The sequence below is a fragment of the Toxorhynchites rutilus genome, chromosome 1 (genome assembly GCF_029784135.1).
Source record: "Toxorhynchites rutilus septentrionalis strain SRP chromosome 1, ASM2978413v1, whole genome shotgun sequence".
Lineage (NCBI taxonomy): Eukaryota > Metazoa > Arthropoda > Insecta > Diptera > Culicidae > Toxorhynchites > Toxorhynchites rutilus.
In genome coordinates this window covers 81,541,817-81,679,924 of record NC_073744.1, presented here as the reverse complement: position 1 = coordinate 81,679,924, position 138,108 = coordinate 81,541,817, and the positions used below count along the sequence as shown (strand labels likewise).

Genomic DNA, 138,108 nt, shown 5'->3' with positions numbered 1-138,108 from the left:
TTGAATTCTGATGGTTACGCAGATACAAAATAATGCTATTTATTTTCCGTCACTTTACATTTGCTGCCGGTCACGACTAGTAATTTTCAAACCACTGCAAAACCATTTTATTCATCTTTTAAGGTATCTATACAAATCATTTCTTATTATCATATCTACAGTGACTTTTAATAGATGCCTAAATCTACAACAACTTTTCGATACCTGGGGGTCTCCGTAGTCACATTGGTTGCGCGTTCGCTTAGTAAACGATCGATCGTGAGTTCAAAACCCAGGGCCCTCATTGTCCATCTTTGTGTTGTTACAGAATAACTACGTCCACGCAGCAATCATCAGCGATGGAGATCGATCCACGGTCGAAATAAGATCGATTCATCCATACAACTGCTCTGCTCTGCAAGAAACATCGGGCTGCTATTCTATTAATAACTCAACCATAATCATGTCAACTGTCTCCGCTGTCCGGTCTAACTGGATAATGGAAGAACAGAACGAATACTCTTACGCCTAAATGGCTACTGTGAAATGTAATGTACCATATGCCATGGTATAGAAGGAATACTATTACGCCGAAAAGTGGCAACTACACAATGTGCTATTTATAGATATGATAAATATGCGACACGTACACGATTAAAATTCGGCTCTGTTACAGCAAAAATGCTAATGAGCCTGATATAAACAAATGGTATATAAAAAAAATATTTTCGATACCTGTCCGACCGATCAAGAGATTTTTGGCAGATGGCTATTGTTTGAGAGCTGTGGTAGCTCTCTGAATTGAAACATTGTACTGGAAATTGTACTTTAGCATCCAAGGGCATTAACATGTAGAAATGGATTTATGGTGCATTTCTACATGTTATTGATATTTTTTATAACTGTACACCAATAAAAAATAGGAAATTTTCGAGAAAAAATCTTGAAAAAATTTTTGTTAGAAAAACTTTTTTCCTTTAAATATTCAGTTGCGAGTTGGAAGCGATGTATGGAAGGGTTGTAGGGCACATAATTATCTTCAATTTATCTGCCATTTCATCAAATTCTCAGATGACCATTTTGAGAAAATCGAGTTTTAGTTTTTGAAATCAATTTTTTTCAGTGTAGAATTTCCTAAAAATATATTTTCAGTATTTTATTCTAAAAGTTCAATTATTTTCCTGAAACTCTTCGATAGATCACATTTTTGTAGGACTTACCATTGTTAAATAAAAAAATATAATGAAAAATGGTCAAAAATATTTAGCCCTTTCCATATGTTAGTCTAGATAAATTTTCGGAAAACTAAGTATGTCAAGTTGCTTAATTAGGTAAGGTCTTCACGCCCAGAAAGTTTCATTAGGTTCTGAGAAGGTCATGCCAACATCTGGTCGAGTTGGCGCGAAATCCGTCTATTGTGCTTTTCAGCCGTATAAACGGACTTACCTACAACTATTTTGCTTTTGCTTTCAGTCAGTTCCGTTTATATAGGCAGGGCATTTCTTAGGAATAGTATAAACAGACTTTCCACAGTCCATTTCAGTCCCACCGGCAACTGCCCGTTTTACCCCACCAGTACAATTATTTCAATAACTTAAATTATTCACTCACAAATGAATTTACTTTTCCGTACATACCTAATATCGCTTCTTCGTTAACTCACAAACCGAAATATTACCATCAGCGAATTGAATTTTGAAATTGAACCACTCAAAATGCTTAATACACATTCTTCGCCGATTGCCCGAAGTAACCAGACGAAGGAAAGTCGCGTCCAAGTTCCGTTATCGGTTACCGCGTGATTGTTGTTTTTTTTGCCGCTGAAGAGTTCATTTCGCTATCTGGATAGTGAGTGAAATGCCCTGCCTGCAAGTGGATAGAGGCTTTCATCCTCGGAAAGCCAAGCATTGGTTTTTGTTTTGTCGCTGCTTCGCCGACATTGGAGATTTCGCCGAGTCATCGTGCCAACGGTGACAGTGCGGGTAAGCTTTCACCGACGACTGTGTGTAGTGGTGTCGTAGGCACATTCCCACCACCAACGAGCTTTCAGCACACTCCCGTTCATCTGCACTGGAGTGCGTTCATAGGTGAATAACATAAAATATACTGAGAGAAAATATTTAATAATTATAAGTTTTTTTTTTGTTTTTGTGAATTATTTTATTGTGAAATATTGTTTAAAAAAATACTTGGAATATAAGTGAAAATTTAAAATGGCAGAGAGTGGGGGACCTTCGGATATGGAGGTCTCTGACTCTAGTTCCCTCCTAACGGATAAAAAAAAGTCACTCAAACGTGTTCCAAATACGGAAGATACTTCTTCTGGGGACGAGTCAGCTAACCCTACCAAGCCTCCCTCCAAAAAACTAGCAAATCTCCCATCTGCCCTTAACGATCCCACTCTACCTTCAACCTCGTCTTCTCCCTCTGTTCTGCCCGCTCCTTCTCAACCTTCGCCTTCCCACTCTCAATCCCCGTCCTCGCCTTCCCCCCCTGTTATTCCCACTCCCCGTGTAAAGGTCTATCCAGAAGATGCGCCCGGAACTGGTCCCTGGGTTGTTTTCTTCAGGCCTAAGCCAAATGGAAAGGCGTTGAGAGTCATGCAGATCGCGAAAGATCTGGCAAGGTATACCTCCGTTTCGGAAATATCGAAGGTTAGACCAAACAAATTGCGAGTTGTCGTGAATGATCGAAAAGACGCAAACAAGATTGTTGTCGATCAGCATTTTACAATTGAGTATCGGGTCTACATTCCCTCTCACATAGTCGAAATTGAGGGTGTGATAACCGAAACGGGCTTGACGTGCGAATACATTACGAGTGAAGGTACCGGCCGTTTTAAAAAACTGCCCTCGACGACTGTTAAGATCTTGGGTTGCCGCCAGCTCGGAACAGTCTCCCATGAAGGAGAAGAAAAGAAATTTACGCCGTCCAACTCGTTTCGAGTCACCTTCGCTGGTTCAGCTCTCCCTGACTACGTGATGGTAGATAAATTGAGGTTAGCCGTGCGACTTTTTATTCCAAAGCCAATGACTTGTCTAAAGTGCAAGTCAGTTGGTCACACGGCTGCTTATTGTGCCAATAAAGAACGATGTGCCACTTGCGGAGAACAACATGAGGGGAAATCCTGCAGTGCGACTGAGCATAAGTGTCCATATTGCGGGGGATCCCCACACGTGCTCTCAGCTTGTGAAACATACAAGGCTCGCTGGGAGAAACAGAAGCGCTCTTTGAGGGAACGCTCTAAACGCACTTTCGCAAAAATTTTGAAGGGCGCTTCTCCACTGGCTCAAGAACAACAACCAATCAATACACACAATGTCTTCGCTACGTTGCCAGTTGACGAAATGGAAGCGGATACAGCTAACGGGGGCACGCCGTTTATTTCTCAAGGGAATCCCCGGCGCAAAAATGTGACCACTCCCACAGTTCAAGGACAAATCCCTCCGGTGATACCCCCTGTTAGCTTGCCCAAAAAATCGAGTGCAGCAGATAAGCAAAATCAGGTCCCTCCTGGCCTCCGTGGTAATAGTTCACCTTCGAACGACCCAGCACTCGAGGGGACATCAAAAACCCCAACTGTCCCTGTTTTTCCGTCAAGTTCAACTTCCCAATCGGGATTTATAAAGTTGTCTGACCTTGTGGATCAAATCTTCACGTGTTTTTATGTTTCCGACTCCATCAGAACCATTGTCACCGCAATGCTTCCAGTACTAAAGACAATTTTGCAGCAATTGATGCAAACATGGCCCCTCCTTGCAATGATTATCTCTCTTGATGTCTAATTTAAATAGAGAGGTCGGAGATATCACTGTTTTACAGTGGAATTGTCGTAGTCTTATGCCTAAATTGGATACATTCAAATTTCTAATTCATAAACTCAATTGTGATGTTTTTGCTCTATCCGAAACCTGGCTCTCTTCTCAAAATGATCTCTCTTTCCACGATTTTAATATAATACGCTTGGACCGCGATGACAGATACGGAGGGGTACTATTGGGGATCAATAAGTGTCACTCATTTTTTAGAATTGACCTTCCACCTATTGGAGGGATCGAAGCTGTTGCTTGTCATGCAAACATCAGAGGCAAAGACCTCTGTATGGTCAGCTTGTATTGGCCTCCGAGAGCTGCGGTTAGCCGCAAGCAACTTGTTGACATGTGCTCACTCCTTCCTGAGCCACGATTAATCTTGGGAGACTTCAACTCTCACGGAACTGCCTGGGGGGAACCGTACGACGATAATCGTTCATCGTTGATATATGACCTTTGTAACAGCTTCAATATGACCGTTTCGAACACTGGGGAAACAACACGTGTACCTAAACCTCCTGCTAACCCAAGTGCTCTTGACCTCTCGCTTTGCTCGAATTCACTATCGTTAGATTGCAAGTGGAATGTAATCCAGAATCCCAACGGTAGTGACCACTTGCCAATCAAAATTTCTATCACCAATGGGTTGAATTCTTCTGAATCAATAAACATGGCATACGACCACACAAGACACATTGACTGGAAAAAATATGCGGACGCGATTGCTCTAGCCATCAATTCCAGAGATGGTTTGCCTCCATTGGAGGAGTATAACTTCATTTCTCGTTTGATCTATGACAGCGCGGTTCGCGCTCAAACGAAACCCATCCCAGGTTCCACTATTCGTCGAAGGCCTCCCAATCCATGGTGGGATAGCCAATGTTCCAAGCTTTATCAGGATAAATCGAACGCATTTAAAGCTTTTCGGAAACGTGGAACCATTAAGAATTTTCAAACGTATTTGGACCTTGAAAATCAATTTAAAAACTTGATCAAAGGGAAAAAACGCGCTTATTGGCGAAATTTCGTGGGAGGTTTATCACGAGAAACGTCAATGAAAAAATTATGGAAAGTGGCTCGAAACATGAGAAATCGCTCTTCATCCAATGAAAGCGAGGAATATTCACATCGATGGATTTTTAATTTTGCACGAAAGGTTTGTCCCGATTCCGCTCCAGTGCAAAGAATTATTCGAGATATACCACAAGATAGGTGCGATCTTGATTCCGAGTTTTCGATGGTAGAATTCTCTCTTGCTCTCCTTTCATGTAACAATTCTGCTCCGGGATCGGATAGAATTAAGTTCAACTTGCTGAAAAATCTCCCTGATGTGGCGAAACATCGCTTGTTGAACTTATTCAATCGGTTTCTGGAGCATAATATTGTTCCAGATGATTGGAGACAAGTATGAGTTATAGCTATTCAAAAACCCGGAAAACCCGCGTCCGACTTCAATTCGTACCGCCCAATAGCAATGCTGTCTTGTATACGGAAATTGTTGGAGAAAATTATCTTGTTTCGCCTTGATCGATGGGTTGAAACGAATGGCCTACTCACATACACAATATGGGTTCCGCAGGGGCAAGGGGACGAATGATTGTCTTGCGTTGCTTTCTTCAGAAATTCAAATGGCTTACACCGAAAAAAAACAAATGGCTTCAGTATTCTTGGACATAAAGGGGGCCTTTGATTCTGTTTCAATAGAGGTTTTGTCAGACAAATTACAATCTCGGGGTCTGCCGCCTCTATTGATTAATATGTTATATAACTTGCTTTGTGAGAAACATTTGAACTTTTCTCACGGAGATTCGGCAGTAAGTCGGGTCTCTTACATGGGACTCCCCCAGGGCTCATGTTTAAGCCCTCTTTTGTACAACTTCTACGTAAGCGACATTGACAATTGCCTTACACAAAATTGCAGCCTAAGACAACTTGCAGATGATGGAGTGGTGTCTGTCGTAGGATCAAACGAATCCGACCTGCAAGAATCCTTACAAGATACTTTGAACAATTTTTCAACCTGGGCCATTGGGCTAGGGATCGAATTCTACACGGAGAAAACAGAGACGGTGGTTTTTTCTAGGAAGCATAGACCAGCAAAACCAAAGCTTCAACTTTTGGGTAAACCGATCACTCATGCTATGTCATTCAAGTATCTTGGGGTCTGGTTCGACTCTAAATGTACTTGGGGGGCCCATATTAGGTATCTGAGTAAAAAATGTCAACAAAGAATAAACTTTCTCCGTACAATTACCGGCACCTGGTGGGGAGCCCATCCCGAAGATCTTATAATGTTGTATCGAACAACTATTCTCTCAGTGATGGAGTATGGCAGTTTCTGTTTTCAATCAGCTGCCAAAACACACCTCATTAAACTCGAGCGAATTCAGTATCTTTGTCTCCGTATCGCGTTGGGATGTATGCCCTCAACGCATACCATGAGTCTCGAGGTTTTGGCAGGCCTACTCCCACTAAAAGATCGCTTCAATTTATTATCTCTTCGGTTCCTCATCCGGTGTAAGGTTATGAACCCATTGGTGATCGGAAATTTTGAGCAGCTGATCGAGCTAAATTTTCATTCTGGATTCATGAGCTCATATCATGAATTCGTCTCCATGCAGGTTAATCCTTCTTCGTATATTCCCAACCGTGTTTGTTTTCCTGACTACATCAATTCCTCTGTGCATTTTGATCTGTCCATGAAGCAGGATATCCATGGAACATCAGATTATCTTCGATCGAGGATCGTTCCAACGATCTTCGATGCAAAGTATGGGGATATCAATTGTGATAATATGTACTTTACTGATGGGTCCTCTATGAATGAGTCCACAGGATTTGGAGTGTTCAACGAATTTTTTAGCACCTCACACAGTCTTCAGAATCCTTGCTCAGTGTATATTGCTGAATTGGCAGCGATACACTGGGCGCTGGACAGCGTCGCCTCACGACCTGTTGAACACTATTACATTGTAACGGATAGTCTTAGCTCTGTCGAAGCTATCCGTTCAGTGAGGCCGGAAAATCACTCGCCGTACTTCCTTGAGAGAATACGAGAAATTTTGAGTGCTTTATCCAGACGCTGTTATGTCATTACCTTTGTCTGGGTCCCTTCACATTGCTCAATTCCGGGTAATGAGAGGGCTGACTCATTAGCAAAGGTAGGTGCAATTGAAGGCGATATTTATCAGCGTCAAATCGCCTTCAATGAATTTTATTCTTTAGTCCGCAAAAATATCATAGTTAACTGGCAACGCAAATGGAACGAAGATGAATTGGGCCGGTGGCTCCACTCGATTATCCCTAAGGTTAGCCTCAAACCATGGTTCAAAAGTCTGAACTTGAGTCGGGACTTTATTCGCACCTTCTCCCGACTCATGTCCAATCACTGTTCGTTAGATGCGCTACTCTTTCGTATTAATCTTGCCGACAACAATCTTTGTGTTTGTGGCCAAGGTTACCACGACATCGAGCACGTTGTTTGGTCGTGCGAGCTGTATCTTGTCGCCAGATCGAATTTAGTAGTCACCCTTCGGGCCCGAGGAAGGCAGCCCATGATGCCGGTGAGAGACGTGTTGGCTCGGTTAGACCTTTATTACATGTCCCAAATATATGTATTCCTTAAAGCTATCGATCTTCGTGTGTGATCGTCCTTATACCCTTAGTTTTTCCTTTTCCTTTTCCTTTGTGAGAGATCGAATCCCTTCTTAAGAATAAGATGAAATGTTAATACATATTAGATATAAGATAGGTTTAAGAATTGAGTGTGATGAGTGTGATTGAGAGTGTGAGTGTGATCATTGTCAACATATCCTCATATCCCCACCTTTTCCTGAAGAAAATATGTCACCCTTCTAAACTCGAGTTGACCGTGAGTAATCGGTTTCCTATATTATTAACATTAGAATTAGAATTAAGGAAAAATGTATATATACTAGTAACAATACAGTAAGGAGTTCGGCTCCTTTAAACCTATGTAACTGAGCCTGTAAAAATAAACGATTTAAATAAAAAAAAAAATGCTTAATATCGAAGCCGCAAAAATTACATCATTACGGAAACATGTTTGATTTTAAGTTTTTGTTTTCCTTCACCACTTCTGATCAATATTCATTGTCATAGGGTGGTTTGAATATGATAGAATAAACATGTAGAAGATGTTTTCATCAAAAGAAATTTGAAATTCATAATGTAACTATACAAATCAACCACCTGTCCGTCTTACCCGCACCACCCCTACGATCCTGACCTTCTATCTCCGCTTTACATACGAGGTATGGCTATTAAATAACGATACTGCGCGCCTGGCGGGCGCCCTAGAGTGGTGGGGGGAGAACGAATAGTGCATTCGGTAGCTTGAAGTGTCTGCTATAAACGTACGAAAACACGTTTTTGTCACTATAGTAGTTTGCGAGCAGCAGTGGTTTGAATGGAACGTGGTTTGTAGTGCGCGTCGTAAATCATGTGTGACGAAAAAGACGAACAACAACGCACCTAGCCATAACGCGCTGTCGGTGAAGCAATTTTCAGCCGATAAGGGCATTCCAGTGCTCGAACATGCCCCATATTCGCCAGATCTAGCCCCATGCGACTTTTTTTCTGTTCCCCAAGATCAAATCCGTGTTGAAAGGTACCCGATTTCAGTCCGTAGACGATGCGAAGAAAAAAGCGACGCGGCTTTTGAACGCCATCACGAAATGAAGCACTGCTTCGAACAATGAAAAAACTTATGGAAAGGTGTGTGAGGAGCCAAGGGGAGCATATCGTTGTACCGTAATTTTTAAATATAACCCTTTTACGTAATCAGTCTCGTTATTTAATAGCCATACCTCGTATTCTTCAGGAACGTCGATGTCAACGTTTAACGTTACCATTTCATAAACTCTATTTTTGTATTTTTTCTTATCATCTAAAATAATGATTAAATGTTAAACACGTAAAAGAACACGAAAATCTTGCTGGGGTTGAAAAATGCGTTTTAAGTCTCATAGTAACAGTAACTGTAACAGGTATACATAAGAAAATAGTATGTTTTTTTTAAGACCATTGTTCAAGTCTTCCCTCTTACCTTAGGCCATGACCAGCGCGCTAGTGGACGGGGCTCGAATCACCATCTTGATCCCAAAAGATTCCTACTTTTAGTTCGCTTTAAACAGTGGCATTTCTTGTACCTTCCTCACTGTGATCACTGTGATCTCACTGTGAAGTGCATTCAATGATTAGTTTTGTTGGCAAACAATTATGAACCAAATGCAAACCACCGCGTACCATATAAATATAAGCCTTCTGAGGCTGAGTAGATCATAAACTTCGTAAATTTTGACCTGATTTGATTTGATTGACCTGAATCAGCAAAAATGCACAAAAAACATTGAATAGCGCTTGGGAGTAATTTTCAAAATATACGAGTATACCTTTTGATAAATTCCATTTTAAATTTACCTCGATTCAACCGCGAGTATTCGGTTAATACTCACTAATGAGAACTACTATTAACACACTAAGGACCGCACGTTTTGGGACAAACTCGAACGCTTCATTTGCTCGGATTCCACTAATGAGATCGTTTCCTTCGATGTGCATGAGACGAAGGCGAGCCAACGGTAGGCCTTGTCGGATTCTTGGCAAACCAAGGATTTAACCTTCAAATGTAGAAAACATGGGTTATTTCGTTATCCATCCGTAACAGACGAAACGCGAAACACGAGAAATCTCGTGATTCAATTTCCGAAATATGTCGATCACTGTTTTCGTATGTCCGAGCTACTGGCATATTCATTTGGCGGTTTTAATATTCGTTCCACAACATATGCATTTGATCTAAGCCAGTAAAAATTTCGACTCAGTAGGGGAGGACATGTTAAGAAAAACTTCAATTATATCTTTGGAAACCCATGTTTACCAAAACTTTGATGCAGTTTCTTGCAATTCAATATACTGTTTCTCAACCTAATTGGCCAAATATTTTACAAAAAAGTGATTTTCAATGTTTTTTACTGAAATTAAAACAACCCGAAAAGTACAACTTTTTTTTTCGATGCGGGTAATATGGACATTAGAGTGCCAATGGATGTATGGAAAAAAGTGACCCTCGAATTTTCAAAGCGAACTTGATTAAAAATGTTGATTCCCACGAAAAGCTACCCTATGCAAAATATCAGCTCAATCGGACTTCATTTACTATTGTCGCTGTGCGACACCCGCGATACACACCCGCGGTGTGTATTACCCGCGATTCCCCTACATATCGTAGTGTAGTATTAATATCAGAGCAGCATATCATATGATGCATATCTGACAAGGCAGTGTTCGTTGCCTGACTGGTCACGGGATAATATATGCCGCATCACACTTTGTGAAATGAAACACGTGTCTCTCATTTATCGGACGGTTTTTCGGATCAGGTGACAAGTATTTCACTGTAATTGATGCTAACACATATTGGTCTAGCTCAAGTGTATTACTACTACGGTTCCTGCTACTGACTTATATTTAATTCGAAGTTCATTGATATGACATGCTGTTGATAAATTGGGGTGGCTTCATTATTACCTGATTTCATACGCTATGAAATTTCAAATATATATATATATATATATATATATATATATATATATATATATATATATATATATATATATATATATATATATATATATATATATATATATATATATATATATATATATATATATATATATATATATATATATATATATATATATATATATATATTGAAAGCTCAAAAGAAATGAACTAGTACAACTATATTATAATCGAATTATCTAATGATTTCACAGCTAACAAATAGTAATCCTTCTAAACAAATCGATTCGATATAGAAATTATCCTGCTGATTTAATGAAGTGTCTACACATTTGTGAGTAAATCACAATTTTCTCTCACAATACACAAATTATATATAGGCCAGATGCGCGATCTTGGATAAATTATAATCAAACAGCAGAGCTGACGATTAAATTTAGTGGAAAACAAGAACCGCACCTGTTGCTGACACACACTGGTTTTCGCATCGAAGACGTACCAAACTACGTAAACTCAGACTTCCACCTCGAACCAAATATATACTGTGCCGAGAAGGACGAAACACATGCATTTCAACGAGATACAAACATTGCATACTCGAGCCACACTGACCAGGAGCTGGACAGAACATTTTAGAATACCAGAAATTATAACAAATGTGCTCACTGATGAAATTTATTTTACTAAAACAAAAATTATACATTTTGTGGTAGCACGTTGGAAAATTGCTGGATACAAATACATTCTAAAGGGTGTGTCACATCAAATTGCATCACGGAAAAAACGCTGTAGAAATTTAATTTTTAGGAATTATATCTTCAGCTTTCGCTTATAATCAGATAAGAGTGTATAGATCACTTTGGCCATGCTTCACTGTCAATTTTTCGTAAATTTGGAAAAATGTCGTCGAACGAAAAAGAGCGTCGTGAATTAATCCTGCGCACTCATTTCGAGAATCCGGAGTTGTCACATCGGGACATCGGTAAGATGCTGGGAATCGTCCAATCCACGGTCAGCAGAGTACTAAAACGATACTTCGAGAACCTAACCATCGACCGGAAGGTGAAGAACGGCAAAAATGGATGCTCCGTCAGTGAAAAAGATCACAAGCGCGTAGTTAAGCAGTTCAGACGTGATCCGAGAAGTTCGGTCCGGGATGTCGCCAATAAGCTGAATTTGTCAAGTTCATTCGTCCAGCGGACCAAGCAGCGGGAGGGCCTGCGTACATACAAGGTTCAGAAAGCACCTAACCGCGACGAAAGGCAAAACATGGTGGGGAAGACGCGAGCCCGGAAGCTGTACACCGAAATGCTGACGAAGCCGCATTGACTGGTAATGGACGACGAAACGTCAAAGCGGACTTTCGTCAGCTGCCGGGCCTGTTGTTCTTCTCCGCAGAGGACAAATGCAGCGTTCCGGAGGAGATTCGAAAGCAGAAACTATCCAAGTTTGCCAAAAAGTACATGGTGTGGCAAGCGATCTGCTCATGCGGAAAGCGGAGCGCCCCCTTCGTGATGACCGGCACGGTAAACGGGCAGGTTTACCTTAAGGAGTGCCTACAGAAGCGCTTACTACCACTATTGAAGCAGCACGAGGGCCCGACCATCTTCTGGCCGGATCTCGCTTCGTGCCACTATTCAAAGGACGTGTTGGAGTGGTACGAAGCCAACGGGGTCACTTTCGTGCCAAAGGAAATGAACCCGCCCAACGCGCCGGAGCTTCGCCCAATAGAGAAATATTGGGCGATTATGAAGCAGGCCCTCCGGAAGATCCCAAAAGTTGTCAAATCGGAGGCGGACTTCAAGAGAAAATGGATTTCTGTTAAAAAAAAACTACAACCTGACGTTGTACAGAACCTTATGGACGGGGTAAAGAGGAAGGTGCGAGCATACGGGCTTGGGCTCGAAGTATGAATAAAAAGAAAATGCCAAAAGTTGTTTCATAGTTTTTCTTTTACTGTCTAAAATTTTCAAAAGGATCGGTCTACTGGGCGAATTTCTACAGCGTTTTTTCCGTGATGCAATTTGATGTGACACACCCTTTATTTTGAAAACAGAAACATCTGGGCAGTGTTTACATTAAGGCAGTAAACATTACACGATTTCATGGTTTACAAAGTTTGTTTGTACTTTTTTCTTTATCGATTACTAGCTGACCCGGCAAACTTCGTCCCGCCCAAAATTTGTTTTTTGTTATTCACGTTAAACATTCACGTTTTCTTACCAAACGCAAGTACATGAGTCCAGTCGCAGAACTGTTCATTGATTGATCTTCTAATCGATCCCGTTGAATTTACCTTTTACTAATAAATTCCTAGTACTCCTACCAAAACTCATCATTATAATATCAGATTATATTCAGACACAATTCTCGTAGAAGATTTTTCAACCACTTAGAGAGTGGGTGGAGTGTCCAACCACTATAGAAACATTTATTGCACCCTAAAACCTCCATATGCCTAATTTGGTTTCATTTGCTCGATTAATTCTCGAATAATGCAGAAATTTGTGTTTCATTTGTATGGCAGCTCCCCCTTAGAGAGGGGGGTGGAGAGCCTAACCACAATAGAAATGTTTACTGCACCCTAAAACCTTCAGATGCCTAATTTGGTTTCATTTACTTGATTAATTCTCGAGAAATGCAGAAATTTGTGTTTCTTTTGTATGGCAGCCCCCTTAAGAGAGGGGAAGGAGTATCTAACCACCATAGAATTATTTATTGCACCATAAAACCTCCAGATGCCTAATTTGGTTGCATTTGCTTGATTAATTCTTGAGTAATGTAGAAATTTGTTTTTCATTTGTATGGCAGCCCCCCTTAGACAGGGGGGAGGGGTTCAAACTATCATAAGAACCTTCCCCATAAGAATCAGACAGACAGACAGAAATCCATTTATATAAATATATATATATATATATATATATATATATATATATATATATATATATATATATATATATATATATATATATATATATATATATATATATATATATGCCGTATATATAAAGTCAGATATATATAGATAAACCACGTTAACCAGCTGCCAAGGCATCCAGACGTAGAGTTGTTTGCGTCTGTTGTACCGTTACAACAATACCGTATTGGCTTCGTGATTGGTGGAGTGCTTTTGTTTTCACCCAAGCGGGTTTGTGAATGTCGCGTGTGATCCGTGCTGTGGAGAAGCGGAATACCAGTGCCACAATCAGCGGAGAACAAAGGCTGCTACAGCGGACGCTGTGACCTTTTGCTGGTGTCGGATTATCGGCATTGTTTTTCTTGCATTGCCGTATTATCAAAGAGGTATACCGATTCATCGCATTATTGGCCGATACACCATCTCGTCTGTATCAACGTGGTCTGCCGTTCGATTTGGTGCAACGATATAAAATAAATATAGATATAAGATTATAAAATTAGTTAGAACATTTAATATAATGGAGAATGATGAGGGATCTCCAGAAATGGAGACCTCCGGCTCTGAAACCAATTCAAAAAAAGTAAATGGGAAAAAACATAAACGAGTCCCTCCTACAGAATGTAGTTCGTCTGGGGACGAATCTGCTCATCCTACCAAACCCCCCTCGAAAAAAATTGCCTCCTCCCTCCTCCCTGAACTCCCCAAAACTCCCACTTCTCCTCTCCCACCATCGATTTCACTTCCTTCTTCTGATATTTCCGAGCCAGTTCAAACCTCGTCCACGTCTTCCTCTTCTGTTGTATCCTCTCCCCGTGTCAAGGTTTATCCAGAAGATGTACCTGGAACTGGTCCCTGGGTTGTTTTCTTCCGGCCCAAACCAAACGGAAAAGCGCTGAATGTTATTCAGATCACGGAAGATCTGACAAGATACTACTCCTCCGTGATCGAAGTTTTAAAAGTTAGACCGAACAAACTGCGTGTTATCGTGAGTGACCGGAAACATGCAAACGGTATTGTGATCGACCAGAGGTTCACCCTAGAGTATCGTGTCTACGTGCCGTCCCATGACGTAGAAATCTCGGGGGTGGTAACTGAAACGGGTCTGACGTGTAAAATGATAAAAGAAGGATTTGGAAAATTAAAAAAACTCCCATTGGTGAGTGTTAAAATCTTGGACTGCCGCCAACTAGGGAAAGTCTCCCAAGAAGGGGGAGAGACTAAATTCACGCCGTCCGACTCGTTTTGAGTAACTTTTGCTGGTTCCGCTCTCCCTGACTACGTCATGGTGGATAAATTGAGGCTGCCTATGCGACTCTTCGTGCCAAAGCCCATGACTTGCCAAAAAAGCAAGTCAGTTGGCCACACTTCAGCTTATTGTGCCAACAAGGAGCGCTGTGCCACTTGCGGAGAGCAACATGTGGGCGAATCCTGCAGTGCGACTGAGCATAAGTGTCCATATTGCGGAGGAGCTCCACATGTACTCTCAGCTTGTGAAACTTACAAGAGTCGCTGGGAGAAACAGAAGCGCTATTTAAAGGAACGCTCGAAACGCACATTTGCGGAAATTTTAAAGGGCGCTTCTCCACTGGCCCAGCAACAACAACAACCAATCTCCACACACAATGTTTTCTCTACGTTGCCAGTTGATGAAATGGAAGCGGACACAGCTAGCGGGGGCACACCGCATATTTTCAAAGGGAATCCCCGGCGCAAAAATGTGACCACTCCCAAAATTCAAGAACAAGTCCCCCAGGTGATACCCCCTGTTAGCTTGCCTAAAAAATCGAGTGCAGCGGACAAGCAAAATCAGGTTCCTCCTGGCTTCCGTGGGAATAGTTCATCTTTGAACGACCCAGCACTCGAGGGGACAACAAAAACCCCAACTGTCCCTGTTTTTCCGTCAAGTTCAACTTCCCAATCGGGATTTATAAAGTTGACTGACCTTGTGGATCAAATCTTCACGTGTTTTAATGTTTCCGACTCCATCAGAACCATTGTTATCTCAATGCTTCCAGTATTAAAGACAATTTTGCAACAATTGATGCAAACATGGCCCCTCCTTGCAATGATTATCTCTCTTGGTGTCTAATTCAAATAGAGAGGTCGGAGATATCACTGTTTTACAGTGGAATTGTCGTAGTCTTATCCCTAAATTGGATACATTCAAATTTTTAATTCATAACTCCAATTGTGATGTTTTTGCTCTGTCCGAAACTTGGCTTTCTTCGCGAGATGATCTCTCTTTCCACGATTTTAATATTATACGCTTGGACCGTGATGACAGATACGGAGGGATGCTATTGGGGATCAATAAGTACCACTCATTTTTTCGAATTGACCTTCCACCTATTGGAGGGATCGAAGCTGCCGAACTGCCTGGGGGGAACAGTACGACGACAATCGTTCATTGTTGATCTATGACCTTTGTAACAGCTTCAATATGACCGTTTTGAATACTGGGGAAACAACACGTGTACCTAAACCTCCTGCTAACCCAAGTGCTCTTGACCTCTCGCTTTGCTCGAATTCACTATCGTTAGATTGCAAGTGGAATGTAATCCAGGACCCCAACGGTAGTGATCACTTGCCAATCAAAATTTCAAAATTTCCATCACCATTGGGTCGAATTCTTCTGAATCTATAAATATGGCATATGACCTCACAAGACACATTGACTGGAAAAAATATGCGGACGCGATTGCTCTAGCCATCAATTCCAGAGATGGCTTACCTCCATTGGAGGAGTATAACTACCTTTCTCGTTTGATCTATGACAGCGCAGTTCGCGCTCAAACGAAACCCATCCCAGGTTCCACTATTCGCCGAAGGCCTCCCAATCTATGGTGGGATAGCCGGTGTTCCAAGCTTTATGTAGAAAAATCGAATGCATTTAAAGCTTTTCGGAAACGTGGAACCCCTGAAAATTTTCAAACTTGAAGATAAATTTAAAAACTTAATCAAAGGGAAAAAACGTGCTTATTGGCGAAATTTCGTGGGAGGTTTGTCACGAGAAACGTCAATGAAAAAATTATGGAAAGTGGCTCGAAACATGAGAAATCGCTCTTCAACGAATGAAAGCGAAGAATATTCACATCGATGGATTTTAATTTTGCACGGAAAGTTTGTCCTGATTCCGCTCCTGTGCAAAAAAATGTTCGAGATATACCTCAAGGTAGGTGCGATCTTGACTCCGAGTTTTCGATGGTAGAATTCTCTCTTGCTCTGCTTTCATGTAACAATTCTGCTCCGGGATCGGATAGAATTAAGTTCAACTTGCTGAAAAACCTCCCTGATGTGGCGAAACATCGCTTGTTGAATTTATTCAAACGGTTTCTGGAGAATAATATTGTTCCAGATAATTGGAGACAAGTATGAGTTATAGCTATTCAAAAACCCGGAAAACCCGCGTCCGACTTCAATTCGTACCGCCCAATAGCAATGCTGTCTTGTATACGGAAATTGTTGGAGAAAATGATCTTGTTTCGCCTTGATCGATGGGTTGAAACGAATGGCCTACTCTCAGATACACAATATGGGTTCCGCAGGGGCAAGGGGACGAATGATTGTCTTGCGTTGCTTTCTTCAGAAATTCAAATGGCTTACGCCGAAAAAAAACAAATGACTTCAGTATTCTTGGACATAAAGGGGGCTTTCGATTCTGTTTCAATAGAGGTTTTGTCGGACAAATTACACTCTCGGGGTCTGCCGCCTCTATTGATTAATATGTTATATAACTTGCTTTGTGAGAAACATTTGAACTTTTCTCACGGAGATTCGGCAGTAAGTCGGGTCTCTTACATGGGCCTCCCCCAGGGCTCATGTTTAAGCCCCCTTTTGTACAACTTCTATGTAAGCGATATCGACAATTGCCTTACACAAAATTGCAGCCTAAGACAACTTGCAGATGATGGAGTGGTGTCTGTCGTAGGATCAAACGAATCCGACCTGCAAGGACCCTTACAAGATACTTTGAACAATTTTTCAACCTGGGCCATTGGGCTAGGGATCGAATTCTCCACGGAGAAAACAGAGATGGTGGTTTTTTCTAGGAAGCATAGACCAGCAAAACCAAAGCTTCAACTTTTGGGTAAACCGATCACTCATGCTATGTCATTCAAGTATCTTGGGGTCTGGTTCGACTCCAAATGTACTTGGGGGCCCATATTAGGTATTTGAGTAAAAAATGCCAACAAAGAATAAACTTTCTCCGTACAATTACCGGCACCTGGTGGGGAGCCCATCCCGAAGATCTTATAATGTTGTATCGAACAACTATTCTCTCAGTGATGGAGTATGGCAGTTTCTGTTTTCAATCAGCTGCCAAAACACACCTCATTAAACTCGAGCGAATTCAGTATCTTTGTCTCCGTATCGCGTTGGGATGTATGCCCTCAACGCATACCATGAGTCTCGAGGTTTTGGCAGGCCTACTCCCACTAAAAGATCGCTTCAATTTATTATCTCTTCGGTTCTTCATCCGGTGTAAGGTTATGAACCCATTGGTGATCGGAAATTTTGAGCAGCTGATCGAGCTAAATTTTCACTCCGGATTCATGAGTTCATATCATGAATTCATCTCCATGCAGGTTAATCCTTCTTCGTATATTCCCAACCGTGTTTGTTTTCCTGACTACATCAATTCCTCTGTGCATTTTGATCTGTCCATGAAGCAGGATATCCATGGAACATCAGATTATCTTCGATCGAGGATCGTTCCAACGATCTTCGATGCAAAGTATGGGGATATCAATTGTGATAATATGTACTTTACTGATGGGTCCTCTATGAATGAGTCCACAGGATTTGGAGTGTTCAACGAATTTTTTAGCACCTCACACAGTCTTCAGAATCCTTGCTCAGTGTATATTGCTGAATTGGCAGCGATACACTGGGCGCTGGACAGCGTCGCCTCACGACCTGTTGAACACTATTACATTGTAACGGATAGTCTTAGCTCTGTCGAAGCTATCCGTTCAGTGAGGCCGGAAAATCACTCGCCGTACTTCCTTGAGAGAATACGAGAAATTTTGAGTGCTTTATCCAGACGCTGTTATGTCATTACCTTTATCTGGGTCCCTTCACATTGCTCCATTCCGGGTAATGAGAGGGCTGACTCATTAGCAAAGGTAGGTGCAATTGAAGGCGATATTTATCAGCGTCAAATCGCCTTCAATGAATTTTATTCTTTAGTCCGCAAAAATACCATCGCTAACTGGCAACGCAAGTGGAATGAAGATGAATTGGGCCGGTGGTTTCACTCGATTATCCCTAAGGTTAGCCTCAAACCGTGGTTCAAAAGTCTAGACTTGAGTCGGGACTTTATTCGCACCTTCTCCCGACTCATGTCCAATCACTGTTCGTTAGACGCGTTACTCTTTCGTTTCAATCTGGCCGGTAGCAATCTCTGCATTTGTGACCGAGGTTACCACGACATCGAACACGTTGTTTGGTCGTGTGAGGTGTATCTTGTTGCCAGATCGAATTTAGAAAACTCCCTTCGGGCTAGAGGAAGGCAGCCCAATGTGCCGGTGAGAGATGTGTTGGCTCGGTTAGACCTTGATTACATGTCCCATATATATGTTTTCCTTAAATCTATAGATCTTCGTGTGTGATTGTCCCTACATCCTTATACCCTCCTTTCCTTCCTTTGCGGGTAATTCGTCCCCTTGCTATAAATAGTAGAATAAGTTGAAATGTAAATACACTATAGATATACGAATAGATTTAAGAAATGAGTGTTCATCAACATTGTTACAATTTCCTTATATCCCATCCTTCTCCTAAAAATATGTCACCCTCCTAAACTCGAGTACACCGCGAGTAATCGGTTTTCCACCTTAATAACCATAGATCTAAGAAAATTGTTTATATATATATACATAGTTTTAAAATTATATTTAAGAATTCGGCTCCTTTAAACTTATGTAACTGAGCCTGTAAAAATAAACGAATTAATAAAAAAAAAATAGATAAACCACATAAGTTGACTCCTTTCGGTTTATAAATATCGAAAAATATTAGGAGCAGAAAGAAGGAACCCCTTTTTTAAAAATAAAATTGAAGGGTTTACTATGCCTTTCGAATTGAATTCTGAACTAAGCACTGATAAAAAAAAATCTAACGCAAGTAATACTCGTATAATAATACTAGAAAACTGGCGCAAATAATATTTGACCTCAACTTAGATAATACAGAGAGATAAATACATACAGCCAAATCAAAAAAATTCGTGAATAGTGGTAGTTCGCAAAATATCAGACCTCGTTTCAATTTTATTTTGATTTTTTTCCTTTTTTTCCAAAAATAACTTTTTTAGAAAATTCACTACTGGACCGATTAAGACGATCAACATATCAAATTGAAGTCAATGAGCTGGTCTTCTGCCAGTCATTGTTCTAGAGTTGTGATTTTTCAAAATTAACCGATGAACCGAAAAATCAATTTTTAAATTAAATTCATAACTTTTAGTTCAACGGGACATCTGAAGCGGAATTATCAAATTAAAGCCAATAAGTACGTATTGTGTGAAAAAATACAAAACTTCGAAAAAATCGGATTTTGTTTTCGTAATTATTGATTGTAATTGTTTTTCGTGTTTTTCATGGTTTCGTGACCAGGGGCATCATATATTTTTACATCAGAGAGGTGTTTTTTTGGTTTTTGACTTATGGTATGGTTATGGTGTTTGACTTATGGTCAATATCGGTCATCTAAATCGACCCATTGGTTTAAATGTTATAAATTTTGAAAAGTGCACCCGTGGCCGAGTGGTTAGCGTCATAACTAACATGCCGGGTGTTCGGGTTCGATTCCCGTTCTGGTCGGGGGAATTTTTCGTCAAAGAAATTTCCTCCGACTTGCACTGTGATCACGCGTATTCTAGAGCTTGCCACTCAGAATGCATTCAAGGCGTGTTATTTGGCATAGAAATCTTAACTAAGTACTAATAAAAATGACGCAAGTAATACTACGTTGAGACGGCGAAGTTCCTCTAGGAATGTTAGTGCCATTGAAGATGAAGAAGAAATTTTGAAAAAATGACCATCGGACCATCGGTTAAGAAGAATTTTGAAGAATCATACCTTATGAACAAAAAATGACGCCTCTATAAATTTTGAATATGTTATGTAAAAAACCTCAGCTTCCAAGAAAAAATATAAAAAATAGCGTCCTTGGTCCTGAGACCATTTAAACTATAAAAAACAAATACAATCAATAATTACAGAATCCAAATCCAAAATGTTTGCAAGTGTAACATTTTTCCAAGAAAGACTAGCTGGCTGGCTTGGCTTTAATTTGATTTGTCGATCATATGAATCGGTTCATTAGTTTAAAATGAAATTGGGCATCCTAATAAAAAAATAAAAAAATACGGATCTCATATTTTGCGGTAAGGAACAAAACTACCACTTTCCCCTAACATCTGAGAACCACTATATCGGTTTGGCATGGAATGGCTGCATATAGTTTCATAGTAGAGTTCATGAGATTTTCTTATTACCGTTCTGAATCATATTTCGGACACTTTGTTCTAATATCTTGAAATGCTTAATGCACTGATGATATAACTATAAAATTAATATCACAATTGCTTCTCTTGGTTTCACTATCATTTCATATGAGAACTACATTTGAATTATAACATAATCGGCGAAAATCTATCAACACTAATCACTATCGTTTGTGTTTGACGTTTGCTTAGCGTGAGCACGTAAAATTTACCCGTTCATAAATATTTAAATTTCTCCCGTGTTTCATCAAATCTCATCATCGTTAACAGTTTACTGTGATTGCTTGGTAAGTATTTCGCAGTTGATTATAAAATATAATCAAGTGTAATACAATTTTCGTCCAAAAAATTACAAAATAAAGTGTCCGAAATTTGAATTCAATCTGTCCGAAATTTGATTTGGTGTCCGAAGTTTGATTCTTATTCGCTTCATTTGAAAAGCGTTTTATTCGATGATTTTTTTTATGTTTTCAATCAAATAGGTACCGTTCTGAATCATATTTCGGACAGCATCATATTTCGGACACTTTGATCTAATATCTTGAAATACTTAATGCACTGATGATATAACTATAAAATTACTATCACAATTGCTTCTTTAGAGTAATCCCTTCGTTTCACTATCATTTCATATGAGAACTACACTTGAACTATAACATAATCGGCAAAAACCTGACAAAACTACTCATTATCGTTTGTGTTTGACGTTTGCTTAGCGTGAGCACGTAGAATTTACACGTTCATCAATATTTAAATTTCTCCCGTGTTTCATCAGTTCACATCATCGTTAACAGTTTACTGTGATTGCTTGGTAAGTGTTTCGCAGTTGATTATAAAATATAATCAAGTGTAATGTAATTTTTGCCCAAAACATTACAGAATAAAGTGTCCGAAATTTGAATTCAATCTGTCCGAAATTTTATTTAGTGTCCGAAGTTTAATTCTTATTCGCTTCATTTGAAAAGCATTTAATTCGATGATTTTTTTATGTTTTCAATCAAATAGTTACCAAAGTAGAAAGCTTAAAAGCATATTGAACTAATTTATTGAAAATATCAACAAAATAATACTTGTGCATAAACATAAGACCTGTTTTCTGTACCAGATGCCTTAAGCGTCCGAAATATGATTCAGAACGGTATCCCGCAATTAGAAAAATCACACTCTTTCATCTCTTTGTACGCAAAATATTGTTTGCAACAACTAAAATCATAACTAGGATCACATATCTATTAATAACAATTTCATGAAATGAGAATGAGTACACAGCTCGAAACATGTAACTTGCAGTTCTATACAAGCAAATGGGAGATATCTATAATTAATTAAATCAAAGACGAAATAACATTCAAAAGCATTCGGTGAAATGCGATGACATGGGGCAAGCACAGAAGTCCTTCCAGCAAACGAAATTGAGAATCATTTCATGTTATATCCTAGCGTGATGCTCATGTCAGCATCAATTATACCATACACAGCAACGGTTTTGTTTCCCTGCGTTACGACACTTTGACCCATTTCATTGCAACCGACAGCTTCCTCCACGTTTTGCACCTGTAGAATAATCAGAGAGGGCGGCAAAGTCTCAGCCATCTCGTAAACAAAATATATACGGTATTTTAATGCTATTGTAGTCTTTCCCTTCTCTGTTGTTTATAATTGAATTGTGGCTGTGTTGAACACACAATTAAAATCATTCAATTACAATAATACATTTATCACGTCGCTTGACCCGACCACAGACAGGGAATCTTCCTTCCTACGAAACAATTATTGAAGAAACGGCTTGGATCTTCTTTTTGAATGGCGTTGACGTTCCCTGCGGAACGTTTGCCGTCTCAACGTATGTATTAACTAACGTCATTTATCAATACTTAGTGGAGATTTTTAAGCCAAATAACACGTCTTAAATGTATTCCGAGGGGCAAGCTCTAGAATACGCGTGACCATAGTGTAAGTCGAAGTAAATTTCATTGACGAAGAATTCCTCGGTCAGAACGGGAATCGAACCCGAACACCCGGCATGATGATGTGAAACGCTAACCACTCATCCGCGGGTGCACTAAACGGCTTGGACCCTAAGTTTTGATATTCGGAAATAAAATCCAATTAGATTGCAGTCAGAGCATAAGCTGGCTATTCCCCAGTTATCCAAAAACTTACATACTAGAAAATACTGGTTGAAATGTTGTAGAAGTACTCATTGCGCAGCTGAGTTTCTGCTGTTTCCTAATAGATTACTCCAGCAGAGATTGCAAGGGCATTTTGACATATCTAAAACATCATGGAATTTTCTTTGGAATTTCTGCAGGTTAAGGGCCCTATTCCAGAAAACGAGACGAGAAGACGAGCGCTCGTCTCGTTTGTTTTCATATTCCAGAAGCCGAGCTCGACTACAAACAGACGAGTAGCTCGTCTGACCCGACCGTTCGGCTGCCCTCGCTGAAGAATCAGTCGAGTCGTCGTCTGGGTTGGTTTGATGTGTTTTCACCTTGTTGATTTAAAGCATCGGTATAGCTTTGTTTCACTTTCATCTTCAGAAATTGTTTCACGGCTAAACTCAAATTGCATAAGCAATGAATATTTTTAACTGCAACCATAAAATTTATTGCTATGCAATAAAATGCTTTTCCCAAAATAAAAACATGTCTTAACATCTGACATCACTGATCATGCCGAGCAAAAGTGTCAGAAGTCTTTCCAGTCTACCAAATAGAACATTTCAGTGAAACTCGTGTACTGGAATAGGATATTTTGCTCGTCTCGACAGTGACTGAAACCGAGACGAGACGAATTGCTCGTCTCGTTTTCTGGAATATGGCTCTATGTACATTCGATTTTGGTTTTTCATTGTGATGTTATGTTGGTACTCATATTCCTCACTTATGCTGACAAGTTCGGGCGTTATGACAACGTTTATCGATCGTACAAACAGATGTCAGAGGGTCGAGAAGATGTGAACGACGAAGAGCCTGCCGAACGCCCGAGAACGTCAACAACAGAAGAAAACATTGATGAAGTAATGAAAACAGAATAGGCCTGTGCACAATTCTGACGGCACAATTGAAAGGCATAGGAGTTGAAGAACACCTGAAAATGTGGAACGAGTATGAGTTTCAATTGAGCAGTGATTGAGACAGTCTGTGCGCAAATATGTTGTTGCTACGCTTTGAGTTCCATCTCTACAAACTCATCTTAACTCAAGAATTAAATGGACGTGATCATGCCAGTAGTAAAAAGCTTTGTGAAGAAATGCTTCAGACAACCCCGTTACACGCGTTTTCATAAATAATGATGATCGCTTCTACCTAAGGGAGTTTTTAAACAAACAAAACATTCTGTATTGGGTGGCTGCCAATCCAGGGGAACCCAATGAACTATATTTACACTCTTCAAAGGTTACAGTATACAGATCTTGAACCGTTCGAACATCTAAGACCGATTCACCGCAAGGAATGAATTCTCTTTTGAAGTTTTGTGCAGAGAAAAACCGTTGTGTGTGACATTAGCATTAGGTGTGACTGTTGATTGCTCGCTAGTTGGAACGAGACTGTGTATTAGAAATCGCGAATGGCTTATTCATACCCACGAACGGGATTAATTTGCAATACCTCATCTCTCCACAGTTTCCGTACAGCGATCACTGCATTTAAAGGGTGTGTCACATCAAATTGCATCACGGAAAAAACGCTGTAGAAATTTAATTTTTAGGAATTATATCTTCAGCTTTCGCTTATAATCAGATAAGAGTGTATAGATCACGTTGGCCATGCTTCACTGTCAATTTTTCGTAAATTTGGAAAAATGTCGTCGAACGAAAAAGAGCGTCGTGAATTAATCCTGTGCACTCATTTCGAGAATCCGGAGTTGTCACATCGGGACATCGGTAAGATGCTGGGAATCGTCCAATCCACGGTCAGCAGAGTACTAAAACGATACTTCGAGAACCTAACCATCGACCGGAAGGTGAAGAACGGCAAAAATGGATGCTCCGTCAGTGAAAAAGATCACAAGCGCGTAGTTAAGCAGTTTAGACGTGATCCGAGAAGTTCGGTCCGGGATGTCGCCAATAAGCTGATTTTGGCAAGTTCATTCGTCCAGCGGACCAAGCAGCGGGAGGGCCTGCGTACATACAAGGTTCAGAAGGCTCCTAACCGCGACGAAAGGCAAAACATGGTGGGGAAGACGCGAGCCTTGATCTTTTTGAATCTTGATATTTTTGAATCAGCTCTGAGGAAGAGGCTCATATCAGTGAGTGATTTGAATCTTCTTTTATTGACATTTCTACTTCTGTTGGGATTTGCAAGCGAACACCTAGAGCGGTTCGAACAAGTATTTACGAGTGAGCAGTCTGAGGATCTGGACCGCCAGTGCTTTGCAGAGCACTGGACAAAGCTTTCTATGGTATGACTCTCAAAGATTTACGTCATCTGGCGTTTGATTTTGCGGAAGCCAACAACCTCCAGTATAAATTCAATCAATTTGCTAAACTAGCAGGAAGAGATGTGGATTCTAGCTTCATGAGGAACCATCGTCTGTCTCTTTGAACCTCACACAGCGCAACGGAGCAACAGCGCTTCAAGGCAAAGCGTCGGAATCCTCAGAACCGAATCCAAGATGAGGAAGGAAAATAAACAATTGCTTAAAAAAAATTCAAGATGAATTTCAAATGAAAAATGTTTTTATTTTCACCATGCATTCAATTCAATAACGGTTTATGTTTATGTTTTCACAAAGAACTTCAGATAAATATTGTTTTTTTTTCAACAATGCGTTTCAAATAAATCAAGTGAAGGTAAATATGTATTTATAAACTTGATCTATATTAATAAAAATGATTTGGTGTCCGTTCATCACGATTTAATTCAAAAACGGAGCAACGGATTTAAACAGTCAGTATCAGGATTGATACGTCTTAGTCTGCATCAGGTTTATATGTCAAAAAAGAAATTATAAACCGCGAGTATAGATTATGTATTATTATAGAAATAATTTCTGTGGGAACGTGAGTGTTCGAAATGATTTATACCAATACTAGCTGACCAGGCAAATTCGTCCTGCCCAAAATTTATTTTTCGATATCACATTCACATTTTTTTTACTAAACGCACGTTCATGGGTCCAATCGCAAAACTGTTCATTGATTGATCTTGTAATCTACAATTTAAAATTACCTTTTACTATAAAATTCCTAGTACTTCTACCAAAACTTACCATTATAATTCTATATTATTTTCAGACACAATTCTCGTTCAAGATTTTTCAACCACTCACCAATAACATGTTTCTCCGTTACATGGAATAAATGTTTGGTACAGAAAATAGAATAAAGAATAAAGACAGCCCTAAATCGGACAATTCTTTCTCGAATTTTGCTCTCATCAACACATTCGGTGATCCATTTTATTTTATATATATATATATATATATAGATATATAGAATATATATAGAAGAATATATATAGAAGAAAATACAGGAGTGCGTTGTGTCACATTAAAATCCATTTCTACTTTCGAACGAAGATCAATTTCGTTAGCGCAAACATCCAATGGACTAACAACATGCACAATTTTGGTTCCTCGGGTAATTATCGAGTAATGCAGAAATTTGTGTTTCATGTGTATGGCAGCTCCCCCTTAGAGAGGGGGGTGGAGTACCTAAGCACCAAAGAATAATTTATTGCACCCTAAAACCTCACCATGCCAAATTTCGTTTCATTTGCTTGATTAGTTCTCAAGTAATGCAGAAATTTGTGTTTCATTTGTATTGCAATTCCCCCTTAAAGAGGGAGGTGGAGTGTCTAACCACCGTAGGAACTTTTATTGCACCCTAAAGTCTCTACATGCCAAATTTGGTTTCATTTGCTTGATTAATTCTCGAGTAATGCAGAAATTTGTGTTTCATTTGTATTTGTATTTGACATATTTGTCATTTTGTATTAAAATAGGTTTTTTGTCTAACTACAAACAAAACTCGAGAAATTCTTGTACTACGTTTCGAAAGTAATATATATAGTTACAATTTGGTAAGCAAATTGAATTTCATTTGCATTTATTTCAAGAGTTATTGGACGACAACGGTAAGTTGCGAACCTTCGCCCCGAACTACTCTACTGATTATATTTTGTGTGTTCCTGGTAGTATCGCATTTGTTGGAAGAATTTTTCTCAATGATCGATATTTGGGCACAATATTATCGCGACTCAATGTTTAAACTATAAACGATATTATAAATGCCAAACATGACTTTGATCTGGAATGTGACATATTTTCCAAAATTCATATCCACATTCACAAAGTCTCTTCAGCATCTAAACATTCATTCGTTGTGGACAACAAAGCAGGTACATCTAAGAAGTTGTTTTATTGGTTTTATTGTCGATTTACTTCACTCAATAAAATTCTTCAAAAAATATAACTTTTTGATAATTCGTTGGGCTTACGTGTCCCGTTTCCATTCCTGAACTATTTGGTCAGCCTAACAGGAGATCGATTTTCGTTATCTGTTAACATTTCTGAGCTGATTTCAATTTCAATTCGCCACGTCTTAATTGTAGATTTTTTTTTTTTGTATTTTGAACATGAAGTGAGGGGCTTAGAATGCAAAAGGTGTAAGTGACCGAAGTGATCGATTTCTCTTCATCAACTTTTTCTTTAGTTAATACCTTAACTATCTGTGAAGCAGAGAATTTATTACATGACAATGGTGTTCATCTTCAAAATTTTGAACGATATGCTGCCTCGATATTTGTGTGATCGAATTGAAAGAGGAAGTGATGTTCATAGATACAATACAAGAAACGCGAATGATGCAAGAACACCCAACTTTATGTTTAGTAGGTCGCAGAACTCGTTGTTATATAAAGGTATAAATTTCTTCAATTCGATGCCCAGAGAAATTAAACGTGCGGCAACAATGGCAGAGTTCAAGAAAATGTGTATTTCACACGTAAAATCTGTTTTGTAAACAGGTTTTATAATTTTTTTCCTAAATCATTCATTTATGTTTTCAATTGATAAAAATTAATAAAATTTATTTACAGGTTAAACTACCATGTTCGTACTGATGATGATGATTTTTTTTTTTTGTTTTGTTTATGTATATTGTAAAAAAAAAGTAATAAGCGTTGTCTACGAGAGTTTGAGCCTCGCGCGCGTTTGGTCGGCCTGGACTATGTTAATGGAACACTGGCAGAACACTGATATATAATGAAATTTTTATGTGGGTCTGAAGTGGAAACTGGAATGGGGATAGCTCATTCAGAATTGTCGTAAACTATCTTACCATAAGATGGTTATATCGAGTATTTGTGAATGTGGCAGATCTCTATCATGTTCTAAGTAGACACTTTAAGCCCCTCAAGTAGAAATGTGACCATTTTCACTACATGAGAGTAAAATGGATCGATTTTACGATGAATATGAGTCGCATTTAATAATTTACTTTTTAGCCCCGAAGAACTCAAAAATAATAAAGCAGCACGAGGTATACGAGGTATACTCAATTTTGGCATTCACTTGCTTGCTCTTCAATTTACGTACGCAGCGTTGTCATTGTTCCAGTTTAAGCTCCCTTGGAGCTTGGCTTCTTCCATTTGTTTCCTCGATCCCTTCAAACAGTTAAACACTAAAATCTTCTAGTTTTTTTGGAAATTTGTCCAGATTTATCCAGTCTTTCTATACGTGTGCTTCAGTTTTACCAATTTTCTGTAAAATAAATTCACAATGTATGAATATTATCCCTCCCTCACCTCTCTATTCCTTGACCAATTTTGTTTTCTGACATTATTCGTTCGTATTATCGAAGGTGTATATACCTTGGAACAATCTTGGATCGATCGATCGACCATTCGACGAAATTAAAATCCGAAAATATAATGTGTCACAACATGCGGCAAATATTACAGTTAGGTAACCTGAAAAGGAAAACTTATAAATTAATTAGACCGGCTACATGTTCTATTATTTATCGCATCTTTTTCAATCGAAATCCATTCTCGACTGTTCAAAGAGCTCCCCACTGAGAAGATATCCGAGAGAACTCCTCTAAAATCAATCGTCCCGGCGATATCTTATATTATTCATAGCGTATACACTTTATAGAATTCCATTCGCGACGGCGAAGAGTTACCTTTGGGAACCTGAAACGATAATCGGAAGAACTCTTAAACCGATCGGACCGGCACTATATTCCGTTATTCAGCTATATCGAACTTCGATCTCGAAGGCGGAGAATAATTTTTTGGAAACCTGAGATGCCGAGATAACTTCTCTAGAAACAATCGTCCCGGAGATATGTTCCATTATGCATTGCGCCTACGCTTTATAGAAATTTAATCACTACGGAGTAGAGTTGTCTTTTGGTAACCTGAGGAGGTAACCGAGGGAACTCCTCTGAAACCAATATCGTCAACAATATGTTCCATTATCAATCGCGCATACTCTGTATCGAACTTCAATCGCGGAGACGGAGAGTTATCTTTCTTTAAGTATTAGCCATGGATAACAGCTACTACAACCGTCCTCGTTAGGGTCTTTGGACCCTCTGCTCTGGTTTTCAATAGTTCTAAATTCTTTTTCGGAAATGCTACTATAGAGTTCCCTCACTCGTAGGCGAAGTTTTCTTTTTTCACATTCTTCATGGGTGCGAAAAAGATAACAACGAAGATGGTCAGAAAAAACACTACAGAAATGTCAAAATTCGATTTAGAAAGAAAAAACAGAGGATTGAGGTTAGATTTGATCCACTGATCTTTAACCAGAAACCGTGTCACCAAGCACCTTAATCAATCACATCGTCAAGCAATAAGTACAAAATTTTCCAAGTTTTATCCAAATAAAACCGTATTTTTTAGAGGTTCTAGAGATCCTCAAATGTTGTTTCATAGTAATGTTCGAGTGGTTGGAAACGTTATTTTGATCTTCTCGAATGGTTAGCTAATGGTTTATTTCGCTATCTTATGAACTACAAGTAAAAATGACACGAAGCTTCGAAGTAAATTTTATTTCTCAAGCACTGGACAAGGTAAAAAATGATTTTAAACGAATCGAAGCCCAACTTCTTGAAATAAAACGATTCTTCAGGATCCACTTTTCTTCCAGTTTTTCTAGGAGCAATCTTCCAGTTTTCTTTTAAATATTGTTGGCAACTCTGGTCGTACGTTTCGAAGAAGGGTGATTGTTCGGAACAATTTTTTTTTAGTTATTCTTTTCATTGTTCAGAAATCTGTTTTTAACTCTTTTGAAACTCCGTTTGTTATATGTACTCTTAACCTTCGTAAAGGTTGTAACGAACAAAAAACAAAACTTAGCTTATGGCAGGAAGCTCAACTATCTAACTGAAAATGATTAATGAATATCATAGCGAATTCGTTTTCGAACTTGGGTTAGTTCCAAACTGTCTCTGTAATAAAAAAAAAAGTTTTCGAGTTCGCGAATGAGGCTATTTGTTGGTGTGCGTTATATAGTCTTCATTGCTTATCACATGTAGTCCTGGCAATTACTTAACCATTTGTCCATACATTTCGTGTATTTTCCACAAACATTCACCATTATAATATAAAATTATCATCAGACACAGTTTTCATTTAAAACATTGTAGCAATTTTCGGAAATTCATCACATAGAATACATATTCGATACGTAAAAGTAAAATTTCATACATAATTTTTAATTTGAAAGCATGTTTATTCCACCTGAAAATCCATAATCATGTTCGCCTCCCAATAAAAGAACACGAAGCTTAATGCCATCAATGCGAATATACGCTTCAAAATCTTAACTCGAATTGGATTCCGATTTCAATAATACGTAGCCAAAAGCAGTAACTTTTACATTTTCATGGTCTTTATATTTTTATATTTTCTAAAACAATACTTGGAACCTGACAGTCCAGTGTAGTTGTATTGGTGAACCCGAGCCTGTGCCGAACCTGTGAAGCATCTCAGTTCGAACCCAACAGCTTTCGGGTTGAACCTAGTGCGATACTAGGTTGAAACTGAGTGAATAAAAAAATGTTATGACAGAAGTAAAAAAATGTTTTGACAGAAGAAAAACGAATTCGCTACCAGTGTGACACATAACAGGGTGGAATTGGATCGGTAAAAAAATACGTCTTCATTTATTACATTGAATATGAAGTTTATGAGGAAGAAACAAAGAAATGTTGAAAATACTTTTTTTTCTTCATTAAAGTTTCCCTTCCAATAATTTCTTTCAGATTGTTAGTTATTTTATATTAACTCATCCAGTTTTTCGACCATAACTTGTAATGAAGCAAAAAATTGTCACTAGGAATAATTTAAACAATGTTTTCTCCAGGCATATCATTTGTTAAATGACCAATTGAAAATGCTGGAAACATCCGGTATAAGGTTTCGAAAGGCAATAAAAACAATTTTTTTGGAGAAAACTGCGCCTTAGAAGACTGCGAATGCGAGCTTTAATGAATTATTGTTAATTTAATTCAAAACTATGATTAGTAATGTTAGTTTGCCACTCCTTCTATAGAGTCACTCTCCCATCGATGACAGGCATTGAAGTTGTCGCTTGCCAGACACAAATCAATGGCAAAGACCTCTGCATTGCCTCGATATATATTCCTCCAAGAACTATGGTTGGCCGCCATCAATTTTTTGATATCATCGAGGCACTGCCGGAGCCGCGGCTAATCTTAGGTGACCTCAACTCCCATGGAACAGCATGGGGTTCACTCTACTATGACAACCGTGCCACTTTGATTTATGATCTGTGTGACAACTTCAAATTGACAGTTTTGAATACTGGGGAAGCAACTAGAATAGCCAACCCTCCTGCACGGGCAAGCATGCTAGACATATCACTTTGCTCTTCTTCGTTATCCCTGGATTGCACGTGGAAGGTAATCCAAGATCCCCACGGTAGTGACCACCTGCCAATAATTTTATCGATCGCCAATGAATCAGGTTCTCGTGAGTCAGTCGATATTGCGTATGACCTCACGAAAAATATTGACTGGAGAAAATTTGCAGAAATAATATCTGAAGCACTTGTTTCAATGCATGAACTTCCTCCACTCGAAGAGTATAATTTTATATCGAGTTTGATTTACGAAAGCGCACTTCAAGCTCAAAAGAAACGTGTTCCTGCTACCACTTTACGACGTCGTCCTCCATCACTTTGGTGGGACAAGGAGTGTTCAAAGGTCTACCTTGAAAAATCATCCACTTTCAAAAAATTCCGGAAAACTGGACTAGTGGAATGGTTTCGAAAGCACCAAGCTCTAGAAGCCAAACTAAAAGGTCTGATTAAAGCAAAAAAGCGTGGATATTGGCGAAAGTTCGTCAATGGTTCGTCAAGGGAGACCGCTATGAGCACTCTTTGGAATACGGCTAGGAGAAGGCGTGGCTGGAACCATACAAATGAAAGTGAAGAATACTCTGACCGTTGAATTTTCAAATTTGCAAGAAAGGTTTATCCCGATTCCGTTCCTGCACAAAGCGTCGTACGCGACATTCCGCTCCAATGCGACTATGAGAATTTTTCGATGGTGGAATTCTCAATTGCCCTCCTCTCATGTAACAATTCAGCTCCGGGGTCGGACAAGATTAAATTCAACTTGTTGAAGAATCTTCCCGACTTGGCTAAACAGTATTTGCTGAACTTGTTCAACAAGTTTCTGGAGCTGAATATTGTCCCGCATGACTGGAGACAAGTGAGAGTGATAGCCATACGAAAACCCAACAAGCCGGCTTGCGATCACAACTCGTATAGGCCGATTGCAATGTTATCCTGTATTCGTAAATTGTTAGAGAAAATGATTCTACTTCGTTTGGACAAGTGGGTTGAAGTGAACAATTTGCTGTCAAATACGCAGTTTGGCTTCCGCCGAGGTAAAGGGACAAATGATTGTCTCGCGCTGCTATCTTCTGAAATCCAAATCGCATTTGCTCGCAAAGAACAAATGGCTTCCGTTTTTCTCGATATCAAAGGGGCATTTGATTCAGTTTCCATGGAAATTCTCTCAGAGAAACTTCATAATCGTGGACTTTCACCAATTCTGAATAATTTCCTGTACAATTTACTGTCAGAAAAGCACATGTTTTTCAATCATGGCAGCTTGAAATCTTCTTGATACAGTTTTATGGGCCTACCACAAGGCTCCTGCCTAAGCCCCCTCTTGTACAGTTTTTACGTGAATGATATAGATGATTGTCTAACTAGAGACTGCACGCTGAGACAACTTGCAGACGATGGAGTTATTTCCATCACGGGTACTAATCCCGCCGTTCTGCAAAAATCCTTGCAAGATACCCTGAACAACCTGTTCACGTGGGCTCTCAAGCTGGTTATCGAATTCTCTACGGAGAAAACCGAAATGGTCGTTTTTTCTAGGAAGCACGAACCCGCCCAATTCCAGCTTCACCTATCCGGCAAAACGATCAAGCACTCGATGTTTTTCAAATTCCTTGGAGTATATTTTGACTCTAAATGTACCTGGGGAATACACATTGCGTATTTGAAACAGAAATGCCAGCAAAGAATCAATTTTCTCCAAACAATAACCGGAACATGGTGGGGTGCCCATCCAGGAGACCTCATTCAGTCATACAAAACAACGATATTATCAGTGTTAGAATATGGCAGTTTTTGCTTCCGATCAGCTGCCAGGATTCATATTCTCAAGCTGGAGAGAATACAATATCGTTGCTTGCGTATAGCAATGGGGTGTTTGCATTCGACACATACGATGAGTCTCGAAGTTTTGGCAGGAGTACCCCCGCTTACTCTTCGGTTCACAGAATTATCCTACAGATTTCTCATCCGTTGCAAGATCATGAATCCATTGGTGATTGATAACTTCGAAAATCTACTCCAACTGATTCCTCAGTCAAGTTTTATGTCTTTATACCATGAGTACCTTACCCACGACGTGCACCCTTCACCAGGCATCTCCAACCAAGTTTGCTTCCCATACTTTTGCAATTCCTCTGTCATTTTTTATCTGTCCATGCGACAAAAAATCCATAGAATCCCAGATCATCTACGCTCAGATTCTATTCCGCCGATATTTTCGGCAGAATATGGGGGCATAGTTAGATCTGATAAAATGTTCTTTACTGACGGTTCATTCATAAACGGGTCCACTGGCTTTGGTATCTTCAATGAAAATTCCAGTGCCTCTTTCAAACTCAAAGATCCTTGTTCCGTGTATGTTGCTGAACTGGGTGCGATATACTACGCACTGGGGATCATTGAAACATTGCCCATCGACCACTATTTTATTTTTTCAGACAGTCTCAGCTCATTAGAGGCAATCCGCTCAATGAAGGTTGATAAACGCTCATCTTATTTCCTAACAAGAATAAGACAACTATTGAGTGTTTTGGTCGAAAAATTATTCAAGATTACCTTAGGATGGGTTCCCTCTCATTGCTCGATTCCGGGGAATGAGAAAGCGGACTCGCTAGCTAAGGTGGGCGCTTTAGAAGGCACTCTTTTTGAAAGGCAAATTGCTTATAATGAATTTTTCCACATTCCTCGTCAGTACACGCTCGTAAGTTGGCAGCGCATGTGGAGTGGAGATGAGTTCGGTCGTTGGTTACACACGATTATCCCTAAGGTCTCGACGAGGGCATGGTTCAAGGGATTGAATGTAGGTCGTGATTTCATTCGCGTGATATCTCGGCTTATGTCCAATCACTACAACCAAAACGCGCATCTCTATCGCATTGGGCTCGCAGCAAACAATCTTTGTGATTATGGCGATGGCTACCACGACATCGAGCATGTTATCTGGTCGTGTATCCGGTTCCATACTGCTCGCTCTCAGCTCTCTAGAGCACTGAGAGCACAAGGCAGACAATCGGAGATCCCCGTCCGGGATATCTTAGGTAGCCGTGATCCTGATCTTCTGCTTTATCTATACCTGTTCCTCAGAAACGCCGATGTCAACTGGTCGTGCGTTTGATGATGTTTCCTTCGTTGTGTCCCCGTTTCATATCCCTCCTATCCGATCGATAAACTTTTACTTAGTCGCGGCAATACATACACACACTCTTTACAGACACACGGGCCAAAGGTTGTGCAGTCCACTGATCATTCAACAAGAGCCAAAGGTTGTACCGCTCATGACAACTCTACACGAACTGATGATTGCGCCGGCTAGTGACCATTCTATCCTGGATTCCTCGAGTCGAGAAAGACGCTCCACGCTAGATATGAGGTACAGACTAGGGGGGCGTTGCTGATTAATGGTCAGCTGCATCCCAATAGGAAGTATCCCGTGTCAGCATTGGAGACAGCAACATCCCAATTACGAAAACACTTGTAATACTAACCTCGAGCCAACCGCGAGTAATCGGTTACATATTACTAACATAGATAATAAGAAAAATTGTCAAAGTATTGAACTCCCGGTCCCGTGAGGCTAACGCCATATGAGCCTTTATAAAAATATATATTTTGGAAAAAACAAAATTAGTAATGTGAATTAATTGTGCAGATTTTTTTCAAGGAATATAGTCATGAATAGAACAGTGATTTTTTTTATTCTTTATTTTTGAGACTTTCAGCCTCCTGGGCTGGTTCGTCTCAGAGAACAACAGTGAATAATATTGGACCCTATTATGTAATTCTAATTGAACCGATCTCTGCTCGTTAGCTCTATCTTACTGTTATAGATATAGTCGAGTGAAAGCTGTCGGCATAATGTTTTAGCTGTTTGGTTTGCTGATACCTGATATTTTGCTTTGGGAAACATTTCGGCAACGTTTCAAAATATGCAATTCGCAACATGTGACGTTCGAGAAAGAACTCGATTCGAGAAGATTCTATCGATTTGCAAAATACTAGTTCTAGGGATCGAATTGCCCGTTCGATTCGATTTACATAATAAGGGCCAATATTTCCGATAGATAGTTCTTATCAATGAAACGGATAGCAGTTTGTCCGGATACCGGATACCATATATCCCGTAAGCTTCGAGGCCGACTAGCCGAATATTCGGCTCTTTATTTGCAAATATGAATCTGCGAGAAACTGCATGTGTGCATAAAGCTCAAAATGGTTTACATTTTAGGGAGCAATAAACGCATTTTTACAACAAAAAAAATGAACTATGATTAAAGAAATATTGAACAGATTTATTATTTCTGTTAAGGATGTTCTTTTAAAATTACGAAATTTCTGTGGATATTTTGAAATAATTTTAATACTGGTCGAGTAACAGTAAGTACTACGAATTTAAATAAGCATAGAACATCAGTCAATTATTTCCATTTAAGATCACAAAACCTGGAAGTGTATTCAGGGATGATAATCTGATAGAAGTACACTTACTTCACCACAAAGCAAATTAAACAAAGCAAAAGAGACGAAACTGAATTAAACCTTACACGCGAAGCTCATGACCACTTTTGGAACAGTTTCAATGAAGTAGCAAATGAAAATAATATTCAGTTTCCATTTAAAGCAAATACATTACTAATGAAATCGACTGTTATGCGAACTGAACATTTAGAATCGATCGTAATCACATTCCTTACGTTTGATGGTCACCAAGCTCTAAGCAGTACCCCCAGTTGACAAGGTTTGCTAGAGTTTATTGACTTTGGAAGGTCAGCTTTGACCTTCTTTGTTTTGAAGAGGCTTTAAACTTTCCAGCTCATTCGCCTCTATCTTTCAGCTCCTTGCAGAAGTGTTTACAGCGAAAGAATGTTCTCTGAAGCTGACTCGGTGTACGAAGCAAAGCGTAATCGTCCGGTGGAAAAATTTATAATAAAAGTAATAGTGATAATAAATGAATATAAACTTACTTTAGAAAAAAAAGTATGATTGATTTTGTGTTAATGAGAAATATTTTTTTCAAATATTCAGTATCCGGCCGGATAGTATGACCTATGATTTTGCTCTAATCAACCCTCCTATACTCGAGCACACGGTCTCACAGACCGAGAATCAATCATTTTGTTTTGAGGAGGCTGAATTAAATGACGATTGAAACTGAATGGAGCTGAGGAAAAGATATTCTCTGGATTTTTTTCCATTTAATTATATTATTCTTTACTTTAAATAAATACCAGTAACGCCTAAAATACACAATAACAAAATTACAGAGACACGCACCCTGCTCGAGTATACGAGTTATGATTTTGCGCGCTAGTACGGGCGGGTTAAAAGTTAGTTTGTCTAGTACTACATTCATTTTCTAATGACTTTGATACAGTCAAACTTGGTAGAACGCAGCCTATCATTTGAACAATTAATCGCCCGTAATGCCCAAAAGTTTGGCCACCCTGATATATACCATAACATATATCGTAAGAACGATTTTGCGTAATATGTATTCGAAATCTTTTAATTTTTCGTAGAGTGACCTCCTATATAGTAATCAAAGACGTAATTCTACGACAAAACCATTTCGTTCCTCAGCGATACATTAAGTGATTACAGAGCCCAGAGAAACACTTTTTATGCATGGAGCAAAGCCGGTGACAAATAAGTGATAAACACATTTTTAGAATAATAATAATTATAAATGAGAATTGCCTTATCCTTTAAGAGGGAGGCGATCTGGCGTAGTGGTAACATCCATTCCTCTTATGCTAAGGGTCATGAGTTCAATTCTCACTCTCGACATTCCTACAAAAAACGGAAGTAACAGTGTCGAACCTGCGAAAAGTGTTGAAAGTCACTATAATACAGAAAAAAAAAATCCTTTAAGAGTTTATGGACCCTACTATGTAAATTGAATCGAGCAGTGTTTAAACGTGTTGTCGTTCTAGCAAAAACATTGATTGGATGAGATTTTATCGATTTACATAATACGACACTTTGCTCGGTTTAATGGTGATAGGGACTGAATAATAAGCCAATAATCCGTTCTCCCGAAACATGCATTACTTTGCATTCAAAATATAATAATTCATATCCACTGTTCCATTGTAAGGCATTTCGGAAGAAGCATTTGAGAAATGTAGGACATATTCGGCATTAGCTATACATATTCAACGAATGAAACACTTGAATTCATAATTGTTATGGAAATCTTCTTTTCTAATTTATTTATATACACATTCGTTCAACAAAACTTTGGCAGTTCTACGTCGATCCATTACCTAGTCACCTTTTAATTTCATCCCTTGACTATTTCAGAAAGGCTACACAGATGCGATAGTATAGTGAATCTTTCGATTTCCGGTGATTTCTGTGTATACATGACTTAGTAGTGTGTACTGCAGTTACCATTTTACTTAGAATCTATAATTCTCTGGGCTACATAAAATCTCGATCAGACGTTTATCCGCAAACAATGAGATCAATCTTGTAGGATCCTTCGTTTGCTGTTGATGTCATTAAGGGTATCTAACTATGTACAAAAGTTTGTTCATTAATTCATACTATGTCTGGATAATATTTACAATTACGCATATTTACAACCTGTGACTATCAATTATTACAGCTTAATAAAACATTCTGTTGTGCAAACAACAAATACAAACGAAAAATAAACATAGATAAACTTTATCACATGACATTAGGCTTACATAAACAAACAAGAATAGTACGATATTTCAGGCAGCTTTTGTGTACTCAAACATAAATTACCGTCTAGAACAATTTATGATTTGCAACGCTATAGTTGGCAGCAGCAACCCATACAACCAATGTTTTGTTTTCGCCGAACTTGAAGCACTACATTTGAGTTCGTGCTTCGGATAATAATTGGATGGTGGTGCATCCTCACTAGGCTTACATCTTTCTCCTCTCTGCTCGAATTCCGCATTGCATATCTCTTTACAAGAGGGGCATATGATAGCACCATTATGCAACCAGCCGCCAGCCATAAGTCGAATGCTTAATTCTTGCCCAGCAAAAAAGCATTCATACGAATAATTTGCTACGATTATATGTAACCGCCCATGGTCGCATTTATAGTTATAACATCCCGACCCCCAATGTTGCCATTCACGTGTTTGTCGACAGGATCGCTCCTCCCACATGTGCTCACTGTGATCGAAACATTTCGATTCTGATCCATATGATTCCAAAGCGAAATTTTTCTCTGATTCTGTAATTAGAAAAGGAACGTGAATAAAACAACACGAACCATGAACTGTCGTTATGATTACTAGGGTTGTTATCCTCAAATTGGCATTGCGAGCCGCGCACAACAATGTTTCTACTTCTCCAGGTAAACTCCTGGATATACGGGCAATGGTCGGCCAATGAAACAGATCCTCCGTAATATGCTTCTTCGCCTGTGGGCACATGGGCCAGGGAGTCAAAATTCTGATACTGTCGCGGAAGAGGGCTTTCGTGTCGAATCAAATTGCACAAGGCCACCGAACTACGATCATCGGTACACTCCGTCTGTAGAGGATCTCGCTTAACCTTTGCACAAAATGGGTGAATTGAACGGCCTCTGAAAATCAAATAGAAAGGGAATAGTTATTTTTTCTGTAAGAAACCAGTAAAGAATAGACCGTGGAGAAAATTTAAAGTATGAATTATTGGGCCCTATTATCGGAACGAGCGTAACTTTTCCGAACAATTAAATGATTTAAAAAATATAAGGGAAGCAAACCAAACCAAAACTAGGATACAATAAATAAAACAAACTATAAAAAAGTTGATGGGTATGGGCCTAGGGGCACAGACGGGATCTCGATATAGGACTATGATTGTGTGTAGTAACTGCATTTGAATTGAGTTTTTTCATTGCTCAAAATCTGCAATTTTTTTCTCTTTTAATACATCAAAAGGAGGCCCGAAAAAAAAACCGGTTAGAAGAGATAACGTGTTAAAATCCGAAACAACATTCTGTTAAAAAATGTACACAAAACTACCATTTATTTTTTTATCATCTTTAAACACAAGTCTGATAAGTTAAGATATACATAAATTAAAACCTAAGGTCAAATAAGTCTATGACCACAGAAATGTATTATGGATAAAAATAGCATTTTCTCCTTCGTTGCCACGCTGTCTGGAACATTGTTTGTAGAGGATTGTAATAGCCAGGGGATGTATATTGAGTACTCTCTTGGGAAGTTCTGTAGTGATCTGATCTCATGGGGTGTTAAGTTCTGCAAAAAAATGGCTGGATAAATTTCCTAACATATGGTATATAAGACAACATATGTCGCAATAACGATTTTGAGTAATATGCGTTTGAAAACTCTTAATTAAATCAATTTGAAAGAATAGTTTCTTTCTCTAACAGCATTTAGCGTGAGTATGACAGGAATAGAATAGCCTGAGTCTTCGCCGCATTGATAACACATTATGCAAGGACACTCAAAAAGTCCTGTCAGAGAAATAATTTCTGATGATTGATCGGAGAACGCCCGACTCGTGAAGAAAAAAAGCTTATAAAGCATAAACTGTAGTGTTGTTGTGATGTTTACTAATGTGTAGGGCTCGGCATAGTCATAGTCAACTGAGGATAGTCAGCTGACTGTCTGACTGACTATATCCGTATTCAATCGGAAATGACGTTTGACTTCTTCACGCAGTTTCTCCGCCAAAACAGTTAGTCGGGCGTTTAGTCACCTTCCCCCTCAACAACTCGACTATCTCATTTCATTCTTCCCAGTCAAATTGTCGTCATTGCATTTTGTAGTGACTTCCCCCAAAACGAATTCGTTCCTCTCTCTCTCCCATGTATCATGTATGCATGCATCGATGTTTGAGTTCAAGTGGTTTGACATACGCTACAGGTGAGCTAGATTTTTTTGTATCTTACACGAAAAAAACTCACACGTATAAAGTAGAGTGCAGTGTGTATGTGCGCTATTTTGCACGCTATTTACTAATACTAACGCGAGGGCCTTCAACTATACCTGATAACTATCTAGTTCGTTGGTTTCAGTTCACGATGGATAGACAATAAACCGTCCATTGATGGGGTAAATACTTTTTTGCATCAGAAATCAAGTTTTCGTTCCATCATAATATATCGTCGATTCGAGCCATCATAGAGGAATTCTTTCGATAACCTTTTTAGGTATCCTAACATTAATAATCGCCGGCGTCGGGGTCCGTGTTAACATAATCACATCACTTACCGCAGTGAATCCTGATTCTTAATCCTCCTCACTAACAACTATCCCTTCCATGATAAACGCTAGGGAACCACGCTATAGAGGCGACCCTTCTGGCCTTCGGGCGGCAAATATCATACTATCATCCCTTCCCTTCCTCTGGTGACTGTAAGGACGTGGCCGGTGTCGTTATTGACCATTTTAAGCTCGAATCGCCGAAAATTGCACAACGAGATTGATTTGCTAGTCCCAAGCGTCATTCTGTGTGTTCTTTGTGCAATTTGGTTGGTTCAGGTCAATCACGGAGAGCAACTACGAATTGTACAGTCTACCCAAGCTCAAGCTCAAGCTCAAGCTCAGAAATCAAGTTTTCGTTCCTCTTTATATGGGCGTAAAAATAAGATTGCGTATGTGTAGAAGCACGATAAATACAATACGGTACCGCGACTTATGAGAAAGGCCTTTCAGCCATCTTGGATTTGTTTGTAAGTGTTTGTAAACAATCAGCAATATTTTGCAATATTTTTTTTTTGCTTTTTGTGTATGGAATTGTTTTGGTTATTCCTATTCTGAATTTCTGCAATGTTCAAAGTCCCCTAATAAAATTCTTCTTGAAGAGCGTTCTGCCCTGTTACACTGCTTGCTGAAGCTATACGCAATATCTGTCAGTCTGTTTGATCATCCCAGCTGCATTCAGGATACCAACTAAAAAGATTTAAAATTGTTCACTAACCTGAATCTAGTGATTGTTTATTTGCGTAGAAAAAATGAATATGAGTTGCGACAGGTACAACAGGAGAATTTGCAGTGTTCCAACAGTCATGATGGTTAGTTTCTACTGCGTGCAATGGATGAATGCATTTCACAAGAGTAGTTTCTACGAAGCAAAGACATACTAGGTCGATTTTCGGCCAAAAATTATATTTCGAGATAACACCAAATCTCGACGTTTCATGCATTTTTACGTCATTTGGCATTGAAAAAAAAATCTATTTTCCAAATTTCCTCCCCCCTTGGAAAATTTTCGAGGATGAAAAAATCAAAACTTTGAGCGCTTTAAGGCACCTCTAAATCATGTCCGATTGAGCTGAAATTTTGCACAGATCATTTTTTGGGCCAATAATCAAAATGTACGCGGTCGGTTCTTTAAATTCGATAATTATTTTTTCCATACCTCTATTGCCTTTCAGGCCCAAAAGGGCGATTTTCGGCCAAAAATTATTTTTCGAGATAACACCAAATCTCGACGTTTCATGCATTTTTAAGTCATGTGGCATCGAAAAAAAATTTCGATTTTTCCCAATTTCCTCCCCTCTTGGAAGATTTTCGATGGTCAAAAAATCCAAACTTTGAGCGCTTTAAGGCACCCCTAAATCATGTCTGATTGAGCTGAAACTTTGCACAGGTCATTTTTTCTTGGGCCAATAAACAAAATGTACATGGTCGGTTTTTGAAATTTGACATGACCATTTTCGCTGCTACCCTAATATATATACACCTTGGTGTGGAGGCGATCTGGCGTAGTGGTAACATCCATACCTCTCACGCAGAGATCCCGAGTTCAATTCTCACACCGACATTCTTCCAAAAATGAAAGTAAAAGTGACGAACCAGCCGAAATGAGTTGGAAGTCACTATAATAGAGAGAAAAAAAAGGTTACGTATGCGGGTAACAATTTCGTTCCTAGGGGGGTAGAAATGTGGATTGAAGTCAGTTGAATGAAGAGGCCGATTTGTATTCATTAGTCGCATCAGTTAGAATAACCACTGACTGGACTAGTTCATCAGTCATCCTCGCTAGTCAATTCATTTTTTGTTAACGGCGACTGCTGAAGCAGTTCTAGTCGAAGCTAAGCTACTGGGAGTAGAGTCGGTCTTCATTTTTCACCTTCGAAGATTTCGGGCCTAATGTGTACGAAAATGGGACTAGTACAGTGTGGGATTCAGTAGCCCTAGTGCCTAATCATTAATAATTATTCCTTACACTTTTTTATCAACAGGCCTGAACATGAGTGCCCTAATGATACTAATACTACAAGGCTAATATCTACTTAAAACTATACCTAACTGGAAAGAGCGATCAAGTATGCCTTTTTCAAGCTTGCACGAGATAAGTGAAAGTCATAAGACAAGTAGCAACGGTTAAAAACACGAGACATACTCGATACGGGTTCGTTGTAACTGCAATTTGTACGAGAGTGAGGGAGGCAGAAAAAAGTATGAGAACGCAGGTTACGAAGGCGTAGGTTAATATTGATCGACTGAAGAAGATCAGCACAGTCGATTTTCGAGGAAATCAGATCTGATATCAAAGTTGCCTTCGCTGCACCTCTACGTAAGCTCAGCAAACCGAGTCCGATCTATTTACAACGACCATACTATACACGCGTATTCCAGAGCAGAGCGGGCTAGAGCACAATAGAGAGCTTTGATACATTGTGGGTCTTTGAACTGCTTGGTGACGCGAAAAATGAAACCTAAGACCCTAGATGCCTTGGTGATGATATACAAGATATGATCGCCGAACGTTAGCTCAGAATCCTTGATAGTCATAACACGGTTTAAGGAGATATTGCGTATTTTATACGATCGTTTCCGCGTAAAAGATATGACTGAACAATTCGCTGGATTCAAAACCATTCAATTTGTTTCGCACCAGAGAAAATATCAAGTTGTTGCTGGAGGAATATCGCATCATCGTCACTATAGACTGTGTAAAACAATTTAAAATCGTTCGCGTAAGCATGTTTGTGACGCTTTACGCAAAAATTAATATCATGGAGATAAAGCAGGAATATGTAAGGCCCAAGATGACTTCCTTGAGGTACGCCCGATGTGACCCGAAAAGAGGGTGAAACAGTGTCTCCGATTTTCACTGACATCACACGATCAGTAAAATATGAGGCGTTGGAGATTTGCGACAGCTACGTCATGATTAATTTTATCGAACGCGACCGAACAATCTGTATAAACAGCATCGATTTGGTTACGAGATTGTAGAGAGCGGGCGTTGAACGATGTGTACAGCACCAGATTTGTGGAAGTAAACCTTTTGGGCACGAAACCGTGTTGTTGGTGAATCACGCCAAGTTCTCCAGTCGCAGCCACCCCAAATCAAATCGTATCATCTCGATAAAGCTACCAAGCACAGCTCCGGTGCTACTGGGCAAAGATACAACATTTACATTACATACATCGGCATTTTAGGTGTTGAAATCATGTATCCCATGTACAACGCCTTGAACTTGTACATACGCCCTAGATTTCAGAACCACAAAGTAATGGTACAAGTGATCGAGCAAATACTTCTAAATTTTACCACAAAAATGTTCCTATTCGGGAGGCATTTGTACGCGCACGACCGCCTCAAACCTTGATGATGGTGCTCGCATCAGAATAGATCATATGACAGGTCAAACCACTGCGATTGGCCTGACTATGAACTCCCCTACATTAACCAGTAGTGACCATTTTCCTATTATAGGTTCGACTCGATTGTCCGGAGTATTTTATTTTTGATTTTTATCATTTTTAGATCGGAAATTTTGAAACATTCGTGAAATAATTCCATGATAAATATGGGTATCAAATGAAAGGAATTGACTAATAGAACATAGTTATTTATGAAAAATGCAAATCCAAAATGGCCGTTGTTACAAGATGGCGCCATATATATTTTTTTCACAACCCCATCAATATGGGTATCAAATGAAAGGGCTTGACTAGTAGAAAAACACAGTTATTCATGAAAAATGTAAATCCATGATGGCGGCAACTTCAAAATGGCGGATTAAATATTTTCTCTGAACCCCATCAATATGGTTAACAAATGAAAGTGCTCGACTGGTAGAACACAGTAGATCATGAAAAATCAAAATCCAAGATGAGCGCAGTTCCCAAATTAACAATTGCTTTTTAATTGTTTCATTCAGCTTTCCCTGTTTGCATGTATGTTTGAGTGTTTGTATGGTTGTAACACATTTATTGAATTTTGATCCCGTTCCTGATTACTGATTGATCTGAAATTTAGAACATACCTTTAATTCAACTGTCATTATAAAACGGCGTATTCTATCTTGAAAAATTCAATTTGGCCGTCGTTAAAGATGACTAAATGGCTTGAAAATTTTCATGACGTACTGTATTCTATTAGTCAAATCATTTCATTTGATACCGATATTGATGGGATTGCATAGACGACCATTTTGTGGTGGCGACCTTTTTGAATTTATATTGTTTATTATGTTTTGTGTTCTCCAAGTCCCAATTGAATTTTCCAAGATCATGAAAATACGCAATTTTATAATGACAGTAGAAAAAACAGGAAGTGGGTTATATCTATGGTATAACCGCAAGGGTGACGTAGGACTATCGTTGATTTAGAGATCATTTGTATGAAGTTGAATCTGAATTCATTCTGAATGAATGAATATTTGGAGAACTTCGAAAACGAGAGCGTTACGTTGGAGGCACAAGGTTTTATGCATCCAATATTGGATACGGAAATATCCTACTGATGGGGAAGAATAATCTTCAGAAGCTATCCTGTTGATTGCGATTGATTGAATATATTTTGAAAATTCCCAAAGGAACTGGCAGATTATTTTCAGTAACGATTAGATATTTCCACATTTTCCTCGATACTGGAAGCCCACCAGTGGTTAATGCTAATTCGATAACCACCTGTTAATAGCACTTGATTGAAACATATTTGGTCACAGTGTTACATGGATAGAAAACATTCAATTAAACTCTTTCACATGAATATATTTTGAAAATTCCCAGAGGAACTGGCAGATTATTTTCAGTAACGATTAGTTATTTCCACATTTTCCTCGATACTGGAAGCCCACCAGTGGTTAATGCCAACTCGATAACCACCTGTTAATAGCACTTGATTAAAACATATTTGGTCACAGTGTTACATGGATAGAAAACATTCAATTAAATTCATTCACATGAATATATTTTGAAAATTCCCAAAGGTACTGGCAGATTATTTTCAGTAACGATTAGATATTTCCACATTTTCCTCGATACTGGAAGCCCACCAGTGGTTAATGCCAACTCGATAACCACCTGTTAATAGCACTTGGTTGAAACATATTTGGTCACAGTGTAACATGGATAGAAAACATTCAATTAAACTCTTTCACATGAATATATTTTGAAAATTCCCAAAGGAACTGGCAGATTATTTTCCAGCAATGATTAGATCTTTCCGGAACTTTCTCGATGCTGAATGGCATCCTAACGGAAAGAGTTCTGCGCGTGTATGTGTCGATCCTTCGCCGTCCACCTCCTCCAGCACGTTAGGCAACGATGTTGTCTTGTCGATGTCCTCACGAAAAATGAATGTGTCTCACCACCAGAATATCGCTTAAGTATGCTTTTTGTGTGTGATTGAATCGAGAGAAGGTGTGGTTTACGATGGCAATTTGGAAGGCAAACTAGAGGGGAAAGAACTCTCTGAGCTCGGAACTTTCGGCGACTGAGCAATAATCGATTGCGGGCGCATACAATATTGGATAAGGAAATATCCTACTGATGGGGAAGAATAATCTTCTGAAGCTATCCTGTTAATTGCGATTGATTGAAAAACCACAAAACCAAATGTATTTGGTCACAGTGTTATAGAAAACAGTGGATAGAAAACATTCAATTAAACTCTTTCACATGAATATATTTTGACAATTCCCAAAGGAACTGGCAGATTATTTTCAGTAACGATTAGATATTTCCACATTTTCCTCAATACTGGAAGCCCACCAGTGGTTAATGCCAACTCGATAACCACCTGTTAATAGCACTTGATTGAAACATATTTGGTCACAGTGTAACATGGATAGAAAACATTCAATTAAACTCTTTCACATGAATATATTTTGAAAATTCCCAAAGGAACTGGCAGATTATTTTAAGTAACGATTAGATATTTCCACATTTTCCTCGATACTGGAAGCCCACCAGTGGTTAATGCCAACTCGATAACCACCTGTTAATAGCACTTGATTGAAACATATTTGGTCACAGTGTTACATGGATAGAAAACATTCAATTAAACTCTTTCACATGAATATATTTTGAAAATTCCCAAAGGAACTGGCAGATTATTTTCCAGCAATGATTAGATCTTTCCGGAACTTTCTCGATGCTGAATGGCATCCTAACGGAAAGAGTTCTGCGCGTGTATGTGTCGATCCTTCGCCGTCCACCTCCTCCAGCACGTTAGGCAACGATGTTGTCTTGTCGATGTCCTCACGAAAAATGAATGTGTCTCACCACCAGAATATCGCTTAAGTATGCTTTTTGTGTGTGATTGAACCGAGAGAAGGTGTGGTTTACGATGGCAATTTGGAAGGCAAACTAGAGGGGAATGAACTCTCTGAGCTCGGAACTTTCGGCGACTGAGCAATAATCGATTGCGGGCGCATACAATATTGGATACGGAAATATCCTACTGATGGGGAAGAATAATCTTCTGAAGCTATCCTGTTAATTGCGATTGATTGAAAAACCACAAAACCAAATGTATTTGGTCACAGTGTTACATGGATAGAAAACATTCAATTAAACTCTTTCACATGAATATATTTTGAAAATTCCCAAAGGAACTGGCAGATTATTTTCAGTAACGATTAGATATTTCCACATTTTCCTCGATACTGGAAGCCCACCATTGGTTAATGCCAACTCGAAAACCACCTGTTAATAGCACTTGATTGAAACATATTTGGTCACAGTGTAACATGGATAGAAAACATTCAATTAAACTCTTTCACATGAATATATTTGGAAAATTCCCAGAGGAACTGGCAGATTATTCTCAGTAACGATTAGATATTTCCACATTTTCCTCGATACTGGAAGCCCACCAGTGGTTAATGCCAACTCGATAACCACCTGTTAATAGCCGCGCGTGTATGTGTGTGTAGCGATGTCTTCCCAGGGAACCGTTTGTGGCATCACTCTCCTCCTGATAGGTTCCCTTCTGGCATAGGATGCACAAACAGGCTCTTGGTGACACCGTTCATCCGCGCTTTCATGATAAATAAAGAGCTTCACCGCAACAGCGACAACATGCTCCAATCGCTGTTCAATTAGAACTGAGTGGATTTCCGAGCGCCGCTCGCTTATATACCGATTGGTGATTTCAATAGCCTGTTTTGAAAGCAATTTTAAGACTATTGAAACAAGTTTTTGGATCAAAAAGTAACAAGTATATAACGCGTAGACATTTTATCTTTCGAATGAATTGTTTATCATACCATTTCGTTCAATTGTTTAGGAGCTATTAACGCTCAAAATCTCGGTCTCCGGCGTAACGCTTTCGTTTTCGAAACTTTGATTTTACACCCCGGTATAGAAATGAAAGACGTAGTCCTACGTCAAAACCCTTTGCGGCGGTTGTCTGCCACCACAACAAGGAAGTATACTAGTCTTGTACTTTATGCAACAATATATCTGTTCATACTTTTTCTAAAAGAAATCTAATGTCTAGTGAACCTGTTCACGAATTAATACGGTGATTCTATGAATAACAGATAACGTTACTCAGTACTAACAAACGTTGTCACCCATGCTCGGGGAAGTGTTTGTTTGAAACTCCATGTATTGCGGCAAAGAGCATTTTTGTGTCTGTTCAAACAGTAAGATAAAAGGCGAAAAACGCCACATTTATTATTTTTGTGATACATACGAACATCTGAACTGCTTTTTGCGGACTGTTTCGAAAAATATCTATGAATCAAAGCATATATTTTTATATGAAAACAACACATTAAAACACATGGTTTAGTAAATACTTATCTCAAGTTTACATAAAAATATGTAAAACTTGTTCATATTTCATAATCTCACAAGTTATACATATTGAGGCGAACAAGCCCAGGAGGCTGAAAGCCTCTCAAAAAAAAATATTCTGCATATAATCTCACTAAGTTATACATCACTACTTTTTCAAGTGAAATTAATTCTGGCCGCAAAGGGTTGAAGTTATGTTCCAAATTCCAGATCAATCAGTCAACAGGAAAGAGGTCAATTTTCTATTAATGTGGGACCACCCTACAAACATTTATACATACAAACAGGTCAAGCTGAAAGAAACAATTTAAAAAGTTATTGGTTATTTGGGAACTACGGCCATCTTGGATTTGGATTTTTCGTGATCTGCTATGTTCTACTAGTCGAGCGTTTTCATTTGATACCCATATTGATGAGGTTTTGAGAAAAATATATACGGCGCCATTTTGTGGTGGCGGCCATTCTGGATTTGCATTTTCATAAATAACTGTGTTCTACTAGTCAATCCCTTTCATTTGATACACATATTGATGGGGTTCTGAGAAAATATGTAATCCGCCATTTTGTGGCGCCCGCCTTCTTGGATTTTCAAGATAATGGAATACGCAGTTTTATAATTTTTTTTTTAGCTGTATTATAGTGATTTTCAACACATTTTGGCTGGTTCGTCACTTGTACTTCCATTTTTGGAAGAATATTGGGAGTGAGAATTGAACTCGTGACCTTCAGCGTGAGAGGCATGGATGTTACCACTACGCCAGATCGCCTCCTCACAGTTTTATAATGACACCAGAGATAAAGATGTGTTGCAAGTTTCAGATCAATCGGTATACAAGAAATACATTTATAGATAATCAGAACTGAAGCGGAACGTTGTGCGGCTTCAGATCTGAAGGCAGAAGACTGTCATTTGCATACATGATATTGGTAGACACGAAAGGTGTGCTGTCTACCACACGAATAAACAAAACCTTCTTGGATGGAACTACCGTTCCAAGAGGAACTTTTGCCATTTCAATGTAGGTATTCCTTGTGTCATTTTGTTCAGTAGCACTCAGTTGAGATTTCGTATGCCAAATAACACGCCATGAATGTGTTCGGGAGTGGCAAGGTCTAAAATACGCGTGTCCATAGTGCAATTTGGAAGAAATTTGATTGAAAAAAAATCCCCGACTAGAACAGGAATCGAACTCGATCCACGGCATGATAATGTGTGACACTAACCACTACGCCACGGTGCATAGTTTTTCATGAAACCTTATGAAACATAAATTGACGAGTTTCACGAAGAAATTAATGATTCGTTACATTAATTTCTTCATAAAACTTCGTCAATATCTGTTTCATAAGGTTCTATTATACAGCCAAACCTGTCTTTTAGCAGTGGATATTGGTTCTCATAAATCTGCTTGAATTCCGTCTTCATATATTTCTCGTCTTCCACAGACACAGTCATGTGGTTTCGTCAATGATTGAGTACAGTAGAACCTCGGTTATCTGCGAGCGGATGATCCACGGTGCGGATTATTAGCGGAAACGAGTTCCATGGTAAACTTATAGATCTTCTCGAAATTTGTCAGTGAGTGGAAGGCTCATGCTCTTTTGTTTTGATCATGGCTTTCACATTATCTGGCCACTGGTGTACACGACCTTACAGATGAATAGTTTAATGATCCGCAATAAATTCGAGGGTTATGGGGTACTTTTACAACACAAAAAGGATCAGTTTACCATCTTCTTGGATGGCACTAACGTTCCCAGTGGAACATTTGCCTTGTCATCGTAGGTATTACTTGCGCCATTTTTATTAGTAGTACTTGAGATTTTCATGCCAGATAACACGCCTTGAATGCATTCTGGAGTGGCATGCTCCAGAATACGCGTGACCACAGTGCAAGTCGGGAGGAATTTCTTTGACAAAAAATCCCCCGGCCAGAACGGGAATCGAACCCGAATCCCAGCATGATAATGTGGGACCCTAACCACTCGGCCACGGGTGCACCAGCTTACCATATTATCAAAAAATAACCAAAGCAACTTAGTCTATACTCAGGAAACATTGATTTCATGTGGTGTACAAAAGTGGGAGCACCCCGAAAGAACTTTTGTGCAGTTGGACGAAAAATCAGGAAACTCACACCAGTGTGTACATCGGCCAAACCCGTTGGAAGTTCCAAATCCGCCTTAGTGAGTACAAGAATACGGTGGACAATGAACGAGCCAACGATTCAAGAGTAGCAGCACATGCTTTGGCCCGAAGCCACTGCGTAGATTGAGACAAAGCGAAAATAATTAAGAGTACCCCTGTCATCTCAACTCTTCCACTTGTCGAACTCAGCGAACCTTTCTTCAACAGGAACTGATAACAGTGCGAATGTGTGTTAGTACTTACTCCGTCGGAACCAGTCGGACACCGTCCAGTAGATGAGCAGTATCGATCAACTTTATCCTTATTTGTATGAAAATTGATATTAAAAGTTTTTAATTACCTTGCATTGTTGGCCGTTATCCAATCTTTACAACTCTTCATCGCAAAATTACAACCTAATCCACGACCCCAAGTCAGCGGTGAAGCCATACTGTAATTGGCCTTATACCATCCCGAGTCTTCCATTAGTGCTAGTGTAATCCGTGAGAACGCTGAACTTTGTGTGTGCGTGCCTGTCATTGCCTCATTCTAAAAATAAACTAATATAAGAAACGTTCTTATGGCTGAACATTCTCAATGTCACACCTCCAACACTCGTTTCTCCCAATGTGTTAAAGCAGTACCTTCTCCTCCCTGGTCTTCAAGCTCTGCGCCTTCTAATTTTTGACAGCTAAAGTGATCTCTGATCTCAGTGACTACTCTCGGAGTTACTAGCATATCAATAGTTCTATTTATGTAACCTCCCCGAATGGCCCAGTGATCTCTAACCACTTTTCTAATAGTTTGATCGCTCCATTGATGTATTTGTAGCCTTAAATATGGCGAAATAAAAATTCATGTAGCACACAATACGTTTGTTCGTGTTTATCTTACTTCTCGTTCAGATATGGTTTTCCTGTGTCTGGTTTCCGTGGAGTTCTGGGATTTCCTTCATCGTCCCGGAAGAATGCGTACAAACTTACCGAAAATCCTAGCGCATGCAGAATTTCATGCTTCACGGTAGACAGAAGAGTCTGTAGCTCTTGAGGTTTTGTGCTTATGCTCTCGGGGCAAAGATTAGCGTGACCTGCAATGGGTCGATCTAAAGCAGCTTCCTGTTGGCAATGTGCCGCGTATGCTACCGTTAATCCCTTATGGCAGCGCTCCGACTGCCGCGCGGATACGTAGAATACGAAATCTGCATTAGAAATTCCCGATCCTGCCACAGTATTTACGTCTTCACGACAGTCTTGTCCAGTTGAATTGCAAACACGACACACCTGCAGTTAAATCAATTTATTATTTAATATTAATCTTTAAAAAAGTAAGTTCAGGAAATGAAAATCTTACATCCAGGTGATCTTCAGGTACTTGCACTTCGCCGCAGAGCGTTACAGGTTTACAAGAATCGATGCAGTACGTGAGTGAATTTTTCACAAACACTTGGCTACTTTCACACTTGCGATTCAGTCTTATCACCTCTTTCGTTTGGCGCACCATAAGCGCCTGTTCCCAGAATCGGACGGCTTCCGGAAGAATTGTGTTCTGTGGAAAAGTAACGTAAGTTCATCACATTGTATGTGGATTGCTGTAAAGTCTCATCTTACATTAATAAGAGCAAACTTATCGCTTTTAAGGCGATATACTGACTCGTCGTAGACTAATAGTATCCGGAGTGGCTGATTGATGCTTCGCTTTCGTATGACGTGTAATGGTTCCAGTTGTACTCCGTGCATAATCTAAGAAAAAACACAAATAATTAGTTTCATTCAAAAAGGTTTGTCAATGCAAATGTTTTAACGTGTTATATAAAGAATATTGAACAAAATACTAAAAATAATGTAATAACTTGGAGTGATGTTGAAGACTGAATCATATTGGTGTATGTTCATAGAAAGATTAAAACTGCGGACGGTTACTAAACCATTTTTACACCCCTGCTTTTCGAGAAACTTTGACAATCAACTATATCAAAGTTAACAGTTACGTAAATCATCGGAATTAATTACACATCAAAGAGAATAATTTAGTGCAACAGGAAAGATCATTCTTTATCAATCTTCCAAATGCAAGCTTTCCTTTGCTACCTCCGCTGTTGATACATTTCGCCTCTTTAAAATTCCTTATTTAAAGAGTGCACATTTGCACATTTTATTAGTGCACATTTACCACGAACTTGACCACTGACAGTGCAAAACCACTCGATCGTTGTAGATTACAATCATTACTGGAGCAATACCAGCACTATCTATTACCGAAGCTAGCCAGAGGGAGGTATCAGTGGCAAAACGCGTAACTATCTGTGGCAATAGCTAGCAACTAGTTATTATTACAGTATACTGTAATTGCTTCCAACCATCATCATGTATATTTGTTGAAATAAAAAAACAGGAAGTGGGTTATATCTATGGTATAACCGCAAGGGTGACGTAGGACTATCGTTGATTTAGAGATCATTTGTTTGAAGTTGAATCTAAATCCATTCTGAATGAATGAATAAATGAATATTTGGGAGACTTCGAAAACGAGAGCGTTACGTTGGAGGCACAAGGTTTTATGCATCCAATATAGGATACGAAAAACCTTGTTCTGAAGAATAATCTTCAGAAGCTAACCTGCTAACTGTACTTGATTGACAAATCACAAACCCAAATGTATTATATGGATATTTTATGGATAGAAAACATTCAATTAAACTCTTTCACATGAATATATTTTGAAAATTCCCAGAGGAACTGGCAGATTATTTTCAGTAACGATTAGTTATTTCCACATTTTCCTCGATACTGGAAGATACTGGTTAATACCAACTCGATAACCACCTGTTAATAGCACTTGATTGAAACATATTTGGTCACAGTGTTACATGGATAGAAAACATTCAATTAAACTCTTTCACATGAATATATTTTGAAAATTCCCAAAGGAACTGACAGATTATTTTCCAGCAATGATTAGATCTTTCCGGAACTTTCTCGATGCTGAATGGCGTCCTAACGGAAAGAGTTCTGCGCGTGTATGTGTCGATCCTTCGCCGTCCACCTCCTCCAGCACGTTAGGCAACGATGTTGTCTTGTCGATGTCCTCACGAAAAATGAATGTGTCTCACCACCAGAATATCGCTTAAGTATGCTTTTTGTGTGTGATTGAATCGAGAGAAGGTGTGGTTTACGATGGCAATTTGGAAGGCAAACTAGAGGGGAATGAACTCTCTGAGCTCGGAACTTTCGGCGAATGAGCAATAATCGATTGCGGGCGCATACAATATTGGATACGGAAATATCCTACTGATGGGGAAGAATAATCTTCTGAAGCTATCCTGTTAATTGCGATTGATGGAAAACCCCAAAACCAAATGTATTTGGTCACAGTGTTACATGGATAGAAAACATTCAATTAAACTCTTTCACATGAATATATTTTGAAAATTCCCAGAGGAACTGGCAGATTATTTTCAGTAACGATTAGATATTTCCACATTTTCCTCGATACTGGAAGCCCACCAGTGGTTAATGCCAACTCGATAACCACCTGTTAATAGCCGCGCGTGTATGTGTGTGTAGCGATGTCTTCCCAGGGAACCGTTTGTGGCATCACTCTCCTCCTGATAGATTCCCTTCTGGCCTAGGGTGCACAAACAGGCTCTTGGTGACACCGTTCATCCGCGCTTTCATGATAAATAAAGAGCTTCACCGCGACAGCGACAACATGCTCCAATCGCTGTTCAATTAGAACTGAGTGGATTTCCGAGCGCCGCTCGCTCGATTGGTGATTTCAATAGCCTGTTTTGAAAGCAATTTTAAGACTATTGAAACAAAGTTTTGGATCAAAAAGTAACAAGTATATAACGCGTAGACATTTTATCTTTCGAATGAAGTGTTTATCATACCATTTCGTTCAGTTGTTTAGGAGCTATTAACGCTCAAAATCTCGGTCTCCGGCGTAACGCTTTCGTTTTCGAAACTTTGATTTTACACCCCGGTATAGAAATGAAAGACGTAGTCCTACGTCAAAAGTCTGACATATAGACAGCTTGATTTTTATCATACTGTCGATGTCACGGCCTCAAGTATTGAAGTAAGTTTTTTTACGGTTTTCTACAACCCAACTTCTCTCACAAGCTCAATTCTTCGAGGATACTTCATGTAGATGTTTCAACAATCTTGCAAGTACGCCTACCCAATCCATCAGTATTATATAATGCAATATATTGGTCACGAGGTTAGACCCTTTTTGTTTCCGTGGTACCTTTAATGTTTTCATGCAAATGTTATCTTCAATCGTCACACCATAAAACACGGGTCGAATACGATAACAATGCAATAGCGAAATGATGACGATGATGACGGCGCTGAAATCCCAAATGCCGTCATCATTCCAGTGTCTCTCGATTAGTTATTTTTGTTCTCTCTGCTGCCATCTTCACTTTCGTTCAGCCGTATTTCGCTTCGGTTGCCCGACGATTATATAATTTATGGTTTCTTATTTTCGAATTAGCGCCAGTCGACTCCCTCCTTCTCCATCGCCGCATGCGAACATCATGTTGATGCTGACGTTTCGTGGTTCTTGAGTGACAATTGTTGTTGGAACGTAACTCTATGAGAATGCTTTCAATTCGCTATGGTAGGTATAATAAGCTCAAAGTATTACCGAGTCGTAGATAGATATGATCCCACTGTTTGCATTTATTGTAAGTTTACTTCGCATTCAATTTATTCCAAACAGGAAGCTTACAGATTTGAGATGGGATAGTTGCTATGTGACAATCGTCATGAAATTAATTTGTTTCATCTGGAATTGCAATAGGTCTGAAATCTCAAATTCGTGAGCAAGGTGTATAGATTCATTCATTCATAGATTCATAGATTTATCAAATGATCTTACCATCTAAGTGATATCATGCTTCTTAACTGCTTTTCTCAAAAAGGTGAATGTTTGTGTGAGATATTGTTTCAACTTCTGAACACAAGGTCTCTGGGTGACCCAGGGGATAAAAAGTGTGTAAAAGCCATACAAAACAGAAACCCAGCACGAATTGTCTGATCATTCATGAGATCAGGCAATTATCAACGCGTTGAAAAAGAGTTTTATGGAAATCTAGTGCCGTGTTTACGAAAGCTCACGGTCAATCTATGCAATCTATGCACGGTAATGAAAGGTTCCGTTACATGATGTTGATCATATCAACCTTTTTGTTTCCATGTGAGATTATTTTTTTTAAATTAGTGTATCGTCGAACAACAAAGGCATTCTATTTTTATCACTTCCAGGTGAAACCGAAGACCTTGAACTTTGAATGGATTAGAATTGAATGGGGAGATATGTGTGAAATCTTTAGCTTTTTAATCCCAAACTGTTCTGTGATCAACGCTCTCTTAACAAAAAGTTCACTGTACGTCCCTAGGGATCGACACGGGACTCAACGTTTTAAATAGCCCGAATTTGAATGTAAATTTACAGTCCCATAGTTTGTCTTGAAATACGGACGTTCGGAGTTGGTGAGAAATATCTTCAGGTCGAACAATCATTTCCAGCGATTGAATGACAATTTATCAACCAACGAATCCAAAAAGTTTCGGTAACTTTACATTATATTTGATTGGTACATTTGATTAACTTGAATTATTATGCGTACTTGCAAGATTGTTCAATCAACTCGAATGGCGTTTTGAGATATCTATGCCATCATGTCTACCACCATCCATCATTCGCTTATGCGTATACAGATAGGTACAGATTTTTGTCTATAGTGCTTCGGATTTTTACTTGACACAACTCTAGCAACTTTCAAACGGTTTGGATCTGAAGAAATCCTTGAAAATTCAAGTGAAATCCCTTCTACAACTCTTTTTTGTTAATCAACTCATTTATAAGCTAGTAAGTGAGTCTATTAATTTCGTTCAAATACCTATTCTTTTATGTATTTCTTGATTTCTAATAATCGATTGTGTCACATTTACCCGAAAAACATATATAACATATAACATATAACATCCGAATGTAATAAATACCCGGATGAGACATTTATCCGAATGGACATTTACCCAAATGCAACATCTACCCAAATGTTTCATTTACAGCTATATTTAATTTGATGGTATTTTCATATTCAATTCTGATAAGTGGAATTAAAATGATCACATTTATACATTAACTAGTAAGGGCAAACCTTTTTTGTGCGGACTTTTTTATACCATTTTTTTTCAAATTGTGTACCGATTTTTTTTTTTCAAATTGTATACCGAACACGATTTTTTGAAGTTATTGGTTTTGTAGGATTTTTTTGTGTGGTCCGTATCCCCCGCGCAAAAACAGGTTTACCTGTATCCAAAAACACCCATATTGCATGGATAGAGCAAAAACAAGAAAAAGCAATGTTGCATACTATGTTTTTCAAAGTTATGAAAACGATAATGTGATGTAAATTTCAGGCAGTCGCCATAATATTAATAGAATCAGATATTGAGATCTGCTAAAAAGCAAAAAAAGAAAAAAAAGTCAGAAAATGCGTTGTGAGGAAGAAATTAACAGTATTGTAACCAGCGATATTTTAGAGCATTTACGATGAACATGGACACCCCTGTTTATCAGGAACGTTTACCTGAATGTCAAATAATATATATTAGGCTGTCAAAAAAGTCCGGCGGTATTTCCGCGAGGTGTCGTTGTAAGCGCGTAGTTCTAGTTGTATTCATTGTATCGAGTCATACTATAGCTTGTTGGAAAGGTATTTTTGCGCGCTATAATAGTCCTTGACAGTGTTTTGTTTGGTTAAGTCGTTCGTGAGTTATAGTGTCGCAAATATGGAGCAAAATAAAGAGAAAATCCGACATATTTTACAGTACTACTATGACAAAGGCAAAAATGCATATCAAGCTGCCAATAAAATTTGTGCAGTTTATGGACCCGATACAATTTCCATTTCCACCGCACAACGATGGTTTCAACGTTTTCGTTCTGGTGTAGAGGTCGTCGAAGATACGCCACGCTCCGGAAGGCCTGTCGTCGAAAATTGCGACAAAATCACTGAATTAGCCGAGAAAGACCGGCATAGTAGCAGCCGTAGCATCGGCCAAGAGCTGGGGATAAGTCATCAAACCATTATTAACCATTTGAAGAAGCTTGGATTCACAAAGAAGCTCGATGTATGGGTGCCACACACGTTGACGCAAAAAAACATCTTTGACCGTATCGACGCATATAAATCGCTGCTGAATCGCAACAAAATCTACCCGTTTCTGAAGCGGATGGTGACTGGCGATGAAAAGTGGGTCACTTACGACAACGTGAAGCGCAAACGGTCGTGGTCGAAGCCCGCTGAAGCAGCTCAGACGGTGGCCAAACCCTCATTAACGGCCAGGAAGATTCTGCTGTGTGTTTGGTGGGATTGTCAAGGAATAATCTATTATGAGCTGCTTCCCTATGGCCAAACGCTCAATTCGGACCTGTACTGCCAACAACTGGACCACTTGAAGGTAGCACTCATGAAGAAGAGGCCATCTTTGATAAACAGAGGCCGCATTGACTTCCATCAGGACAACGCCAGGCCACACACTTCTTTGGTGACGCGCCAGAAGCTCCGGGAGCTCGGATGGGAGGTTCTTTTGCATCCGCCGTATAGTCCGGACCTTGCACCAAGTGACTACCACCTGTTTCTGTCCATGGCGAACGAGCTAGGTAGTCAGAAGTTAGCCACAAAAGAGGCCTGTGAAAATTGGCTATCCGAGTTTTTTGCCAATAAGGAAGCGAGCTTCTATAACAGGGGTATTATGAAGTTGGCATCTCGTTGGTAACAAGTCATCGAACAAAACGGCGCATATTTGACTTAAAACAAATGATTGTAACTAATTTTATGAACAAATGAAAATTCAAAAAAAATACCGCAGGACTTTTTTGACAGCCTAATATTTAAAAAATATTTTTAAAAAATAAAATTTTATTAATAATCCTGATATTTAATAAAAATCAATTGAATACCACCAGGTTAGTTTTTACATTGAAACATGATTGATTTATTCAAAGCAAAAATAAACAGGCTAACGTAATGCACCAGGTAATAAATCTGTGTTTTTGGTCCCAAAATTTTTTTTTATCTGAGTTTTTTCTCAGAAAATCTGCATCGAAATTATTTACCCTTCGCCGTTTTTCTGCTCGGAGTCACCACAGCAAAGAAGTATACAAATATTATAATTTGTGCAACAATGGATCAGCTCACACTTTTTTCTGAACGAATTTTAACGTCTTGTGAACTTATTCACGAACCAAAATGGTGCTACTATGAATAATGCTTGAGGAAAGGATTAATGGAAAACTCCAAGTATTGCGACACTGCGTAGATGTGAAGAGAATTGTTCTGTATGTTCAAACAGAAAGATAAACGACGAAAGACGCCAAACTAATTATTTTTGTGATACATGCGAAAAATATCACACGAAGAAGAATTTTAGCAAATATTTTTTAAACATAAACATAAAAACATTATTTAGTAAATACGTGTCAGAAGTTTACAAAAAATAAAGGAACTTAGCTCATCTTTCATAATTTCACTGCTTTTTAAGTAAAAATAATTGCGACCAGTACGACACACATGTCGAAATTTAATACGACCGCAAAGGGTTAAATTCATAAGTTCAATTTTGAAGCATAATCTTAGCTTTAGTATCATTGATTGACATAGTTATTAGGAATTTAACGATGTTGATGGTATCCACGTAAAAATTCGCATTCACTATGCTTTAGTCGTGAAAAGATAAACAGTGTTATTTATTTATTGTAAAGCTAGCCGATGATGCAGACTTTTGCATATTTTCGCCTCAGATTGAACATTAGAAAGCAGTACTACTCGCTACATATAAATGCCAACATGACTCTTGATTCGAATGCTATATGAATGAAATTAATGAGTTAGGAAAAAATACAATTGAGATCAAGCCATGACTAGTATTGGAACGCTATTTTGAAAAATATGTAAATCTATATGAAAACCAAAAAAATCTGTAATCTGCATCTACAGATTCTTGGTTTTAAAAAATCTGGAAAATCTGTATAAATACAGATTATTCTGTAGATTTGGTAACCCTGCCAGCTAACCGTATGCAGTCCGATCTAACTAAAAATCGTCTCCTGTGTTTCTAACTAACCGGGCCATTCCTGATAGCCTCAAGATGAAAATTTAAAAAAAAATACTGAAAATGCATCTTACTTAGTGTATCGAGAAATATTATCAAACAATTTTTTCATCAAAAATTGGAGTACTAAAAAATCTTGAAATATTGATTTTTTGGGAATTAGAGATTCAGTACAACTCTAATTTATATTTAAATGTGTTTCTGCGTCTTTTCTAGGTACAGACAAACCTTTTCTTGTGCGGGAGATGGGGACCGCACAAAAAAAATCGCTTAAAAAATTGTGCAAAACTTCGTCAAATCGTGTTCGGTACACAATTTTTTGTGTTTCCCCCAAGAAAATAACTCAAACCGTTCGATTTCCTTTTCTTTCCCTGCTTTGTGATGGGACAATTTGCCTTTCCGGTTGCGCTTGGCTGTGTTGTGCTTTTAGTTACATGTTGAAACTTGTTGCTGTTAGAAATCATGCCATGCGCAACTTAGAGCATTCGATGAAAGGATGAGAATGATTTGAGAAGACAAAAACAGGTTTTCCTGTATGTGCGATTTTTTGAGAATTTTAACACGTTAAGCACCGATTTTTTCATGCTGCGTTTCCATTCAGTGCGCTTTAAGAGCATTTGCCGGATATCAGGGTCGGTTCAAGGTCCGAAAGACACTTATTGTATAAATACAGAATAGTCAGAAATTCGACTAGAAAGTGATCACATTTGTTAGAACATCCGAAAACCAACTGTTTCCGGGTTTTTGTAGCTTTTCGTTAAGACTGGAAATGGTCATCACCACACCCTAGACAGTGTTCACCTGAACCAGTCCAAGACAGAAAAGCAACCTTTGTCGATAGAATTTCTAACCCGAACAGGAATCGAACCCTAAGTCCCCATCTTGGCGAGCGCCACGCTAACCACTATGCCATGGAGACCTCACCTTATGAGCAAGACGAAAGTAACTAAAGAAGTTTGATTTGAACCAACATCACGGGAGATTTAAGGAAAAACCTTCATATATAAACATTTCCATCGCACTTCTAGGTAGATTGACACAATTTTCGTAACCTAAATTATCATTCAAAACACTTACCGGTTGTCGAATTGTCTTGAAATTATTGAGAAATTGATTTCTAAACATAATTCTCAAAAGAATGTAATATTCACTACTTTGACCCATTGTCACCCCCTCTAAGGGGTGAGATTGGGTCAACTTCATTTAATCGCAGTTCAGTGAAAAATTAATATTATTCAACAATTCCCTGAACACTCGTAAGTTCATCATTAGAGAACACATCTACGTAATCAGAATTACGTTTTACTCTAATTTAAGATAGTTATTTTTTTTTTTTTATCTTCGCTTATTTTTCGTCGGCCTATTTCCGCCACTTTAGTGCCAATCACCGACATCAGGGAGGCGACTCCACCTGTTCCTACCTATCAGACTCAACAACTCATGAGCCGGGCCAACTTCTTTTACTTCCGCTCCGAAGGAAGACGTAACCAGAGATTTTTCGCCTCAGAAAATCCCAACGACGCCAGCTGGGATTGAACCCAGGCCGATCGGATTGTGAGGCTGTTACGCTAACCATACAACCACTGGCGCCGTCAAGATAGTTATTTGAAAGCCACCTTTTTTACCCATTCTCCCCCCACATCGTCGGTACTTCAATGTTTGTTAAAATTGTATAGTAAGTAAGATGCACTTTCAATATTTTATTCAAATATATCAAAAATATCGCTATCAAAAATGACGTGAAAAAAATTGAAAAGTACGTTTTTTACCATAGATCCTATGGTGAACCTTCAATATTTCAATATTCAATATTTTCCATAGAGCGGGGGTTTTGGTTTGGCACTTTTACTTCCTTACCCAGCCAGGCCCTTTATCGTAGCTTTCAAAAACAAATTTTCTAATTCTCATATTAAGTCTCAGCCTCAGTATATGGCGTTAGCTGATCGCTATCTAGAGAGAAACTAAAAAGAAGAAAGTCAATGGGTCGAATAATTTATACCTCTCCCATGATGCGACGTGACATGCTTCTTATCTTTGTTCATTCTTCAGAAGCTATAGACTTGAAAGTTCACAATGTGACATGTATGGAACGGAACGGAATGAGCTGAACCAAACAACAATTGCATATTTTTCAGAAAAAAAAAAAACATTTCCTTCTGTTGAGTTCCTGGTCATTCCGGAATTCTCGGAAACACAACCGCCGACTAGCAGCGGCCTGGCTTGCATTTTCGCTTTTATAAAAGAAAAAGTGTAAAATGTACCGAATTTTCTCTTTGTTGACTTCCATTTTTATCACCCTGTAACTCACAACAGAATGGAACAAACAAAAAACAGCAAAAGATTTTTTTGGTATGAAATGTCACCTTTACAACGAGCCTAAACTTGAAATTATATAGTCGATATTACGCGAGATATTGATCACTAAAGCCAGCTACAGAGAAAATAATGGATTACCTTTTCCCAAACCAAATATTACGAAAAACCCTGCTGAGATAGCTCACCTTGACCGGTGCGTAACCGAAAGCAACGAAATGGGAACGATTATCGTAAATCATTTATCACTCTTTCTCCTCGATTGCTCGTGAAATTCAAATCCACAACTAGTGAGTGAAGCATTAGTGATATTAACCTCATTTCTACCAAAGGTGTCAAGGCAACATTCAAGAATTAAACTTGAAATTGTTTTGTTTAAAATTTTATTGTTTTTTATTAATAATTTCCACATAAAGCAGAGGCGTCAGAAGACGAAGTAGATATGCACAAAATCGTGAAACAAATAGTATTGAAAATTATATTCTGACACCATTGATAGAAATAGTATCAATATAATTACATACATTTGTATAAAGAATCTAAAACAATTTGTATTTTGTAACCGAAAAAAAATACTCGGGATACAAAAAATAACTCCCTTCATGGACAAACTCACACAGGCTCTACACAATGAAGGGCACGCGATTATACGAAAAATAAGTTACCCTCACACGAACAACATAAGACCCAGCGTTTTCATGTAACACTCCGAACTTTTGAGCGATTGGTTATGTTTCTTGGGATACCCCACTCGAACTGGTTCACGACAGCGGCCTTCGCGTTTGCATGAAGCCGGTGATTAGTAAGCTCATTTCATGACGGTATATCTCTTGCCGTGATATGAGCCAAAGTTCGTTGAAACCAGCTTATGCTTCCGCCGAAGTAGTGCCCGGCTTGGGCTGACTATGTTTGGCACAGAGCCGCCGGGCAAGGCAGGTCAAGATTTTGCGAATCGAACAGAGAGGCAATTGTTGAACGTGAAAACCATATGGAAAGACAACGGCCCGGTTAACAACGTGAGCGCCATCAAGCTAGTAATTCTTGACACGTTTAACCGGTTTCGCAGTCGAACTTTTGGCCTGTGCGGTTCGTCGTATTGAGGGAATTGTTATGTCAATCGTGCGGCAATTGAATTCCGGCAGACTTCGAACAGCTGCTGTTGAAACATTTCTGGAACGGAGCATGTAAAATGACCCCACCAATTTTGGACATGAATAATTGTATAATTGTTTCAACTTAAGAGCGTAGATAGAACGATGAACTGTTCAATCTTGTTATGGAATTGTACCGAGAGGTCCTGCTGATGGAAATTTTCCAACTGAACGCTATAGATTAACACAGTCCGTACATTCGGAGCTACTGTTGTCCCGACCCAACGAATTCGTTCATAGTTTCATTTTGCTTCGGGCGTGTTACTTTATGACGAGAATGTAATTGGAATTGGATGGAGATGACCAATCATGCCTTCTCTGCATCCTGTTTATTTCGTTCAATTTTTACGTGTCCATGTATTTGGAAACATAATTGTTGTATCACTTGATAAAGTTAAATAAACATTTCAAGAATGTAATGATAAAAATGTATTCAGAAAGATGCAAAAACGCTCTCAAGTAGCGCGCCACCACTAGCGCTCAGGTAGTATGACACGGAACACAAGGCCAAACTACTGGCCGGATACCGGATAGCCGGATATCCGAATATCCGGAAAAGTCGAATATCGGATATTCGTTTCATCTCTAATTATTATTATCTTGGAATAAGCAAAAATCCAATTTGTTGATCAAATGAAAAGAGAAAGTTTTTGATGAAATATAAAGAGAAAGTAAGAATTTAAATTACGACTGATTTTATAAAAGTGCGCATCCAAAATCATTAATCTTTCCTCCAAAAAATCGTAACTCAAAATCCAAATGTCTGATTAAAATACAATGTTTGACAAAGTTGTTGGTAAATTAATGAACTATTTAGGAAAAATAATCTTTTAAATGCACTGTTTAAAGAATCTTACTCAAAAATTGAGTTTGATATTAAAAACTTTTATATCTTGAAAAACTTTGATATTTTTTTTGTATATTTTTATTGTAAAACCCTTCAAATTTACCAAAGTTTGATATACAGTGGTGCCGTGGTAAACTCGCCAAAAATGGATATATGATTTTTTGAAAATTCATTAAATTTCAATACTTTGTGAAATCGTGATCATTTAAGAAAAGTAACATGAAACATGGAATCTACATGCGATTCTACATGAAAAACTATATATAACGTTTTATCCTAGGACTAACCGTTCTCGAGATATAATCATTTAAATATAATTAAAATCATGTTCGTGAAATATTATTACATATAAATGATGGACATTTCGACTGACGCTCCGACATTTTACTAACATTATTTTCATTATAAGAAATTGATTATATTCCGAGAACGGTTGGTCCTAAGACAAAACGTTATATATATAGTTTTTGTGTTGAATCGCATGTAGATTTTTCATGTTACTTTTCTTGCATGATCACAATTTCACAAAGTATTGAATTTTTTCAAATTTTCAAAAATTAATACGTATTACTCGGGCAACCGAAGCCCTAATGAAACTTTGTCCTTTTATGGTAAGAATTTCAACATTTCTCGTCGTCGATTACTTCTTCTGGGGGTACGTGAAGGACCGTTGTTATGTTAATAAGCCACAAAATTTGGAGGAATTTTATTCACCGCTTAAAACGCGTTAATGCGTAAACCTTATCGAAAAAGGGGTGATCACACTGTATCTTCTGCTCACTGTATTTCTACGCATACGCATATATTTGTTGAATTTAATTGAGTTCGAATATTGATTCATTCAATCGAGAATTTAATCAATACAAATAAATGATTATGAGGCCAACGTTAGTCCCACGTTAACCCTGCGGTTATGTCGTAGATATAACCCACTCATTTTTTCATGTCAATTTTCTTAAATGATCACGATTTCACAAAGTATTGAAATATTATGAAATATTATGAAAATTCATGTCTCCATCTTGGTGAATTTACCACGGCACCACTGTATGCCAAACTTGAAGAGTTTTACAATAAAAATATACAAAATAATATAAAAGGGTGGGTGTTTTGAGATAAAAAAGTTTTTAATATTAAATTCAATTTTTGAGTAAGATTTTATAACAGTTCGTTTAAGAGATCATTTTTCCTGAATAGTTTCTCATCCTTGCGACACCTAGCTGTCAAAGTCTAGACAGCCTTCAGAAGGAATCACTACCACATCGTTTCATATGTCAGCTAGCCTCATTGTTCGGTGGAAAAAAATTCACTCTAACTCCATTTTAAAACGTGAACGAAGTAACACGCATCTTTCGATTATTCCGCAGTACTGTATTATAAAATACTAGCTGACCCGGTAGACTTTGTCCCGCCCAAAATCTATTTTTCGTTATCAAATCCACGTCTTCTTACTAAGCGCACGTTCATGGGTCCAATCACAGAACTGTTCATTGATTGATCTTCTAATCTACCTCTAAAAATTATTTTTACTATAAAATGTCAGTACTTCTACCAAAACTCGACATTATAATATCAGATTATTTCCAGACACAATTCTCGTGCAAGATTTTTCATCCACTTGCAAATAACATGGAAGTTACATGGAATAAATGTTTGATACAGAAAATATGATAGAATGAAGAAAGTCCCAAAACCGGACAATTCCTTTCTCGAGTTTTGCCCTTATTAACACATTCGGCGAACCATTTTTATTTATTTAGATAGAAGGCGATATAGGATTGCGTTTTATCACATTCAAATCCATTTTCACTTTCGAACGAAGATCAATTTAGTTACCGCAAACATCAAATGGACTAACAACGCTTGTCAATATGTAGTTGTAGAACACATGCGAATTGAATTTTCCCATTTTCCCTTAGAGTTTTCCGACAATTTTCAATTGTCATGTTTGATTGAAACATGTACATTATTTTCATGGGACCCCCTTTTCATTCCAAATTTGGTTCCGTTTGCTTGAATAGTTTTTGAATTATGCGGAAATATTCCATTTGTATAGCAGCACCACCAAATGAACTGCAATTGTTTATAGTCTCTATAATGAAACACTCACTCACTCGTCAAAACATCATTAACGATTCTACTTCATCCACCTAGCAACCAGTCGGCGGCGGCGAGGGTGTCTAAATGACCTTTCTCAAGGCCGAGAGATGAGAGTTTAGGTTTAGTTTTCAGAATTGTCATTCTTCAAGACTACAGGCTAATAACTGAAGAAGTTGAAAGTTTCTATAATTCAAGATATCACAATCCTCATCATCACCAAAACATTCTCATCAAAAGAACGTTTAAGTACAAAGCCTCGATAAAACAAACCAATAAGAAAGAGTAGAAGCCAAAAGGAAACGAGAAGGAATTAAGGATAATTTTTGTAGAAGTTGCCATTTTTGAGTGATTTGTAAAAATATGCAAAAAAAAGTTTTACCTTTTCCAGAAGGCATTATTTTTGAGAATGCAAAAATGTTAAACTAATTTAATATTTGCATCCACAGGTTTCAATTATTTCTGAGAGAGTGCCCCGAGACGAGTTGGTGAAAGGCATTATTTTTGAGGATGCAAAAATGCTTAACTAAATTAATATTTGCATCCACAGGTTTCAATTATTTTTGAGAGAGTGCTATCAGCCCCGAGACGAGTTGGTGAAAAACCTGGTATTCATGGAAACAGTTTTTCTTTGCCAATATAGAAAATTAACGGCGATATAATATGAAAATCCTACGTAAAGGAAATGCCCTGAAGAAAACATAGTTTTGCTATTTGATCCCACATGAACCTTAATCGTAATAATAGACCTTTTTAGACCTTTTTTTTAACGAGTTTAGATGATAAATTGTCTTCGTCTCTCCGCGTATCAGAGCTCGCCATTTATACCCGTTACGCTCAAGTGAAGGTAAGTGATAAAAAAGCAGATTAAAAATTCTAACATGTGTAACTTTTTAGCCAAAGTAAACCCGATGACTCTGACCGAATTACATACTTACTGAACAGCAGTGTCAAACTAGAAAAACCGGCCCGAGATAAAACTGTTTCTTTTTCCGAGAGTAAACCCTCAGACAGTTCGAGACTAGTACAACTACATCCCACCATGAGCTATAATAACGAAACGTAAAACATTCGCAGTTCATACAATACATACAGTTCATGCGGAGTTTGTAGGATAGCAGAAATATCTCATATTTAACAATGCAAAGAATACTGAACAATAATCAGATATGAAAAACTATCTTATGATGGTGCCACAAATATTGTGATATGAACTTAGTGGAAAACAGTTTTCCGCGTACTAAACATTTCTAAACGTTAGACTGTTCAATTGTTGCACGGAAGTATACTGTCTTTCGCCATCCAAACGTCATTTACGTACTCGCAATTGCTTGTATCAGATAGGATATATAACGCCTCATCGACCGTAACTAAATTAATGGACTAATGCCTCCGTGTTGCTAATTGCAAGATCTTTTTTTTCAAGCGGATTTTCGTTGGTTTCTTTACGTACACAAGTGTGTTGTAAATTAAACCACCACTTTACAGTTTCTTCCTTTCCGTCTTGCTTGTTATAGAGATCCGCATTCGAATGAATATAAACTTCCAATTGTTGTTACGCTAGAAAATGATTAAATATCGTAAAATTTGAATAACACTTTTCACCGTTTTATTGCCGCGGCCGATAGTTTGTGTTAATCAGTTTAAGCATTTTGGATTTATTTTTTTCTAAATTCAGTGACGAGCCACCAGGCCGATTCTCTCCTCCCCTCAATTTTTGAATTGTGAATGAAGACGAGGAAATATAATTTCCGTATTCGGTTCACCAAAAGGTAGTGGACTGACTTTTGATAACAGGATGATTTTTATAATGGAGTAAACCTGCTGCTCACATAAAAAATGCTGGTTATACATGTTGAGTCTGCTATTCTTTTCTTGGTTCAGATAGATAGCATATTAGTAACACATTTTTATATTCTCATGAATTGTTTATATATGACAAGAATCCTCACTGTGGAACTGTTCAGTTTTGCATCACTATGCTCTGAAAATAATATATAAAACCGACATAATCATAACGATATTTTTCTGATATTTAATCATATGGTGCATATTTTGAAAAAAAAATATGAACTCAGGACTGGATGTTGCTACTGGATGCCATGTTGTTTTGAAAACGTCACTGTTGAATGTCTCAGAAATCAATTAATTTTGATAACGATGTTAAGTGAAAGTCGTTTGATGTAACTGTTTCAATTCATTTGACAAAAAAAATAAAGCTTTTTTTCAACTGACAAAAATAGTTACAACCACTTCGGAAAGACACATAATAATTACATATCGCCCTGAAAAACACTGACCAGGGATGTTGAAAGCATACGTCGACAAACCACCCCCGAAAATTACAGTTTGCAACAATGAAAACATTTTTAAACGGTTCGAGAGGCGCTTATGCAACATCATATCGATCAAGAAGTACAACAAAGCGTGGCGAGTATCCAACACCGGTTTGGTCAGGTTGAGAGCTGTCAATTTGCTACGCCACGAAGTAGTGAAAGCTCGGGGAATATATTTTGCTGGCGCGTTTCAAGGTCACGGCTGATGTGATTTTTTATATTATATGCTTATGATGACCATTGATTGGTGTTCCTTAGAGCTCATATGACTCATATGAACATCAATGTTTTTCGACGGAGTGAGAGATTTCGAAAATTGTGTGATAAATTGCTGTGTTACGTCGTCCAAACATAAAAGAGTAAAGCTAGAAACCCTTTGTATGCACACAATTATAATTACGCGTAGCATTGTAGCTGAAGTTAACTATCTAAAAATAGAGTTCATCAAAAGAACATTAGCGGAGCCTATAACATGCGTTCAAATTGGCAAAACAACCGAGTAAATCGACATTCGGTAGTGTCTCATTACGACTGATGGTACAGAATGGCCATGTCGACGATTGAACCAAGTTTACGCTCAACTCGAGTGTTTCTCACGTTCCTCGAAATGTATTCTGCAGACAAATGATCCCCTCTGCAAACTGGTAGTGTGAACCACAGCTTTAACGAAAATATGAGTAAACTATGACATCAACAATGCGCGTCTTTTTAATCTTACATACATGACCAAACCATCGAAATAGCATTAGGTCATTCGACACATGAATTTTAGTTTTAGCAATAGTTTTTTTCTATTGAGTAATAGGTCCAATCAAGGAATTGATTTGATTTGATACAATATATAAGGAATATACGCATCCAATTATGTCACACTATACCAAGTGTACATCTATGAAACCGGATTTTATTTAAATGTACTTTTATTGTTCTGGAAAGGTTCTGAATATTCTATTTCAAAGTAATGACCATTGGAAGCTGCACGTCTATCCCATATTTCAGGCAATTTATGAATTTGCCATGATTTTATAATAAAAAATAATGTCCGCATGCGAAATCATGTATGATTTTCGGTTTTTGCTTTCCCTTCCTACTTTTGATCAGTATTCATTGTCATAGTGTGATTCAAATATAATAGCATAACATATAGAAGGAGTTCTCATTGGCAGAACCATACAAATACAGTGAGGCTCGATATTACCCCCACTGTCGGTCTTACTCGCACTTCCTCTAATGGTAATCGCTATAAGCCAAGTATGGTGGATAAGCCACATGTAGTAGTTGAACCTGATTGAGTATCTTAACCGTTTCCCTGGCCGGTCTTGCTCGGTGTGACGGGACATTATCATCATGAAAAATTACTTAGTATTTTTGAAGCAGATCATAGTTTAATTTGATATTTGTTTTTTTGGTAACGTAAATCTTTGACAGTTTTACCGGTTTCCCGCGTTTTCAAACTTAATAATATCTCAAGTTACTCGTTTCTACCTAAAAGTTTCCATTTTTAAACTTTCTTGAGCCACCCAGAACATAGCGATTTGCAGAGAACATACGCACTGTGAACTTCCACAAAAAATCCATAAAAATCGGAAGCGGATTTTTTTAGTTTATTGCAAAAAAAAAAATAAATGATGTCCTCAGATTGTAGCTCCTAGGTGCCAAATCCACAGAAAATATTGCAGAGTGAAACTTCTAATATTTTGAGTTGGATGTGACAGATGTCAAAAACAAAAAAAAATACAGGCGATATGACTTTTGATGTCGCCAGATCTAGAAAACTTCCTTCAGGCACGAGAGAAACAACTTACAGTCTATCGCAAAATTTGATACACAACTCGTGCTGATTTGTTATTTTTGGTATGTTAGTATTTGGTATGGCTCCCTTTGGCGTCCAGCACCGCAAGCACCGAGGCGAGATTTCTGGTCGCTGTAGACGGAAGTGCCTCCCAGATCTTCGTAATCGTCGTTCTGAGTTCCGCTTCGTTCCCAGGATTTTGATGGATGGATGGATGGTTCTTGATTTCCCACCATAAATACTCAATAGTGTTCAAGTTCGGTGATTTATAGAGCAGGCATTTCCGCACCACGAAATTAGTTTGCTTCGGGTCATTATTTTGTTGAAAGTAGTAATCACGAGGGAGAACTTTTGAACGGGAGACTGCAGGTTACGTTTCAATTCAATTAAGCCAGATCTAAGCTAAGCTGGCTTAATTAGCCATCTAATCCATCGCCGCATCGATAAACTCCATGGTTCCAGTTTCGAAGGCCGCCAATGTACTATACATCAACTGACTACCGTCGCCGTGTTTTACTGTGGTAACCATATGCTGAATCTGAAGCACCGATCTTAGTTTCCTCCACGCCATCTGTCTTCGATTCAAAGATATTGGTTTTCGGTTCATCCGTATAAAAGACCTTGTTCCAGAACTCCTTATGTCTGCTAACATATGCATAAGCAAACTGTAATCTTTTTTTTCATAATCACCTTTGAGATGAAATACTTTTCACGGCCAACACGACCTCTCAGATTGTTCCTGTATGCTGCTCTCCGGACATGTCTGATGCCGGCTACTTCGGTACTCAATTTAGGAATGTTCGTTTTAGGATTCTTTCGCAATGTCCAAACAATTACCCGTTCATCATCAGAAGATAGGATCCGTTTTGCGTTCTCTTTCCTGATTGGCGTTCACGTTCCCTGTGGAACTTTTGCCGTCTCAACGTATGCATTAACTAGCGTCATTTAGTAATACTAAGTTGAGATTTCTTCAGCCAAATAACAACGCCTTGAATGTATTCCGAGAGGCAAGCTCTAGATTATGCGTGACCACAGTGCAAGTTGAAGGAATTTTTTTTGGCGAAAATCCCTCCGACCAGAACAGGAATCGAACCCGAACACCCGGCATGATAATGTGAGACGCTAACCACTTGGCCACGGGTGCACTTTGCGATCTCTACCGGGAGATTTTCCATGCTTCCTTCGAATTTTAACTTGTTTATGATTTTCTTTACTGTAGAGTGGGTTCTTCCGAAAGCAGCTGCTATTCCCCACAATGTCTTTCCTCGACAAGTCTTACTTATTATCATGGAACGTGTAATATCTATTTCGTTCCTCTTACTTGCCATTTTGATAAAAACCTTTTCAAACATCTACAAAAAACAAAAACCAAAGCTGCCCAAGCGGTGGTTTGGTGTTGACGTCACAAACTGACGAAAAAAAGCACGCTAATTCGCAAAGATCATACTGAAAAGATTAATTTGTTTGGAGAAATTTAAGGTGTACACTCAATTTTGCTTAGAATATTCATTTCATATTCATTTCTTTTTATCAGAGAAATTCTTCTGAAATAGTGAAACCCATGGCATCGGCTTCCACATTAGTCCTTGGACCCGCAGCATTGGAGATGAGATTTTTTAAGGTTTGGGGAGAATTTTCTCAAAACGGTCTGGTTTAGGTAGCTTATTATCAACACGAATGAACAGTAAGAAGTACAATGAAGTATTTTAGAATCATTTACTGCTGTTTTTACATCAAATAATTGGGTAATTTGGCATCAATTCATAAAATCGGGAAGGTCATGGCACGGTTTAATAAATAGAGGCTTCAGAATCTGAACTGGTCAACTTGTTTACCAGATCAAAACCATATCAAATACTTATGAGGAGTGATCGTACAAGTAGTAGATGCAGCTTACAAGCAGTATGAGTAATTTGAAGAGCTTCAACGAGCAGTATCCTCTGCGTAGAATGAGATACACACCACAACATGGCGCAGTTTGGTCAAAACCAACCTGAATGGATTATTTAAACTGACTGAGAACTAAAGATGACTTACGAATTAGAAACTTGTTGTAATTCATGTGAAATTGACGTTTATTTTGTGAAGGAGTGAGAGTTTTTCTTCTGGTTCTATAGTTATGAAACACAGGAATTTTTGTTTTTTTTAATGTTTCGCGCCTGAACACAACAATATAATTAAAATCGCCAGTCATTCAAATGAAGATAATTATTATATCCTACACTATATACTTCAATTCAACCGACTTCTTACATATCTCTGGAAACTCAGAAAAAATGAGTGATTCTATAGTTGTGAAACGCAGTGTATTTTAATGGAACTCAAACCCATCGTGAAGAATATAATCTGATAGTAACATGACTTCACCCCAATTCGCGCGCAACACAGCCTTAATGCTACGAAATACGGAGTAATTACTACTGGATTCAAACCATTCATCTGAACCCGCTGTCATCCAAACATAGGGCAAACACAGCCAACTACGTATGAAATGATCAATACTACTAATGCGCCGCCTTGCGTAAAAATGACGTTTTAGGTTCAATATTTCTGCTGAACGAACCGATGAAAACGATGGAAAATACACACCACCACTGTTTGTTCGTGGTTGCCATCGTTTCCTTTTCTGTTTCTCCTTCTACTTCTGACGTCATTAAAATTTGAGAGAGGGCACGAGACCGCGAGAGCATACAGCACCAAACACCCCGATTCATTCATGATTTCTGTGGATGTGCTGGTATTCTTTCGTTGAGATGTGGTTTTAATTCGAGCGTTCTAATCGATTTTGTTCAATCGACAACTTGAAATAGCTGAAATAGCTGCGTACTTTGGTCTTAATGCTGACAAAATTGTGGCCCAGAGCTATGATGGTGCTACTGTAATGTCCGGAGATAAATCTGGAGTGCAAACATTGGTGAAACATCGGTTATTCATTGGATATATTCACTGTCGCCCACACGTATTAAAATTCTTGCTAAAACTTTTTGCGAATATTTTTGAACATACGAATGTTCTTTATCAAACTTAGTAAAAAAAGGAATTAGACGTAGTAGAATTTGTGCGTAACGTGCCTTGCTTCTATAGAGGAGCTCAAAGCAGATCATCATTTCGATAATACGCTCAATCATACAATTGATGTATCTGGCGAAACTATGAATGACAGTAACGTCATCAATTGTCGTCGTTTATATGAATCGATTATAGAAAAAATTATTGACGAAATGACGAAACGGTTTAAGGAACTAGATGAATACAAATTCGTTGCTTTGTTGAATCACGAAAAATTTGCCGACTTCGATATCGCATTACCTACTGGGAATTTGAAAATGCTTATTTCATACCATTCGAAATTCGATGAAGTGAAGCTTTGTAATAAGCTGACGGTTCTTTTTAAATTATAGTCATTAGGCCGATTATCGTTGGACAAAACCTGCAGCAAACCTTCTCCGAAACGGCTGGCCAGAATGATACTGACTTGCCTCATACAACGGCATCCGTTGAAGGAACTTTGTTTGTTGTTCGACGGATCAAGAATTATTTGCGGTCGAGATCTGACCAGAAACGGTTATTCTGAATTATGATTATGACTGTGGAAAAATATTTCCTTTATGAAATAATGCAGATGCCTTTATTTTACGAGGAAATCATTGATAAGTTTGCGCTCATAGTTGACCATAGGATTGTTTGGCCCTGTTTTTGTGCGGGGGATAGGGACCGCACAAAAAATCGTGTTCACTAAACAATTTGAAAAAAAAAACTTTTTGTTTTGTGGTGGATAGGGACCGCATAAAAAAAGGTTCCTCAAGAAAATAACCCAAATCCTAATAATTCCATTCGTGATCAACATTCGATTTCTTTTTTTCACTTTCATAAGCGGCCTACTCACTTGCGCAGATCATAAAATCAACTATTTGCTCCTGTCAATAAGCTCCTACTGACACCTTAAAACATACAAAACAAAACATGAGCATGGAAATTAGCTGACACAGCCACTATATAGAGCGATAAAATACATATCAAAGATAGAAAAAAATGACCGGTGATTTCAAATTTCAAATTTTTCAATTTTTTTTCAAATACCGCACAAAAAAGTCGCACCACAAAAATCACACAAAAAAAATTTGCATAAAAAATCGCACAAAAAACTGGTTTTACTGTATACATAAATGTTGAGAAATAAAAATGTTAAAATCTGTCATCGCAATACTGTTGTTTTAATGTTGTAAATGAAATTGAACAGGTAACTCAGATGGTCACGCGTCGCCTCTGCAAATAAATGGAGAGTATCGTAAAGCATGTATACTAACCTTGAGCCAACCGCGAGTAATCGGTTGGTTTTTAAATACGCCCATACCTCGCTCTTTATACGGCATTTCGCTATTACGGCCATCATACATTAAGGCACATTTTCGATTTACGACCTAAAATGTTTCGCTATAACGGCCATTTTATATAACGATATATCTTCATGTTGCCAATCTTGCGCAATTTAATTTTCGAAAATTTGAAGAATGGATCTGTTGAAGATGTCACATCCAAGTAAGCCGAGAATGGTTTGAAAAAAATAAAAATAGATTTAATTTGCCTAAATTAAAAATGAAAGAAGAAGCAGCTAGGGCTGATGAAGCCGCATCAAAGAGGAGGTCATAAACCTGAACAAGTGTTTAATCTAGAAGAAACAGGACTTTATTGGAAGCGAATGCCTGATCGCACGTACATTTCAAAAACCGAAAAATCTGCGCCTGGTTATCAGGTGTCTAGAGAACGATTAACTTTGCTTCTTGATACAAATGCCGCGGGTGGTTTTAAGCTAAAACCACTTTTAAAATATTTATCTGAAAATCCAAGGCCTCTAAAGGACTAAATAAAAATTAATTACCCGTCATATGGAGATTCAACAAGAAAGCTTGGATGCCTAAGCTAATTTTGAGGATTGTACAGAAGTGAAAAAAATATTTGCGAGACAATAATTTAAGCAACATGGCTAATTAAACTAATTAAGCTAATTTTGGATAATGTACCAGGGCATCCTATTAATTAATCCGAATTAGTCTTCAAATTTAAGCCATTTAAAAAATATTTATGTATACATACATATATTTTATTTAACATGAAGTTGTTTCTTGTTTGTTGGTTTTTGGAGTCTGTAATTATTTTATGTACAAATCTGTGTACTCCTTATTTATGTATTTTTGATTTGAATGAAATAAAAGGATAAAATGCATTTTGAATGATAAACCATTTTACATATTTAACAAATTGGAACCGATCCTATTGAATTTGTATGAATTAGAATAATTGATTCCTTATACGGCTTTTCGCTTTGCGGCCATGTTTCGAGGAACGTATCTATGCCGTAAAGCGAGGTATGGGTGTATTATAAAAACTCAAAGAAATATTTAACTCCCGCCTCCGTCAAGCTAACGCCACATGATCTTTAATAGAAATATATATTTAGAAAAAAAGAAAAAAAAGGAATATTTCTGATATCGTAAAATGACCATAATGGTGTAAGGAAGAAAAAGTTTTACAACCTTCGATAACCTGTTGCCATTTTTAGGGGAATTTCATTTGGTCTCTATTATAGAAAAGATCTGTTGGCAAAAAAACTGAGACCATTTTCTTTTTTCTTAGCCAAAACTCACCTTTTCCGATTGTTGACAATACAGGTCCGTATTGAGAATTTGGGTGCAGTGAAAGAGCTGAAAGCATTTAACTTCCATCAAATTTCGACGTTTGATGAGAACCCTGACAACAAAATTACGGGAACGGAATTAATAGAACCATAATTGCGTGTGATTAGTGAAACAGTATCAGGGTCATAAACGTGGTTGCGAAGATATTAGCTAACGAGGGATCTTTGCATACTCTATATTTTATAAACACTAGTCTGGGCTGTCCTCTGGATAGGACCTTTTTTCATAAATTGATCGAGCATAAGAAAAAGTGTAATTCCACGAAAGTGTGTGCTGAATTTTTTAAATATGAATTTTATAAAGTTGCCCTATGGCCTATTTGTCTACTATTGGCCTCCAAACCTTAGTAGATATAAGTATAGGACGGATTCTATTATATACAACCTTCGATTTATTTTCACTGTATATAATCGAATCCTGTATATTATTAGCCCAAAAAATATATATTTGTTTTCATACATATATTTCTCGTTTTTTGAATATAAAAGTAGAATCTAAGTCATAAAATACCTTTCTCATATAAAAAAAAATCCAAATTCTTCCTGGAGGTGATAGAGGATCATATTTCATAAAAAAAATCCTTCTATGCATATGTTCGAATTTCAACAATGACAGAGTTATTGAACCTTTTCTCTGCTTTGGGCTCTGTTGCCTTAAACTTGCTCTAATTAAGAAACTACGATACGTAGGACAATTCTGTTGCTCTATTTGAAGGATGAGAAAATATCATACAGAATAAAGTTGTAAGACTTCCACATTAGTGGATTCAAATAACATTTTAGAAGTGAAAAACTACAAAATTAGTGGTTTTGAAGGTGTAATTCTTAATTTTATCCAAAAATCCAGAATAAACTTAAATGTTTCCTTCAACCAAATTAAAGTTCTTTAACCACTTCACAATTCGTTCTTTGACACTCAACTTCTATCTATTTAAATTTCGCTGCAATATCATTTTAAACATTGCATTGTGAGTTTTCAACTAAAATCTACCAAAATCACGATTTCTAACTGTACTCGTGATGCCAATGAACTTTTCACTTTTTTGTATAGTAGTTTGAATGTTTTTTTTTCGGTCCGCGAACATGCGCTCTATCTCTAAACCATGTAAACTATAAAAAAAACAATCAATAATTATAAAAACAAAATCCAAATTATTCGCGAGTGTAATATTTTTTTCAACACAGACCAGCTGATTGGCTTTAGTTTGATCTTAATCGGTCCAGTAGTGTTATGAATTTTTGAAACATGTCATTTTTGTAAAAAAAAGGAAAACATGATTTTTCGGATCACCCTAATGAAAAAATACGGGTCTAAAAAATACGAGAATGAAGATTGTTGTTATTACTAGAGCCCACCAAAAAGCACGCCGTCGGTCATTTTTGCGTGTGCCTTAAAATTCATCCTCTGCCAAAATGAGAGCGAATGTGAGTAAGCTATAGGGGAACCGCGGGTAACATGGTTGCGGACAGATGGTTGATTTGTATAGTTACATTTTGAATTTCAAATTTCTGTTATGAGAACACCTTCTACATGTTATTCTATAATATTTAAGCCACCCTATGGCAATGAATACTCATCAAAAGTGGAACAGGGAAACAAAAACCGAAAATCACACATGATTCCACGTTTGGATGTAATTTTAGCTGCTTCAATATTTAGCATTTTGAGTGGTTTCATATCAAATGATCAAAACTTTGAGTGCTTTGAGGCACCCCTAAATCATGTGCGATTGAGCTGAAACTTTGCACAGATAATTTTTTGGACCAATAAACAGAATGTACATGGTCGGTTTCTTAAATTCGATAATAATTTTTTTTTTCATAACTTCATTGCCTCCCAAAAGGTTGATTTTCGGCCAAACTTTTTTTTTTCGAGATGACACCAGATCTCGACGTTCCATTGTTAAGCCATTTGGCATCGAAAAAAAATCGATTTTCCAAATTTCTTTTACTCCCCCCTTGGAGGATTTTCAAGGATCAAAAACTCAAAACTTTGAGCGCTTTGAGGCACCCCTAAATTATGTCCGATCGAGCTGAAATTTTGTACAGATTATTTTTTTGGGCCAATCAACAAAATGTACATAGTCGAGTTTTGAAATTTGACATGACCATTTTCGCTGCCATCCTAATGTTCATGTTATGATTTCAGAATGTTTTTCAAGTTCTCCTATCGGCGGTGAAAGTTTTGTCACGATACATTTAGATTTAAAATAAGATGTGGTAACCGCGTGGAAAGTTGAAAGAAGAAAATCAATTTTGGACATCCACGTTAAAAATTCGAAAAATTGTAAAAACATTTGTAGCGTCCTCAACCGTGAACGGAAAAGTATCAATCGGAAAGAAGTGGAACTTACGATCGGAAGCTCCAATCAGAGTTCTCGGATGATGATGTTGCAAAAATATTGGTCAAATCAATATACGACACAATGTCCGAAGAATTCGTCCGCGTAGAGTTTATCGTTCTCCAAATTGGATCAAATCAGACACCCGAGTAACATAAACAATTGTTGCGCGGAAACTGTAATAGGAGTGACAAAATGACAAGGAACGCGGCAAATCTGAACATATAGACAAACTCAGATAAACAAAAAAAAAAAGAAGATTATGAACAGTTCCCAATTGCAACCAATACTTATTCGCCTATACTATTCAGTACACAAAACATTTTACTCTAACGGCACTTCCAGTTTTCCAAACCACGCGGAGACAGTCGGTAATGGGAAAATAATGTTAATTATCCTAGAAAATACGAGAAGTATCAATCGTGAGATAATTGAACCAATTGTAGTCTGAACTAAGTCGATCGTTAATAGTGAAGACAGGTGCGCATTCAACGATGAGGAGAGGAAAACATACGGTACGGTGCATCAGTTGCACTTCGCGGCGTTTCAATTCATACGACTTTTTTTCACCGCGAATAAGGTGTGGAACACCATTCTCCATACAAATTACCATACTTGACTGTCAATAGTTGCTGATTAAAACCACGTCTTTAGAGCCTAACGCTTCGGCAAAACCAAGCGATGAGTGCATAAATAATTGGAACCAACTTGGTAAATATTCCTGCCACAGCTAACTTACGTAAAAATATATGAGCTCACATAACCCTTTGATATGTAGGTTTGCATACAAAACATATCCCCTAATGTCCCTAAGTATGTCACCATCAGGGTGATGATCGATCGCACAAACACTCCACTTTAACCGATATCAAGTTCTGATATCACACCTGCTGTCATTGTATTTAATGTATGAAACACCTTCCACTGTCCGACACTGATGGGCGTATGGAAATGTATCGTGTATGATAGTGCGGTGTAAAATGAAAGTGAAACAAACGCGACTGTTAGTCAATTTATATGCGGGCGAATCAGTTAACAGGTCCGGAATGGCAAAGCCGGTTGACCTTGATAGAGTTGCGCTAGAAACAAGCCGTTTTCATTTTTATATAAACATTAGGAGTGATCTGCTTTCCAGTCATTTCATACACATTTATCATATGAATAGTTAAAATGTGTTTTGAAATTTTACGTATGCAGATAAGTTTGAACTAACCGCGGATTTCGAAAATGTGAAAAGTTTACCGGAAAACAGTATTGCTACATTTGCCTCAAATGAACGGTTTCACGTAGAGTGATCGTTATTTTAATGCTTGTATCGTGCGTCATGAAACCGAATGGATCGGTGTTGTCGCTTCGTCTCAAGGACGTCTAAGCAGGAAAATGGTTCATATAGTTATATATAGTGAATAATTCCATGCTGTTCTACTGTTGGTGGAGCAATTTTAGGAATCATATAATAGAATAGTGTATGCGTACACAACGATTCCCGATCCTTACACTTGTCTAGATGTAAATGCTTAACAAGAGTGATAATCTTGTACTCCCACACTATTCAAACTATACCAAGAGCTCATTCAAATTCCATGCCCAATAAATTTTCATCATACAACATCCGTTACTTATTGTGACAAGTCACATGACATGTCAAATGAATAATGTCTTCATTTGTATCTCACATCTCACACTTAGGCTACAATGTGGTCATTACATTGTGATAGCACAATCAAACGTAATATTGGAGCAGCACGTTGCCGTTTATCGCAATGTATGCCCTACATTTCTTTTGCGAAACTAAACCAGCCTTTCACACCATTCTACAGCTTCATCTATCAGCTGCTCGTACAACCATATAAATGACGGTTTTCTATCTTCATTGTATGGTTGTGCAAAATCTACCACCGACATGTTTCCATTTACCAGATGATGATACTAAATCCGCGGCGGGTAGCGCTTCATCTAGCGCTAGAGTAGCAACTCTCTTTGTATCTTAGCTAACTTAAGCGAATGCAATTACGGGTGAAAATCAAAGCCAATTGCTGCCATGTGTGTTGGATCGAGCTTGCCTCTTTCGTTCGTGTTCACTGATTTCCAACTTGATTTCTCCATTGATCGGCGATAAGTTATCCCCTTCACCTCGCGTATGCCGAGAGTGCTCTCGCATAATTCGGTGTTTGGAACGCTTTGGGAAATATAGTAACGTAAAGTTGCTACAAAATACATTTAAACGTTTGTCAAATTGTTATTGTTCTCTGCGCACAGATTTATTCATTGTTTTACACACAATTTAAATATCCGCTTATCGCAAATGTGAATAGAATATACGCTCGCGTTGCATTCGTTAGATTGTAATCTATACATGAAAATGAATGTCTATTTGTCTGTCTTATATAGACTCCAATATTATTTAACAGATCACCGTAAACATTCGTGTGTACAGGGGATATACGAGAAGAATGAGACTAGCAACATTTGTTCAAATGGTGCGTGTTTAAATGATCAAAACTCTTAAAAAATATACTTCTAAAAGCAACTGATTACAATTTACGGGGAAAGGGCTTGGCCGGGTGAGGGAGTAAAAAGTGCCCCAAACTAAATCACCAGCTGTATGGCAAATATTGTAGAGGATATTAAAAAAGAAATTTTGTATCAAGAAAAAATATCAAAAAAAAATCATCAAGAATTTGAGTACTAAAAAGAATAGTGAGATTTTTAAATATTTTTTTTGAGATTTAGAGATTCAGTACTACTCTAATTCATATTTAAATGTATTCCTACGGCTTTCCTAGATATGTGTGATTTTTTTCAGATTTTTTTCAGTGTTGCGCGGTACGGATTTTTTTTTATATTTCCAAAGGGTCTAGCTGGGTAAGGGAGTTAAAAGTGCCCCCAAACCAAATCACCAGCTGTTTGGAAAATATTGTATAGGGTACTAAATAAAACATTTTGGCTGTAGTACCATATATTGAGTCCTTTTTTTTATTAAATCGTTTATTTTTACAGGCTCAGTTACATAAGTTTAAAGGAGCCAAACTCCTATCTGTATTGTTACACGTATATATAATCATTTTTCATTAATTCTAGTGTTAATGAAGTAGAGGACCGATCACTCGCGGTTTGCTCGAGTTTAGAAGGGTGACATTTTTTTCAGGAAAAGGATGTTGACAATGTTCACACTCACATTCATCATACTCAATTCTTAAGCCTATCTTATATCTAATATGTATTTACATTTCACCTTATTCTATTGTTAGTAAGAAGGGATTTAATTTCTCGCGAAGGAAAAGGAAAAGGAAAATATAAGGATATAAGGACAATCACACACGAAGATCGATAACTTTTAAGAAGACGTATATTTGGGACATGTAATCAAGGTCTAACCGAGCCAACACATCTCTCACCAGCACATTGGGCTGTCTTCCTCTGGCCCGAAGAGAGTTTTCTAAATTCGATCTGGCAACAAGATACACCTCGCACGACCAAACAACGTGTTCGATGTCGTGGTAACCTTGGCCACAAGCACAGATATTGCCATCGGCAAGATTAAAACGAAAGAGTAGCGCGTCTAACGAACAGTGATTGGACATGAGTCGAGAGAAGGTGCGAATAAAGTCCCGACTCAATTCCAGACTTTTGAACCATGGTTTGAGACTAACCTTAGGGATAATCGAGTGAGCCACGAGTGAGCGAGAGCCACCGACCCAATTCATCTTCGTTCCACTTACGTTGCCAGTTAACGATGGTATTTTTACGGACTAAAGAATAAAATTCATTGAAGGCGATTTGACGCTGATAAATATCGCCTTCAATTGCACCTACCTTTGCCAATGAGTCAGCCCTCTCATTACCCGGAATTGAGCAATGTGAGGGGACCCAGACAAAGGTAATGACATAACAGCGTATGGTTAAAGCACTCAAAATTTCTCGTATTCTCTCAAGGAAGTACGGCGAGTGCTTTTCCGGCCTCACTGAACGGATAGCTTCGACAGAGCTAAGACTATCCGTTACAATGTAATAGTGTTCAACAGGTCGTGAGGCGACGCTGTCCAGCGCCCAGTGTATTGCTGCCAATTCAGCAATATACACTGAGCAAGGATTCTGAAGACTGTGGGAGGTGCTAAAAAATTCGTTGAACACTCCAAATCCTGTGGACTCATTCATAGAGGACCCATCAGTAAAGTACATATTATCACAATTGATACGCCCATATTTTGCATTGAAGATCGTAGGAACGATCCCCGATCGATGATAATCTGGAATTCCATGGATTTTCTCCTTCATGAACAGATCAAAATGTACAGAGGAATTGATGTAGTCAGGGAAACAAACACGGTTGGGAATATACGAAGAAGGATCAACCTGCATGGAGATGAATTCATGATATGAAGTCATGAATCCAGAATGAAAATTTAGCCCGATCAGCTGCTCAAAATTTCCGATCACCAATGGGTTCATGACCTTACACCGGATGAAGAACCGAAGAGATAATAAATTGAAGCGATCTTTTAGTGGGAGTAGGCCTGCCAAAACCTCGAGACTCATGGTATGCGTTGAGGGCATACATCCCAACGCGATACGGAGACAAAGATACTGAATTCGCTCGAGTTTAATGAGGTGTGTTTTGGCAGCTGATTGAAAACAGAAACTGCCATACTCCATCACTGAGAGAATAGTTGTTCGATACAACATAATAAGATCTTCTGGATGGGCTCCCCACCAGGTGCCGGTAATTGTACGGAGAAAGTTTATTCTTTGTTGGCATTTTTTACTCAGATACCTAATATGGGCCCCCCAAGTACATTTGGAGTCGAACCAGACCCCAAGATACTTGAATGACATAGCATGAGTGATCGGTTTACCCAAAAGTTGAAGCTTTGGTTTTGCTGGTCTATGCTTCCTAGAAAAAACCACCATCTCTGTTTTCTCCGTGGAGAATTCGATCCCTAGCCCAATGGCCCAGGTTGAAAAATTGTTCAAAGTATCTTGTAAGGGTTCTTGCAGGTCGGATTCTTTTGATCCTACGACAGACACTACTCCATCATCTGCAAGTTGTCTTAAGCTGCAATTTTGTGTAAGGCAATTGTCAATGTCGCTTACATAGAAGTTGTACAAAAGGGGGCTTAAACATGAGCCCTGAGGGAGGCCCATGTAAGAGACCCGACTTACTGCCGAATCTCCGTGAGAAAAATTCAAATGTTTCTCACAAAGCAAGTTATATAACATATTATTCAATAGAGGCGATAGACCCCGAGAGTGTAATTTGTCTGACAAAACCTCTATTGAAACAGAATCAAAGGCCCCCTTTATGTCCAAGAATACTGAAGCCATTTGTTTTTTTTCGGTGTAAGCCATTTGAATTTCTGAAGAAAGCAACGCAAGACAATCATTCGTCCCCTTGCCCCTGCGGAACCCATATTGTGTATCTGAGAGTAGGCCATTCGTTTCAACCCATCGATCAAGGCGAAACAAGATCATTTTCTCCAACAATTTCCGTACACAAGACAGCATTGCTATTGGGCGGTACGAATTGAAGTCGGACGCGGGTTTTCCGGGTTTTTGAATAGCTATAATTCGCACTTGTCTCCAATCATCTGGAACAACATTATGCTCCAGAAACCGATTGAATAAATTCAACAAGCGATGTTTCGCCACATCAGGGAGGTGTTTCAACAAGTTGAACTTAATTCTATCTGTTCCTGGAGCCGAATTGTTACAAGAAAGGAGAGCAAGAGAGAATTCTAGCATCGAAAACTCGGAATCAAGATCGCACCTATCTTGTGGTATATCTCGAACAATTTTTTGCACAGGAACGGAATCGGGACAAACTTTTCGTGTAAATTTAAAAATCCATCGATGTGAATATTCTTCGCTTTCATTCGATGAAGAGCGATTTCTCATGTTTCGAGCCACTTTCCATAATTTTTTCATTGACGTTTCTCGTGACAAACCTCCCACGAAAGTTCGCCAATAAGCACGTTTTTTCCCTTTGATCAAGTTTTTAAATTGAGGTCCAAATACGTTTGAAAATTCTCAATGGTTCCACGTTTTCGAAAAGCTTTAAATGCGTTCGATTTATCCTGATAAAGCTTGGAACATTGGCTATCCCACCATGAATTGGAAGGCCTTCGACGAATAGTGGAGCCTGGGATGGGTTTCGTTTGAGCGCGAACCGCGCTGTCATAGATCAAACGAGAAATGAAGTTATACTCCTCCAATGGAGGCAAACCATCTCTGGAACTGATGGCTAGAGCAATCAGGTCCGCATATTTTTTCCAGTCAATGTGTCTTGTGAGGTCATATGCCATGTTTATAGATTCAGAAGAATTCGACCCAATGGTGATGGAAATTTTGATTGGCAAGTGATCACTACCGTTGGGGTCCTGGATTACATTCCACTTGCAATCTAACGATAGTGAATTCGAGCAAAGCGAGAGGTCAAGAGCACTTGGGTTAGCAGGAGGTTTAGGTACACGTGTTGTTTCCCCAGTATTCAAAACGGTCATATTGAAGCTGTTACAAAGGTCATATATCAACGAAGAACGATTTTCGTCGTACTGTTCCCCCCAGGCAGTTCCGTGAGAGTTGAAGTCTCCCAAGATCAATCGTGGCTCAGGAAGGAGTGAGCACATGTCAACAAGTTGCTTGCGGCTAACCGCAGCTCTCGGAGGCCAATACAAACTGACAATACAGAGGTCTTTGCCTCTGATGTTTGCATGACAAGCAACAGCTTCGATCCCTCCAATAGGTGGAAGGTCAATTCTAAAAAATGGGTGGCATTTATTAATCCCCAATAGTACCCCTCCGTATCTGTCATCGCGGTCCAAGCGTATTATATTAAAATCGTGGAAAGAGAGATCATTTTGAGAAGAGAGCCAGGTTATATATTTGAGTCCTTATATGGTACACAATAGGATCTATGGTGAAAAATGCATCTATTCGTTTTTTCACGCCATTCTCAATAGCTTTGAGACAAAAATATGAAAAAAAAAAAACTGAAAGTACATCTTACTAAGGTGTATCGATCAATATTTCAAACAATTTCTTCATCAAAAAAATCAAATATTAAAAAAAAAAATTAAAACAAATTAATTTATATTTTAATTTTAAATTATTATTTTTTAAATTTTGAGGTTTAGTACTACTCTAGTTTGTATTCAAACTTCTTCCTACGTCTATTTTAGGTATATGTGATTTTTTTCAGAATTTTTAGAGTGTTTTTCACGGTACAAAAAAAATATATATTATATATTTTCAGGCATTTAGAAAATATTACTTTGAGACCCACTTTTGCTCTAATTTTTATTTAAATGCATTTGTATGTGTTGTTATTTCCACATGTACATTTTTTTCTTGAAGTTTTAAGAGGCGAAAAAAAAATTTCGGGCCTTTGAGCATTTTTAATTTATTGTGAATCTGTCGGTATATTTAGAGCATTGCGCTGTACAAAGATTTTTTTTTCTCGTATCTTAAAATATCTGAGATTTTCTTTACATTGGATTTAGATGGTTTACCGAATTCATAGGAGTCAGCAGTACGATAGAGCTCTGTGAGAAAAAATAATGTCCTTGTGGGGAGATCATTCGGATTAATGAGAAGAACGCTTCAAAAAATCAAAAATATTATTATTTTTTATTTTAATCTCACAATTTAAAACCACGAATAAAATAAAATAATCGATTTCAAGAAAATAAAAATAATAATGCAGACGGTGAAGAAAATTATGTTTGTGTCTGGTGACAGCTGGTGATTTTATTTGAGGGTACTTTTTACTCCCTTACCCAGCCAGACCCTTTGGAAATATAAAAAAAAAAATTTTTGTATCGTATTTTGTATGCACATTTATATATTATATATTTAATTTTTATCTCGAAGTTTTTGAGGACGGCGTGAAATAAAGGAAAAAGTACGTTTTTCACTATAGATCTTATGTTAAACCACATAGTGGTTCAAATAAACCGCCAAAATTTTTTTTAATATCCTATACAATATTTGCCATACAGCTGATGATTTAGTTTGGGGGCAATTTTTACTCCCTTACCCGGCCAGGCCCTTTATTTAGTTTCATCAACCAGTTCCTGTCTTTGGAGTGGCTAGTGGACGCCTTAGAAGATCTGGTTTTCCTGGGTGTATGTTCATAACTACATTTTCCCATCGGTTGTACTACATGTTATTTATTCTTTTATTGTTTTCAGAAAATAACTAATTACGAGCTCAAAGCTACCCGTAGAATTAAGATACGCATAGGAACAACCGAAATTGCCATTTTCATTCTCATACAAAAATAGAATATTTGATCCCATATTGTATCCGCATTAACACGATGCAATGAATAAACAGTACCCGAAAGATTTCTGGAAGTGATTTACGGAAACAGTTATATCTCGGTAATTGCCTTGACTCTCCAGCCATCATTGAACTAATAATCGAAGAGATAAGACCATATTGACAAGATTCGATGAATGGACAGTACTGACAACTTTTTCGAAAACACTTTTTATGGAAATGTTGTTAACTCGGTTGTTTCTTAACGGGTGACTCCACGGGAAGCATTAAATTTGTAATTCATTTCAGATAGAACATGATTAAGATTCTTAAAAAAATCGTCAAATATCATCAATTCTATCTAAATAAGTATATTTTCCGATGAGTTATGACTGTTTTAACACTACGTATGTGTACACTAGGGTGCCAATAAAAATTGTCATCTCTAATTTCAAAAAGTTACCCCATAAAAAATACTCACCGCCTCGAAAAAACACCCTATGCATAATATCAGCTCAATCGGACTTGAGGGAGAGTGGCGCAAAGCGGTCAGTTCGATTTTTTTTGAAAACCGGAAAATCACCTTGTTGATGCCAAATGTCTTAAAATTGCATGACTCTACTGTCATCTCGAAATTTGTTTTGTCAAAAATCGACACTTTGGGACTTTCGGAATGCGAGGCAAAACGTATGGTTTTGGGTGCAATTAAAAATAGTTATCTCGATTTTTCATTCGGAACATGCTACGGAATGTTGATTTGCACGATAAAATACCCAATGCAAAACATTAGCTCAATCGGACTTCATTTACCAGTGTCGGAAAGTTGAAATTTTGTCAAGAAAAAACTTCTCCATCTGAAAAGTCGATTTTTGACAAAAAAAGCAAGAGTGTGTATAACAATCATCAAATAAATGTGTAATTTGAGGCTCGAGTATTGACTTAACTATTTTTCCAACAGATTTTTCTATGCAACGAAAATTTTGTATGGTACAGATTGTGATAAAGATTTTTGGAAGTAAAAGTACAGAAGATAAAGTTTACACTTCAACTGTGACAAAAATTAGACTGCTTGCAGAATATTGACTGCCCTCGAAGATTCAATTAAGAAGCACCTATCAGATCAATGGATGGTGAAGGCAGATATTTTTGAGAACATTTGTAGGAGTTTTTTGTGGAGTTGATTAGGCAAATGAGAAAAAGATTCGATTTTAATGATCCGACGCTCAGCGCTGCTGTAAGGTCAACTCCCTGAAACGTTTCCAATATAACTAGCATCTACGTTATATAGGAAACGTTTCCGGGGTTCTACGATGTGATTTTACGAGATCTTCAGAACGAATTCCGTGCCCTGAAAGTAAAATTGCTCCGGAAGGAAATCTCCGCTTCAAAAAAAAACAAACATTCGCAGAATTGGTGGACGAAAATTGGATCAAAAGGTTTGATTGCACATCGTTGTAACAAGTCAATGTAAATATGAAGTTAATAAGTAAATGTAATATTTTGAAGATAATGAATGTGTTTTTTCATGTTAGTAGAACAGATTTTTCTCTACAACGAAAATTTTCGATGGTACAGATTTTCGGAAGAAAAAGTACACATTAAAAAGATTTTTATCCCTTCCGGTACAGATGATAATATGGCAGCACTTGTTAGCAGCAAGTTAAAGACATTGGTCATTTCAGTAACTTTGCTTACTTGAAATCTCCAAAAAAGAATTAGACTACTTTTTGGAAGGGCCAAAGTTTTTTTTTCTCAATTTTCTACGAAAATTTCTAACTCAAAAACTATAATATCTACAAAATTTTGGTCTATAAATGAAATGTAGGAAATTGTTTTCATGTAAAAAAATACATAAATAAAATTACACTGAAGAAAAATTATTTTGAAGATTAGAATTAATTTATTTCATAAACGTATTTTTTTTAATTCTCATAAAAATTATCAAAAGTAACAGTGTCTTTCTTCCAATTTATGAGAGACTTGGTGGTGGAATATTCATATCATTCATATAATTCATATAATTTAAAAAAAAAGAGTTTTATGTATTGCTTCGTAATACAAAAAACACAGATTATCAGAAAAGTAAAATAAATAGTTAGTTATGGTATTCTACAAAACAATTTCGTTTACTTGTGAAGCAAAAGTGGACATTGCACATAACACATTTATTATATGGTCTTTGTTAAGTCAGATCGGATCATGTTTGACAGTTTTTTTATTCGTTTAGAAACACATTTGCTGCCTCCGACATACGATTTATTTTGACATTCTTTAAAAAAAATATCGAGTCAATAATAATTGAACAATCGATAACGATTTTTGTAGAAGAGAAAAATATTTCCCTTGGGCGTGGAAGGGTTAGGATTTTTTTTTATTGAATATTGCTATTTTTAAAGAAAGCTTTAACAATTTCATTGTCCGACCAAAACTATGTAGTTCTTATAGCTTTTTGAGTTGGGTATTTTTAGATTTTTTTGTTATTTTTGGTTTTTTTCCGAAAACAAAGTTAACTTAAGGACTTTAAGACCTACAAAATTTTAATCACAGAATGAAATATAGGAAATAATTAATCTTCCATAAAAACTACAAAAAAATATAAAAATGACGCTGAAAAAAAAATAAAATTGAAATTCATTTTTTTCATAAATATATATTTTTTAAATTCAGAACGAAAACTATATGAATAGTCCATACAACTACCAACAAGACTCCCCATCAGAAAAAGGGCACAGTTACAGGAAAAAGGTTTTTTAACAAGTAAGCGGCCATTTTATCTACACTGCGTTTCATAACTATGGCACCACCATTTTATTCTTAGTTTACAGAGATATGTGAGAAGTCGATTGAATTGAAGTATATAAATAGTGTAGGATATAATAACTATCTTCATTTAAAGACTGGTCATTTGAGCTTTGTTATTGTGTCCAGGCCAGAAACACTCAAAAAACTAAAATTCCAGTATTTCATAACTATAGAACCAGACGGAAAACTTTCACTCCTTTGCAAAATTAACGTCAATTTCACATGAATTACAATAAGTTTCTAATTCGTAGATCAGCTTTAGTTCTCAATCAGTTCAAATGACACATTCGGGGTGGTTTCGACCAAGCTGCGCAATGTTGTAGTGTGTATCTCGTTCAACGCAATACAATAGAAATTAGATTAGCAATCATTAGAAATTCGAAACGTATTGTAATTGACGTGAAATTAACGTTAATTTTGTAAAATAGTAAAAAAAATAGTAAAATAAAATAGTTTTTCCATCTGGTTCTATAGTTATGAAAGATGGGAAATTTAAGTTCTTTGAATGTTTCACGTGTGAACACAACAATAAAGTTCAAATGGCCAGCCATTTAAATGAAAATAGTTGTTGTATTGGCGGTCACGACTGGTAATTTTCAAACAACTGCAGAGCCATCAACATCATCATTCTTTAGATATCTATACAATCCATTCATTATTATCATATCTAAAGTGACTTACAGTGACCCTTTTAGATACCTAAATCTACAACAACTATTCGATACCTGACCGACCGATCAAGAGATTTTTGGCAGATGGCTATTGTTTAAGAGCTGTCGTAACTCTCTGAAGGAAGAGTAGCACAAAGCGGTCAAAGTTTGAGTTTTTTGAAAATCTTCAAATCACCCAAGGGGGGAAATCGAGGTTTTCGAAAAAAAAATTTTGATGCCAAATGTCCTAGAATTGCATGAAACGTCGAGATCTAGTGTCATCTCGAAAAAAAATTTTTGCCAAAAATTGACACTCTGGCACATAGTTTTTTTTTTCGGAATACAAGACGAAACGTATGGTTTTAAGCACCAATAAAAATAGTTATCTCGATTTTCCATTCGGACCTTGTTGCGAAATGTTGATTTTCACGATAATATACCCTATGCAAAATATTAGCTCATTCGAGCTTCATTTATTTGTGTTGCAGACGTTAAAATTTGAGTTTTTTTTGAAAACCGAAAAATCACCGAAAATCGGGATTTTCAATTTTTTTATGTCAAATGTCTTAAATTGCATGACACGTCGAGATTATAGTTCTCTCAAAAAATTTTTTGTCAAAAATCGACTTTTCAGAGGGAAAAACGACCAAGCGCCAAAAAAAATTTTTTTGAAGAAATTTTTTGCCGGGATAACAGTAAATCTCGACGATTAATGCAATTTCAAGACGGCAATAACATTTTTTTTTAAAACTCCGATTTTCGGTGATCTTTTGTTTTTAAAACAAAATTCAAATCTTAACGCCTGTGACACTAATAAATGAAGTTCGCATGAGCTAATATTTTGCATAGGGTGTATTATCGTGCAAATCAACATTTTGCAGCAAGTTACGAATGAAAAACCGAGCTAACTAATTTTATTGGTACCCAAAACCATACGTTTCGTCTCGTATTCCGAAAAAAAAGTCCCAGAGTTTCGATTTTTGATAAAAAAAAATTTAGGTGACACTAGATCTCGACGTTTCATGCAATTCTAAGACATTTGGTATCAACTTTTTTTTCGAAAACCCCGATTTCCTTTACTCCCCCTTGGGTGATTTTTCGATTTTCAAAAAACTCAAACTTTAACCGCTTTGCGTCACTCTCCCTTAAGTCCGATTGAGCTGATATTTGGCATAGGGTGTTTTTTCGAGGCGGTGAACATTTTTTATGGGATAACTTTTTAAAATTAGCAGCACCTAAAAATAGAAAATTTTCGAGAGAAAATTAAGAAAAAGTTTTTGTTAGAAAAACTTTTTTGCCTTAAATATGCACAAGTTACGATATATGGAAAAGTTGTAGGGCAATCTGAGATGACCATTTTGAGAAAATCGACTTTTAGGTCTTGAAATCGATTTTTTTTTCAGTGTAATTTCAAATTTTCAGTATTTTTATTTATTTTCAGAGTTTCAGGAAAATAATAGAATTTTTAATTATTTTCCTAAAACTCTTCCATCACTTTTTTGTAGGACTTACCATTTTCTAGTAAAAAAATTTTATAACAAAATGATCAAAAATATTTAACCCTTTCCATATGTTAGTCGTGATAAATTTTCGGAAAACTAAGTATGCCAAGTTGCTTAATTAGGTAAGGTCTTCACGCCCAGAAAGTTTCATTGAGTTCTGAGAAGGTCATGCCAACATCTGGTCTAGTTGGCGCGAAATCCGTCATAGTTATGAAACGCAGTGTACGACCACCACGGGCCCGCTTACAGTGATTACAGTTGAAACCAATTTTCCACTACTCGGTCACACATTTCGACCGGAATGTTGCGAATTTCGCGTTGGATGCTCTACTAAAGTTGCTGGCTTGTTGGCATAGACATAGACCATTCAAATCCAAAAAAACCCACACGATTGGATATTTTTTTCTTTCTTGATTACCGAACCTTTCACTAACCCTTCACTAACCTGTAATGTTCTGCTGATAGACTTTATCCTCCTCGGTGTTCGCAATACTGAACACAAATAGGATTCCTTTTAAGTTTAACCGAATCCAGACGGAAGTAAGAATTCTCCTCCACTTATCTTGTTTGTTGTGAACCACCATTTGATTATATTTCACAGCTGCCCATCTAAAAAAACTCTGGCGTTGAAATCAATTTATTACCACAGTCAATCCGAAACGCGTCAACTCGCGAAGTTCAATTGATTTATGATGTCAGTTTCGGTGTTAGTGGCATGGCAAGCGCTAACTCGGATTGAAGAATGAATATTTTGAATCTGCTCTACCGTTGTTATATGTTTTCCTTAACACAACTTTGGAAACATTAATTCAAAAAGCCCTTCCTAGGTATCGATAAAACAAAGTTAAAGGTCAACAGTGTGACAAGATGACAAATTCTGATTCTCTTTTCTACGCTAACCTACGCTAACGCTTCAGCTAACCATCTCTGCCAGCGAACTTAACCGGTTTGACTGGAGATCACGTAGAGTTGTTGAATAAACTAATATGAACCTTTCGAGGCAGAGTATAGTTGCTCACCAGAAAAAAGGAGAACTAGTGAAAAATAGTTTATCTTTTGTTAGAACAAAATATGGAGCACACATGTGCTCCCGTGACCGAGTGGTTAGTGTCACACATATCACGGGGGGAGGGTTCGGATTCGATTCCCGTTCTGATCAGGATTTTTCGTCAACGATATTTCTTCCACCTTGCACAGGATTGGATGTTTCTGGAAAATTGCAGAAACCACTTAAGGTATGAAGGTAGGAGGAAGCCACAAATGGCTGCCACAATGGCGCTCATTTCTATCATCTCCCTCCCTCGCCAGAAAATCAATAATTTAAGGAATAGTGTGAAGAAAATGATCGTTTTCGCACACTTCCCATCAAGTAATATCAAGCTCTAAGCTCTAATCGATTACTCACAAGATATTAAATTTTCATCTGCCGTCACACTGTATAATGGAAAACGTCGGAAAACTCGAGCATCACTGATATCGAGATATGTCATGTAAAAAATCCTCAGCTTTCAAGAAAAATATTAAAAAATATAGCGCCCTCTAGTTCAAAGCCATGAAAACAATAAAGAATGATTACAATTAATAAATATAAAAATAAAAACCATTTTTTGTGCAAGTTCATCATTTATTAATAAAAGGGTTATTGGCTTGATATGTCGATCATCTAAATCAGTTTAGTGGTTCAAAAGTGGTATGAATTTTGGAAAAAAAATAATTTTTGGAAAAAGTGGAAAAATAGATGTTTTGGACCACCCTAAAATGAAAATGGGCACCTTAATAAAAAATTTAAAAAAATACGGGTCTAATGTTTTGCGATACAGAACAAAATTACCACGTTTGACGAAAATCTGAGAACCACTATATCGGATTGGCATGGAATGGCTGTATGGATGTATTTTCCTTAATAGTTATACAATGAAATAATATAATTTTATCTCACTTTTGTAGCAATAAACTTCGAAATATCTAGGTACGACGAACGGAACGCATTTACGTATAATGTAAATCAGTAAAAAAAAACATTAATTTATCAAAGTTGCTCAAAAATAAGTTTTGCATTTTTCATTTTCGTTTAATATGATTATGAAGACATCCTTTAAACTTTAATGAAACAAAATATGATTATACTATATTTTATATGGTTCATCAAATTATTCTGCTAGATATTTGGTTAAAATTTGATACAAATACCAACAAACATTTTCTGAGAAAAAACTAAGATGAAAAGATTTCTCAAAACCGAAAAGGTTTGATTGCAACTGAATACATAGTTCGAGAGTCGAATGAGAAAAAAAATCTTAATCATTTAACCCTACAATATATCACAATATACGACGAAATCACAGTATGTATCTCATTCATTTTGTTTCCTTATTTCGAAGAGTTTTACCGTGTCGAACTGACGCCTCCAACACTCGATATCATTTTTTTCATATGTGAGGAAGTAGTCGCCACCGGTTGCTATTAATTTCTCTCAGCCTGCGTTTACTTTCATTTTCCGTATACACATAACTCTGGGGATCGCCTTAAACTGCATCAAATTTGTTTCAATTCGCCATTTCTAACTTTCGCTTGCTCTCCCACTCCATATAAACAGACAAGTACGTCGGAGTCTGGCTGTTACAGAAACGCTCCTATTGGAATGTTTATTTCGAAACCAAAATGCCAAACGGAATAAACCGCATCACGTTCAGAGAGGCTGAGTTAAGAACTAACTATGCGGCATCAAATTTAGTACAAAAGAAATTGCAGAATAAACTACAAATAGTTAGCTTCAGGGATCATGATTTGATTTTTTATCTCTAAGCTGACTTTTGTAATTCCAAACAAGGTTTCAGTGAATGGCACCGCGTGCAATGAACCAGTGGTTCAAATATTCCACTAATGTATGGAAACTAATTTTCTGTTCACCTTCGTCCTTGTGAACTGTGGCAACTGTCGAAAACTGGCCAAAAACAATCAATGTAAATCATCTATAATAACGTAATGAACAAACTTGTTCTGAAATAACAGCTCATAATCATAGAAATAGGTGTACTTTTAGTATATTTCATATTCAAAAAAAAAGAGAAACGAGTTTCAACATAGTATTTTCATTCAACGAAAACAAAATATTCCTATTTGCTATAGAGCATTTCTTCATTTCAACAGGCGTATAACTATCGACAGCCAAAGTTGTGCTGCAGGCATTCAAAACAAAAACCCAAATGTTCCATCATCGAAATATACGATTGCCTTCGGAGTCATGAGTATACATTTAATCGATGATAATTGAACATGCATTTTGAGAAGTACATTCAACGTTCAACGGCCACCGCACCATCAGCATTGAAAACCATCAATCTCACGATTTACAACTTGCTTGAAATGTCAGGGTGTTCGGTAAACTCCGTCTCGTCGTATACTGTTTGCCGAGGTCCCTCAACTGGGTGATTCCACGGCGAATCAAGTTTTGTGTATTTGTTAGCTGAAATTCGAAGTTAACTGCTCCGACTAGCGTCGTATGAACGATTTGAAGTATGCGGAATTAGTACCACATGCAAATGAAATGTTACAAAACCGGTAAAAACCCACTAAACCTACTATTCGCAGAATATTTCCTCTTCCAAATACACTATGATTCATTACTATACAACAACTCATTTTGTTTTAAGTTTTCAGACTGATAAGACTGAAATTTTGTATATAGGGTAGGATACAATTACTATCTTCGTTGATCAGACTAGATTAATAACTTCATTGTTGTCATCGGATGCGAAACATTCAAAAAACTTTTTTTCATAACCAGATGATTTTTTTACTCATTACAAAATTGAAATCAAATTTGCATGAATTATGGCAAGCAAATTTCTATTTTTTAATGCTCTTTGGACACTTTCTATAATTATATGACATAGTGTACCACTAGCTTGTGTTTTTTAAATTTTTTTTCGTTTTGCCTAAAAATTTATTTCATATTCAAGTTTTCAAGATCGTTTTTATCTCCCATATCATGTTTTTATTTTTCCCCTTATTACAGTACTGCTCAGCTCCGTTGAATTCGTTTCTCTCATGTATCACGTATGTATGTATTGATGTTTAGATTCAAAATGGTTTGACATATACTACAGATGAGCTAGATTTGTTTGTATCATACACGAAAACTACTCACACATTTTGATAAAATTTTAGTTCACTTTGTCCCCGAGTTAAGTTTTGTGAAAAATACAGAAATACAGAACATACATACAGAAAAACGGATTTATATCAACAAAATTCTCAAATTTCTCAGGGTTTCTGAACACAACACTGTACGTTATTTTATAAATTCTCCAAAGCTGCACGCTATTTACTAATACTAACGCACGGTAGGTGAAGAATTAGCGCATTCGCCCGAGAAAGCTAGCGGATTGGCCATCGCTGAGGTTGGCCGACATAAGACTCACTTTGACATGTCATTTGTCGATCTGAAGCCATTTGAAGATCTTCTGGAGGTAGATGATGTTGTTTCTCGAACTCGGACAACTCGGACGAACTCGGCAACATGCCACTGAGTTGCAGCGAATCGCAGAATGTGTCCAGGAGTTAAAGCTGGACATTGCTACAAGACGGGAGCAAGGGTTGGAATTGATCGAGAAAATGAAGATATTGGAAGCTCAGCATGTCGATGAACTAAAGTGGAGAAAAGAATCAGAAACAACCCTTCGCAATCAGCCGAACAGTCGTGGGCTTCAGTTAGCGGCAGTGCAAGATATTATAAAGTACATTGAATGCAGACACGCAGAGGAGATGAAGAAACTTCAAGAAGCGGAATATTTTTTTTCTGCGGCAACAACTTGAGCAACTCAAGAAGCATTATGCTACATTGCAGAAACAGAACACTGATCTAGCGAAAGAGAGAGATTCAACGGCTGCGGGTGAATGAACAACATTTGCAGTCCAAATAAGCGGCTGCTAGTCAACAGAATCAGGATGACCATGATACACACGATGCAGAACGTACGTCACGAGCCCCACGATGATCAATCGTCTTCTCTGTTCTTTGTGAATGATTTTTTACGAATAAGCCACAGAAGATTATAGGGGATACAGAGGTTCTGCAAATGTATCCTGAGTTGTTCCCAAACCAAGGTGGTGTTCCGGACCCAACCGTTGAGTATAAAGGGCCATCTTCTCAGCAATAAGCAGACATACATGTTGTCACCAAGGAACTACCAGTATTTTCTAGAGATCCGGTAGATTGGCCGCTATCAGCACTCGACGGAGATATGTGGCTACTCAAACGCTGAAAACCTTCTATTGTTGCAGCGCAATCTCAAAGGGGCCGTCAAAAGGATGCAGTCAAAAGCTTCATACTGCATCCGTCAACGGTACCTGAGATTATTTCCATGCTTCAACAGTTGTAAGGCCGTCCGGAACAGATCGTGAACAGTATTATCGCTAAGGTACGAATAACCCCCGCTCCTAGTGATGATCGATTGGAAGCCTTTGCGAGTTTCGGACTGGTTGTGCAAAATTTTTGTGGTCATTTGAAAACAGTCGGGTTAGAAAGGCACTCGTCCAATGCCATTGTGCTTCAGGAACATGTCGTCAAAGTTAAGTTGGGCGCTTTTTTTTCTTTATTATAGTGATTTTCAACACATTTCGGCTGGTTCGTCACTTCCATTTTTGGAAGAATGTCGGGAGTGAGAATTGAACTCGTGATCTCTGCGTGAGAGGTATGGATGTTACCACTACGCCAGATCGCCTCCTAGTTGGACGCTTTATCAGGAACAAGTTCCAGTAGTGGGCCTAAATGTGTTCAGCGGCTACATGGCAAAAATATCGTCAGCCGCAAGTGGCGTGACCCAGCTTGTCAGCATTCCATCAAAAGTTGTGAGAGAAGATGGGAGTAAACCTAAGCGTAAATCATACGTTAACACTCAAATGATATCTGAACCAAAACAGTCGAAGTATCCTGAAGAGCCAACTAGAACGAGAATCCAGGAGGAAGCATCGGAAGAATCCCAGCAATCGAAGCAAACGAATTCAAGCAGCAAATTTTGTCCGATGTGCAATGTAGCCGGCCACTAAATGGGAAGTTGTGCAGCCTTTTAAATATTAGATTTAGACGCTCGTTGGAAATCAGTCATAGCACATAAGCTTTGTACACGATGTCTGACTTCGCACGCTCGTTGACTGTGTAAGGGCGAAGTATGTGGTATTAATGAATCCCCGAAATCGTCTCATCATCATCATCGTCTTGTGCCTTTTGGGCCACAGGTCGAATCGAAATCGGACAAAGAATCTACGAGTGCGGTAGTCACAATCATCCTCAACTTGCATCATCGACGCTGTTCCGTATACTCTCCGTCACTTTGTTTGGTCATAAAAGACAGGTTGACACATTCGCACTCCTGGATGGTGGATCCTCGGTGACAATCGTCGAAAGGACAATCGCAGGGAAGTTAGGGGTTCAAGGCAGGATAGAATCGTTGTGTCTGCAATGGATTGGAGGTGTTACCAAGAACATAGCGGGGTCGAGATTCACCGGATGTGCCGATGAACATCATGATATCTGACGCGGCAATATTCGAGCGGCCTGCTTTCCAGCGCACTCTCAGTACATCAAAAACTCAATGCATCGGAGCAAGTCATGAAACGACATTATATGGATGACCGATTGGACAGTTTTGATACAGCGAAAGAGGCGGTGGCAGTGGCGATGGATGTAATCGAAGTGCACAAACGAGCAGGGTTTTTATATTAGAAATTGGATGTCGAGCAATGGAAGCGTACTCGAAAGACTGAAGGGACGAAATCATCGAAATCTCTGTTACCGGAAAAGGAGTCGAAACTCAATCGAGTTCTGGGAATAGCGTGGTTACAGAAAGAAGATGTATTCACATTCTCCATGCAGTTTTGAGAAGTTATTTAAAATCTGGTGGAAGCTAACCGGATTCCTACAAAAAGAAAAATGCTGAAAGTGGTAATGAGCATATACGATCCACTGGTTCTTGTAGCTTCGTTTGTGGTTCACGGGAAGACACTAATTCAGGAGGTTTGGAGGGCAGAAACTGTGTGTGATGAAAGAATACCAGAAGAGATTGCAATGCGTTGATGGGACTGACTTTTAGTGTTCAAGAAAATGGACGGATTGTGCATACCCCATTGCAATTTTCCAGGATACGACATCGACAGTTACGAACAGAGATGCCAACCTTCCTGTGTTTTCAGGATTTCCCAGACTTTTTGGCACGTTCCCTGATATCCTGACAAACATTGAATTTTGCCTGATGTTTCAGAAAGAATCCTGATTCATTCTATTTCTGCACGTTTAACTGTAAAAATAAAGCACGTTTAACTGTAAAAATGAAAATTATCCGTAAAAGTACACTGGGATCCCTGTCAAAGTATTCGTGGTTTGCAATTAGAAAGGTCATAAAAGCTCTTCAGTCCGCACATGTATAATGCTTACATTAAATTGAATTCTCCTGATACAAGGCTGTACTAAACTAGTTTATGTATGATCGTTGCAAGTCGACTGAAAGAGTCTGGGTGAAAGTCCAATTTATTCCCACTACGCGAAAATATTTCGAGGCTTCTTAAAACAAGCTAGATAATTTAATAAATTAGAACATTTGGAAAATTTATGAGATAATAACGAGATTATCTTTGCGGGACAACATTACCTTGTATGATGTACGAGTAGCCGCAGTTATTGGTGAAGGATTGCGTTTCAGAGTGTAATATTATTGAAGAGAAGCTTTCTGAATACAAAGTCAATATAATATTTTTTTATGACAGTTGCTTGTCAGATTTAAAGTACAATAATCTTTAATGGTAAAAATTTAATAGTAAATATATCTAGAATCGAATCAAATAATATCAAAATTAAGAAAAAAACATTCAACAATTCATCAACTGCGAATATGCTTTCCTCATTTGATGAATAATTTCATTCCAAAGAATGAACGATGCATTCGCAGAAATTTTGAAAATTATTATTTACTATAGTGATGGTGCAGGGTTTAACGAAAAATATAAAAAACATCAAATTATCCTTACAAAATTTTCTCAGTGGCGAGAACTTCAACTCATTGACCAGCAAAAAAAAAATACAAAAAAAAACAAACATGTTCTAGAAGGATGGAATTTCGCAGCTGCGTGAAATATATTGAAAGATTGTAGACCGAAATAATAAGAATATAGAATAAAATTGAATGTATAAAAATTAGTGATGAAACGGATAGTGATTTGGCCGGATACCGGATATCCGGCAAGCTTCTAGGCCGAATAACCGAATATCCGGTTCTTTATTTGCAAATACGCAACGGAGAGAAACTGCATATGTACAAAGAAGCTAATAAAGGAATATGTTTTAGAGACAGATAAACAAATTTTTACATAAAAGTAATGAACGATGAATCAATTTTCCGTTTAGAATAAATACCCTTTGATTGGGTATCATGTTTTCTGCAAGGAAACTTGAACAGATTTTTTTTTTGACGTGGGACTACGTCTAACCGGAGTATATGGGGGGTAAAATGAAAACCTAAACACAGAACATGCAGGAAAAAATGAAAGATTCCGAATGCTTATAACTCGAACATTTCTTACTGGATCGGAAAGATGTTTGCATCAATTGATAGGGAATATTTCTACGCTTCTATCGCTATTGATAAAATGTTATTTTTCATTAGCTAAACAAATGAATAATTGTAAAATGTTAAGCGTTATCTAAACGCCCTAACTGCCTCATTTTGATTGGCCCGATCTACGGTTTCCCTAATACAGCCATCAAAACCAAGCAGCCTTGGGTATATCGGCATTGCAAATACATGAAAGTATGGGGACTTTTTTTTCTCACCGAAATGAGTTCCCTAACACAGACTTCAAACCCAAGCAGCGTTGGAGAGATCGGCATTGCAAATACATGAAAGTCGGGGGTATTTTTGTTCCGACTGAAATGTGTTTCCCTAACACAGACTTCAAATACATGGAGCTTAGGGAAATTGGCATTGCAAATACATGCAAGTCGGGGGTATTTTTGTTCCGACTGAAATGTGTTTCCCTAACACAGACTTCAAATACATGGAGCTTAGGGAAATTGGCATTGCAAATACATGCAAGTCGGGGATGATTTGTTCCGACTGAAATGTGTTTCCCTAACACAGACTTCAAACCAAGATATGTGGGTAAATGGGCTCAGCAAATAAATGCAAACTGCGAGTACTTTTGTACTCGCTTGCCTTTGTGTAAACTAGAATATGTTTCCTTAAAACAGTCTTCCGGGGGTACTTCTGCACTCGCATGTTTTATTTTGCACTCCGAAAAGTGTTTTCCTAACACGGATTACAAAAGCAGGTACGAACACAACGCTTTGGCTCGGTTATTCAAGATTACATTGAAGGATATGCCTTCATAACCGTTTGCTACGATAACGCCTACTGATTAAACAATATGCGTTCAATGTACATGTCAAAATAGAAACTGAGTGCCTGAAGTTCATCAAATCAAGCAAATTCACGGTTCAAGATATACGTACACTTGAGAGATGCAAACTTCAGAAGGAAACGTAAAATAAAATAATCGTTTGATAATTCATCCGTTCCCATAATTTGTCCTAGGCATCATACCAAACGTAAAAGGACTGTCATTAAATTTACTTGTAACAAAGAACATAATCTATCACAATGCATGAATTGACCTTATATGTAATTATACAATATTTTTACTCACAAAGCAAATATATTGAATTCAATCAAATTCGGGAATTGTTTCATTCAATCAAAAATTTAATCAATACAAACGAATGATTGCTACGCTAAGGTAGTCCCACGTAAACCTTGCGGTTATATCATAGATATAACCCACCCATTTTTTTTTTGACGTAGAACTACGTCTTTCATTAAGGGTGCCAAATCAGAAAACAGGTCACGTTTTTATGAAATAAAGTTAACGTTAATAACTATTTTTGCCGTGAACGGATTTTGGCGATTTACATACTAAACGAATCGGAAATTCCGTAAGATTTGTTCAATATGCTATACATTAGAATCCCCTGGTATGTAAATGGTTAAAATCCATGAAAACTTTAAGCGTTTCCATTTTCCCATACATTTGTTCTGTCCATTTGTGTGCTTTCCCGAACAGAACTGTCAATAACGAGCAACTTATCGACGACCAACGGAGGGGAAATCGTAGGATTTAAAGTCTCCGTGAACAAAGGAAAAGTAGAAGAATGAAGAGGAATACTAGCCTAGAGTATAAAAACAGTGGATCTCGCTGAGACGAACTTTCATTCGGCATCGGACTGTTGAGCAATCCAGTTCACTTTGCTTTCGCTGCGCTTCGATCTAAGATTGGACCCCACCAGTGGTAATCCAACTTGGATATCGTCGTTTGGTTTTTCTGTTTCTGTTTTTCTGTTTTTCGCGTTATTCGTATGGTGTGTTTTTCTTTCCGCGTCATAAATTGGACGCTTCGCGTAGTGTATGATGAGAAGGAGGAAAGGAAGGCAGGCTCGAGCCCTGCAAAAAAACGAACGCATTGCCAGGGGCAATAAAATTTCGAAGCAAGCGTCATCTAATGATGCACGCGATGTTGGTGCAGTGAAAAGCGCTCGCACTGAACCGAGCCTTCGCGAGTGTGACACCGCATCGCACAACAGCGAAGTAGGCGATTTCGGCGCGTCGGTCGAAAATATAAACGCCGTTACCCAGGCAGCAATAAAAATCAAGCTCAAGCTGGTGGTGAAGGCGGTCGCTCTTGCCAAACTCATCAGCGTATTCGCATTGATGGGTGTTACAGCAGAGTACAAGCTGTTTGGCATAATTCAGTCTTTTTCCAAGCAGTTAACATTGTTTGTTTTCCGTCATCACAAGGGCTTCGTTGGTGCCTTTGGAAATGAATGCCTTGGTGGAAATGAAATAAATTTCGACATACGATCAGCTAGTGTTTTGTTTTGCGAGGGCAAGAATGAAGGATCAATCAATTGTCGTCAACTGATTCTACAAAGGAAAAACCATTTCAGAGATTATTCTACTAAGCAGTTGTTTCTAAAATTTCACAGCATTATAGAATAATCTCCGGAGGTATAAACAAGAGACTTATACAAAATAACAGCGTAGTTCTACGTCAACAATGCGGTGGTATCTTGGACACAACCTCCTATAGTTTTTTATAAGGATTTTCTATTACAATGATGAAATTGTTATGGATATTTTGAAATAATTTTAACACCGGTCGAGTAAGAGTAAATACTACGAATTTAAATAAGCAAAGAACATCATTCAATTATTTTCATTCAAGATTAAAAAATTTAGAACAGTTTTCGGGGATAATAAGGGCACACACATTCACTAACTAGACGACACAACAGTGGTGCTTTATGGAGGAGTGCATTAGGCTTCTTCAGGCATTTGAGGAAATAACAAAAAATACAAGTTCTGGCCTCTCCTGTGCATCCAAAGTAATTTCGCATGTTACTGTTACTTAGGAGAAGATCTTAATTATCTAATTGCAACCTTTTTGGGGTCGAGGTTCAAGTCAGACTAATTCGGAGTTCTTGAAACGATAACAGCCCGGTAAGAAAATATTATTAGAGTATATAAAATATCTAGCGATGAATCTTGTGGGATTCTCAAAATTTAATATTCTAAAATTATTTATAATTATGTATGAATGATATTAATGATCTGTTTTGTTATGATTTATCTTGTGTTAATGAAAAATTATTGATTTTTCCTAATATCCGGTATCCGGCCGGATAGTAACCGGATATCCGTTTCATCTCTAATAAAAATGATGCTTTTGTTTTCCCAAAAACTGGCACGAGTTCTCCGGATAACCCAATATGGACATTCCTGATTTATCATGGATTTCTGCGATAGGCGAGGTTGTAATTTGGTTCTTCCCATTTCGTTCAAATCGTCGGGGGTTCTGTCGAAAATGCCAAAACGAAGACCTTTTTCCAAATACTGGAAACTTATCACACTACTTCAAAAACAGGGTATCACTCAATTGTTATTTTATTCAACAGCCTGTCCAAGAAGCAGCGTGCTACACTGTGTTTTAATTTATATAAATATCAAATGTTCTAGGTCCTCCAAACTATTCTGAAGTTCAACCCAATTAATCTACCATTTCACCCACGACTGGTACAATGTTCACAGCAAGAAAACTAACCCAGAATAGTTCATAGAGCCCGCGTGGTATGCTGGCTTCGATTGTATGTAAACATTAGATGTTACAGATACTCCAAATCATTCTAAAGTTTAGAAGGCCATATAGTGTATATATTGGTGTATATTAGAGTGGCAACGAAAATGGAAGATTTTCGAGGATCAAAAATTATAGGAGGTTGTGTCCAAGATACGACCGCATTGTTGACGTTGAACTACGCTGTTATTTTATATAAGTCGCTTGTTTATACCTTCGGATATTATTCTATAATGCTGTGAAATTTTCGAAACAACTGCTTAGTACAATGATCTTTGGAATGGTTTTTCATTGTAAAATCAGTTGACGATAATTGATTGATGATTCATTCTTGCCCTCGCAAAACAATACACTAGCTGATCGTATGTCGCAATTTATTTTATGTCAATGCATTGAAAATTTACCTCGAACGCTATTCCGGTGACCTTTTTCGCAATTGACCCAATTGATGGTTACACCAGCACCATTATTCCACATCTCATAACTACATCAATATATCTTTGGCACCGAATGGAAACAACACTTGCAAGTATCAAATATCATGCTACATGTTATTTAGTATTGCCTCGAAGCAATCGCACCTCTAGGCATCGTTCGTACAACGTAAACCAAGCCCCAAACAAGCGTTCATCATAGCATGCATACAGAACCATACATTGGAGGCGTGAAGCTACTAGGAATACAAATACTTCTCATCATTTTGCGCTATTCTCAAAAGAAACGCTTTTGTTAATATTACTGGCCTCAAAAAAAGTTGCATTACTTTCTCATGCTCGAGAGAAGCGCAGCTGTCACCCTTAGTGGAGGAATTTTTGCTACTGGTAAGCGAAACCTAATCACATACAAAATTCCAGAACGACATTTACTTTCTTGGTGACTAAACAAGCGAAATAAACTCTTTTTGTCAATATCAACAACCTCGAAAACAGTAGCAATGCTTAATTTTGTTCAATATTAGCGCAAATGCAATCCCAGTTGAAGGCAGTTTTGCGACTGGCGTGCGAACCTAAATAACTTATAATATTCCAGTAAGACATTCAAGATGCTTGGTATTCCCCAAATATTTTTTTGGAGCATAACCTTAACGCCTGCTTCGCCATAACGTCAGTTTAATGCATTGATGCATTCTCAAAGGCACCAAAGAAGCCGTTTACATTTTCGACCGACGCACCGAAATCGTCTATTTTGTTGTTGTTCGATGCGGTGTCACACTCGCGAAGGCTCGGTTCAATGCGAGCGCTTTTCACTACACCAACATCGCGTGCATCATTAGATGACGCTTGCCTCGAAATTTTATTGCCCCTGGCAATGCGTTCGTTTTTTGTAGGGCTAGAGCCTGCCCCCTCTTCTTCTTGCTCATCACACACTACGCGAAACGTCTAATTTATGACGCGGGAAGAAAAACACACGATACGAATAACGAACAGAAAAAGCAAACGACGATATCCAAGTTGGATTACCACTGGTGGGGTCCAATCTTAGATCGAAGCGCAGCGAAAGCAAAGTGAACTGGATTGCTCATCAGTCCGATGTCAGAACAAATGTATGGAAAAATGGAAACGCCTAAAGTTTTCATGAATTTTAACCATTTACAAACCAGGGGATTCTAATGTATAGCATATTAAACAAATCTTAGGGAATTTCCGATTCGTTTAGTATGTAAATCGCTCAAATCCGTTCGCGACAAAAATAGTTATTAACGTTAACTTTATTTCATAAAAACGTGACCTGTTTTCTGATTTGGCACCCTTAATGAAAGACGTAGTTCTACGTCAAAAATCAAAACTTTGAGCTTTGAGGCACCTCTAAATCATGTCCGATTGAGCTGAAACTTTGCACAGGTCATTTTTTGACGTGGGACTACGTCTAACCGGAATATATGGAGGGTAAAATGAAAACCTAAACACAGAACATGCAGGAAAAAATGAAAGATTTCGAATGCTTATAGCTCGAACATTTCGTACTGGATAAGAGAGATGTTTGCATCACTTGATTGGGAATATTTCTACGCATCTATCGCAACTAACAAAATGTTGTTTTTCATTAGATAAACAATTGAATAACTGTAAAATATTAGGCGTTATCTAAACGCCCTAACTGCATCGTTTTGATTGGCCCGATTTATGGTTTCCCTAACACAGCCATCAAAACCAAGCAGCCTTGGGGAAATCGGCATTGCAAATACTTGAAAGTAGGGGGACTTTTGTTCTCATCGAAAAATGTTCCCTAACACAGACTTTAAAACCAAGCAGTGAAATCGGCATTGCAAACACACGAAAGAGCCTAGAGGCGAGTGAACTGAAAAGTTTAAACCCTCTTGAAGCCAAAAAGAAGAAAAAGAACACACGAAAGTAGGGGGAGCTTTTGTTCCTACCGAAATGTGTTCCCTAATAGAGATTTCTAAACCAAGGTGCCTGGAGAAATCGGTATTTCAAATTCATGCAAGTCGGGGGTATTTTTGTTTCGACTGGAATGTGTTTCCCTAACACAGACTTCAAATCCATGAAGCGTGGGGAAATCGGCATTGCGAATTCATACAAATCGGGGGTATTTTTGTTCCGATTGAAATGTGTTTCCCTAACACAGACTTCAAAACCGAGGTTTCTGGGGAAATCGGCTCTGCAAATAAATGCAAACTGCGAGTACTTTTGTCCTCGCTTGCCTTTGTGCAGAGTGGAATATGTCTGTCCTAACATGATCTTCTAAACTTAGGAACCTGGGAAAATCGTGCAGCCACTAGAAGCGAATGAACTTCCCAGTTTCAAGCAACACTTTTGGGATGTAAACTTCAGAGGGAAATGTAAAATAAAATAATCGTTTGATAATTTTTTTTGTCTTTATTGACAAAAAACTTAGGCTGAAACTTAGGCTGGTTCATCAAACGTTTGATAATTCTTCCGTACATATATTTTGTTCTAGTCATCATACCAAACGTAAAAGGTCCGTAATTAAATTTACTTGTAACGAAGAACAATCAATCACAATAAATGAATTGACTTTACACGGCATTTGTTCATTTTTTTCACTCACAGAGCAAATATATTGAACTCAATTGAATTTGGAAACTGTTTCATTCAATCAAGAATTTAATCAATACAAACGAATGATTGCTAAGCTAAGGTAGTTCCACGTGAACCTTGCGGTTATATCATAGATATAACCCACTCATTTTTTTTTCATTTTTTTTTTTCAATTAACAAAATGTACATGGTCGGTTTTTGAAATTCGATGATGATTTTTTTTCCATACATCCATTGCCACCCTAGTGTACATAGTGTATATTTTGCAAGAAAGCATACTATGCATATTTTTTCAAAAATACTTTCTCGAATAAGAGGAAATATTTTAGGATACCTCATGTTGACCTTGATACCAAAATTTGGTTTGGACAAGCAAGATATAAGAAGTAAATTACCAATGAATAATACAAAAATAGAGAGAAATAGCTAAAACGCTCAACAATTCAATACCAAAAGTTGATAATTTCAATACTTGAGCAGTTTTGTTTTGGCATTGAATGTGCTTATTTGAGTATTCCAACAATATTGTGGGAAGTTGTTTATGGTATTTTTCTTTTGTATTTTACTTCGTATCTCATGCTAAACAGTACCTTTTTGAGGTATTGAACTATTCGCAAGTTTTGCGACGATCTTCTATCAACGACATTATGGACATGAAACGATAAATACGAGATTCTTCAAGTTTTGCCCAAATAAATCCGTCCCTCAAATATTGTTTCACAGTAATTACAGTTACAGTTTTATGAATATCAATAAGCTTCGTACAAAATTCTATTCCTCAAAAAAATATTGATTTCTATTTCTATTTCTCAAGCATTGGAATGGGTAAAAAAATCATTCTAGATAGCTCATAGCCGATCTTCCTAAAATAAAACAGTTTTACAGATCCAGTTTTTTTAAGAGGAATCTTCCAGTTTTTTGAAAAATATTATTTGCAACCCTGGCTGCATGTGTTTGTAGATGCCAGCGAACAAGCTTATGCAGCTGTAGCATATTTCCGCACACTCGACAAAGAGCAGATGAGGGTGTTACTTGTATCATCAAAAACTAAAGTAGTACCCCTTCGAGAGCTTCCAAGTCCACGATTGGAATTAATGGCAGCGTTGCTGGGAGCACACTTGCGGAAGTCCATAGAACAAAATCATACCCTGAAAATTAAAAAAAACTCATTTTTGGACTAATTCTGATTATACAGATCAATTCGTGGCCTTCAGAGTCAACGAAATGCTCAGTTTATAGAATATCCAGGAGTGGAGATGCATTTCAACCAAGATCAACGTTGCAGACGAGAAAACCAAGTGGGGAAAAGCCCCTACTTGCGATGTAGATGGTCGATGGTTCCAGGGACCAGAATTTCTGTATGAACAAGACATACAATGAACGGCAGATTCTGGTGAAGAAGAGTGTGCGGATGAAAGCGATATGTAACTCTGAGATAAGAAGGTTTGTTGCGCGTCGCGGTTCTCGCTTAGAAATCTATTCCGACAATGGAACTAATTTTAAGAGATGAAACGGATATCCGGCAACTATCCGGTATCCGACCTATCCAGCCAATATTTGCTATCCGGTCGGATACCGGATAGTGACCGGATACCGGATATTAGAAAAAAATCAATAATTTCTCATTAACACAAGATCATTTTTTTCAAAATAAATTAGTATCAACTCATAACATTGATTCATTCACACTATTAGTTTTGTTATAATTTGTTTAATCGACCGATTATACTTTGTTTCGTACACCAGGCCAACTTCATTGTAATATAAAATTCTTCGCAGAAAAAAAATGTGTTCGTTATTCCTTGCAGAAAAATTGATACTCTATTAACTCTACTGTACTCGCGCGAAAAATCGTAACTCGTACTCACAGACTGTGTGTGTCTCTATGATATAGCTATTGTATATTTACAGGCGTTATTGATATTTGAAATAAGATATAATTGAATGAAAAAAACTCCAGAAAATATTTTAGCTTTAACTTCATTCAGTTTTAATGGTCGCGGCCCCTTACCTTCATCTTAATGGAAATGGCCGATCATAAAGCTCTAACTCCGAACTATTCCTTGTGGATGAGTTCGAACGGAGTCCGCGAGCCTGAAGGGAACCCAATGGATAGCAGAGTGGCCTTGCAGAATAGCTGAAATATGGTGCAATATACTCTGGACAATTTTTGGCGTTGCTGGATAGCGGAATATATTTACTGACGATCACAAGGCGAACAAAGAGGTTTCGGGATGTAAGACCAATAATGGAAGATGAACTACAAATGTCAGAGGTGATGACATGCGGGAAGAGGAATGAGAAAGAAGATATAAACAAAGAATTATGAACAATATATTTCTAAATCTGAACGATTAGTTGACGAGAATAGAAAACTTTGCTAAAATATGAGTGCTTTTTCGGATTCCTTTAATTTTGTTATTGCAATCGGAGACTGAATTGTAAGTAGCTTCGATGCATTATTGTGAACCTATATTTAATGTAATAAATTATAGCTTGAAGCTTATATACACTCGGAGAAGAGCTGTCTTTATTCGCTGGGAGAACTCCGATAAATCTGTCTCAACATTTGTATGAACCCTTCTTTGCATAATGGTGTAAATTTCCATCATATCATTGAATGCCCAAAAATTGTATAAAAGAACAAGTTCGCTTTAAGTTGATCGTATCTGGACCTTGATTTATTTCATCAATAAAGAGAAAATCATGCAAAAAAGGGTTTAGATAATTTCGTATGTATAATGATAAGTTTTGCTAGTAATAACAGAAAAACTAAACGGTTTGGATGTTTTTCATTGAGTGCGACAACAGGTATAAAATATCGGGACCGCAATAAATCGATGCAGTAAACATCTTCAACAGAAACAACCGGTTAGGAAAAATGTAGTAGGCTAGAAATATTGTGGTGCGGGAAAAACATCATGTGTATAAATGCCTCATATTTCTATTATAAATTTATTCTCTCGTTTTCGTTTTTCGAAATTTATTCTGATATTAATGTAATGGGGACGAAGTCCCCATATATCGAGGATAAGGAATCGTGGCGGCCAAGATGACGCGATCTGAGTCCACCGCCGACCCGCCGTCGGCAGATTTTAAAACCCTTTATTTTTGATTCGAACAAAAGTTTGTATTCCATTTGGTTTGGGAGGAAATATGAGTTTTCCACAGCATTTGGGAATTTTTTGGCTCAAGCGTAACTTTTGAAAAAGGCGTATCGATTTTAGTAAGTGAAATCTTGGATAATTCATATCTCAAACACTATGAGTCGTACCGAAATAGTGTCTTAGAAAGAGTTATAAAGTATTGATGTTAAAACATGAAAAAATATACACTGAGAAAAAAATTAGTACAATTTTTTTATTTACAATAAATCATCGAATTTTTATGAATTTTCGGAACTTCGAATTTTTGTATGTTAATAATCATTTTTTGCCTCAAATCATGGATCCTGATATGATTTAAAATAAAAATAAAAAATCTCCTTCTAAATGCAGCCATACTCGAGATATTTAGAAAAACATTTCTAATTTATTGTCTTTTTCAATTTTATATATGTATGTTTAAATTTTTTTAATTTTTCATATAAAATAGAAGTCATGCAAAAAATTTAAAAAATGATGGTAAAACTATTTTTGGCGAACTTTGTAGAACATCGAATTTTTATGAATATTCGAAACATGAAATTTTTGTATGTTAGTAATCATTTTTAGACACAAACTATGAATCCTGATGTGGTTTAAAACAAAAAAGCTCTTTATCGATCTCCTTCTAAATGCAGCCATTCACGAGATATTTAAAAAAAATATTTGTATAGTAAATAGGCTCTTTTATTATGGTCGGTGTTAAGTCAGACCGAACCATGTGACATTTTTATAATTTCGAGAAAAAACGAACATAAAGTTTAATGCTCTGCAATTTTCAAAGCATTTAGTTTTTTCGTTCAATGTTGTCCTCAGAAATGTTAGCTACTCTCTGGCAATACTTTAACGTATGATGGTTGTAAAAAAAACATCAAGTATCATGCCAAAAAAGGCAGTTATTTAGCTGCCTATACGTACATGGTCCACTCTGACTGAACCAAATGGAGCATTTTTTAAGAGTTGGTTCACTATGACTGAACAATTTTGAAATATATCTCAATCAATTAACAGTTGTGAGTCAAAGCGTGCCATTCTGCTATGAAAATTAGAGTGTGAAGGACTGCATAAACATTTGTTTGCGTTCAGCATAATAGTCTCTGCCATCTACTGCTGGCATGAATTTGATTGCACGGCAAACATGTTAAGCATAAACTTCCCATTTTCAATAATCTTAGACAGTATTCGTCAATAGAATCGCCAAATTTGAATTCATTGTTATCGCTATAGCCTAAATCGCACTCTGAAATAGTACATTTTGCGATCATTCACACTGAAGACCAGCATTTTTCACTGATCCTTTCAGTCGGAGTGGACCAAGTTTATTTTTTAATATACTCAGAATGAGCACAAGTTCAAACACATTTCGACAAGGTATCTTTTAGCTTCGAGAAAATGTTTTGTTGGTTTGAATTCGGTGCTTGGATATTGTTTAAATTCAATATACAAATGATTATCACATGGTCCATCCACATATGTCGATCAATCATAACAATTTCGATCCGTTATTCCTGCTGTATGTGTGATTATTCAAATTTGAAAAATGTAGTATGTAGCTTACATAACGCTTAACCAAATGTAATTAATAACTCGGAAATTTTCATTTTTGCGACTTGGTCCCCTCTGACTTAATACCGACCATATGTTTGTCGTGTTATACCGTCATGTTAATGAAATTTTATGAATTTGCTTATAATTTTCAACAACTTTTCCAAATACATCATTATGGTAAAAATGTATGTTTAAGAGTTACGTTGAAAAACATTTCAAGATATGTGGCTTAATACGAAACGTAACGATGTCGATATCATTTGGAATTGCTCATTTCTAGTCACTACACTTTTTCTGAGTGGTTGTATCCGTTGAAGTCGTTTTCTGCAGCGACTTATTCCGGGAACCTAAAATATAATTTGGGGAAATTATTTTTCTGTAATTTAATCAATGTTTTTATCATGAATCATCTTTATCAATAAAATCCAAATTACATTCGAAAACCCCTCACAGCAAAATTTTGCATTGATTCTGATGTCAACCATTTACTCATTGGTGCTCTTTAACAGGACCACAGTCCAGTTAATGTTCGCCCAGTTAAAAACAGTCCAATTAAAGTGGATCCAGTTATCGAACGGCTACTGTAATACCTGACACAAACGTATTTGCTGGTAACCGCACACTTGATTTCCGCCCTAAGGCTCCATACATTCGGCTTAAAAATATTGACAATCACCAAATAGAAAATAAATATACACAGCGCTGTCGTGATCGTAAAACACGCTCAAATTATGACTCTCTGGTTCAGCAAACGATGGTGCTTAAATCGAATGGATTTGCTACCCATTCTGACGAAGATTGTTCGTTTGTGTAGCACCAATAATATATAGGAGCGTCAAAAAATGTTTTTTTCGCGGGTTATAAATCATGAATTATGTCGAGGGCTTGGGAATAAAGAGATCTTTTATAAAGGGTTGCGACGAATCAAATGCGGGAATAAGAATTTTTTGACACGTATAATAGGTTACATTGATTGAAGTGTTTCCAAAAGCATAAGTCCATGTTGTTGAGTTAGATGAGTACAAATTTACTAGTCATGTAGTATGGAATAAGTTGTTCATCTTCTTCTTCTTCTTCAATGGCACTAACGTTCCTAGAGGAACTTCGCCGTCTCAGCGTAGTATTACTTGCGTCATTTTTTATTAGTACTTAGTTGAGATTTCTATTCCAAATAACACGCCTTGAATGCATTCTGAATGGCAAGCTCTAGAATACGCGTGATCACAGTGCAAGTCGGAGGAAATTTCTTTGACGAAAAATTCCCCCGACCAGAACGGGAATCGAACCCGAACACCCGGCATGTTAGTTATGACGCTAACCACTCGGCCACGGGAGCACAATAAGTTGTTCATATATTTTGAATTTTACGTACCAAATAAAAGCTGATTCTAAAAAGTGTTCGAATAAGATTCAGTTTCAAGTCGACAAGGTATTATGAATTCAGACCTGCATTCGTAACAATAATATCTCCAAACAAGATCTGCAGAGGTGCACACATAATATCATTGTGAAGCGTGTACATAATACACTATCGTATGCTATTCATAACATTTGACATTTTCGACTGCAGTTAGGTATTTGTATCTCAAGCTGTCGCGCGGTTTAATTGTCTAATTCGCATTCCGCACTAGTAATGTTATTTACAGTGTTTTCGTAGCCCACTCATTATACTGATGATTATTTTATAGGCATGTGTTTCCTTTATTTCCCTTTGTTTTGTGTTTAGCAATAGCATTGATGTCAATAGAATAGTTCGGTCGTTACAAACACTAGGGTATTCAACAACATCACGCAAGCTGGAGATAACTGAAACTCAAAAATTCAACAGGTTCTCAAGGTGAATGAAGAAAAAAATGTATCTTGTTGTGATTAGTTCCGTACATACAAATTGTGTCATTAGAATAATAATATGGTGAAGCCATTTGCATGTAGTTAAACTCTGTTGAATGCGGATTAATTGAACGCGGAATCAACACATATTATGTAGAAATTATTCATTGTTTGATGAGCATTTGCATTAACAGAATGAAAATGGGAAATTTAACGAAACGTACGTGATTGTTAAAGAACCTATAATAGTTATTCCAAGCTATTTCCAATCACCAATATCCAAAATTTGAGAACATAACTTGGTTATGTTTACAAATTTGATCGCTTAAAACGCTTCACATCTACCAATAATTAGCAATCTGAACTTTCTCGGCACTTGTGATTATGTTCCATATTCGATATGAATGTATTCGGCTAACAAATAAAAAATTAATATCTCGTGATACCCTACCTCGTGGGCCTTTGGGTGTTGATGATTACAATGCCTAGGTTCATGTGCCTGTTGTTCATCCTGATAAGTATGTACGGGACGCACACCTTTCACTGATAATAGTAGAAACAAGCATAGTAATACGACACGCGACTGATATGTCGAATGAACTGGCCAAGACGTTATTCTGCTTTCCTTCTTCGGATCATCCATTTTGCTATTAATTCTATTTTTAAGCACAATTGCACCTGAACACCAAGCAATTCATTCAACCACTTATTACTTATTTATGAATATTATTTTTTACAAAATATAACGACGACGAATTTTATGGCAACATATTTTCTATTTTATCTCACAGGCAATTTTAACGAGGCTCCCATGCGTAGCACAAGATAAATCACTTTCACTTTCTATTAAAATCGATACACCTCCGAGTTCATCCGCAGCATAATCAATCTAGCGTGTTTCACCAACTGTGCAGGAGAACAAATATCTTTCAGCCCAACAAACAAAACCAATTGCTTCAAACCAGAATTTGTGTACATAAACCATTCAAGATATACAAAGAAGATGCAGTTTCCGCGGGCCTGAACCGATCGAGACGGATGCATTCACTTAACTGAGAGCCCCCACTTTGCACAATCGATTTTACTGAACAAACATAACAATATTTCTAGATGGTAGTTTTGTTTGCTGATGACTGCGGATCTTGACTTGTTCCATAGCAATAACAACTCTTTCCTGCTATACCACTACTACATGTTTTGTTTATTTTCTTCATTTTCGACGTTTCTTGTTTTTCTCACAACCGCCTCTAATAAACATCAGTTTGATAAATAGTCAGGGGTATGACTAAAACGTCAAATCCCTTATATTGCCAGTGTACCCAATATTGCTGCGGTTCACTGACATTTTGGTTCTGTCAATTACTGTTGTTTACAACTCGGTTCGGTTATATAGTCGAATAGTGGCTAACTTTAAACTCCATGTTAAATGTGAACACCTCCATGTGAAACCGAAATATAAAAATCGCTCATGCAGTTAGAAATAAAGCATACTATCTCCGTGATTTCAACGATTTCAATCCTCGCAATGATATGTTGGTAAACAAATGACGCCATATTGATTTTGATTTTGGGTAGCCTATATTCAATTGATGTCTAACCCCTGTAAATAGTATGCAGATCGAAGGGTGCAACGAATCGGGTATTACATGAGTGTAATACCAGGGACAGACATACAGCTGTACTTGCGCTGTAATACTTATGACAGACATACAGCTGTACTTGCGTTGTACTTCGAAAATTATATGTCTGTCACCATGTACAGCGCTAGAACCATGCAAGCAACTCGGTTCAATCGCTGTACCTGTACCGACCTAGGTAGTGCGGACTGAATCAAAACGGCTGTCAAAAAAGATCCAATTGAAATGTCAAAAGAGATCCAACGATCAGGAGTGTTATTTTTCTTATGATAATCAACACTATAAAAGAGGTATTGTTGTCAAGGGCAAAAATAATTAAAATTATAAAATGAACGAACTACATTTTTCCGTCAATTGTTCAATTAACCATTGCATCTCTGAAAGAACATCTAAGCCTTTCACTGAGAAACGCATTTTTAATGTCCCCTCTCTTTGACATAACGTTTTTCCGAACGAAATAAAAACAAACGAAGTCAGAGTCACGTAAATGTTTACTCCTGCGATTTGAAAATATTCGATAAAAAGTGGAAGGAAGAGATGCCAGATGATTTTTAAAAAAAGTCTGTAAAAACATGTGAATGTCTGTTAAAAATGAGGAAAAGTCTGTAAAAGTTTGCAGATCTATAGAAATGTCTTTTAAGGTGAATTTTCACATATTCATTAATACTTTGTACATCGCGCCAAACCAATATAGTGGTTCTCAGATCTTCGTCAAAGGTTGTAATTTTGTTCTTTATCGCAAAACATTAGACTCGTATTTTTTTATTTTTCATTAGGGTGCCCATTTCCATTTTAGGGTGATCCAAACAATCATTTTTTCCACTTTTTCCCAAAATGACTTTTTCAAAAATTTATAACTTTCGAACCACTTAACCGATTTAGATGATCGACAAATCAAATTGAAGCCAATGAGTTTTAATTGAGAAATATTGAACTTGCAGATAATATGGATCCTATTTTCGTAATTGTTGATTGTAGTCGTTTTTTAATGTTTTCATGGTTTTGGACTAGGGGGCACCATATTTTTTTATATTTTTTCTTGAAAGCTTTTTTTCATAAAATATCTTGATATCAGATATGCTATTTTTTCGTTTTAGAAATATGATTTTTCAAAACTAATCGATGGTTCGAAAAACAATTTTCCCCATTTTTCCCACTACAAAAAGTCATAACTTTTGAACTATTGGACCGATTCATATCATCGGTATATTAAATTGAAGCTTACGAGTAATTTTTCTTTGAAAAAATATTCCTTTGCGAAAAAATTGAATTTTTGCTTTTGTAATTATTGATTGAGTTAGTTTTTCATAGTTTTCTCGGTTAAAGATAGGAGCGCTATATTTTTTTATATTTTTTATGGAAAGCTGAGGATTATTTACCTAACATATCTCGATATCAAAGATGCTATAATTATCGTTTTTAAGTTATAATTTTGTAAATTTAACATTTAACATATTCATATGTGACTAAACTAGACCTATGCTACTAGAATCCAATCTTCCCGCAAGTGTGATATTATTGGCTTCAATTTAATATATCGATCATCTAAATCGGTGTATTCAAATTAATCAAATGTTATGATTTTTTGCAGAAAGTTATTTTTGGACAAAGGGGGAAAAATGATTTTTTGAACCACCGGTTAACTTTGAAAAATCATATCTAAAAAACGAAAAAATAGCATCTCTGATATCGAGATATGTTATGTAAAAAATCCTCAGCTTTCAAGAAAAAAATATTGAAAAATATAGCGCCAAAGTCATAAAAAATAAAAAAAACGACTAAAATCAATAAATACTAAAATATAATTATTCTTTTCGAAAGTTAAATATTTTTTAATAAAAGGCTAGGTCATTAGTTTCAATTTTATATGTCGATCATCTAAATCGGTTCAGTGATTCAAAAGTTATTAATTTTCGTTTGTCATTTTTGGGAAAAAGTGGAAAAAATTGATTTTTCGGACCACTTAATAACTTATGTGTTGTAAGTGTATTTAAATGTTTCAACGATCTACATATACATACATACACATACATACGCGTTGTTAATTTTTATAAAATTCATTATTTCTTCGTTGATATATTGGACATCCACCAAGGCTTGCGGTCTTGTCGTTGATGAAATTTATAAGAAAATGCAGTGTATACCATCCGCCATGCAAGGCTATACAAGTTTTAGATCACCACACGGCCATGAACCATGTCTGTGGTAACAATATCGAACAGTAACCCATATTTCGTCATAAGCAGACCCGAAAGCGAATGTAAATTGTTGAAAATAGAATGAAAATTTTTATTCGATGTTGTTCAAATACTTAGAAGACATAGTCCTGACCCTAACTTAACTATTTTCAATAAATCTCCTTGCATTTCAGCAAAACAATCTTGTCTAGAACAGAAAATAATTATCATAGACAATTTTCGTTCAAGATTTTTCCTTAACTGCATAGAATGCAATTTTTCATTAATTGTGTATAACCGTATGCTCTCTTTCGTCTGCAATGATGTCAGGGCAAAAGTACTTATGTGTATGAGTTCCAAACTTTATACACACCAGATGGGCCAACCAGAAAGACTGCCGGACCGCTGGTTGAGTATCGCTGGTCTAACGTCATGTGTATTGATATAAACTAAATATAATAACTTTTCTGTATTAAAACTGTGGAAAAATGTCATATGGCGAGTCAAATATCTTTGATATGATGGATAGAGCCTCTTATTTTTCAAAAACCTGTGAAATATTGTTATATCCAAAAAGTCTAAAACAAAAATAGAAAAATAGAAGGTTAAAACCTAAGTGGTGCGGACTCAATCTACTTCATTTTCAAGCAAATTCATGCATGTTTTCAAGCGATTTCTTGCAATAAATTCTCAGACCACCAGAGATGCCAGATTTACAAATATGTTTGTAAATTTACAGACATTTCTGTAAAACATTTCTATTTTTCTATTTTTGTTTTAGACTTTTTGGATATAACAATATTTCACAGGTTTTTGAAAAATAAGAGGCTCTATCCATCACATCAAAGATATTTGACTCACCATATGACATTTTTCCACAGTTTTAATACAGAAAAGTTATTATATTTAGTTTATATCAATACACATGACGTTAGACCAGCGATACTCAACCAGCGGTCCGGCAGTCTTTCTGGTTGGCCCATCTGGTGTGTATAAAGTTTGGAACTCATACACATAAGTACTTTTGCCCTGACATCATTGCAGACGAAAGAGAGCATACGGTTATACACAATTAATGAAAAATTGCATTCTATGCAGTTAAGGAAAAATCTTGAACGAAAATTGTCTATGATAATTATTTTCTGTTCTAGATAAGATTGTTTTGCTGAAATGCAAGGAGATTTATTGAAAATAGTTAAGTTAGGGTCAGGACTATGTCTTCTAAGTATTTGAACAACATCGAATAAAAATTTTCATTCTATTTTCAACAATTTACATTCGCTTTCGGGTCTGCTTATGACGAAATATGGGTTACTGTTCGATATTGTTACCACAGACATGGTTCATGGCCGTGTGGTGATCTAAAACTTGTATAGCCTTGCATGGCGGATGGTATACACTGCATTTTCTTATAAATTTCATCAACGACAAGACCGCAAACCTTGGTGGATGTCCAATATATCAACGAAGAAATAATGAATTTTATAAAAATTAACAACGCGTATGTATGTGTATGTATGTATATGTAGATCGTTGAAACATTTAAATACACTTACAACACATAAGTTATTAAGTGGTCCGAAAAATCAATTTTTTCCACTTTTTCCCAAAAATGACAAACGAAAATTAATAACTTTTGAATCACTGAACCGATTTAGATGATCGACATATAAAATTGAAACTAATGACCTAGCCTTTTATTAAAAAATATTTAACTTTCGAAAAGAATAATTATATTTTAGTATTTATTGATTTTAGTCGTTTTTTTATTTTTTATGACTTTGGCGCTATATTTTTCAATATTTTTTTCTTGAAAGCTGAGGATTTTTTACATAACATATCTCGATATCAGAGATGCTATTTTTTCGTTTTTTAGATATGATTTTTCAAAGTTAACCGGTGGTTCAAAAAATCATTTTTCCCCCTTTGTCCAAAAATAACTTTCTGCAAAAAATCATAACATTTGATTAATTTGAATACACCGATTTAGATGATCGATATATTAAATTGAAGCCAATAATATCACACTTGCGGGAAGATTGGATTCTAGTAGCATAGGTCTAGTTTAGTCACATATGAATATGTTAAATGTTAAATTTACAAAATTATAACTTAAAAACGATAATTATAGCATCTTTGATATCGAGATATGTTAGGTAAATAATCCTCAGCTTTCCATAAAAAATATAAAAAAATATAGCGCTCCTATCTTTAACCGAGAAAACTATGAAAAACTAACTCAATCAATAATTACAAAAGCAAAAATTCAATTTTTTCGCAAAGGAATATTTTTTCAAAGAAAAATTACTCGTAAGCTTCAATTTAATATACCGATGATATGAATCGGTCCAATAGTTCAAAAGTTATGACTTTTTGTAGTGGGAAAAATGGGGAAAATTGTTTTTCGAACCATCGATTAGTTTTGAAAAATCATATTTCTAAAACGAAAAAATAGCATATCTGATATCAAGATATTTTATGAAAAAAAGCTTTCAAGAAAAAATATAAAAAAAATATGGTGCCCCCTAGTCCAAAACTATGAAAACATTAAAAAACGACTACAATCAACAATTACGAAAATAGGATCCATATTATCTGCAAGTTCAATATTTCTCAATTAAAACTCATTGGCTTCAATTTGATGTGTCGATCATCTAAATCGGTTAAGTGGTTCGAAAGTTATAAATTTTTGAAAAAGTCATTTTGGGAAAAAGTGGAAAAAAATATTGTTTGGATCACCCTAAAATGGAAATGGGCACCCTAATGAAAAATAAAAAAATACGAGTCTAATGTTTTGCGATAAAGAACAAAATTACAACCTTTGACGAAGATCTGAGAACCACTATATTGGTTTGGCGCGATGTACAAAGTATTAATGAATATGTGAAAATTCACCTTAAAAGACATTTCTATAGATCTGCAAACTTTTACAGACTTTTCCTCATTTTTAACAGACATTCACATGTTTTTACAGACTTTTTTTAAAAATCATCTGGCATCTCTTCCTTCCACTTTTTATCGAATATTTTCAAATCGCAGGAGTAAACATTTACGTGACTCTGACTTCGTTTGTTTTTATTTCGTTCGGAAAAACGTTATGTCAAAGAGAGGGGACATTAAAAATGCGTTTCTCAGTGAAAGGCTTAGATGCTCTTTCAGAGATGCAATGGTTAATTGAACAATTGACGGAAAAATGTAGTTCGTTCATTTTATAATTTTAATTATTTTTGCCCTTGACAACAATACCTCTTTTATAGTGTTGATTATCATAAGAAAAATAACACTCCTGATCGTTGGATCTCTTTTGACATTTCAATTGGATCTTTTTTGACAGCCGTTTTGATTCAGTCCGCACTACCTAGGTTAAAACCTGAGAGAGAGGAGCTAGCTGAATGACAGATAGTTTGCTTTCTTCTTATTCTTTTTACGCACCATCACCAAGAAAATTCAAATCGTACAATTTCAATCAAACAAGTTGTTGTCATTCGTTTATAAGAAAAGTGTTCAAACTTGACGTGAAACATTTGTGCATTTTTATCTCCGATTTGATGTTTGACGTAGTACTACGTCTAACAGGAATATATGGGGGGCGAAATTGAACACTTACATGATCAGGAAATAAAGTATGTACCAGGTCAGCCCACATCATGACTTCCAGCAGCATCGGCTCATTCGAAAAGTTTTTTTTTACTTTTGATAATTCCGTTATAGTTGTCTAAAAGAATTATTTCGATGATTTCTAAAAAAATATCCGAAATAATAATATCTCCCGGTGGATATCTCGTGTGAATTTATGGGTGTTTTAGGCTCATTTGTGACTTTTTCCGATCGTTCATTCAATTTTCGCGAATTCTTTCATTATTTCATTCTTTCACTGGTTCCAGTTTGATTTATTGCTGCAAGCTCAGTGAATCGATTTTTGCAATGTGTGCGAAGATTGTATATTCTCCGATACAATTTGAATATGCAGCGTGTGTGGAATATATAAAATAAGTGCTAATCCCAATGGAAAGAGTCAACATTGATTTCTCCCAGGTGCATTTTGAGGGAATTCGGTTTCTGTCCGATGAAAATAAAAATAGGTTGACTCAAAATGATGCTGTGTCTGCGTTCTTAATTGCCCATCGTTGGTGGACCATTCATATGCAAACTTAAAATTTGACATGCAGGTCGCTAATCAAGTCAGTTGTATCACTGAAGGTCCAATCGAATTGACCGATAGTGAAGGTAAACCAATCAGTCTTGTCCACAAAACTAAAAGGGTCAAGAGTGTTTCTCCGCTTTGTGTGTGATATAATTTGTATACCATTTCCGAAAGACAACATATCTGTCGCTTCCAATCAGTATACATAAATATTGCGCTCACTCTGTCCTCCTTCACAATACCCACTTCTCGTTTGTGAAATTGTTGAGTGAACATCGTTTATGCGAGTGTCAAGCAAAAATGAATTGTCTTTCTCAAGATTCAAGTTTTCGAAAGATGTAATCTTACGTTGATCGCACTTGATCGAAGAAATTACAAAAAGAATGTATTTGACCGCAGTATTCGAAAGAGTTTATTTCTAAACAGGATTTGATTTGCTGAAAACACTCTCATGTTGTGTGTTATGTGTGGCGACGGTAGTTTTTTACGAAGCTACTTCTATGGCTCCGGCGTTTTCGGCTTGTAAAGGGTGTGTCACATCAAATTGCATCACGGAAAAAACGCTGTAGAAATTTAATTTTTAGGAATTATATCTTCAGCTTTCGCTTATAATCAGATAAGAGTGTATAGATCACGTTGGCCATGCTTCACTGTCAATTTTTCGTAAATTTGGAAAAATGTTGTCGAACGAAAAAGAGCGTCGTAAATTAATCCTGTGCACTCATTTCGAGAATCCGGAGTTGTCACATCGGGACATCGGTAAGATGCTGGGAATCGTCCAATCCACGGCCAGCAGAGTACTAAAACGATACTTCGAGAACCTAACCATCGACCGGAAGGTGAAGAACGGCAAAAATGGATGCTCCGTCAGTGAAAAAGATCACAAGCGCGTAGTTATGCAGTTTAGACGTGATCCGAGCAGTTCGGTCCGGGATGTCGCCAATAAGCTGAATTTGTCAAGTTCATTCGTCCAGCGGACCAAGCTGCCTGCGTACATACAAGGTTCAGAAGGCTCCTAACCCCGACGAAAGGCAAAACATGGTGGGGAAGACGCGAGCCCGGAAGCTGTACACCGAAATGCTGACGAAGCCGCATTGCCTGGTAATGGACGACGAAACCTACGTCAAAGCGGACTTTCGTCAGCTGCCGGGCCTGTTGTTCTTCTCCGCAGAGGACAAATTCAGCGTTTCGGAGGAGATTCGCAAGCAGAAACTATCCAAGTTTGCCAAAAAGTACATGGTGTGGCAAGCGATCTGCTCTTGCGGAAAGCGGAGCGCCCCCTTCGTGATGACCGGCACGGTAAACGGGCAGGTTTACCTTAAGGAGTGCCTACAGAAGCGCTTACTACCACTATTGAAGCAGCACGAGGGCCCGACCATCTTCTGGCCGGATCTCGCTTCGTGCCACTTTTCAAAGGACGTGTTGGAGTGGTACGAAGCCAACGGGGTCACCTTCGTGCCAAAGGAAATGAACCCGCCCAACGCGCCGGAGCTTCGCCCAATAGAGAAATATTGGGCGATTATGAAGCAGGCCCTCCGGAAGAACCCAAAAGTTGTCAAATCGGAGGCGGACTTCAAGAGAAAATGGATTTCTGTTCAAAAAAAACTACAACCTGACGTTGTACAGAAATGTTATGGACGGGATAAAGAGGAAGGTGCGAGCATACGGGCTTGGGCTCGAAGTATGAATAAAAAGAAAATGCCAAAAGTTGTTTAATAGTTTTTATTTTACTGTCTAAAATTTTCAAAAGGATCGGTCTACTGGGCGAATTTCTACAGCGTTTTTTCCGTGATGCAGTTTGATGTGACACACCCTTTATGCAGCGATTTTCGAGGATTTGTTTGACTTTTGCTTTCGGGCAGCCACACCTGCAGATGTCTTCTATGCCCTGCCCTTATCCTCGGAAACGGTGGCCTTTTTCGATGCTGGCGCTTTCTTGGTCGCCTTCTTAGCGGTACTATTCTCTTCGGTGGACTCCTTTATGGCCCTGCTTGAACGAATACGACGCTCCAGTGCCCTTCGTTTGCACAAACATGCTCTTGGTGGTGACTCCATTCATCAGCGCTTTCTTGATGAACGAAGTTAGCTTCTCCATATCAATCTTGAGCAGCGATAACATGATCCAACCGCTGTACAATTATAATTGAGTGGATTTCCGAGCTGGCACCTGCTTATATACAGATTTTTGTGATTTCAATAGCTTCCCAGCAAACATTAAATCGCATAACAAGTGATTTATATAACATCATATGCCCTAAAATTTGGTTGGCATATAATGCGCCTAACTGGCATATGCATGCAAAAGTGGAGGCTATATACATACATGGCAAATGCTTACCGAATTTGTTTGGATGAATATGCAACTTTGACCGGCTATAATAGCGATTATGTTGGAATTGAATTGCGATCTAATATGAATATATTCATGAATTGTCAAAGCACCAAATACGACTTTTGCCATACGCATATACGATTTATTACAGACATAGAAAAAAAAACAAATGGCGCAAAATATTTTCGTGAAATGTTTATTATAACCTCACGAATCGCCATTTTTATATGTGAGTATTCATGTTCGTAGAAATAATGATTGATTGATTGACTTATGCTGGAAGTGGAATATGAATGTTTAAAATGACACAGATTGATGTTTGGTGAAAACTGCTCTGATGTGGGTTCGAACTCCGGTCGTCTGGATTATCATCCACCAGCTATCTCGCGCGGCTATCTGAAATTTAATTCAACAGCGGTTAAAACTTTCGAGTGCATCACCATTTCATTGACATTTCAATATGATGTAATATGTTCTTTATTAGGATCTAATATGATTACTGTTTCATGATTTTCTTCAGCATGCAACACGATTTACTACAGTACTGAATCGATTTAAATTATACGCTTATACGACACATAAACTGCATCAGCGTAATATACGCATATGATGCGGATTAAATATATTTTACGACAATTTTTTTTTATCCCATCCGTTTATTAGGCTCATTTAGCAATTCAGCTGTCACAGAGCCGAATTTATTCGTATACATTTTTATGTTAAGATAACTATTGTTGTATATTATTTAGGCTTAAGATTCCTATCCATTGATAAACATTTGTTTTTTTTTATGTATAACACAGTAGCTGTTTAGGCCTAAGAATATTCCAATTCTATCGATACACAACACATGCCGAGTATTCCATTTCTATCGATACACAACACATGCCGCCTTTTTCGGCGTTAGAATATTCCTATTGTTCGAATGTTCACAGTTGGACTGTTCACAACGGGACTGCTGATATGAGGCTTCCATTGCTGTGTTAGAATTAGCACCAATTACCGATGCAGCAGATCGTAATGTGAGCGGTAAGGGACTGGGATTACCGACACATGATGATTGTTGCGTAGACGTAGTAGCTAGAATAACACACAAAGATGGTCAGTTGAGGGGCCCTGAGTTATTAGCTCATGATGGTTCGCTTAGTAGCGGTATATTTAGTATATTTTACGACAATATACATCATAAAATTGATGTTTCTTATACCGAATTGCGACTTAATTTGATGATGGTATATAAAATCGAGTTTTTACATTTTATGCAATTTCAAATATACACGATACATACTTTGATTGATATTATATGCGATTCTGATTTATTCGGATTTCTTGTAAGACTTGGCACGTGCAAAATTATACGATTTAATGTTTGCTGGGTTGCTTTCAAAGCAATGATTGAGCTATGGAAACAAGTTTTTGGATCAATGAGTAACACACATATAACACGTAGACAATTTTTCTTTCGAATGAAGCGGTTATCCTACCATTTCTTTCAACCGGCAGGTATTATTGCTCAAAATCCTGTTTCTACAATGTAACACTCTCGTTCTCGAAGCTTTGAACTTACACCCCAGTATAGACATGAAAGATGTAGTCCGACGTCAACATTATTTTCTCATAAAATGTCTTGTTAAAATTTTCTGCATATTTCAATACTTCCCCTTGGTTCACCGTGACTGGTTCGCGCTGACATAAGGGCGATCACAACAAACGCGAGCTGGCTCCTCTCTCTCAGGTATTAACCACTGGTGGGCTTCTAGTATCGAGGAAAATGTGGAAATATCTAATCGTTGCTGGGAAATAATCTGCCAGTTCCCCTTGGAATTGAAAATTACATTCAAGCGAAAGAGTTTATTTTAATGTTCTCTATCCATAAAATATCCATATTATACATTTGGGTTTGTGATTTGTCAATCAAGTACAGTTAGTAGGTTAGCTTCTGAAGATTATTCTTCAGAACAAGGTTTTTCGTATCCTATATTAGATGCATAAAACCTTGTGCCTCCAACGTAACGCTCTCGTTTTCGAAGTCTCCCAAATATTAATTTATTCATTCATTCAGAATGGATTTAGATTCAACTTCAAACAAATGATCTCTAAATCAACGATAGTCCTACGTCACCCTTGCGGTTATACCATAGATATAACCCACTTCCTGTTTTTTTTTATTCTTTATTTAAGAGACTTTCAACCTCCTGGGCTGGTTCGCCTCGATACCATAAACAATTAAAACTGCCTTGTTTCACAATCTAAAAGAACATAGAACTCATTTTGCACACAGGTCGAATATATTTCTTCTGTTTTTGAAGGAATGAAAACGTAAAATGGCGCTAAAACGCTAGAATGAAGAGAGCCAGAAAAAAGTCACCAAAGTATCAAATTGTCAGCGTTATGACACCTTTCATTTGACACTATTGAAGATTTAGTAGCAAGCACCGTTCCTGAGATACAAAGGATGGTAGATTCAGGACCACCGATTGCGTTAGGACGACCTTCCCCTATAGGATGGACTTTTGGAAGGTGAAGGGGAGATCTCAGAGGAAAGTAAGAAGTATTCAGAGTAATAAAAAAAACATAAAAAATAGTATATCACTTGCTACAATACGGTGGAATTTTTATATAATACAACTAATTAATTGTGTGGCGAGACAACGCTTCGTGGAGACTGTTATTTACACAGAGCGCGTTGTCACGTCACAAAATGCATGTTCTTGCGAGTTTTTTGAAAAACTTTGTATGCAGGAATCTACGCTCATCTTTCATTGACAATCATAGAACAAAGTTTATTTGTATGTTTTGGAACGAAACTGAAAATACAACATTAATGTTCAAGAGTCGGAACCCGCAAAAAGATAGGTGTTGTCACGTCACACGTCACAATTCACTGGCAACAAGCGAATTCAACTGCAAAATATTCTTCAACTGAAGATTCTTGTAGGACCTTTTCTCAGTTTCACTTCAAAATTGTTGATCATTTGGAAATCGTGTGATTTATACATGAAAACGAGAAAAAAAAACTGTTTTTAGTGAGTCGAACCGTTGTCACGTCACGCTGGAATGGGTCCATTGATAACGACCCTTTATTTTGAAGCGCTCGCTGAACATGGTTTTGATTCTTTTGAAGGTTTGGTTATAAATGTTTTTTTTATCCTATTTATTTATTTAAGGCTCATTAGTATTTTAGCTGTAACAGAGCCGAATTTTAATCGTGTACATGTCACATGGTTATCATATCTATAATTATCACATTACACAGTTGCCATTCGCCAGTATTACTTCTATACCATTACATATGGTACATTCACACAGTAGCCATTTAGGCGTAAGAGTATTCTTTCTGTTCTTCCATTATCCAGTTGGACCACCGGACAGCGGAGACAGTTGATTGATCATTGTTGAGTTATTTATAGAACAGTAGCCCGATGTGTCTGGCAGAGCAGAGCAGTTGTATGGATGAATCGATCTTATTTCGACCGTGGATCGATCTCCATCGCTGATGATTGTTGCGTGGACGTAGCTATTCTGTAACAACACAAAGATGGTCAATGAGGGCCCTGAGTTTTGAACTCACGATCGATCGCTTACTAAGCGAACGCGCAACCAATGTGGCTACGGAGACCCCCTTTAAATGGTTAATATTTCCAAATATTATATAAGGTATATTCGAAGTTTGTGTTCTCCAGACTAGGTGACTTTTGACGATAACTTATGAGAAATTTTGACTGACGATGACATAATAAACCACTGCAGGAGCAATCATCTATAGATAACATTGATGATGAAATTAATTCAGTACCTGACAAAGTAGTTGGCAATGGAACTATAAGCCCACCCTCTCAAAGCCAGGTAGAAGTTGCCTTTCAAACTGTTTATGCTGATTTATTAACTAAAACAAATTTACCTAACAACAATTTTTCAAAAAACTTGATTTGAAGAAAAATGTGTGCATGAGCTGAATTTTGTATCTATAGTTCAATGTATTGTTGTTTTTGTTTCAAAAAAAAAATCAATGTAATAGTTTCGCGTGAACTTGAGCGTTTCTTTCTTTATAACGACATCCTAATTCTCTATAACGACAAGAGAGAGCTTCCACTGTAGATCCATGTTTTTTGGTTCGAATGTTTTCGGATGCATCAAGGCAGCTTTTTTACCGGTAAAATGACTTTATTACCGCCTCTCCTCAATACAAAATGTTCAAACTTACAGTAATCTCCTGATTAGGTAGTTTCTCGTTTCATGGTTATAACCAGAATGCTTCGACACATTCCATGATGCGAAACGAATATACATTCTAATTGGCGAACAGTATTAGCACTGCATTTGCCGTCAAGCTGATCAATTGAATTACAATTCTAATATCTTCCCTTGCGGCCATTGTCGTTTCTTTCGGGTCCTTTACGATCGCGGCTTCTAGAACGACGATTTCTGTCTCTCGAACGATCGCGTCCTCCGCCGCCACCGCCACCGCCACCGCCGCCGCCTCTTGGTTTCGGTGAACGTGATTTGGAACGAGATCGTCCTCGTCGTCGCGAATACAGATATCTTCTTAGCTCACGAGATATCGGTTTGAGATGCATAAAGTTGCAAAATCCTGAGCGCGTACATTCGCCCATTTCATACTGGCGACAGCAGGCTTCACGGAAATCAGTTACTGGCGACAATTCCGAATAAACAGGACGCCCACCAAACCAGCGGTTATTTAAATCTTTTGCCGCCCTATCAGCATCTTCTTCGCGACGGAACTTGATGTACACGTTACCAACAAGATGATCTCCTAGATTGTCACACACATTCATTTCCTCGATTTCACCATACTTGTCCTCACATTCGACGAAAACATCTTCGAAGAAGTTATCGTAATGTTCTTGCATTTCCTCATCCGAAACGTTTGCCACAACTAAAAGAAGAAGTTATTTTCAATACTGAAAGCAAAGCAGTATACATTGAAAAAATATTGTCTACTCCACATTGTTGATAAAAGGTAGCCAAATAACAAATCAACCTGGCAACCCTACCTGTCCAAAATTGTGTTTGTACTTACGATGACTGCCGTCGGCCGATTTTGCCGAGTTCTGCGGATTTACGTAGAGATTTTGCAATAAACAGGTTTGTGAGAATGTAGGTTTGTTATGAATACGAGAGCATCGATCCCCATGACGGCAGGCTCCAATCTTGAAATAAAACGAGCAATTGACTCTGAAATTCAAATAGAGAACCGCGTTACAAAATAAACAAAAAAGTGTGCAGATTTAGGCATATAGTACACGACTTACTTATCTTTTTCCGTGCCGAAAATCGAAGCAAGATACTCAGCCATCGTTTCGACAAAATCTGCCCGCGCTTAGAAGTATTGTTGATCCGCAATTTTATCGATGCCGCAGGAGTGTAAACGTTTTCTTCTAGAAATTTAATAAAAATGGCGTTTTAGTGACAGCAAACAAACCAGTTATATTTGGGGCGAACTACCCGGCGTTTGACACAAAACACCCAAGGTATATACAGTAAACTTTGATAGGGAAAATGCGAGGTGAACCGAGGCTAGATAAAAATGTAAGGTGGGACGATTTTCAACATAAACAAAATCTGTGACGTCACAGATTTCGTTTTTTCTATGTTACTTTTCTTATAAAAATAATAAGAAAAATATTGTTATTAATCGGATTTTCATAAGTTAATGCTAGCGTTCAAAAATCATAAGGGACCAACTGAAGATTCAACAAAAACTGAAATTGGTGGGTTGGTGTTGAGATGTTCTAAACCTAATGTTCTAAAATTAATTGATTCTTAACGCTAGAATTATATTATTTTTTTCCTATTGAAACAGCTACAAATACATGTTCAGGTAAAATGCACTTAAAAATAAATTTGATTGACTCCGTATGACATATATTGAGATATATTTTTTTCTCTTGAGATATATTTTTTTATCAATACTTTCAAACATTCACGTTTTCTTACTAAGCGCAAGTTCATGAGTCCAATCGCAGAACTGTTCATTGATTGTTCTTCTAATCGACCACGTTTTTTTTTATCCCATTTATTTATTTATGATGATATGTATGATTTTATTTATATTATTTATTTTATCACACATATTAGGCTCACTAGAATTTTAGCTGTAACAGAACTGGGTTTTAATCGTGTACATGTACATATGTTTATGTTTTTATAAATTGTGAATTACACAGTAGTTAGTAGTAGCCATTTGGGCGTTAAATTTTCTGTTCCATTACATTATGGTAAATTACACAGTAGTAGTCCATTATTCAGCAGACCGGACAGCGGAGACAGTTGATATTGATCATTGTTAGGTTATTTATAGAACCGCAGCCCGATGTTTCTTGCAGAGCAGAGCAGTTGTATGGATGAATCGATCTTTGTTCCACCGTGGATCGATTTCCATCGCTGATGATGGTTGCGTGAACGTAGTTATTCTATAACAACACAAAGATGGTCAATTGAGGGCCCTGAGTTTGAATTCTCGATCGATCGCTTGGTAAGCGAACGCGTAACCAAGTGGCTACGAAGTGGAGGAGTGGAGGAGTGTCTAACCACAATAGAAACGTTTATTGCACCCTAAAACCTCCAGATGCCTAATTTGGTTTCATTTGCTTGATTAATTCTCGAGCAATGCAGAAATTTGTGTTTCATTTGTATGGCAGCCAGAGAGGGGGGAGGGGTCTCAAACTATCACGAAAACCTTCCCCGGCCTCAAAAGCCCCTACATACCAATTTTCATGTCGATCGGTTCAGTATTTTTCGAGTCCATAAGAATCAGACAGACAGACAGACAGAAGTCCATTTTTCTGGTCTATATATATATATATATATATATATATATATATATATATATATATATATATATATATTAATTTTTGTACAATTGCGGACAATAGATAACTTCCATAAAGCTCCCGTAAAATCCAAGAATAATAGACATTATTAGAATAATTCTGATATAAGAAGAAATAAAAAAAAATTAAACATTTTAGTTCGGCTGGCTGGAGACAAGCTCCCAAAATCTCTGGCACCGATCTACAACAAAGCACTACGGACTGTCTCCGGTCTCCTGCCATCAACACCAGCTGCCTCTGTCTGCGCCGAAATTGGAGAACCTCCTTTCGATCTGATCATAGACTCGGCGATCGTAGCCAGGACTGCCAGTTTCTTGTCGAAAACCAGCGGTAGAGGGGAGACCCACCTGACCGCCCTTAGCAACACGATCCTGCAGCGGGTGGCGCACGCCAACCTCCCCCCAGTGGCAAAACAATCGTGGTTTGGTGCGAACGACTGGAGGTTCCCAACTGTTCTCGTCGAGAACGGTATTAGGGACAACTTTCGAGCCAGGGTGAGCTCGATCGGTCTGCTAGAATATTTCAAGGCCATCATAGCAGAAAAATACCGTCTCCACGAGATCAGATACTCGGACGGCTCAAAAGGACCATCGGGAGTTGGATTTGGGGTAAGCGATAATAATAATAGTCTGATTTCCAGCAAGAAACTCGCGGACATCTGCCAGGTCTTCTCGGCCGAAGTGGCCGGCATCTTCGAGGTAACTACAACTTCATCTTCCAAGCCGTTGTTGGTCGTCTCCGACTCGGCAAGCGCCATTGATGCCATCGGTGCGACCAGGTCCAAACATCCATGGGTACAGGCCATCAGGAAGAACATATTGCCCGACACTGTGCTCATGTGGGTCCCCGGACACAACGGCATCGCAGGGAATGAAGCGGTCGACCAGTTTGCCGGAATCGGTCACACCAGACCGTTCTTCACTTGGGATGTGCCGCTTGACGATGTGAAGTTGTGGATCACCAACTCTTTCCGCACCTTTTGGACCGAAAGGTGGTTTGCAGAGAGGGGGCAGTTCCTCAGAAAAGTCAAGGGCACGATTGTCAGGTTTGACGATGTTAAAGGAATGAGAGAACAACGAATCCTGTCCAGATTGAGGACCGGTCACTGCTCGGTCTCACACGGATTCAATAGAGGACCCTTCCATCTACTCTGCGACCTCTGCCAAATCCACAACTCCGTCGAGCACTTCTTGTGTGGTTGCCCGAAATTCGATGATCTACGAAACCTGCATGGAATCAGCGGGAGTGTAAGGGACATCTTGAAGGACGATCCAGCAAGAGTAGCAGCGCTTGTCTGCTACCTAAAAGATGCCGAACTATTTTTTAAGATCTAGCGTCTGAACAATGGATCAGTCAAGAAGATCCTTGTTCCTTCCCCTCCACGATGAAGGGGAATAAGAAAACGCCGGCATCTTCAACGGCACGGCTTCCTCTCCACTGGCCTGGAGCCATGGTCCGAGGACATCCATGCCATCTGGTCCAACAAGCAAACAGCAAGTTCTTTGTTGAGTCATGTCTCGCAAAAGGATTTATATGTGTTTTTTACGCCCAATTTTTATGTGATAATTTTATGTGCAATCTGTTCCTAACGAAACCTTGCGGCAATGCCGTCGATAAAGAGGCGAACCAGCCCAGGAGGCTGAAAACCTCTCAAATAAAGAATAAAAAAAAAAAAAATTTTAGTTCGGGACATGTTCTGTTCTTTTTCCAAATGATGAATGTAATGCGAAAATATTTTTTGCAAATATGTAATTAGTTTATGTATATTCTCTTTCAACGTTATTCGTTGACAGATTAATTTTTGTACCATTTGAATAACTGACCAGTATGCCTGATATGAGGTAAGTATATTCCAGTCGCGTCGTACAAAATTTACTTAACGCTGAAAATCCGGATTTTGGACCACCTACCACCCCATCTCTCACGTAACGCAATTTCCTATCTCTAATACATGTTAGTAACGCAAACTCGACCCCCTCGTCTCTCCTTCTCGCGTGCAAGTGTGATATTTTTTCAAAGAAGTAAAAGAACCCTAATAAAAATATATTTTGCGATAAGGAACACTTCTCACGAAAATCTGAAAATCACTATAACGGTTTGGCAAACATATTGAATAAAACCATCTCAATTCCGGAACTAGCTCGCATTTGAAGTTAGCACGATGTTGCGTTCTGTAACCCGTACGAGATTGACTTTGAATTCTAAAATCATTATCGGTTTTCCAGGGGTCGACATAAACGAAAACTAATTTTGGGGGTCGACGAAGTCTAAAACTCTATCCCTATTAATTAGCACATGTTCTTATTTGAAACTTTCAAGATACTGTATGAGTTGTATAACGTGAACCTACTTGTTATAAGAATGACTAGTATTTTTAGGAAGTATTATTGTTGTAATTTGTATTAAAACTAGGTTTACCGACGTTTCTTATATACTTATCTCAACGAACACGCATCAATTTTCAACATACAACAGCACTTAGTATACTATTAGTAAGAAGTTAAAATGTGTAAAATTGAGATTCACAATAAAAGAATAATTGATACTGATTCAAAAAATGTCCTAGTATTTCATTTTTAAATACTCAAAATACGTAACTGAAATTTTTTAAATCTCTTCGCACTCTAACATTTTCTGATATTCTATGTTTCGTTCTTTCTATTGTTGCATCTTGGCAACAGTTATTTATCGATTGTTTCATTTGAGATAACGATATCGGATAACGGAGATAACTGATCGAAGTATTGCATTCCTATTTACATTGTAATCGTAAGCAAAATTTTACCTACTTTACGATCGCGTCAAATTAACGTCGATCAATGCATAAAAATCACTATAACAAATGGAATAGAAATGCAGACGATTTTTGTAATTTTCCTTATAAAATTCGAAAAGGATAAAAATGACGCGTTCCGTGAACCTACTGTTAATAATTAATAACTACACCTGATATTTACAGAATTTTTTGCTATTTATTGATGAAAAAATGACTCACTTACTTAGCCAACCGTAAAGTTTTGAGTTTGTAGGTATTTTGTATAAATAAGACGAAGACAAAACTTTTGATGAAATTTGGCTATGGGGATCGATGATATCACTTAGTTTGAGAATCCCTTAGGTATCAAAATAGTTTGAGAATCCCTGCTCTAAGCGATAGCTGAACGGCAATTTTGACATATCATTCAACTTTACTGATTCTGGTCTGTATCAATGAGCTGGAATTGACATGTGATACGTTTTCGACAGTATGAGGATGTTGCGGACAACCCTATTTTGCCGCGCTCGGATACGTTATTCATCCGACGCAGCTCAGACCGCAGGGCTCGCGCGCGATAGCATGACTGTCACTGAGCGATGCTGAAGATGCGCATATATCTAGATCAACATGTCAAAAGGGTCTATCTTCTTTGATCGATTCTCTTCACCGACTTTCGATAACCACGGCGTTTCAGACAGATTTTGCTCCAGTTTTGCCATGTAGTTTGACAAACGAGGTCCTTTTTCACACTTCTTATCGTCGAACTCATCAGGAAATACTGTTACTGCTGAATTATTAATGAAAGAAAATGTAGATGAAGAGAATCGATCAAAGAAGATAGACCCTTTTGACATGTTGATTTAGATATGAGGGGCTCAAAATGAAAGGGGTGTAAGTGACATCATCGATTTCTCTTCATCGACTCTCTCTTTTGGTCATAACTTAGCTGCTAACACATTCCCAGCTGAATTTGACAATAGGTCAGAACCTCATCTATCGAATTTTATAGCAAACTCAAACTGGAACGTTTTCGCAGTTGAACTATTAGCTAAAGAAAAAGTTTATGAAGAGAAATCGATCAAATCACTTACACCCGGGGAACGATATGCCTGGATATCCACGAGTGAACAGCGTACCGCTGCTCTCACTCATTCGTGATGGGTCGCCAACGACTAATGAGACCAAAGCGAATGGAACTTAGAGCTCGTCGGTAGTGGCTCTTTCATATACCAACCAGTACAGCTCCCATAACCGCTGAATTGTCAACGGCAATTCACGACAGAAACGGCAACAACTCTCACGTCCCGTTAAACAGCGATGGAAACCAAAAATTGCAGCAGTCATCGAAACACAACAATGATGCCAACAGCGTAAACAAAAACAACATTTATTTGCAGCAAACACATAGCGGTATGTACTCCTCATTGCCCATGTATTGCATACCATTTGTTATCCTCTTCCTCGGAAATGTTTTAATTTTTATTTAAGATTTTTAACACTGTCAATTCGAACTCAAGTAATGCCTGAAAAGCAATTCTGACATCTCCTTCCACCTTATTATACCGGCTTGGTCTGTCTAATTTTGTATGGTTCCCATCTTTATATAAGCTTTCTTGTGAAACACAGTACTGAAGGGTACGGGAAAAAATAACCTTTCATCTGTCAAATAGAGGTCAGAGGAAGATCAACCTTGTAGGCAATCCGTAGAGTCCATCGATTTGAGGCTCTTCACATTCTAGTTCAGTATCTAGAGTTGATCCCAGCGTTTGAATTGTTGGCTTATTGTTAAAATTATTCAATCCGAAGCATTATTCTGAAAGATATTTGAAAAATGGCAGCAAAGTATCGGATTGTTATGGTTCGTCATGGTGAATCAGAATGGAATCAAAAAAATCTATTCTGTGGTTGGTTTGATGCCAATCTTAGTGACAAGGGTAATTTTTTAAATAGAAACGAAACATGAACTGTGATGTAACTATTGCTTCATTCTATGTAATACCATTAGGTAAAGAGGAAGCGCTTGCTGCTGGTAATGCTATTAAGGAAGCCGGGCTGAAATTTGATATCGCACACACATCTTTATTGACGCGCGCCCAGGTCACCTTGAACTCCATCCTCACCGAATCTGGTCAAACCAACATTCCCATTGAAAAAACCTGGCGTTTGAACGAACGTCATTATGGTGGGCTAACTGGTTTAAACAAATCGGAAACTGCGGCAAAATATGGCGAAGAACAAGTTCTGATCTGGCGCCGTAGCTTCGATGTGCCACCACCGAACATGGAACCGGATCATGCGTACTATAATGCAATCGTCAAAGACGATCGCTACAAAGGTGATCCCAAACCGGAAGACTTCCCAATGGCGGAATCTCTTAAGTTGACAATTGCGCGTACGCTGCCCTATTGGAACGACGTTATCATTCCACAGTTGAAGGCAGGCAAAAACATTATCATCGCAGCTCACGGAAACAGTCTGCGTGGTATCGTTAAGCATTTGGATGAGATGAGCGATGAGGCCATAATGGGTTTAAATCTGCCAACTGGTATTCCTTTCGTGTATGAATTAGATGAGAACCTAAAACCGGTTGTGTCTATGAAATTCCTCGGCGACGAAGAAACCGTACGAAAAGCCATTGAATCTGTCGCTAACCAGGGCAAAGCTAAGTGAATCGTATAATCTCTCTCACTGTATTACAGATAATGAATATTAAATTATGAATAAATAATGTAATGTCCTAGATTCACGTATTTCGTAATAGGTAATATGCCTTGAATATGCGTTCAATAAAAGCAAACCGTTAACCTAGTCAAAAAAGGTTTTTCCATTTGTGATTCAAAAACTATTCAGTTCAATAGATTCAGTTTTACACATTCCTTACAAACATTACTATTGCTTTGAAGGCACTGTCGACAAGCATTGCAAAACCAGAACAGCTCAACTTTCGCTGACCATGCTGAATAATGATGCTTTGTCACCCACACACAAGTGTGGTGGAACGTGAGCACGCTTGGCGTGTATCCATATTTTCAGAAAAAATGAATCGCGGTTTCAACTGACTGACAAAGTCTCACTAAACGACAGTAATAACAGATTACAGAAGCGCCTACGTTTATGCAGCGTTGAGCAATGAGCTTCAAAAGATTCGAGCAGATATCAGTTCGAGAGATGGAGAGCTTTGCAGCGATAGTTGCGTTTATTATCCAGCAGATGTCACTTCAGGACAAAAAATCGGCTGGAAAGCAGGGATGCCGGGCGATTTTTTCAGATATCCACATGGTATGAAAAAGTCTCGCGTAACTTGTGAAAAGTAACAAATGTAAACAATCGAGTTAATGGATGCACACTATTAGTTCTAAATCATTGAATGCATTGCGAAAACAATCGCTCAAATCAGGGTACGTTTCAGCTGTATGACACCCGCCATGTTTTTGGTGCCAACATCTCAAACGTCAAAAGTATTTGTTTTCTTCAAAACAGCGATCCACGTTGGCGGCATTGTGCTTCGTTTACTAGTTTAGGGGAGCGTCAACGAATAGCTGATTTTCAGTCGGAATGAACGTTTTAAAAATTAAAATTATGAATGAAAATTAGCTTTTCCATATCAAATTAGTATTCTATTTGAATTAAAAACATTTTTGTTTGCAGGTGGTGAAAAAGTCTCATACGAAAATTGTTTATGAAGACAATTTTATATTATAATGAAAATTCAGCAACAATTTTGGAATTGTATAGCCATATGGTTGAATGAAAGTCAGAAATACGTGTTTCAGGTAATTAAATAACATGATGTGAAAATTTTCATTCAAATTCTAAAATTTTAAAACCGGCTTCGTGTCTTCTAATCTGATTGGCGATCTAACGTACAAATCTACACCTACTCGGCGCTGCGGTGAAAGTGATGATGGTATTAAATTTTGCCATGTGAGCTTATGGAAGGTTTGCAGTTCTTTCCATAAATTACAATGTTATAATCATAAAAGATTATTTGATTGCGATGAGTTTGTAAGAAATTTAATTCTGCGCAATTTTATATATAACATGTTATTTATTTACCTCTTTCAGTAGTGAAAATTATAAAAAAGACGGGTGGGTAATGTCGGGGACATGACCGGAGTGACGTAGGACTATACAAAGCGGACAGCTTTTGTTAAATATATATTTTAAATATATTGTTTTATTTTCTTCTCCTACGTGAATACCTACCTATCTACCTGAAAAATGGATTAGTTTACTGTTTACTCTTTATGAATATGTTGATGGTTCTGAAAAGAACCTTTGGTGTTGTGTTTTTGTTATCACTCGATATTCCCATCTTGTTCGGTTAAACCTTCCTGTTTAGCTATTGCGTTTGCCACTCGCCACAGCTTTCACAGTTGGAAAATTTCTTCCCATCCAGCTTGTGACATGTTGTTCAGTAAATTACATTTAATGCGACGTGCCGGAGAAACACTTTGCCACTCACTGAAACTAATTGTTGCCTTGATGAGCGCCGAACCGAAGCTGCTCTGTTCTTGATGCGGGTTTTCTGATTGTCGTGAGCAGCTTTGCAAGCCAACTCGAGCACTCCGACGGCCGAAGCTCTATAATCGCTGTTAGGTATACTGGTGCTCCGGGACCAATCCGTTCGGCCTAGTTACCCTTGCGGAGCAATCAGTGAATGCGATCAACAGGGAACTGGAGACCTGCACGGTTCGAGTGAGACTTTGCCTTTCCCTTAACTTGTCCTCCTTTGTTACGTCCACGATGCCGATGCCGTACAACCACACGGGTTTACGGTTTGAAAGAAAATAAGATATTTTTTTTGGGGTCCGCGTGTTTTATACTCAAGCGGTACACACTCACAGGA

At 37.6% G+C, this 138,108-nt stretch overlaps 3 protein-coding genes across 5 annotated transcripts; 1 reads left to right on the top strand and 2 right to left on the bottom strand.

The window, feature by feature from the left end:
• Nucleotides 1–37,773: 37,773 nt before the first annotated feature.
• Nucleotides 37,774–114,587, bottom strand: LOC129766443 (leishmanolysin-like peptidase). Of its 3 annotated transcripts, none has more exons than XM_055766975.1 (8): nt 113,809–114,587; nt 52,330–52,461; nt 52,073–52,267; nt 51,617–52,002; nt 51,329–51,554; nt 51,084–51,271; nt 38,878–39,170; nt 37,774–38,816 (listed from the first exon to the last, which is right to left on the bottom strand). In XM_055766975.1, exons 1-8 carry the CDS (start codon nt 113,998–114,000, stop codon nt 38,350–38,352), a joined length of 2,079 nt encoding a protein of 692 aa, XP_055622950.1. In that variant the 5' UTR covers nt 114,001–114,587; the 3' UTR covers nt 37,774–38,349. The 3 variants fall into 3 exon arrangements, with proteins under 3 accessions (XP_055622950.1, XP_055622956.1, XP_055622960.1); XM_055766981.1 differs by lacking the exon at nt 113,809–114,587 and adding an exon at nt 76,032–76,134; XM_055766985.1 differs by lacking the exon at nt 113,809–114,587 and adding an exon at nt 52,810–52,933.
• A 13,203-nt stretch (nt 114,588–127,790) lies between these two features.
• Nucleotides 127,791–129,106, bottom strand: LOC129766497 (splicing factor U2af 38 kDa subunit). Its single transcript, XM_055767069.1, has 3 exons — nt 128,921–129,106; nt 128,689–128,843; nt 127,791–128,544 (listed from the first exon to the last, which is right to left on the bottom strand). Exons 1-3 carry the CDS (start codon nt 128,962–128,964, stop codon nt 128,000–128,002), a joined length of 744 nt encoding a protein of 247 aa, XP_055623044.1. The 5' UTR covers nt 128,965–129,106; the 3' UTR covers nt 127,791–127,999.
• A 5,825-nt stretch (nt 129,107–134,931) lies between these two features.
• LOC129766470 (phosphoglycerate mutase 2) lies at nt 134,932–136,001 on the top strand. The gene is made up of 2 exons (XM_055767005.1): nt 134,932–135,193; nt 135,265–136,001. The coding sequence occupies exons 1-2, from the start codon at nt 135,091–135,093 to the stop codon at nt 135,927–135,929; spliced, it is 768 nt and encodes a 255-aa protein (XP_055622980.1). The 5' UTR covers nt 134,932–135,090; the 3' UTR covers nt 135,930–136,001.
• Nucleotides 136,002–138,108: the final 2,107 nt, after the last annotated feature.

Excerpts from the sequence above, each read along its gene's own strand:
- LOC129766443 (XM_055766975.1), bottom strand. The coding sequence starts at position 114,000 with ATGGATGATCCGAAGAAGGAAAGCAGAATAACGTCTTGGCCAGTTCAT. Across the intron at positions 51,555-51,616 it reads AAACCATATCTGAACGAGAA|GCTACAAATACATCAATGGA; the intron begins GTAAGATAAACA and ends GCCATATTTAAG. Across the intron at positions 38,817-38,877 it reads ATTTGAGGATAACAACCCTA|AATCAGAGAAAAATTTCGCT; the intron begins GTAATCATAACG and ends TTCTAATTACAG.
- LOC129766497 (XM_055767069.1), bottom strand. The coding sequence starts at position 128,964 with ATGGCTGAGTATCTTGCTTCGATTTTCGGCACGGAAAAAGATAA. Across the intron at positions 128,844-128,920 it reads TTCGGCACGGAAAAAGATAA|AGTCAATTGCTCGTTTTATT; the intron begins GTAAGTCGTGTA and ends TTTGAATTTCAG. Across the intron at positions 128,545-128,688 it reads ATCGGCCGACGGCAGTCATC|TTGTGGCAAACGTTTCGGAT; the intron begins GTAAGTACAAAC and ends TTCTTCTTTTAG.
- LOC129766470 (XM_055767005.1), top strand. The coding sequence starts at position 135,091 with ATGGCAGCAAAGTATCGGATTGTTATGGTTCGTCATGGTGAATCAGAA. Across the intron at positions 135,194-135,264 it reads TGCCAATCTTAGTGACAAGG|GTAAAGAGGAAGCGCTTGCT; the intron begins GTAATTTTTTAA and ends TAATACCATTAG.